At 41.0% G+C, this 121,896-nt stretch overlaps 1 protein-coding gene across 2 annotated transcripts; it reads right to left on the bottom strand.

The window, feature by feature from the left end:
• Positions 1-424: 424 nt before the first annotated feature.
• IQGAP1 (IQ motif containing GTPase activating protein 1) lies at positions 425-114,517 on the bottom strand. Of its 2 annotated transcripts, XM_523157.8 has the most exons (38): positions 114,296-114,517; positions 111,828-111,927; positions 76,498-76,654; positions 73,068-73,145; positions 68,939-69,015; positions 63,232-63,299; positions 62,019-62,132; positions 60,964-61,142; positions 59,169-59,253; positions 53,947-54,110; positions 53,043-53,127; positions 49,742-49,905; positions 49,388-49,548; positions 48,121-48,245; positions 46,359-46,522; positions 36,596-36,686; positions 36,250-36,417; positions 35,088-35,230; positions 29,659-29,829; positions 28,871-28,954; positions 28,702-28,773; positions 28,533-28,602; positions 27,973-28,181; positions 25,840-25,995; positions 25,428-25,591; positions 24,769-24,993; positions 20,563-20,703; positions 20,382-20,466; positions 19,071-19,303; positions 18,311-18,443; positions 16,534-16,636; positions 15,575-15,710; positions 15,085-15,172; positions 11,140-11,352; positions 9,971-10,137; positions 7,844-7,966; positions 5,345-5,453; positions 425-2,667 (listed from the first exon to the last, which is right to left on the bottom strand). In XM_523157.8, the coding sequence occupies exons 1-38, from the start codon at positions 114,348-114,350 to the stop codon at positions 2,554-2,556; spliced, it is 4,974 nt and encodes a 1,657-aa protein (XP_523157.3). In that variant the 5' UTR covers positions 114,351-114,517; the 3' UTR covers positions 425-2,553. The 2 variants fall into 2 exon arrangements, with proteins under 2 accessions (XP_523157.3, XP_016782918.1); XM_016927429.4 differs by lacking the exons at positions 63,232-63,299; positions 68,939-69,015; positions 73,068-73,145; ... (1 more) ...; positions 111,828-111,927; positions 114,296-114,517 and adding an exon at positions 62,401-62,599.
• Between the last annotated feature and the right edge of the window lie 7,379 nt (positions 114,518-121,896).

The following is a 121,896-nucleotide window of genomic DNA, read 5'->3' as shown; positions in this document are numbered from 1 at the left end:
AACATCCCCTAGTCTTTTCTGGTGACTTGCATGTAACATAGGAACCCCCTAAGGGGCACAGTCTATGTGCTCAACAACAGTATGCTGGTCAAAAAAGGTTAAATGCTGTTGCAATTTTAAACTTTCCACCGTTCATCAATCAGAATTAAGTGACATATAATGTTTGCTTCCCGCAACACCCTTCTTTTTATGGTGAAGATAACTTAAGCATATTCATTAAAAAGGCTAAAGTCACACATTCACACATTAAAAGTCACTTTGAGACATTCTCACTTTGAGACATTCAGTGATCTGATGGTGGACTTACGTTTTCTCCTTTAAAAGGAAGGGGTTGTCTGTTGTTGTGATTTTAACTGCTACATCTCACTCTAGTCAAGGTGTTTAGCAGGAACTGTTAACAATGAAACTGAGAAAAACACAAACATGAACAAATGACCTTTTATTTCATACAGAGATACAAAGGCAACTGTGTGCAGCAACAATCTGATGGGCAGTCCAAACTCTTGGGAGGAAGTAAATTCATGGTAAATGTCATGATGGCTGGTCGAGGAGAAGGTCAAAGGAGAGAGAGGAGACAGAGAATGCTACAGCTAATAAATAACAGTAATGAGAACTGTGTGGTTTCAACGCCATGAGTTTGTTGGGGCATCCTCTATGCTACTAAAGCCACAATTCTATATCATCATCATCAACATTCTTGAAGCGCATTTTACACTATTCTGCATTAGCAATTGTGTTGAGGGAACTATAAACCTTAAAATTACTGACACATTTTATTAAAGGAGCTGTAAACTCTGCTCATTATTGCCTGTCTTGGATGTGGCCTTTGGGATTCATAGCCTCTTTTAAGGAAACAGGGTTGACACACTTTGGTTGGTCCCAGTTTTTGAGGCAATGCTAGTTGTAATAGCATCATCTTTTAATCTGAGGAAAATGTTTATTTTAAAAAACCTGTCTTCCAAAATACAACAAAAAACAAGGTCTGGGTAGTGGCGAATCCTTCCATGGCACTCCATGCCTCCCTGTGGGCTGTAACCATGCACCTGAGTAAAGAGTCTCATAAAAATACTTCTCCAATGCATTTATAATAGGGACACACTACATAGTTTGTTATTCATTAAAGCAGTTTATTGGCTTAATGTACATCAGTGAATTTTTAAATGCTAAAAATTTATGATAAAAGAATACCGAATCAAAACATCAAAGAAAGAAAATAGAGGCTCAGCAGCATGATTTCAATATATTTTCCTGGAAAAAGTTTTTTTTTTTTTTTTTAAAGTGTATGACTTTTTATCCAAGAACAAAAGCTTTCTAAATGCAATGTTTAGACTTTTTTTTTTAAACTAAGCCCAGAAAACTGGGGCTCATAAAATAAAGGCACAATGTGGGCAGCAAGAGAAAAAAGGAGAAAAAAATGGGAAAAAAATTGGTTTTAATCTCACGTGTAACATAGGTTGGCTGGTTTTGTTTTTGTTTTAGACAATTTAAGGCAGAATTATCTCCCTGCAACACTGCAGATAAATCCTAGTGTTTTAGCTATAAGTTTCAAGAGTTCAGATATACAGATAAACCAATTTAAAAAAAGCTTTTATTCTAAGGCTTTTGATGCATTATATAAATCTTTAAAATTCCTATCACCCACATTTTAAGACATACATCTATACTTTAATAAGGCACTCTTAAGATATAAAACAGTTTTAAAAACAATGACATTCTACATTAGGGCTAACCCATTCCTCTGCCATAGGGATGGAGTGAATTGTCTCTCTGAATCAAGTCAATCTCTGTGCACCAACACAAACAGGCAGGTGCCTTGACCCATTCTGAATTTATCTGAGTAGCTGAATTTTAGCAATGGGAATCTCCCATCCACTAGTTGGGGAGTTACACAAACAGAATTGCCCAAGTTTGATAATGAAATTTAAAAACATTATCTCCTTTTTTCTAGAAATGCTTCCTTTGAACATGACTGTTACTTCCATTAGCTCCTGTCCATAAAGAAAAACACAATGGAAGATAACCAATGATTCCCCATATCCTTCAGTTTTCCTGATGGGACAGAAATATAAAGGAACTTTATTTTTAAATGACAACCTAATAACTGTTAATAACATGACATTTTAGTTGTGTGTCTTGTATGTATTTATATGTCATTGGTGCTAATAGCTTCCACTTCTAAATGACACACATTTGAATCCTACCATCCCTATTGCTAATTAAACAAACACCAAAGCTTACAATATAGTAACGCAACCTCTAAGACTGTAACAACACAGAGAAATTTTAGTGGAGTTTCCACTCTTTCCTAAGTAATGGAAGAAAATGAAGAAACCAGAAAGGTCAGACTAAGCCTGAAACACAATTTCACTATGAAAAAAGGGTAACAAATGTCCCATCAGAGCGAGAGGAGTTAAAAATGTGGCATCGGGAGTGTATCAGATTGAGGCGCTGTTGTTGGCTAGGTCTTTGCTTCCAATGAGTAAAGAAGGACCTAGAAAGGAGCTGTGAGGTGCTTCTTTCCTTCATCCTTCTGGGCTGGCAGCAAACGATCAATTACTTCCCGTAGAACTTTTTGTTGAGAAGGAAGATCAGGAGGTTGACATTTACTTTAGCTCTATCAAATAATTTCATGACTGCAACTCCTTCATACTGTAGCTGCAGCAGGTCCTATTAACAAAACAAAACACAACAAAACAAAACATTTTGACAGTTAATCAAGTCTGTGGAACAAGGAAAAAGGACACAATGTAGGGAGGGATCCAGATGGACTGAGGCCTGCCTTGTGTGCCAGATGTGAACTGGGGCGAAAGAAAAGTTCCACGCTAGGCAGCTACCCACTGCACAACCAGCCTGAGAGCTGGAGCAATAGGGCACATTGGCCAAGGGAGGCTTCTGGTTGATTTGGAGTTAGGAAGTCATGTTGTTCATATCAAAATTCATCATACATGGAAAGAAAAAGAAACATGTTCAATTGCCACACACATCTAAGCTTTTTATTTCAGAAGTCACAATGACATTTTCCCATTTCATCCATGTTATGGGTCACTAGTTTTAATAAATCTGGAAAAGGTGAAGCATTTAAACCTATGATGAAATATACTAAGCACGGGGAAATGAGATAAGGCTAGTAATGTCACCTTAATACTATCTGCTAGATTCTTAATTTCTATTCCACATGAGAACATACTTTCTGTCCCGAAGGCAAGGGGAAAAGAGAGAACTTGATGTTTTATTAGGTGTCTGCCATGTGCTTGGCATTGTGTAAGCACATTACATAGTATCTTTTAAAGTCCTCACAAAAATTTTTATGAGGTGCGATTATTCTAACTTTAAAGATGAGCTACTGAGACTCAGAGATGTTAAATGACTTGCACAACAGGACAGAGATGGAGGCGGTAAATCCAGATCTGACTGCAATGCTCCCGCTTTTCCTGCTACTTTCACCATTGTCCTGAACAAGTTTAAGAAATCTGAGTGGTCTCACTTCTGAACTTTAGAAGAGTGGTGATGAGAAAGCAAGGGTCAAAAGGCTTGAAAGGACCCCACAAGGCCGGGTGTGGTGGCTCACGCCTGTCATCCCAGCACTTTGGGAGGCCGAGGCAGGCGAATCACGAAGTCAGGAGTTAGAGACCAGCCTGGCCAACATGGTGAAACCCTGTTTCTACTAAAAATACAAAAATTAGCTGGGCGTTGGGCGTGGTGGTGCACGCCTATATTCTCAGCTACTCAGGAGGCTGAGGCAGGAGAATCACTTGAACCCGGGAGGCGGAGGTTGCAGTGAGCCGAGATTGTGCCATTGCACTGCAGCTTGGGCAATAAGAGCGAAACTGTCTAAAAACAAAAAAAAAAAAAAAAAAAAAAAAAAAAAATTAGCCGGGCGTGATGGTGTGTGCCTGTAATCCCAGCCACTCAGGAGGCTGAGGCAGGAGAATCACTTGAACCCATGAGGTGGAGGTTGCAGTGAATGGAGAACACGCCACTACACTCCAGTCTGGGAGACAGGGCGAGACTCTGCCCCCCCCCTCCAAAAAAAGAAAGGACCCCACAAGTTCAATTATCTGTTGGAAAAATCCTAGCAGCTCCATGAGGGCTGCTGGGACCTGTGCCTAACAGAATACCCCACACCTGGCAGTTACCCCACATTTAATGAATTTGTACATAAATTAATAAATTACCACAGGCAGACTGGTTGGCCTAACATGATTTGGTTAAAAAATTTAAAAATAAAAATACGTTGTGATAACTCCACGTAAATAAAAAATTTTAAATTAAAAAAATAATTTGGTGAAACTGAGGGAATAAGAGGTTCCTTTTCTTTTTTTTTTTTGATGGAAGTACTTTAGTTAGCTGTGTGCATCACAAAATCATTTCACATTTGTTTAGCTAACATGTTTTAATGGTCTACCGGTCATTGAGAAGGAAACGAAGATGACTAAGAAATGCTACCTGTCCTTAAGGAGTTTATGGCTTTAGCGGGGAGAGGGGAAGTAAGTCAACACCTACTGTAAACAGAGGATGTCTGCAAGGGCTACAGAAGCGAAGGGGAAACCACCTATTATGGCTTGGCTGGGGGAGGCACACCCATGGAAGTACTCCATGGAGGAACAAAAGGGGTGGGGTTGGGAGGCAGGGGAGGGGAGGGAGGGCAGCATGAGCAGAAGCCCAAATGTACATTCACAGGAAGGCACCTGCCCGGGCTGGCAGGGCATGGCTGTGTGAAGCAGTGCAAGAAAGGAGAGAGAAGCAGACTAACCGGTGCCACACACACAAAGCTAAAGGAGTCTGGATGTCACCTAGGAATCCTCTCGATGCCCTGTTATTTTTTAACGCGTAAAAATCAGATATTTCAAAATAAAACTTAGGAATCTTTATGTTACAAAAATGAATTACTCCCGAGTTCTTTTTGGATTTAAGATAGAATTCAGTTTACAAACATAAACTTTACACACACCTTGTCAGAATGCATCTAACTTTTAAGTACCTATATCAAATCAAAATGACAAAAAAGATTTCAAGCTACTGAGTGGGCTTAGAATTCTGCAGTGTCAGCATGTGTACTTCTGCATTTTGTTCAAGTCCAAGGTGTCAGCTCGATTTAGTGGCAGCACTAAGTGGAAGCTTCAGCTAAATGTTTTCTGAAGATTGACATCTGCAAAAGCTCTCCAGAGCGCACACACCAAACCAGACATGCTGAAACCCTCAGCTTCTTTCCCCCCAGTGTGGAGCCTAGCTCACTGCTGAATGTAGACAGTTTTCCTCAGATGAGTCTCCTCTTTATCTATTTCTCCTACTTGGACAAGAATCTCATCCAGAAAGTTTTTGGTTCCTGCTGGTGCATACCCACCTGATAATGTAACATAAAAGTCTCCATTTGAACTCCCATGAATTTGGCTTTCACTTCGAAGTCTCCAACTTCTTCTGTTGGACTGATTTCAAATATAACATTTTTAAACCTGTTGAAAGATAACATCGTAAGGGTGTGGTTTTTATATTCTCATATAAAAATATTCTGTGAAATGGGGAAAGGAGATGAACCAAGTCTTCAAGAGTGAAAAGGGCTGCAGAAAATACAGGTCAAAAGTACTTCTGCAGCTGAAGCAGCACAGATTGCCAAGTCCAAGTACCATCTGCTCTGGGACTTGGAGAGAGGAATGGCAACCTCTCTCTGCCTGCAGCACTTACATCCTATCAAAGAGGAACCACTGAGGAGTTCCACAAGTGGCGTGTGAAGGGATGACATCATAGGAATTCTCTTCACTTCCACATGGCCAAAAAGGAAACCTAATGATAAAAGGAGAAAACGGAGGACACTGGGGAAGGAGAGGGTGTGCGTGTTTGAATACATGCATGTTTGAGGACTGGGAGAAGTAAATAAACAAAAGGGGGCCCGTATAAAAAGCACCAAGGGAGGAGGTTTTCTAGGAAGAGTGGGTGCTGTGTATATAAGCACACTCAGTACTACCAAAGATCAATTGTTATTATTAAACGTATTTAAGTTATCGCTCATTCACAACATGTTACGTGCCAGGAAATTTTGGGGGGCCAAAAGGAAAAGGTATTATGCAGCCGGGCACAGTGGCTCACATCTGTAATCCCAGCAGTTTGGGAGACCGAGGCGGGCGGATCACGAGGTCAGATCGAGGCCATCCTGGCCAACATGGTGAAACCCCATCTCTATTAAAAATACCAAAATTAGCTGGGCATAGTGGCATGCACCTGCAGTCCCAGCTACTCGGAAGGCTGAGGCAGGAGAATTGATTGAACCCGGGAGGCAGAGGTTGTAGTGAGCTGAGATAGTGCCACTGCAGTCCAGTCTGGTGACAGGGCGAGACTCCGTCTCAAAAAAAAAAAAAAAAAAAAAAAAAAAAAAAAAAAGGGATTATGCTATTCTCTGGATGATCAAAGTACAGCACCCCAGATTTCCAGAACTCAACTATGGAGCTGCCTTACCTATTACGAACAGGGCTGAGAACCATGAAAGATGCAAAAAGGTCACTGAGAGTTAAAGAAGTCACAAAAACCCATGCACTGAAACACACGTGCATCTTATTCAACTGGAACGCCTCACGGGTTATTCCTTAAACATATTTATCTTAAGTGATAAATAATTTTACCAGATTTAGTTGGCTATTTAGTTTCTAAGCCCATAGGAGCAAATTAAAAAGAAGACAGAAAGGCAAACAGAGGTAGGCACTTGAACAGTAGTGGAAAATAATGACCTATAATAATAAATAATAATAATAAAAATAATAAAATAATAATAAAGGCCTGTAATCCCAAAGGAGGCTGAGGTGGGTGAATCACATGAGGTCAGGAGTTTGAGATTAGCCTGGCCAACATGGTGAAACCCCATCTCTACTAAAAATACAAAAACTTAGCGGGGTGTGGTGGTGCATGCCTGTAGTCCCACCTAATTGGGAGGCTGAGGTGGGAGAATTGCTTGAACCTGGGAGGCCAAGGCTGCAGTGAGCTGAGATCGCGCCACTGTACTCTTGGGTGACAGAGAGACCCCGTGAAAAAAAAAAAAGAAGAAGAAGAAAAAGAAGAAGAAGAAGAAGAAAATATATATGTATTTATATATAAAGTAGTTAAATACATAAGTGGGTGAGTCGTGTATAATCTTTATGTGAATAAAAAAAATACATTAAAACGATTTCAGTGGTTATCTCTGGCTTGTGGAATTACAGGTGTTTTCTTTTTTATGCTTTACTGTATTTTCAAAGTTTAATAACGAATACATATTATTTTAGAATTAGAAAAATGTAAAAGGTTCTTTTTTTAAAAGTTGTTTTTTTTCCCCCCCAAACAGACAAAAGAAGAGAAAGATCAGTAGCCTGAGGTCACAGGGCTGACTGAGCAGATGCTCAATAAATGCTTGCTAATGACGCTGGGCCCAGGACCTGTGGGAGGATGACGTGTCAGGTCCATGAACCACGTGCTGCGCAAGCTGATACTTCCCAGAAAAGCAAATGAAGATAAGTGCCTGGTTCCTAGCTGTAAGTGGAATAAAGCAAACTCCTCTTATTGTTACTCTTAATTTATTCTTGGTTCAGAAACAGAAGAAATCCAAGGAATGGCTTCCTGCTTTAATGAGGAAAAATTAAGATCAGACCCAAAGAAGTGAACATGACCTGAGACAAATGTTCTACAAACAAGGAAAAGAAAAACTCTTTTATGACAAATTAACTCTGAGTATGAGGCCTAATTCTACACATAAAAATAAATAAATACATAAAAAATACTAAAAGTAACCATCCAGAAAAGAGAAATGAAGACAAAAAGGCAAAGATGTGATAAATGTAGAAAAAAAAATCAACTTATAAAACAAAAAGCAAAGACTCACTGATTCACTTGCAGGTCCTCAATTTCCAGAAGAACTCCTTTTTCATGTAGTCTTGCTGCTGTATATTTCAGAGAAATCTTTTTGCTTTTCTTTCCTTTCATTTCCCTAGGCTTTTTGGAGACTCTGTAAAAATCACATCATGTCACTTTCTATAAGTAACCATCTACTCTGAATCTTCATCATTGGTAACTGAAGGAAACATGTCAGAAACCAAACTTCCAGACATAAGCATAAGTAACATACCAACTCTAAAATGGCAAACAAATGTTAGAATTAGCCTAAGCAATATCTCTGCAAAACAGGGGAAATATTACTAAATTGCTTCTATTTTTAGTTTAAATTATATTTGAGAACACTCCCATGAATTTAACAGTGTCTTAATCCTCCCATGTCCTTCTGGGAACTTAAGCACCTAACAAGTAACTACGAGGCTTCGTATGCCAGCTGAGGGAATGGTACTGAATCCCAGGAGTGAAGGAGTTACTCTACGCCCCTCAGCTGTGTAGGGAAAAAATTAAAATGTCATCAAATAAATACTTTTTAAAAGCGTTTAAGCCAGCACAGCAATTACAGATGAATGAGAATAAGGAAAAAGAAACAGGTTAGGAGGCTATTAGGATAATCAAGGCAAGAAGTGCTAACTTCAGAAATATGCCCACATTTGCAAAATGACATATGTACAAGAGGTTATTTGCTGCAGAATTTAAAAAATAATAACAAACAACTGGAAACAACTTAAATGTCCATCAATGGAGAACTGCTGAAGTCAATTGTTATATCTATCTGCATAATGGAATAATATGCAGCATTAAAAAAAAAAATGAGAATCTAGGTCTGTCTGCTTAGAAGGCCTGGAGGCCATGACAAATCTGGCAGTGAACACACCTAGTTCTAGATCTTGGTTGCTAAATACCATTCTTCATTCAAAGAAACCAGGCATGCTTGGAGAAACAGTTCATTCTGGCCCTGGGGAGGGGAAACTACAGGTTGAACATGAAACATCTTGTGTCAGAAAGTCAGTGCACAAAGAACAATGAAAACACGTCAAAAGCTCACAGGAGTCAGATCTGCAAGCAGGGTTAGGTGGGCCTGTTTTTCATCCCTTCCATCACCCATGCCTGACCCCAGAGAGTCTTCCATGGAAAGAGAGAAACAGAGGACATGCACGAGCCAGGGAAATGGGAAGCAGATATGGCAAAATATTAAAAATGGGTGAATCTAGGTGAAGGGCACATGGGTGCTTATTGTTCTATTCATTCGATCTGAGATTTGAAAACTCTTAAAATAAAAAGTTAGGAATAAATAATAAACTACCCTGCAAGTAAAACCTGCTCTTATCACCCACCTCTCTGGGTTTTCAATTCCCTCCCTGTAACATGGGCATGCTGATAGTTTGTGGCCAGTGCCAAGAAGGCTGGATCAGACTTTCCTCAGCACCCAGGAAAAAAAATCAGAGCCTGTGATCTTGTCCCCAGGAAGTATAGAGAGGAGCAAGGGGATCCAAATTTGTATAATATTCCTTAAGTGATTCTGGGACCAGTAGATGATCTCCTTTCATGATTTTAATTTCTAAGGCCAAGAAGATTTTTTTTTTTTTTTTCCAGAGTCTTGCTCTGTCGCCCAGGCTGGAGTGTAGTGATGCAATCGTGGCTCACTGCAACCTCCATCTCCCAGGTTCAGGTAATTCTCCTGCCTCAGCCTCCCAAGTAGCTGGGACTATAGGTGCGTGCCACCACACCCAGCTAATTTGTATATTTTTAGTAGAGATGGGGTATCACCATGTTGACCAGGCTGGTCTTGAACTCCTGACCTCAAGTGACACACCCGCCTCGGCCTCCCAAAGTGCTGGGATTATAGGTGTGAGCCACCTTGACAGGCCCCAAGAAGATATTTTGCAAAAGGAATACTTAGCGATAAGCATCCATGAAATCCCCCACCCACTATTCACATCATACACTTAAAATGGAATTAGGCAATTACACAAATGATTAGAGGTAAAATAAAAGACTAATGCAATAAATAGATCCAGTGTATTTTAAGTAAAAATTTCCAGTGTCATTTCAGTTGCCTCTGCTTTTTCCTCACTCTAATTCTGACAGTGATTCTTTAAAAAGAAAAAATACTCACTTGCCCTTGCTGGCTAAGTTATCCAAGCAGGTTTTGATATAGCTTTTATAGTAATCCACCTGCTCCCCATAAAAGGTGGCCTTAGAGTTCAGAGCAGCGTATGTCTGTTGCAGTTTCACTAGTTCGGCCTTTCTCCTCTGTCGGTACCTCCGCTGATTCCGAATATCCTGAGACATAATTATTAAAGTTAGAAAAATAACGACAGTTATCATTATCATTTCACACTACAACCCAGCAATGCTTAACTCTGCCTTAAATATGACTACCTACTTTTTTTTTTTTTTTTTTTAGACACTCTGTTGCCCAGGCTCGAGTGTGCAGTGATGTTGATGGCTTCTTGTAGCCTCAGCCTCCCAGGCTAAAATGATCCTCCCACCTCAGCCTCCAGAGTAGCCAGGACTTACAGGCACATGCCACCATATCTGGCTAATTAAAAAACTTTTTTTTGTAGAGATGGGGTCTCAAGCGATCCTCCTGCCTTGGACTCAGAAAGTGCTGAGATTCCAGATGTGAGCCACGGTGCCTGACCTAACCATACATTCAACAGGCAGTAATTTGTTTACACAAATTAACAGAGAAATTCAGATCTCAAATTTTCTTCCCCCATTTGTATCTTCTAGCAGGGAAATGTGTTACATTTAGACTTACACATTTTTAGAATTTACTTGCAAAGCTGGTTTGGACCTCTTAAATATTTTGTTGGGAAAGGGAGAAAAAGAGAACTATAATACATCAACTACCAGTTCTCAGGTGTGCATAATATTATCTTAGTGCAATAGCACAGAACACCTAAACAAACTCTTAGTCCTCACCAAAGCCCCTCGCTTGAGATGATTCATACAAATCAACGATTTAATCAGCTTGATGTGAATTTATATTTCACAGTAATCATGAAAAAGATCTGGAAGAATTCTTTAAGGCTGAAGACAAATTCTTTAAGGTCATAGGAGGCTCCAGTTAAGGTCCTCTCCCTAGTAATTTAGGCCATGGAATAAGCCACCTCAGGTCGGGCAAGGCCCTCATGCTGGAGAGTCAGATATGGTTTCTCATAGAGGAGGGCACTAATTTGCCCATGAACTGAAGCTATGCTGTTATGTGAACAGCTACTGTCTCTCGAGCCTCTCAGCTTTGAACAAGGCCGGGTCCCCTCTGTCCCCCGAATGCAGTACCCTGGCAATGTCGTTGATCAGTTCCTGGTATTTGTTCTTTGGGTCCACGGTTCCAAGCTCTGTTAGCTTCTTTAAACCTGTCTGGATCTTCTCTTTCTTCTCTTGAAGAGTGAGGTTGCTGTCTTCCTTTACAGATTTTGACTTTTTCATCTTGTCAGGTGTTTTGGCATCACGGATAGCACGTCTCTGCATGGCTCTCTGATGTTCTGCTTCCTACAGATGGGAAAAAGAAGTTCTCAGCAAGTTTACCACACTAATCCTAAACTTGAATTTATATAGCACATTTGCACCTGAACTTATACAGTTCTTAAACTCCAACCTCGAAACAGAAGGAAACAAATTCTGCCCCCTGCCAAATGATAGATGAAAAATTGCATGAAGCAGAGGCACATCTCTTTCCACCTAGAAGAGATGATATCTACAAAATCACACAACTGGGCTAGGCGCGGTGGCTCATGCCTGTAATCCCAGCACTTTGGGAGGCCAAGGTAGGCGGATCATGAGGTCAGGAGTTCAAGACCATCCTGACTAACACGGTGAAACCGTCTCTACTAAAAGTACAAAAACAAAATTAGCCGAGCATGGGGCGAGTGCCTGTAGTCCCAGCTACTCAGGAGGCTGAGGCAGGAGAATGGCGTGAACCCAGGAGGTGGAGCTTGCAGTGAGCCAAGATTGCGCCACTGCACTCCAGTCTGGGCGACAGAGCGAGACTCCGTCTCAAAAAAACAAAAAACAAGCAAACAAACAAATCACACAACTGCTTAGGTGCTTAGGGCTTCTTTCCTGGACTCCAGGTACAATCACCGAGACTGGACTCTACTGGCTACAAAGTCATTTTTCTCTACCACATTTTGAGACATGGAAGCCATTTAATTTTATTAAAAACATAGCTGTATAAATGTTATAACTATACTAATACAACAAGACCAGTGCTTAGTAAATCCTTGCTAATTCTTTGTGTCACTTTGTCACAAGGTGGAATCATGCTCGAGCCTTGCCTCTGCTTTCAAACATGCTGCAGACACCACAATCTAACAGGGAAACACCTTCCCTTGATACTGCCATCCTTCATAGTCGCCATCCTTCATAGTCACCGTCCATTGTCTGTCCCTGTCCAACATATGATCTACACTCACTGTTTCGTTCTTTCAGCACTTTCTTCTTTACTGCTCTTATCACCAATTACCATTCCCCTGTCCAAAATCCAAAGCCTTTTCTGTCACCTTGCTCATCTTCTCTGCACTGTCTTCTTGCTCTATGCATGGTTTGGTACTTCTATGTGATCTGTGACCATTTCTCTCTGTTTACTCTCAATACTTCATTGACTGCCTCTGTGTTCACAGATCCTAAATCTTTGTGATCATGGCTCTGGTGCCATATTCTGAGCTGTTTGTACTGGGATGTTTACATTCGGGATGGCTCATAGTTCAAACTTGTAATTCCCCCTAACTGGAGCAATTCCCTTTCCCAATAGTCCCCTTTTTTCTAATGTCAAGACTACTCTGCATCACATAATGTAAACAGCATAAGCTTTGGAGGCAGACAGAACTGGATCCACCTCTGGTTCTGTCACTGCAAGCTGATGATCTTAGCCAGTTAACCTGTAAGGGTCTTGGTTTGCTCATCTGCAAAATAAGGATGAAAAGACTCGACTCATGGGAATATTGTAAGGATTAAATTAAAGAACAGAGGTGAGAGCACCAAACACATACTAGGTTCTCAATAAAGACTGGCTCCTCCTTCCTTATTTCAAATTTCTTTCTAGGTTCAACATGTTTCAAGTATTGGTTTACATGTCCTTACTTGCCTTTCACACATATCTAATCAGTAATCAGTCATAGCAACTGACAGCTGAGACTTCACTGAAAACAATGGTTTCCAAATAGTTCTCTGTGCAGCCTCAAGAGTTTGCCAGAGGCATTACAGAGTCCTATAGGGCTGGATTTCAGATGCCCTATTGCTGGCTATCAGAGTAGCTCCAGACTAGCAGAGTACCTGCTCTATATACTGGGCTTTTAGCTAAGTTGTCATTTAATGAAACAGATTACCATGCTTAAAATTTGAAAATGAATGACTTGACCTACTTTCCTTACTTGACAAATGAGAACAGAGGTCTATGGCCGGGCGCAGTGGCTCACACCTGTAATCCCAGCACTTTGAGAGGCCACAGTGGGTGGGTCATTTGAGGTCAAGAGTTTGAGACCAGCCTGGCCAACATCGTGAAACCCTGTCTCTACTAAAAATACAAAAATTAGCCAGGTGTGGTGGTTCACACCTGTAGTCCAGCTACTCGGGAGGCTGAGGCAGGAGAATCGCGTGAACCCAGGAGGCGGAGGTTGCAGTGAGCCAAGATCACGCCACTGCAGTCCAGCCTGAGAGTGAGACTCTGTCTCAAATTAAAAAAAAAAAAAAAAAAGAAACAAGGGTCTTAGATACGACATGACTCATCCAACCCTACAAAATGCCAGGACCCAACCATCTGCCCACCCCACTGGACCTTATCACACACCTATATGACTCAACTACATCTGCTCTAATAGCACTGCTGAATTAATTAACTTTTATTAAATGGTCTTCAACCTCACAGAGGCTCTTTATTCCTTATCTCTGCAGTGACAAATTCCCATCTAGTTTGTGAGTTCTAAATAATTTGGTCTCATGTTTTATTTCTCACTACTCACCTCCACCCACAGCTCCATTCTAGACATGTAGTCTAGTCGCATCATGCTCTTCCCTCCTTTGTACCTTTGTTCACATCGCTCTCCTGCCTCGAATGCCCTCTCTTGTCTTACATGCACACCCAAATCCTTTCCACCTTTATACATCTGGCTCCGGTTCCACTTCTTTTAGGAAGCTTTCTAATGCACTGCTTCACTGGCCTCTTTCCTGAAACTTCTCTTATTTTTCAGTCAGTAACATAGTTAATTTTGAAACAGTTCATCACGGTTTCAGGTATATATGTCACATTTCCCCAACAAGCCCATGGGTTCACTGAGTTTAGGAGACACATTCTGTACTTTTCTTCTATCCACCAAGGCATGTAACAGAATTCAAAATATATAATATTCAATAAATTGCAGTGAACCCTACACATTCATGGTTTCAACCAACCCTGAAACTGTTTGAAAAAAAAATACAATACAAAATAATACAAATTTTAAAAATACAGTAACAACTATTTACACAGCATTTATATTGTAGTAGGTATTATAAGTAGTCTAGAGATGATTTAAAGTATATGGGAGAATGTAAGTATATGCAAATACTACAACATTTTATTTATTTATTTATTTATTTATTATTTTTTGAGACGGAGTCTCGCTCTGTCGCCCAGGCTGGAGTGCAGTGGTGCGATCTTGGCTCACTGCAAGCTCCGCCTCCCGGGTACATGCCATTCTCCTGTCTCAGCCTCCAGAGTAGCTGGGACTACAGGCATCCACCACCTAGCCTGGCTAATTTTTTGTATTTTTAGTAGAGACGGGGTTTCACGTGTTAGCCAGGATGGTCACAATCTCCTGACCTCGTGATCTACCCACCTCAGCCTCCCAAAGTGCTGGGATTACAGGCGTGAGCCACCATGCCCGGCCAAATACTACACCATTTTATATAAGGGACTTCAACATCTATGGATTTTGGTATTGGCCGGGGGTGGGGAGAATGGGTGCTGGAAAGAATCCCCTGTGGATACCAAGGGATGGATATACGGGACGGACACAATGATTCTGCGTGCAAGTGCCAGTGAGCTTCCTGTCCAAAGGACATCACCTGGACTCAGGAAGCAAAAACTTTCTCAGACGAGCCATAACTACCACTGTCCCCCAGTTACATTCATGCTCACCCCTAGGCTACCAACTGTTATTTGTGTCTCCCCTCCTTTCTCTGACATGCGCCTATAGGGAGAGCTTATCTACCAAACAAAGGAGTATGTTAGACCCTAAATTTTACCTGTTCACTGGTGGCTGGTGTTTCTAGGATTTCAGTCAAGGTCTCTCCTGGCTGGAACCGGATGACATCCACAATTAAACGTTTTGTACTGAAACGAGATGGGGGAAGCATTTAAATATTACCAGTGTTCTAGTTCCTCCTAAGTGGACCGAAGCAGCAGCAGCAGCAGCACAAACAGTACCTCACAGAAGTCCCAAGTGGCAGCTGCCAGTACACAGTACTCAAGGCACAAGGCTTATTTACCCAGCCATTCCATAAGTAGGTACGAGGGTTAGGATTTCCAAGATTTACATTTCACTGTAGCATATTAGCAAAATAAGGCAGATAAGTCCTGTACCAAGTACAATATGCGAGGTGATTGGTGACTGGGATTATGACAAGTATGAGAGGTCAGGATGGTCATTTCAGGTAGGACCCAGCAGGTTCCTCTCCAAAGGCCAAGAAACCTTTAGATTACATTCATTTCATTCTTCCTTCTTTTGATACTCACTTCAGTAAGATGGTTCGAGCATCCATTTCTGCATTCTCATCTCCAGGCACGTCGAACTTGTTGGTCAGGGTGAGAGACACTTCCGTCTTAGCCAGTGCCTCCTTATTTGGGTCATTTAAATTGCCAGAGCTTTCCCCTGAAGTTTTGGGAGGGTGGAAAGAGTCAGCGTAATAAAGAGAGGAGATATTGGGGGGAAATAATACAAATATAAGATGATGCAAGTCTAAGATAATACTTGAATCACCTAACACATACAGTGTGACGAGAACAACTTTTACTGAGAAATAAAATGTTATGCCAAATGATAAAGGCAAGGGATCCATAATAACTCCATAATGTTTGAGAAATCATTTCAACACTACAATATCACAATTCTCTCTGAAAACATTCTTTCTGGCTGGGTGCAGTGGCTCAGTCCTGCAATCCCAGCACTTTGGAAGGCTAAAGGAGGAGGATGGCTTGAGGCCAGGAGTTCGAGACCAGCCTGGGCAACATAGTGAGACCCCATCTCTATTAAAAAAAAAAAAAAACTCAGGAGGATCACTTGAGCCTAGGAATTTGAGGCTGCAGTGAGCTATGACTGCACCACTGTACTTCAGCCTGGGCAACAGAGGGAGACCCTGTCTCATAACAAACAAACAAAAAAATTCTTTCCTTTAGAGGACTTTTAATTTATGTATCTGCAATTTTTTTAAAAAAAAACACAAGCTGGCAGTATGTATCTGCGTTTAAAATGATCTTTTCCTCTGACTCCAGTTCCTTATAGATATTGATCACATCTGGGCTTTTGTTGTTGTTGTTGTTGTTTTCTCTCTTATGAAACTATCAGGATCACATCTATTTTATTTCTCAATGTATATCCAGAGTTTGGTATAGTGCAAAAAACAGAGGAGGTGACAATTACAACACTTTTCTGTCACAATCCCTTTTGATCTTCCAGGCAAAAGTTAGAACTCTACCTATCAGGGACTCGATGGTGGGCACCTCGCCGAGGTCGTCCAGCAGCTCGTGGATTGGATCATTGTGCTCCGGAGCAATGGCATCCTGGTGATCCAACAGGAGCTGCAAACACCAATGATCAACTCCATTTATACATTCAACTCTTCAGCCCGTCCCTCCCTAGAATGTCTAACAATGATCTGCACAAAGAGGTTCCAACAAAGTTCCTATATTCAAAGAAACAACAAGCAAATCCTCAGCAAACTAACCCAAATAAACAATATGATATATAAGGCACCACACCAGGCTCTGTTGAATGACTTATGTTATGATATAAGAAGAGGAAATACTGGTATTCTCTTAACCTCATGGCCATAAAGGATTCAAATGTGCCCTGTTTGAGAAAGAACACTGGCTGGGTGCAGTGGCTCACGTCTGTAATTCTAGCATTTTGGGAAGCCAAGGCGGGTGGATCACCTGAGGTCAGGAGTTCAAGACCAGCCTGGACAACATGATGAAACCCTGTCTCTACTAAAAATACAAAAATTAGCTGGGCGTGCTGGTGCGTGCCTGTAATCCCAGCTACTAGGGAGGCTGATGCAGAAGAATTGCTTGAACCCAGTAGGTGGAGGTTGCAGTGAGCCAAGATTGCGCCATTGCACTCCAGCCTGAGTGACAGAGCAAGACTCCATCTCAAAACAAAACAAAACAAACAAACACAAAAAACCCACAAAACATTGAAACCCAAAGTTCAATACCCAAAGTCATCAATGTACCCTACTGCCAGTTCAAATAAGTCACGTGCACGCTTTTACTTAATGTTTCCAGTGTATGACATGATTTAATTCAGAGAAAAGTATACCAAATCAATGTTATAATTATTGTAGGGGCACTCAACAAAGTCTTCAAGGTGCCATTATCCCCAGTGATGCCCTCAGAAATGACAGTAACCTGAAATTTCATTTACATTTTTACATATGTCCTTGTTCCTGTTTTACATGTCCATGTCCCCAGAGGGGAAAAAATGATTTGAAAAATCTGAAGAAACATGGAGCTCCAGCTTCCAAGGGAAAAATCCACTCCAAGGCTACACAGAGAAAGCTAGTATTCTAGATCATGTTAGAAAAATAACGCAGAGAGCTAGGGTAAAAAGAAAGAAGAGTAAAAGCACTATTTTATTAAGGCAATAGATAAATTTAGTGGGATTTTGATTCAGTAGGCCTGGGGCGGTGTCCAGGAAACTTCATTTTTAACTATCAGCCCATAGGATTCTGATGCAGGTGGCCTGGGAAGACCTTTTAGAAACTTAGCAGTAGATACTGTTAAGAATAACAAGCAAAAGGCCAGGCGTGGTGGCTCACGCCTGTAATCCCAGCACTTTTGGGGGCCGAGGTGGGCAGATCATGAGGTCAGGATATCGACACCATGCTGGCTAACACAGTGAAACCCCGTCTCTACCAAAAGTTCAAAAAATTTAGCCAGGCACGGTGGCGGGTGCCTGTAGTCCCAGCTACTCGGGAGGCTGAGGCAGGAGAATGGTGTGAACCCAGGAGGTGGAGCTTGCAGTGAGCCGAGATCGCGCCACTGCACTCCAGCCTGGGCGACACAGTGAGACTCTGTCTCAAAAAATAAATAAATAAACAAAAAAGAATAACAAGCAAAAAAAGAGACATCAAGGAGATGCATTGTCAGTTAGATTACAGGAAGGTTAGACACCTGGCTACCAGAGATGATAAGCAGCAGCCAGGGATAATAATTAAGGACAATGAAATTAAGTAATTAAAGAAAAATACTTACAGTGTGGGTGTTGATGATTTCACCAATGGAAATGTAGATTACTGGTTTGGTGAGGGTTACTAAATCAGAGTACTCATCCACATTAAATTTATCCTGAAGCTCTGGGACATCACAAGCAGTTTGGAAAAACCGTCTGAAATAAGCACAGGAGGCAGCCCCCGAAAAAGGGACATACACATGAAGTTGGCAAGAGGACATTTCACAAACCTCTCACACAATGAGTGCAAACAGAAGCCAGTCAACAGTTACTTCAAGAGAAAGTGCTGTGTGTTTGCTGTGCTTGACAACCTTGGGATAGTGGTTTGAATAACTTCTTTCTCCACCTAGTTTGTAGTTTTAGTTTTACCCATAAGAACCATTGCACCATGACTTAAAAGTTTCCAGACACCATTAGGAGAACCAATTCTATCTCTAAGACAGTGCTCTGAAGCACTGAATTCAAAACTAGATGTTAATTTACAAAAATTAAAAGCATTCTCCAATTCTTCTCTGATTACAAGGTAACATGTACTAAATGCATAATCATCATTATTTTTATGTTAACTACTATCTATTTCATAAGTGTTAACTACTATCTATTTCATATGAAAATTCTCTTCAAAGTAAATGGATCATCTTCTGGAATCCTGGGCACATCAAACACGTCTTCTACAATATGGCAGTCCGGGGAAAGTGAGAGGTGGTTTTTAATCTTATTTTTCCCCTCAACAATAAAAATACATCCACAGACTTTCTTAAGCACTTGTGCCTTTCCCCTTACCTGAATTTCTGGTAGGACTGGGAAAGATATTCATTAATGATGCTTAAGTGGGCATTATCTCCCAGAAACATCTTATTGGAAGCAGCATGCTGAAGCATTTTTGCAATGGAGCCCAGATTTCGGCGTTGGTCTGTGGTAAGCTGGCCTCCTGCTGACAGGTCAATGATGTCAAAGGCATCAGGAGCAACAATGGCTGGATTCATGTATCGATAATAAAGCAAGTTACCAATAATCTGGAACAGACGAAACAGAAAGATGGGTATTAAAAGACATACCGCCAAGGAAGCCATAAATGACTTTGCTAGCAAAGAAAAGCAGAAAATGCAGTCCTATGAGGAAAAAATAAATAAAAAATACACATACACATGCATGCATGCACATATACACACTCTCTCTCATGGCCTGGAACTAAATGAAATATCCCTTTGTTCAATACAGGAAAACAATGACAACAGAACTGAAAACTACTGCCAGTAGTTAATGAAAGAGCAGATTCAGAAGGTAAAAATGACACACTTAAAGTCTGTTATTAAGTATTTCAGGGCATCTTTTGTTCACATATCATGGTAGCAAATAAGGCTGCTGTCACCCACATGCACTTTGTACTTTCATGTAGATGGGCTTTCCTTATAAAAAGCTAACAAACATAGCTAAATTCCTTAACATGACCCAATCAGCATAGAGTAACCCCACCTCCCAACATTCTCATGCTGCAGACTTCAAAGGCCAAGTTCATGCCTCTGAAATTAAATTCACTTAACACACATCTCTTCCACAGAAGAATTCAGGGACAGTCACAGCATTTCCCCTAGAGTTTCATTCAGAAGAAATAAAATTAATTCACCTGAACAGAAAGTCTAGAATCGAGGCCTCACTGTAGGAAAGCACAGAACTAGGAGAGAGAAGAAAAAAGCATTCAGATTAAAAAAAAAAGAAAAGAGAAGAGCATAGCTGAGTAAGAAAGAGTTATCAGCAACAGCCTTAGCAGAAACAATTGTGCCTGCTATTATTCGCCAGGTCACCAGCAGAGGGAACAATACTACAGCGAAAAGATAGGACTCAAAGAAACTCATCTGAAAACAGGAAAAATCCATCTTTCTACTTGTTTGATGTTTGTGTGCCAAACTATAGGAAGTGTTTCATCCTAAGAGAGGTACCATTTACCAATTACAATTGCTTTCAAAAGCTCACAATCAATGGTAAGCTACTGCCAGAACCTACACTTAGGCAGTTAGTAATGATCTATGGTCAGCCCTGGTTTTATTGCTTTGTCCTCAAAGGGCAGGAGTCTGCCGGCTATGAGATTCTTACCTTCAGCAGCTCATCCTCACCAGCATCAGGGAACTTCTCATGCAACGAGTCCTTCAGCACTTTGGCAATGAAGCGCATCCCATAACTGCGGGATGGACAAAACTTAGTGAGAAGGGCCAAGGAGCAGAAAGGCACTTAGTGCTGGGTTCTACTGGGGGTCATGACATCTGATGGCACTCACGGGATTTTGTCCACAGAGCTGACAATGGCTGAGAGAAACTTGTCTGTCACAGCCCGCATGTTCCTGATGGAGCTGTCTAGCCGTGTCTTCACTTCTTCATGAGCTAGCGCCTGCTCAGGGGTCACATCATAGGGCAGTTTGCTGGGAAGACAGAAATTATACCCAACTATGTTAGACTAACAGCCAGGAACAGCCTGAAGCAAGTGTCTTATCTTTCATAAACTATAAGACCCAGAAATATTAGATAGCTTAAGCTCATCCTCACAGGGCTGGTAAGTGATAAGTCTAGAATCTGAACGCAGGTTTTTAACTGTGAATCAGGTGCCTGAATTGTGTGCCAGGCACAATAACAGGCACTTGGGAATAAAAGTTATACAAGACATGACACCTTCTCTTCAGTCTTTTACAGTCTGGTGGGAGCGACACACAAACAGATGATTATAAACCTATTGTGCTGTAAATCAGTTCACCAAAAGTGCTACAGGACCATAGGGAAAGGGCTTCAACTCAGAATGGAAAAAGCAAGGAAAGCTTCCAAAAGGAAGGGATGCTTGAACTCAGGAAAAAAGGAGAGGAAGAGTCTTCTAGGAAGGAAGGGGAGACAGGAGAAATGACAGTGGAAAAGCAGACAGGGAGCAGGCCATGACAGACCCCGTATATGATACTGACAAATCTGGACTTTGTTAGAAACCAGAAGGAGGTCTTCAAAGATAGGAGTGCTATGCCAGGCACAGCAGCACATGCTAGCATTCCCAGCTACTAGGAAGGCTGAGGTGGGAGGACTGCTTGAGCAAGACCTTGTCTTTAAAAAAAAAAAAAAAGAGGCAGAGAGAGCTTTGGTACACACAGAAGGGGAAGAGAAGGCAATGTGACCACAAAGGCAGAGGCTGGAACCACACAGCCACAAGGTGAGGGATGTCAACAGTCACCACAAGCTCTAAGAGTCAAGAAACAGAGTTTCCACTAGAGCCTCTGCAGGGAGCGTGGCTCTTCCAGCACCTCGACTTCATGATAATGGTTTCAAATTTCTGGCCTCCACAATTGTGAGACCATGACTTTCGGTTGTTTTAAGCCACCCAATTTGAGGTGATTTGTTATGGCAGCCTTAGAAAATACAAGTAGAGGCTGGGTGTGGTGGCTCACGCCTGTCATCCTAGCACTTTGGGAGGCCGAGGCGGGTGGATCACCTGAGGTCAGGAGTTTGAGACCAGCCTGGCCAACATGGAGAAACCCCATCTTTACTATAAATACAAAAATTAGCCAGGCGTTGTGGCGCATGCCTGTAATCCCAGCTATTCGGGAGGCTGAGGCAGCAGAATCGCTTGAACCAGGGAGGCAGAGGTTGCAGTGAGCTGAGATTACACCATTGCACTCCAGCCTGACCAACAGAACGAGACTCTGTCTCAACCACAACAACAAAAAGAAAAATACAAGTAGATAGGGATACCCCTCTTCATTTGTCATAGCATGGCTAAATTAAAATTGGTAGACTATGAACACAAAAATTCTGCAAAAATCAACAGAAACATTCTATGAGAAATAAATAAATACATGGAACTTAACAATAAAGAATATTGTATATTTTATTATTTATATGAGTTTTAAAAGTAGTAACCAGCAAGGGAATCAATATGCTAAAAAACGTTGGTGATAGAACAGAACATTAACTTTGAGATTTTAGGAAAGAACATTCCCAAGAGGTGACAAGATTCCAGTTTGCTACGTGTATGGTGGCTGAAGTAAAAGAAGAAAGCTAAGGGACCTGTGATGCTTACCTGCAGGACAGATCCCCACCACACCACCATCCCTCACAGTCACTGGTATCTTAAAAAGAGTTCAAATCAATTTCCTTTTTTTTTTTTTTTTTTTTTAGATATGGGGTCTACGTTGCCCAGGCAGTGCTCAAACTCCTGGGCTCAAGCAATCTTCCTGTCTTGGCCTCCTGAGCAACTGGGACTACCGGTGCATGCCACCATGGCTGGCTCAATTTCCATTTTATGAAAGGCAAAATAAGACACCAGTTTCTTATAGGTACCCACAAGAAAACCAATCCTGAAATGTCCAGCGGGCTTTGGATCTGAAAATGACTGACTCATGGACCATCAGAGGAAATAACTGAGAAGCCCGGAGCCAGTGTACATGGGGCTATCGGCAAGGAATGCCCTGGGTTGCAGGCAAAACTTCCCAGACAAGTATTGCACTTGGCCGACCACATTCCTGGATGTGGGCCTCAGGTATGCAGGCAAAAAAATTAAAAAGACTTTTGCAATGATCTGAGTCCTGATAACAGACCTACATGGTACTGAGAACCAATCAGATGCCAAATGATTCCTAATAAGGAAACGCCCTTTCTTTCTTTTTTTGTCAACCAGGATGGAGTGCAGTGGCGCCATCAAGGCACACTGCAGCCTCAACCTCCCATGCTCAACCGATCCTCCTGCCTCAGCCTCTGGAATAGCTGGAACTACAGGTGTGCACAACCACACCCAGCTAATTTTTTTTTTTTTTTTAAGTAGGGACAAGGTATCCCTATGTTGCCCAGGCTGGTCTCAAACTCCTGAGCTCAAGCAATCCTCCCACCTCAGCCTCCCAAAGAGCTGGGATTACAGGCGTAAGCTACCATGCCTGGTGAGATAAGCCCTTTCAAGGAGTCAGCAGAATGTTCCGTTCTCCACCCAGCGTAAAACTCCCTGTTTGCCTGGCATCCGGGTACATGGAAAGTAGAATGAAGAATAGTGTTATTCAAAGTGTGGACCAGTGCCAGTCTACAAACTGATCAAAGACAAGATAAAGACAATGAGTCAGAATGTAAATCAATACATTGCTTCCTTCATTAAGAAAATCTTGCTATGAAAAAAAAAGTATCAGTTGAACTAAACAGTGTGCACAGATGATTTTCCATTACTGGTGTGCAAACCACACTTTGAATAGCAATGGTGTGGACAGCTGCTACTCCACCTATGCCCAGAGAGCTTCATGTATGATCTAACTCTACTCCACAACAAGAAAAAACCACAACAGACCATGCTGCTCACACCTCCATCTCCCACCCCTCTGGGTCCTCACCCAAGACAAATAAAACCAGAAACGTTTTGGCATTCTGAACTCCCTTTTCCCAGCATTACCAATATTTGATTGGCACACTTTTGCTTTAGATAAATGAATGTTGGTGGTTACGCTATGGCCCTGGCTCAGCTATCTCCTGTAATACGTTAATTTAATTAGCCCAACTCACAATATTTCAGGGAAGCTCACTCCACACCGTTTTCTTTTTCCTTTAATGAAACACAGTGATCTCACCCAATCTATATGAACCTTCTCATTCAACTGTATCCCTAGTTATGCCAGGGTCCATTTAAGTCCTACACCCTCCAGCTTAGAGTGTTCAGACATAAACACTCTGCACCTAGCTCTTAGTAAGGCTGGGTTCATCTTAGCTTTAGGGCCTCAGCTAAATGAAATTTTATCTTCAGGGATAGGCTTTCCCTAACCACCTTATGTTAGCTCCCTCTTATAAAGTCTCCATTAAAGAACCGTACATAAAACTTCATAAAACTTTCTTCAATGTTCAATTATGCTTTTATTTTTATGTACCTGGTTGGTGTCTCTTCCACCCAATGAACTATGAAGAGAGGGCAGGAAGCATGTCTGTTTCACTCATTATTGCATTACTGTACACATCTCTAACACAATGCCTGGCACATAGTTAATACTCAATAAATATTTGCTAAATAAGTGAATTTATTACTAGGTCAACAACTTAGAAAGCACAGTTTTCTAAAGAAAAACTATTTGAGGCTGGGTGTGGTGGCTCACAGCTGTAATCACAGCACTTTGGGAGGCCGAGGCAGATGGATTGCCTGAGGTCAGGAGTTCGAGACCAGTCTGGCCAACATGGTGAAACCCTGTCTTACTAAAAATACAAAAATCAGACAGGTGTGGTAGCGTGCAACTGTAATCCCAGCTACTCGGGAGGCTGGGGCATGAGAATCGCTTAGACCTGGGAGGTGGAGGCTGCAGTGAGCTGAGATTATGCCACTGTACTCCAGCCTGGACGACAAGAGTGAAACTCTGTCTAAAAAAAAAAAAAAAAAAAAAGAAAAGAAAAACTATTTGAACTAATATTAGTTTATAAATAAAGAGAGGGGAAAAAAGAGGGAAAGACTAAAACAACATGAAAGAAAAGTGTCATTATGGTTAACATACCTTGCCTCTCCTGTCTGAGACTCCATCTGATTAACCCAAGATTTGTAAATATCCACAGGGTCAGTTTTGATGTTGAGAGATTTGTCATCCATAATTTCCTTCACGACTGGGGCCAAGATCTGTCTCAGGGCATTCTGGCCACGGGCACCACGGTTGAAACTTACAACCATTTTAATAACCGTAGGATTTCCTGTCACAATCTCTTGAATCTGATCTACCTTCGACCTATAAAACATCAGATAAAAATTTAAACTTGTCACAAAACCCATCAACTTAAAAGATCCTTCCTGCTTAAAGATCCTATCTCCCTGAAACAGTTTCTCTCGAAACATTCCCCGGCACTCACAGAACGTTCCTGCAGCTGCACGCTCAATCGTGGTCATGATTGGGTCTGCTACTAGATAAAAATGTGAAATCTTTCTGTTCAGATTACTTTTTGAAATTATACCTTAATACAGAATGTTCCTAAAGTTAATTTATCCCTTCCCTAGAAGCAGCACGATTTTATATCAGTTATTTAAAAATTAGATGCTTCTTTAGAGTAAGTATTTTTCATAAATTAATTGAGATCAAGAAAAGATCAGGAAGGCATGAATCTCAAACTGGGAGCCCCTCTGATAGTGGGAAGGGGCCTGTGCCCTGAGGAAATCTGTTCATACTTGATTTCCTCTTGGAGTGCTGTCTTAAAGAGCCGCAGGAGCAGGTACTCCTCTCGCTGGTTGGACGCGTAGTTGTAGAGTGTGAAGATTACAGAGTCCATGAACTTGGTGGACTTGTTCTGGGGCATCTGAAAAATTAGCTTGGCCAGATAGGTGGGATTGGTCTGAAATAAAACCAAGGGATAAGTCATTTGTAGGTAATATAAAGGCTGGCAAGATATATTCAATTATTTAAAATTGAAGGACTACAATACATATGAGAAAAAAGATTAATAAATTAACATGTTACAGTGCCCGTCACTCACCCCTCGGTGGAAGTCAAAAATACTTCCAGAGAGATCGATGGTAAAGCTTTCTTGTGGAAAAATAAATTCACTAAATTTTTATAACACTGATTCCAGGAGCCACTTACTTGCAATAAATAAAACAGGTGCTGGTAAGCTTCCAACTTCTCTCTCTTCTCCTTGCTCAAAGCCTTGAGACCTCCCTTCTGTTTATTTATCATCATCATATCAGACAACTGTTCCTTATTTTTTTTGGTAAGTTTTTTACTGTGGGAAACCACATCCTATAAACAAAAACCAATAAATAGATCAGAAAGCTTTCAAAGATGAACCTCTGGGCATTGAGGAAAGGTTTTGTAGCACGTGCAAACTCACATGAAGGTCTACTGCACTGGCAGATTCCCACTGAATATTTAAAAACCACTACACTTTATCCTGTTTTCAGTACACCAGTCAAATCCATTCCTATGTTCCAACAAAGAATCTGAGCCATAAGAATGTCCACTGAATTGGGAAACCAACTTCCAGCAGTCTATTATAAAAATAAGTCTTAAATACAATAAAAGCTACATATATATTGAAACATTAACTGCAATGTTATTTATAATAAACGCTTGGAAAACAACCTAAATGTCAAATACTAGGGGAAAAAGAGGTAAATCATAGTATATCTTCTAAAAATCTATTATGCTACTGTTAAAAATAATATTTATGGCTGGGTGCAGCGGCTCACACCTGTAATCCCAGCACTTTGGGAGGCTGAGGCAGGAGGATCACCTGAGCCCAGGAGTTTGAGACCAGCCTTGGCAATACAAAGATACCCTATCTCTTATAAAAATATAATTTGCCAGACGTGGTGGCATGCACCTGTCGTCCTAGCTACTTGAGAGGCTGAAGTGGGAGAATCACTTGAGCCTAGGAGGTCGAGGTTGCAGTGAGTCATGATCATGCCACTGCACTCCAGCCTGGGGTACAGAGGGAAACTCTGTTTCAAAAAAATAAAATAAAAAAAAAAATTATGACTACTTATCATAGGGAAAGAGTCTTATCCTTTAATATGAAGTAAGAATGTAAGATACAAAATGACTGGGGTAGGTGAAATTAGGAGAAGACATTTATCTTCTTTTCTCTATCAAAATTTTGTCAATTAAGTTGTTTTATGTCTTAAATAATTTTTATTTTTATTTTTATTTTTTTGGAGATAGAGTTTCACTCTGTCACCCAGTCCGGAGTGCAGTCATGCAATCTTGGCTCACTGCAACCTCTGCCTCCCAGGTTCAAGCGATTCTTCCACCTCAGCCTCCTGAGTAGCTGAAATTACAGGCATGTACTACCATGTCCAGCTAATTTTTTTAAATTTTTAGTAGAGACAGGGTTTCACCATGTTGGCCTGGCTGGTCTCAAACTCCTGGCTTCAAGTGATCCGCCCTTCTCGGCCTCCCAAAGTGCTGGGATTATAGGTGTGAGCCATCATGCCTGACCTGTCTTACATAACTTTTTTAAAAGCTTATGATGGCCGGGCATGGTGGCTCATGTTTGTAATCCCAGCACTTTGGGAAGCCAAGGTGAGTGGATCAATCACTTGAGGCCAGGAGTTCCAGACCAGCCTGGCCAACATGGTGAAACCCCCGTCTCTACTAAAAATGCAAAAAAGCCGGGTGTCGTGGCTCACGCCTGTAATCCCAGCACTTTGGGAGGCTGAGGCGGGTGGATCACCCGAGGTCAGGACTTCAAGACCAGCCTGGTCAACATGGCGAAACGCCATCTCCAGTAAAAATACAAAAATTACCAGGGTGTAGTGGCATGCGCCTGTAATCCCAGCTACTTGGGAGGCTGAGGCAGGAGAATCACTGAACCTGCGAGGCAGAGGTTGCAGTGAGCCGAGATCACGCCACTGCACTCCAGCCTGAGCGACAAGAGGGAAACTCCATCAGCAAAAAAAAAAAAAAAAAAAAAAAAAGCCAAAAACCAAAAAACATTAGCCAAGTATAGTGTCACGTGCCTGTAACCCCAGATACTTAGGAGGCTGAGGGAGGAGAATTGCTTGAACCTGGGAGGCAGAGGTTGCAGTGAGCTGAGATCACATCGCACTACAACCTGGGCAACAGAGTGAGACTCAGTCAAAAGAAAAAAAAAAAGCTCTTATGGCAGTAGCTGAGAAGAAAGTCAGCCTCCACCCTCCTCACCAGTCAGAAAGGGGAATGCAGGGGTTACAAAGCAGGATGAACCGTTCCAAGGCCCCCGCTGGCACTGGGCCATACCTGCAACGTAATCTTATTTTTCACTAGCAGTCCAATTTTGATATCCATGAGATTGAGGTCATTCTCCAGCTGCTGGTTAGAACGAATGAGGGTGATAACCTCTTCCCGCATCTTCATAAGGTCAAGCTCCTCCTGAAAATCCTGGTCACTTTGGTCCAGCAGGTGGACAAATTTTCGGACCACAACCATAGGAGGATCCTCAGCATTGACTGACAGAAAGTATGCATCAAAGAATGGAGTTAGCAGAAAAAGTACTACGTCTCAGGAAATAGCATTGTCTTGAAAAAGTAGTCTATTCATACACATTTAATTTTGAGATGTGCTAAGACAACTATCAGGTGCAGTCTTCTGTGTCAGGCTATTGCTATGTTATGATAAAGGTTAATGCAACAAGCCAACAAGACACCTAGCCACATGTTAGCAAAGGGGCTTATGTCACAGGTCACACCCTCTCCCCCAAGCCTTGCCTTCAGGATAACAAAAGAGGTCTGTGGAGAATACCCTGAACTTGGTGGCTCCCAGCCACTGCCTCAACTCTTCACGCGGAGCCAGTTACTCACTGAGAGTCTTGTAGTCATCCCGAGCTTTGTTTGCCCGAATAAAAGCCTGGATTTTGATAATGTCATTTATCTAAGGAACAAAAAAGAAGAAGAAATTTCTCTGTTCATCTGTCTACCAAAAATATGGCAAAATTGCTCCTAATGGCCTGTATGATCCAAGGGTGCTTACATGGTCCCGGAAGTACTGCAGGCGATCTCGATAGCGCTTTCGAGCTTGGTGCATCCTTGCCAGGGACTGAATCTGTGGAAAAGGGATCCTGGAAATTAGAAGAGTCCTTCATCTCAACACGTGTTATACCTGTGCCCCTCATGGAGAAACCCTGTTCAGGCTACCATACCTTTACAACTTCATCTTTGTGGGAGCGCAGGTAAGCTAACCGATCTTGATATGCCTTCTTCTGCTTGTATCCTCTCCACTGTGACTGAAACAATCAAATGTTACAGAAGACATATTACTTCCCAAGCATCAATGGAAGTTAAAAAAAAACTTTCATCTTGATACATGATCCAAGTGCAATTTCATGATGAAGTTTTAGGAAGGACCACTTCCAGCAGTGACAGGGGAACAAGGGCACGGGCCATCCCTCCACTGGAAGAACACGATGGCTACATTCTACTTCCCCAACGTCAGCACAGCCCTGCACACCTTTTACAGTGCAGCCATACAGATTCATTTACTGGCTTCTTACAACAAACCAGGTGAGGAAGATAAGATACAATGGGGCATTCCCCTTTTACAGATGGGGACACAGACTTGGAGATTCACCACTGTCTGGCAGCAGTGCAGCCATCATTCCTAACTCAGAATTCTTTCCAGGACATTGTGCTACCTTATCATTGAAGCCAAACCACAGTTGTTTCCCTCAAGGTTCAAATCTTACAGAAAGGTACAGTCTTAGAAGAAGAGAGGAAGAGGTACCCAAGAACTGCCACTGTGCCAGCATTAAACACCTGTAGGCACACTACAGTTATATGGTAGTAAAGAGGAGGTACCTGTCAAAGGAAAGAGAAGACTAAGAGTCCAGCACTCAAAAAACACACTCAGACAGTCAATGGTGACAGCTGACCGTTTATTACCCCTGCTCTAGATGCCCGCTTGCTGTCTGTGTGATAGGTTCTGAAATACCTGAATGCAGGTGATGGCAGGGATTTGTTTCTTCAGGAAATTCATCCTGGATCGGAATTCCTGTCGAACTAAGTATCCACGGCAGCGAGCCTGCAGCCTGGTGATCAGGCCTTCATTGGCCAGCCACAGCTGTTCTCGGTTATATGCGGCAGTCACCCCAGAGATAGAACTCTGAAAAAGCAGTGGTCACATTCAAAGACATTCACAGGCAAGAATGGATGCAGGTTTTCACGAAGTCTCATCCACAGCACACAAGCTAACACCTCCTGCTTCCTAAGTCTACACTAGATCATTAGCTACACAACAGGAATAAAGCCCTCAGGTCTGTTCTTTAGGACTAGGTTGTTCTCACACACGTCCTCCCAGCTAGAAAACATTTCATAAACAAAAACTTGATCTTCTTTTACTTCATATGTCATCTCACTTATCTACCTATCCAACACTCACTAGGCTGGGCACTGTGCTGGCTGATCTGGGGTCACTGTAGACAAGAACAGAGTGACAGGTACCCAACAGGGCTGTGTGCCACGTACCGAGGGACCCCTAGAATGTCACAATGCAGGACATCTCAGGGGGAGAGACCAGAGGTGAGGACTGAAAATTGCTTCTCCAGGCAGATTGCAAATGGTCTTGAAAAGTAGCCTAGAGGGTTTGGACTGTTACTAAAGATACTGGAGAGCCAGGAAACTTTGTCAAGCAAAGGAATAAAACAATCAGATGTTTATTATTTATTTTAGAGACAAGATTTCATTCTGTCATCCAGGCTGGAGTGCAGTGGTACAATCTCAGCTCACTGCAGCCTCAAACTCCTGGGCTCAAGCAATCCTCCCACCTCACCTCCTGAGTAGCTGGGGCTACAAGTGTACCACCACACCTGGCTAATTTTAATTTTTTAAAAAATATTTTTTGTAGAGGTGAGTCCTCATTATATTGCCCAGGGTGGAGATTATTTTTAGAAAAACAATACTGTTAGGAAAGCAGCTGACAGATTAGAGTGAGAAGAGACTTCAACCAAGTGGGTGAATTACAATGCTGCTATTGTGATCCAAGTGACAGATGGCCTGGGCTTGAACAAGGGCAGCAGCAGTAAGAATGGTTAGGAACATCTAGTTACTTATCCAACATCTACCTTCTCCTTTCTCCTTGGTACCAGAGCCTCGATTTTTTTTTTTTCTGGGCAACACTGTATGCACTTAAAAGACTCCACGAGTGGCCAGGCGTGGTGGCTCACGCCTGTAATCCCAGCACTTTGGGAGGCTGAGGTGGGTGGATCACCTGAGGTCAGGAGTTCGAGACCAGCCTGACCAACATGGAGAAACCCCATCTCTACTAAAAATACAAAAATTAGCCAGGTGTGGTGGCGCATGCCTGTAATCCCAGCTACTGGGGAGGCTGAGGCAGGAGAATCGCTTGAACCTGGGAGGCGGAAGTTGTGGTGAGCCAAGATGGCGCCATTGCATTCCAGCCTGGGCAACAAGAGCGAAACTCTGCCTCAAAAAAAAAAAAAAAAAAAAAGACTTCATGAGGTAGAGCGAGGTCATGCGCTGTGAGCAGTAGTAGTATGGCAAGACCTTTGAGAAAGCTCCTTGAGAGAAACAGACAGCTGACAGTACACCTTTTTTGCTCTCCTTCCCCTTCTTCCTACTTCCTGCTTGGACTGCTAACTTGATGGTCAAAGCTCCAAACTGTCATTATAGGTGACAAGGTGACCTTGAGAATGGAAGCCACATGCTAAGAATGACAGAGCACAAAGATGAAGGATCCTGGGACAGATGATACCATGAAGCCACATTTTCCCTGGACTGCTGAACTGCAGAATCATTTCATGTGAGATAAAAATACAACCTTATACACTATTGCAGCCTCTGGTTTTTTCCTGTTAAACTGTGTTTGAGGTGTCTGCTGGACTTCTGGACTGCAAAATGAAGGGCAAAAACCTGGTGGTGGGGAAAAGGGCTAACGTCTGGAGGTACAGATTTAGGAGTCACAAGCACAAGGGTAAGGGCTGGAGCCACAGGCTTGAAAGAGATCACTCAGGAAGAATGTGTAGGAGAAGGCGGCCAATGGACTCTTTGTATAATTCAAGCAGAGGTCGAGAAAGGAAGGTAGCAAGAGAGATTAAGAAGGAACATTTAGAAGTAGGAAAATTAGAAGAGAGTTGTATGGCAGAAGCCAAAGGAATTGAGGGTTTGAGGAAGAGACTTTTGACAAGTCAAATATGATGAGTGCTCAGAACTGAATTTGGCAATTAAAAGGTTATTGATGAATTCTAAAATAAGAGTTTTACTAAGTAAAAGCTGGACAGGAAACCACACTGCTGTGAGCCAAAAAGTGGATGGTAACAGAGAGTGAATTAGTGACGAGTAGACTAACTTTCAAGGCCCTTAGCAAGAGTATGAATGTAGGTGAGGCCAGATCAGGGAAATTCCATGGGCTTTAAAAAAATTTTGTATTATTATTTTTTCAAAGATGTGGGAAATAAACGTGCTTAAGTATGTAGGCTGCTACTTAAAATACAGTCCTTGGGCCAGCAGCATCAACATCACCTGAAAGCTTGTCAGAAACATAGATTTTCTCAGACCTCGCACTAGAATCAGAGCCTTCATTTTAACAAGATCCCAGGTGATTCAGACAGACATTAAATCCTGACAAGCACTGGAGGAAGAGCACAAAAAGTACAAGGTCTGCAAGGAACTGGGAGAGGATGAAATCAAGCAGTAAGATCAATAATGAGCTTTAGAAAGGATAGCTGTTTCCTCCAGAGAGAAAATGAAGAAGGAATCAGTGAAAATCCAAGTAAGTTCAAAGTACAGAGTGGTGAGTAGAGTGGGAGGATCTATATGTGATCGCCACTATTGTTGGCAGGGGAGGTAAGAGGTCAGGTCACATGCTGAAAATGAGGTAGCATCCCTTCCCTGTTTAAATTCTTAGGTCCATATATGCAAAACACTATTCAAACATGAGTGTTTCTGTGGAGGTTAATAAGATTCTCAAAGGTGTCCCTGAACTAACAAGAGTTAAAAATCACTCTGCTAGAAGTTGTACCCTGAATTCCTTAGCACAGCACATTAGGCCCTCAAGCTTCAACCTGGGCCTCTTGTCCTGCCACTCCTACCACGTGCCAGGTAATACACCATTCGTCTCTCCTTCAGTGGTCCATGTCCTTTCAGTACTCTGTGCTTTTTCCTTTTCTATTTTCTCTCCTACTTCCTTTTTATAATTTCAGCAAGCTCATCCTTAACTTTCCCTTTCTGTCTAGAACAGCCTTTTCTTTTTTTCCTCAGCTGCTAAAATATTATCTATGCTATGTTACTCCAGGACAAAATGAAAAATTCCCTTAAGACTTCCCTTATTGTGCTGTGATTAGAGCACCACTTCTCTCTGCCTTACATTACAGTACTCGGTTTTGTGTCTGCTGTTTTCACAACACTGTCAAACAATGGAAGGTAGAGACTCTCTGATACATATTTCTATCTTCTCAATGCCCAGAACAGAGTTCAATGAATTTAAATTTCATCACCTGTGAAATCATTAGCAATGAAGATGAAACACTGGAAGGGTAAGAGACTGTAACCCACCATATAAAGAGAACTTTAACCACAAGGTAGAAATCACCCATCTGATGTTAACTCCTAAATAAAGGGACTATTTCAGTTTTTCCACAGGTGTATTTTTGACTTGTTCCACACACGATTTGGGAAATATTGCCAAAGGGAAGTAAATGACCTTTTGAAAATCTTTTACTGTCGTTTTTCTCTAGGAATCCTGAATGTCTGTTAGTAATATGTCTAATGACCTACAGGAGCTTACTGAGCATCTTCCCCCAGTATATATTCCTCCCCTTTAACATTCATTAAACAACTCTGGTTTAAGTAACAGGAGTGCAGCACCAAGTTAAAACTTAAAAGTCCTCAACAGTCCATCAATGACAATGTAACTTCCCCTTTGAGAAAGTACTGCAAACTTAGCAGCTCACCTTAAAAACTACTAGGGGGCATAGACAAGCACAAATGTCACTAAAATTCGAATCCAAGTACATTAAATTCTGAATGAATACCAAGTTCTTTGGGAGCTTCAAAGGAAGATGAAGGGGGTAAGGAAAGGAAATTTTAAAAAGATTCATAGAGGAGGTGACTTGAGATGGGTGTGCTTGGAGGACTGAATTTTTAAATTAAATATTCCTTTTTTTGAGACAGGGTCTTGCTCTGTTGCCCAGGCTGGAGTGCACTGCTGTGATCATGGCTCGTTACAGCCTTCACCTCCCGGGCTCAAGTGATCCTTCTGCCTCATCCTCCCAAGTAGCTGGAATCACAGACACACACCACTATGCCCAGCTAATTTTTGTATTTTTTGCAGAGATGAGGTTTCACCATGTTGCCCAGGCTTGTCTTGAACTCCTGGGCTCAAGCAGTCTTTTTGCCTTAGCCTCTCAAAGTGCTGGGATTACAGGTGTGAGCCACCATGCCCAGCCTGAATTTTTTTCTTTTATGATACCAACAATCAGTACAAAGGGAAGGAAAGAATTTTGACAGATATAGATGGCAGGGGAGAGACATCTCATGACACAGAGACTTTGTTTGGTTCATGACTATATCCCCATTCCTTAGAAGAGTACCTGCCACATTTGAGGTATTCAACAAATAACTGTTGAATGGGCTGGGTGTGCTGGCTCATGCCTGTAATCCCAGTACTTTGGGAGGCTGAGGCGGGTGGATCACTTGAGGTCAGGAGTTCAAGACCAGCCTGGCCAACAGGGCAAAACCTCGTCTCTACTAAAATTACAAAATTAGCCAGGTGTGGTGCATGCCTGTAATCCCAGGTATTCGGGAGGCTGAGGCAGAAGAATCGCTTGAACCCAGGGAGGTGGAGGTTGCAGTGAGCCGAGAATGCACCACTGCACTCCAGCCTAGGTGACACAGTGAGACTCTGTTTCAAAAAAAAACAAAAAACAAACAAACAAACAAACAAACAAAAACTGTTGAATGGAACAGCATAAGCAAAGACACGAAGACACAGAAGATGAAAAAGTACTTTAAAAGCTCTATGAAAATGCTAACTTTATTTGAAAGTGCAGGTTGTAGCTAATATAATTTGTGGAACAGTTAGAAGAGAGACTGAAAATATAAACTGGGAGAGATTAAAATAGTTGCATTTAATGGAGTCAGCAACTTTTCATTTTTCTTTTATAGATCATCTAACTTTTCTTAGCATATGGTTTATATCACTTAATTCTATAATTCAGATGTTTTACAAATTCAGGCCTCAGTCACTCCCCCAACTACTACAAAAAAATTACCACAAAACAGCTCATTACATAACCTCAATTTTAGTCTAGGGCTTCTGACCACATGCCCTGTTCCTCTTAATTAATATTATAGCTTGAAAACACTTTCTCTCAGCTTCTTCTTACGTGAAGAAAGGTGACCTACCTGGATCTCCTCCCGAGAAAGCTGCATAGAATTTTGCACAAAATTTGGGGGTTCATCCCATCCTCCTTCCTGGGTCTCCAGATTGTGGTAATAATAATATCCACCTTTTACCCAGTGCTTCACCCACTTGCTGTTATTATCTCCTGGCAGAAAATAAAGGAAAGATAGAAGACATCCAGAGCCACACTCCCCAGCTGTACATCCAGAACTGCAGGATTATTAGTTAGTCTCACAGTCTAAATGAAGACCACTCCAAAAGCTGCTCCTTGGATCTGTGAGAGTAAAGGGGCATGCTAAGCTCCCATTAAATTATGGCTTTGTAATGACTAATTTAGCTCATTTATGTCTATAAGAAGAAAATACCTATGAAGTCCAATTATGGAATTAACCATGATTAACTTTGTTCACTCCAAAGCCAAAGTTTAAGGCCTGTCTGTCTTAAAAAATGTACAACCATTCAGCCTCTCCAGTTTTTCAATTTATTATTATTATTTTTTTTTTCAGACAGAGTCTTGCTCTGTTGCCCAGGCTGGAGTGCAGTGGCATGATCTTGGCTCACGGCAGCCTCTGCCTCCCGGGTTCAGGTGATTCTCCGGCCTCAGCCTGCCGGGTAGCTGGGATTACAGGCACACGCCACCACACTCAGCTAAGTTTTGTATTTTTAGTAGAGACAGGGTTTTACCATGTTGGCCAGGCTAGTCTTGAACTCCTGACCTCAGGCGATCTGCCCGCCTCAGCCTCCCAAAGTGCTGGGATTACAGGCGTGCGCCACCGCACCCGGCCCAGTTTTTTAATTTTTAAAAGTCCATAAAATGGGGTAAGAAATCTTATTTCTTTCCCTCTTTTTACAGACAAACTACTTTTAATTGCCTATAGGCTTAATCAGAGCTACTGCTACTCTGTGAAAGATAAACAGTTAAATATTTTAATCTTTCCCACATTCTCAGAAAATTGGCCTTATTAACACAGCTGTCCACAAGCGGGGGGGGGGGGGGGAGGATATTTGCAAAAATAGGGATTTTATCTCCTTTAAAATGAGCCTAAGTACTGTACATCTATGCTAAAAGGTCTTTCCCTATAGCTTATCCCTTTCCTCTACATCTGTCCCCTCATATACTCAAGGGTTAGCTTCAGGGCACATATGTATTATCCCAGAACTCACCTACTGCCAGTTTTTTCTTCTTGGCTTCAGCAAGGTCACTCTGGTAAGTTTCACCACATTCAGGGATAACTCCATATAAGCCAACATCAGGGGAACGAAGGGCACTCAGTGTTTTGCCAACATCACCACTTTCTACTGCCTCATTAATGGCAAAGATTCCTAAGGCAACTATTTCGGGAAAGAATTGTTACCAGAATAGTTTAGAGAGTGTCTAAATTCACATACTGCTTCACCTAACTATATCTACTGGCAAATTGTTCCCCCATACCTATCTTGGTCAAGCTGTATGGAGCACCTTGTCACCCCCAGCCTCCACCAAAACAGAAATAAAACAGGTGATACATACACTTCTGTGCTTCTTGGGTGTCTTTGTTGGACTGCCAGATTCCACCTTGAATTTCATCCAACCATAACACAGCTGACTCATCCTGGATTTCCTACATATCATTAAAAGCAAAATATTAAAGTCATGAAATCGGGGTACATGTAACATACACGTGAAGAAGGGGGCTTCCTAGACTCAATTAAATATGGAAGAACAGGCTTAAAAAATATGAGACACGTGGGTTAGTCAAATGGAAGAAGGAGGCATCAAAAAACTGGTAAAAAGTTGGATGCAGTGACTCACACCTGTAATCCAACACTTTGGGGGCGCTGAGGCAGAAGGAATGCTTGAGCCCAGGAGTTCGAGACCAGCCTGGGCAACATAGTGAGACCCCGTCTCTCTAAAAACAAACAAACAAACAAACAAACATAACTTGGCCAGGCATGGTGGTGCATGCCTATAGTCCCAGCTACTAGGGAGGCTGAGGCAGGATTGCTTGAGCCCAGGAGGTTAGGCTGCAGTGAGCCGTGTTCTTACCACTGCGCTCCAGTCAGAGTATAGACCGGTCTCCAAAAACAAACAAACTGGTAAAGGTCATAAGATAAGGGAAATGGCTCACATGTAGGTGAAGATTATATAAAGATGAATTTAAGTGGTTCAGGAAGTTGTGAACAGCTAGAAGGGGCAAGAGGCCCAGACAGACTGGGAAGGGGTCCAGAGACTTTAACAGGGTGACAAGGGCCAGGGTATATATATGAATATGCAGTACTTATTTGAAAGCCTCCTTTGCCAACAATGTTCAGAGGAAGTTAACGTTCTCTATGACTACTAATGTTTTTAAGACTGTCAAGTCTTACTTTAACCAGAATCTTTGACTTATCACATTTAAAGCCAGAAGTCACTACAGGCAATCTACATTTCTCACTAGCTGATATCCTAAAACTTGAATGTTAAATCAGTTGCTGTGAATTTAAAAGCAAATTTTCACACAGAAATATAATGAATGTTGTGATTACTTTCCTTAGTACAGCTAACAAAAGCCTCACAGCATAGTCTGAGTTGACTACTGTGGATAGAGATGATGTATGATGTAGTGGAGGTGACTTACTTTCCTCTTCCTAAATTCGTTAAGACAAGTTTCTTTTTTAAAGGCGCTTATTGGTGACCATTTGCTCTGAATGGCATTTTAAACAGAATTAGATTAGTAGAAATACCTTCCTCTAATATCTTCCAATTTTTTTTTTTTTTTGAGACAGTCTCGCTCTGTCACGCAGACTGGAGTGCAGTGGCGTGATCTCAGCTCACTGCAAGCTCTGCCTTCCAGGTTCACGCCATTCTCCTGCCTCAGCCTCCCGAGTAGCTGGGACTACGTGCACCCGCCACCACTCCCAGCTAATTTTTTGTATTTTTTTAGTAGAGACGGGGTTTCACCATGTTAGCCAGGATGGTCTCAATCTCCCGACCTTGTGATCTGCACGTCCCGGCCTCCCATAGTGCTGGGATTACAGGTGTGAGCCACTGCGCCTGGCCGTATCTTCCAATTTTCAAGAATGTGGCTGCCATATTTCAATTTGGGGAAGTAGCTTATGGATTAGCCCCAGGTAGTCACTACTGTTACTGAGAGTTAGCACAATAGGATTCTACTTCTACCTATTCTCAGTGTGATAGTCAGAATCAGAAACCACTGCTGATACCCCATTAGATTTCCATGGTCATACTGAGGTTATGTAGGTTTCAACGATCTCAAAAGAGTGGGGGTTCTTTATTAAGATGCCTGTAAGGTCTTTACAGAAAGCATCAATTCAGCAGATTACTGGGGCAATCTTCTCTAGAAAAGACAAGGCACTTCAGGTTTTAAAGTGGCCAGGTTGTGAGAGTCATGTTTGTGGTGATCTACGCAGACCCAACAAAATTAACATACTCCTGAGGCTTGAGCTAACAGCAGTTGGTATAAATAGCAGCTCAAAAATTCATTTAGATTGCTTGATGTGAATATAATTTGCCAAGGCATGAATGAGGCAGAATAAAGAACTTGGTAAATCACCATAACTATGTGCCCAAATGAGGCAGGGTCTGAGCTTTGACGCAAAGTGAAACGTTTCACTGCCCAACAGTTGAAGTCACAAAACCTTAGGGAAGGCTTGGCTTTCCTCCTGTTTTATTAGAGAAAGACACAACATTTCACTCCATATAGTGAAGCAGCCACAATCCCTGCAATTTATAAAGAGTGCAGGTGACAGGATAAGGCCAAAGGAAAGCATCTGAAATTGAAAGCAGTGATTTCTCTTAAATGCAGTCTTTTAGAAAGATCATTTAACCTAATTATGGTAGGTGCTGGCCTTACAATTCTAAGAGGCACTGTCCCAATTTTAAGAAGCTCACAGTCTTGGGAAAGGGAAAGAGTAAACAGATAAATAGAATGCAAGAACAAATAAATCACTTAAAAGCTGCAGAACCTAGTACCTTCCTACCACTAGTCGCTTTCTATTACTGAAAATAGAAAATGACCACACACTATCCCCTAGAGTCCTAAGAATAACTACTGGAAATACTAGACAATAGTTCCAATGTGAGACAATACAATGAATGAGTCAGCTGCAGGCTTGTGACAACTTAAATTGTGAAGTCATAAGCGAGAGGGCTGATGGTCTAGTCTCCAAGAGAAGCAGCAGAAAAATCCTCGTATCATAAAAACAGAAGCATTTCCACAGAAACAAGCCATTTTTGGTTCACTTCTGGGATAATCATACAACAGATATCTGAGCAGAATCTGCTGTAAGCAAAGTTGTGAGACTTAGCACAACCTCCCTTGCATTGAGAAAGGCAGAACCTTTCTAAGCATTCAGAATTCTTTCTTCCCTGCCCCATGCAGATTAAAGTAAAACCTTTCATACATACTCCTTAAGAAATAAGCAATAGAGCAATAGTATGAAAGGCAAGAAAAAGTGAATGGATGGGTGTGTCAGGTGTTTCAGGGAAACATTAATACAGAAAAGCCCCTCACCAGAATGAAGAAGGAAAGAGAGACAGCATACACTACCTCATCCCAGTGTAAGAAGAAAGAACAGGTTCTTTCTGCTCCAATTAGACTGAATAAAATGACAAAACCCAAATCCTTCTGGTAAAATTTGTTTTAAAGAGATTACCTAAAGATTAACTCAAATGACTGAGCAGAGTGTTAAAGCCCAGGCTAGATATTATGGAGAGAAAACAGATTTGCTGTAAAAATGCTATCTAAGATATATTCAAGCACAGCTCCCTAACAACTCTGACACTTAGAAACACACTGATTGCATTTCAGAAGAGGTAAAGAGATAGGGACCAGAAGTCAGAATTTAAAAAAAGAGTGGGCAATGATTGGAGGTAGAAGAGGTGAAGAAGCCACAAACACAGGAAAAGGGGGAAGAGGCAAAGGAATGACTATGTTATGTACATGTATATATGGAAAGCACACACTCACACACCCCTCTAAAGGGCACTTCTCATCACTCAAAACTTTTTAAAAAGACTTTACTTACTATGTGGCTTGGTTTGCATGTGTGATGATAGACCCAATATTACATATATAAATATATAACCACATATATACCACATACACACATAAACACACATACACAAATCTGTACAACACGTTTATCAACTACACAACATAAGCACTGACCAATCAGGATGGAGCAGAGTCCTTATGGTCACTGCTGGTTTAGTTGCCATATAGTGGGATTTCAATTAGAGTTGGGGAGTGATGGCACAGATATGGGAGGGTTGGGACAGTAACAATGTACCAAACAAAATAAAAGAATTTCAATGTCCTAACAACTGGTACAGCTGTGCTGGTGTGAACCAGCTGATTACTAGCTACATGTATATAAGCATGTGTGCATAAGTGCATATACACACATGGAGGTCAGAGAGAGATTTAAGTCATTCTTTTTTTTTGAGACAGAGTCTCGCTCTGTCGCCCAGGCTGGAGTGCAGTGGCCCGATCTTGGCTCACTGCAAGCTCCACCTCCTGGGTTCATGCCATTCTCCTGCCTCAGCCTCCCGAGTAGCTGGGACTAAAGGCGCAGGCGCCTACCACCATGCCGGGCTAATTTTTTTTTTTCTTTTTCTTTTTTTTTTTTGTATTTTTAGTAGAGATGGGGTTTCACTGTGTTAGCCAAGATGGTCTTATCTCCTGACCTCGTGATCCACCTGCCTCGGCCTCCCAAAGTACAAAGATTACAGGTGTAAGCCACCGCACCCAGCCCATTTAAGTCATTCTTATTCTTTCTTCCTTTTTGAGATGCAGCTTCGCTGTCACCCAGGCTGGAGTGCAGTGGTATGATCTCAGCTTACTGCAACCTCCTACTCCCGGGTTCAAGCAATCCTCCTGCCTCAGCCTCCTGAGTAGCTGGGACTACAGGGGTGTACACCACACCTGTATTTTTAGTAGAGATGGAGTTTCGCCATGTCAGCCAGGCTGGTCTCAAACTCCTGACCTCAAGTGATCCGCCTGCCTTGACCTCCCAAAGTGTCGGGATTATAGGCGTAAGCCACCACATACGGCCTAAGTCATTCATATTCTTAATTGTAAAATGAGTTCTTGAGGAGCCCTGATATCCATGTCTTGCATTCAGACTGTACTACTCATGACTAGTAATCCACTTTTATCAAGAGTCCCACAAACACTAAATTTAATGAAGAGAGACGTGACATTAGTGAAAATGGTAAAGACCTCTGAAAATCCTCTCCACCATGAAAAACAAACAAAAAACATTGGTACACTGGCAAACAATCACCAGCATCAGTTTTTCTTTTTTTGAGACGGAGTTTCACTCTTGCCACCCAAGCTGGAATGCAGTGGTGCTCACTGCAACCTCCACCTCCTGGGTTCAAGTGATTCTCCTGCCTCAGCCTCCCGGGTAGCTGCGATTACAGGTGCCTGCCACCACGCCTGGCTAATTTTTTGTATTTTCAGTAGAGATGGGGTTTCACCATGTTGGCCAGGCTGGTCTCGAACTCCTGACCACAGGTGATCTGCCCACCTGGGACTCCCAACGTGCTGGGATTACAGGGATGAGGCACTGCGCCCAGCCCCCTTTTTTTTTTTTTAAAGACAGGGTCTTGCTTTGTCACTCAGGCTGGAGTGCAGTGGTGCAATCTTGGCTCACTGCAACCTCAGCCCCCTAGGCCCAAGTGATCCTTCCATCTCAACCTCCCAAGTGCCTGGGACCACAGGTGCACACCACCATGTCCAGCTAATATTTTTATTTTTCGTTAAGACAGGGTTTTACCATCTTGCCCAGCCTGGTCTCAAATTCCTGGGCTCAAATTATCCACCCGCCTTGGCATCCCAACATGCTGGGATTACAAGCATGAGCCACTGCACTCGGCCAGTTTTTTCAATACGGTAGAAATTAACCAAAGGCTTGCAGAAATTGGAGAATGCATTCAAGAAAAACAGCTGAAACTCAGTAAGAACAGTGAGTTCTGTGGTGCTTTAAACTCCCCTATTCCAATCTGCCCCTCCTACCATCCCTTCAAAGCCCCATTCCCAAAGAACTCTCATTAGCTGACCTGTTCAGAGGTCACACTCGCATGGCTGTCTTTATTTGACCTGACCAAGAGCTCATCCAGTGCAAACAGCCTTTTCTCCAAAAGCAATTGTCAAAAACATTAAGGATAACAGTTTAGGCAAACAAGAGACTAACTAAAAACCTTATAAGGAAAAGCTGGAGAATGAGATGTTCATGGAGAGCTCTGACAACTTGACATATTCCTGGATGGGATCTAGGAGGCCACAGTGCATGTGTGGGCTGTGCACATGCTCAGAAAAGATCTGATAAAGCTCTTGTTTAGCATATCATCATGAAATATAAAATGGGCAACCAGCGGCCCTCAGGGCTGCTCTGTCTATGGAGAAGCCATTCTTTTATTCCTTTACTTTCTTAATAAACTTGCTTCCACTTCACTCTATGGACTCTCTCTGAATTCTTTCTTGTGTGAGATCCAAGAACCATCTCTTGGGGTCTGGATCGGGACCCCTTTCCTACACAGTACTGCAGCTCAAAACAAAACACAAAATATCCCCCACACAAAAAACTCCGGACCATGTGGCCTCACTGGTGACTTGTAACAAATGTTTAAAGAACTAGCTAATCCTTTACAAACTCTTTGAAAATATAAAAGGAACACTTCAAGTCATGAGGCCAGTATTACCCTGATACCAAAACCAAACACAAAGATATCAGAAGAAAATAAAACTACAGACCAAATTTAAATTAAGATCTTTTGCTCGCTAAATTTGTAACTCAGTGATAAACATTTTTAAAAACACTCCCAAATGGCTGATGGAGACTTAGATGCTCAGGTGATGCCAAAAACAAAAAACAAAACAAAACAAAACAAAAAAACCCAAACCAAAAACAAACAAACAAAAAACAATTCCACCCAATGTGTAGTTCACCCAGCTGGGCCTGGCAATGTTAAGCAATTTTTCCTTTAACTCCCCCGACTTCCTCCGCCTTTGATGAAGTCTGAAAAGTTATTCCACAGCAAAGGAAATGCTTCAAACTCTATAGTCACATCCTCAAAAAGTTTTACTCCGATGACCCAAACAAAACGCACACACAGCCTTTTGAATTATTTACACTTTATCTATTCCTGACTTGATAGACATACTGTTTTTTTTCCACTGTGGCTATCAGGAATAATGCTACTATGAAGATAAAGTTGTTAAAGTAATTGTAACATAAACTCATCTTTTAAAATGTTTGTCTTACCCGCTACCTAGTTTGCTGAGGAAATTGACAAGGTTTATGCCTCTTTTTATGCTGTTGCTGTCTAGGAAGTTGCCTTGTATGTAGTAGGCCCTCAAATAATTGTTGATTAAAGCATAATTAACATCTGTTTTCTAATTGTGATTGATCTCCTTTTCAGTGCTTACTAAGTAACAACAACCGGATAGAACGATAGCCTTCAGAAGACTCCTGAAGTGAGGCAGCAAGCGGAAGGGCTAAAAGAAATTTTTAATTCTGAGTAGCCAGACGTATAAAAACAGACCAAGGCTTTAGTGTACTGGAGCTTTTTGCACACTGACACTCGTGTGGGCTCTGTAAGTTTTGGTGAAGGGTAGAGGAGTGGGTAATTTTATATGTTGGTAATATTATGATGTTGACTGATCTCCTTTGATTACACTGGCATGGCAGTAGTTGACATTACCATGTCCTAATCATGTAAGCGTAGTATCTGATAGTTACTACCAGGTTTCATTTAAGAGATATAATTATGCAGAATGTCACTTGATGCTGTGGAGAGGGTTGAATCACAACTGCTATTTCATAGCCAGGAAATTGAGATCAACTGATTTTACTTACTCGGATAAGAAGTAGTTGGCTCTAGGGAAGCTAGAAATGGAAGTCTCTGTCTTTGATTCATTTTATTAGATTAGTGTTTCCCAAACTTGGCTGGTCATCAGAACAATGAAAAAGTCATTTTTAAAATACAGATTCCTAAGCTTAAAGTCTAATTCTACTGATTCAGAATCTCTAATGTGTCAGGCTGCAATGATTCTATGTATGCTAGTGGTAGTAATGTTTGTTTTTGCTGCTAAGAAAGTCCAAAGGGAGCCTTATATCTGACTGTCAGAGGAGTGGGGTTTCGGAGAATAAGCTAGGTCGGCTTCTGTATCTAAAAAGGGAAGTACATTGAAGATACAACTTATATAGCTGTCACTCATGCTAAGTGTCTATCAAATCACGAATAAAGTGCAAATAATTCATATGTCATCAACTCATGAATGGATAAATAAAATGTGGTAAAGTGGAAATAATCCATGTGTCATCAACTCATGAATAAATAAATAAAATGTGGTACAGTCACACAATGGAATATTATTCAGCAACAAAAAGAAATGAAGTGCTGCTGCTACAGCTTGGATAAACTAAGCTAAAAGAAGCCAGTCACAAACGACCATACATTGCATAACTCCATTTATATGAAATGTTCAGAATAGACAAACCCATAGACAAACCAGCAGTCTGATGGTTGCCCAGGGCTGGGGGAGATTAAGGGAAAATGAGTGACTACTAATGGGTACTGAGTTTCTCTTGGGGTGATGAAATGTTCAAAAATTGACTGTGGTGATGACTGCACAATTCTATCAACGTACTAAAGTCTACTGACGCTGAATTACATGATATGTGAATTACGTTTCAATTAAGTTGTCACAAAAAACCTTCATGACATTATCTATTAAAGCTTCATATATGTGTTCCCTATGGCCATAACTCCTCTCCAAAATGTATACCTAACAGAAATGCACATATATGTTTTTAACCAAAATTAAAAATTCATAGAAGCACTATTTACAGGCCATGGGCGGTGGCTCATGCCTGTAATTCCCAACACTTTGGGAGGCTGAGGCGGGCAGATCACTTGAGGTCAGGAGTTCGAGACCAAACTGGCCAACATGGTGAAACCCCATCTCTACAAAAAATACAAAAAAAAAAAAAAAAAATTTTAGCCGGGCATGGTGGCTCTCGCCTGTAATCCTAGGTACTGGGGAGGCAGAGGCAGGAGAATAGCTTGAACCTGGGAGGCAGAAGTTGCAGTGAGCTGAGATTGCGTCATTGCACTCTAGCCTGGGTGACAGAGCAAGACTCCGTCTCAAAAAAAAAACAAAGAAGCCCTATTTACAACAGTCTGAAAAAACAAACAAAACAACAAAAAACTTCACCAATAATATATAACCACACAATGAAATAGTACACAACAATGAGAATGAGCAAAGGATGGCTCCATGCAACCACATGGATGCATATCATTAACATTATTTAGGGCAACAGAAGCCAGACACAAAAGAGCACATAAGGTATGATCCCACTTAAATACAGCTCAAAAGTGGACGGAAATGAACTGTGGTGTTATTAATAGAAATCAGAATAGTGCTTACCACCAAATGGAGGGTGGCTAAGGGTGGAAGGGGATATGAGGAAGGTCTCTGTGGTGCTGGTAATGGGTTCTACAATCTGACTGCCAAATACACAGGTGTGCCTCCTTTTGAAAATTTATGCAATTGCATACCCATCTACCTTGTTCATTTTTCTGGATCATATATATATATATTTTTTTTCTGGATCATATATATGTATATATACGTATATATATATATATATATATACACGTATATATATATACACACACACACACACACATATATATATTTTTTTTTTGAGACGGAGTCTTACTCTGTCCCCCAGACTGGAGTGCAGTGGCGCAATCTCGGCTCACTGCAACCTCCACCTCTCAGGCTCAAGTAATTCCTGTGCCTCAGCCTACCAAGTAGCTGGGATTACAGGCATGCACCACCACGCCCAGCTAATTTTTGTATTTTTTTTTTTTTTTTTAGTAGAGATGAGGTTTCACCATGTTGACCAGGCTGGTCTTGAACTCCTGGCCTCAAGGGATCTGCCTGCCTTGGCCTCTCAAAGTGCTGTGGGATTACAAGGCGTGAGCCACTGCACCAAGCCCTGGATCTTATATTTCAGTAAAGAATTTACTGAAAGAGACACAAAAGACTGTCAACAACAAACAAAAGAACAAAAACCCAAATGTGTAGAACAGCATGAGCTCCTAGAAGGTGGAGCCTATGTCTCTCACATTTTTGTGTCCCTCCAGTGCTTTGAATCTAAGGGTGCCCAGAAGGCATTCACTGAATGAATCAAGGAAGATATTCCTACCTCTACCTTTGTTCTAGGAGGGCTGAGGTGCTCTCAACATAAAGAACAATTCCGATGCCACTCACCTGGGCTTTCTCTCTCTTCGCTCTAATCAGCGTGTCTTGGTAATGCTGGGCCACTTCTGCAAGGACTCCCTCAAGTTTAGCTGCAGGAATCTGTAGGGCCTGCAGAGTCTTTTGGGCATCACCTTCATCCAGGGCTTCATTAATTAAACCAATGGCTAAAATCCCTAAATATAAAGAGACAGAAAGTTTTTTTTTTCTAATTAAGGAAGTATATAAACAAATCAATCATGGAACATGCTAACTAATCATAAATCCACCTAAGAGTAACCATGATTCAAACTGCAACTTACCATCCATTAAGCAGCACTGTTTTCATTTTTTAATTAGTATTTATTTCAACTAAACTCGCTTGTATTCATATTCCTATTGAATGCTCAAGTCCTTTTGTTTCATTTTTAATTGCTCTAACTTAAAAGCGATGAGGATTTTTATGAAACTGGCCTTACTGTATAGCTTTCAGGTACACTGGAATGTGTAATCAAAAACATTCTTGAGTCACAAAGGATTCACGAAGAGTCTTAAAAAGGTTCAAGGGTTCTTAAAAAGTCATCTAATTCAACACTTTTATAGAAGAAATAACAAGGCTTAGCAATCTCTTCTCCAAGATTACACAGCAAACAAATGGCAGAAGAAAGATCCAAGCGCAGGGCTCCCTAATGCGAAGCAAGGCTCTTCCCACCAAGTCAGTTGAATATTTCTCCCAGGAAATACAAATTAAAATTAGAAACGTTCACTCCCCAGGTATCTTAGGCAGCCGTACTGCTTTTGTAAGGACTCTGCTGTATAATAAAAAGTCTGGCTGGTCTTTGTCTCTGGGGGAGCGTCTAAGACCCTTGGGATATCCTGAGTGATAGGTATGTTTCTGTGATTCATGGTGGGCCCCTCCGCCCACACCTGAATTTATGCCAACCAATGACTCCTGGTTGGCCTCATGAGAGTTTAAGGATGGAGGCTGGCCATGCTGGAAAGATCAACCACTGAGGTATAGAGTCACGTGATACCAGCCTGGCCTCCCATTCTCCAGGGAGCAGAGGCCAAATGAAAATTGAGTTTAATCGCAAAGCCAATACTATCAATCACGCATATGTAACGAACCCAAATAAAAACTCTGGACACCCAAAACTCAGGTGAGTTTCCCTGGTTGGTGATACACGTCAATGTGCCAGGAGAGTGACACATCCTGAGAACACAGAAGCTTCATATTGGGGACTCTCACAGATATTGCCTGATGATTCTCTTCTTTCAGCTGATCCTGATTTACATATTTTGTAATAAAATTTTAATCGTAAGTCTAGCATTTTCTTGAGTTCTGTGAGTCATTCTAGCAAATTATTAAACCTGAGCGGGTAGAAGGATCCTCCAAATTTGCAGCCAGTTGTTCAGAAGTACAGTGGCCTGGGAACCCTGCAGCTTTCAGCTTGTGTCTGAAGTGAGAGGAGTCTTGCGGAAGACCATGCCTACAACCTGTGCAATTTGACCTAATTCCATGTAGTGTCAGGACTACTTGTTATAACAGCATTTAAAAATAACAGATCATGTTCAATTCACCTCCCCCAAAATTTAGTTCTTACTGGACATATACCTAATTATAGCAATTGCCTGGTGTTCTCAAAACAATATCCAACTCTAGCCTTTTGTGTTATATAGATATTTTCAATCTCTCACCCAAAAATCCTTCTAGGAGTAGTATTTTGAACCACTTCATGGAATCACATCATCATTAATGGTGACATTATTTGGGGAGGACAGGAAGATAACTCACTCTCATGTTCCTCTTGCACCACCAGGTTCACATGGTCCACGCAAGCTTGGATATCATTCCATGTAATGAATTCATTATTCTCTGCATGTGCCTGAGCCTTCAGTTTCATCAACTCATCGAGATACCTGCCCCAGACCCCCAAGTAAAAAGAGCATTAAGCACAGCATGTTTAAATATTCAAGGAACAAAGATTGCTAGGGTATCCCAACCATTTGATATATTCTCAAGACCAGTTTTGGAACTGCATAGTTACTTTAAACAAAGTGCAAAAATGCAACAGAAATCACTTATTCTCAATATCCTGTTACATATTCTAAATTCCATGTTAAGACTAACTCTAGAATTAAAGGCAGCAGTTCAAGCAATTCCTCCATAGACAAGAAAAAAAGGCTACACATGAGCTAATAAATGCAGGAGGAATGACAGAGCAACAAATCATCATTCAGCAACTTTTACTGAAGGTACTGATTTAGGAAAGATTATCAATTGGGTTAAAAATATCAGGTGAATGCTTAATGGAAAACTAGATATTTTGACGGTGCAAAAGAGATGATGTTCTAGTGATGAGGGAAAAACGTAAATACGCAATGGAAGTATAAGTGGTCTCCCTAATCCAGGGATCAATCTTAGTATCTCTAATGGTGGGATGGTGGGAAAAGTGGGTTTTATATGCCTATTGACATGAGGCAATATGAAATACACATCATCAAAAATGTTGAACTGAATCGTGACAAGCCTAGAAATTTAATTTCCAATTTACAGGAATAAGGCAAATATGAGAAAGCAACTAGAACTATCCATAAAATAGGCAATTGGTCCCATCCCTTTAACAAGTCAGTCTCATGAAGAAAGGGACAATTCTAGATTAAAAGATACTCAAGGGACACAACAGCCAGATATAATACATGTTCCTAGGCTAGAACTTGTTTTCAACAAAACAGCTATAAAGGACAGTTTGGGAACAACTGAAGAAGAATGAAAATGAACTAGCTAGGGTTAGATGATATTTAAAAAGTATTATTTAACTTTGTCAGAGATAGTGTTATTTTGACTATGTAACATATTTCAATAAGCCTACTTATATATTTAGGAACGGAATGTCATATTTTTCAGCATAACAAAGAATTAAATGAATCAAAGTAGAACCAAACAAAAGTATGACCATGATAAAGTAATAATGCCTGCAAAGAAAATCGGAGCACTGACATACAAAAGACAAGGTTAACAGCTACGTAATGGATTTATTCCCTTCACTCTGGACACCCACCTCTGACAGTTTTCTTCCTCAATATTGGTAAGACCAGTAACTGAACTGCTCAATTGCTTCCACACTGTATTCACATCTCCTGATTCCAATGCCCTGTTGATCAGGGCCACCGATGACAACATCTCCACTGCGACAGAGAGCTCTGGGTGGGTGAGATTATGCTGTACAGAAAGGGACAGAAGGGAAAACAGTGAGGAAAGACATTCTCCAAGACCCAGGGAGTTATAAGTTTAATAAAACCGTAAGAAAACCAAGTTTATGCAAAAAAGTTCTACCTAACCACAGGAAGAAGTGGGTATTACACTCACGTCCACCCAACTTTGCTCACAAACAGGACAGGTTTAGTGAACTCACTTCAGGACTTTGTCGCTGCAGGGTAGCCAGCTCCTTCTGATAGAGATCGGCGGCAAATGGATACACCTGGGGCAGCTGGGCTTCGGGATTCATCAGTTCCAAAACAGTCTTCTCAGCAACACCCTTCTGGATTGCAGCATTAATCAGTGCTACTGCTGCCAATCCTGTGTAAAAAACAGGAGTCAGAAACGCAGTGGGCTTAGAGAGCCCTCAGGGGGAAGAAGGTGCCAATCTTCACGGGAAAAATATCACATTCTGTGGCTATCAGCCATGAAGTTTGAAGTGGAACTTTCGTCTTTAAAAAAGCAGCCTCCTTTGTATGAAGAAGGGTGAACTGTACGGTATGTGAACCATGTCTCAATCAAGATGTTTTCTTCAAAAAGCAGCCTCCTAACTGTTCTCCTCATCCCTATTTTCTTCCCGTTCAATTCATCCTATATGCTACCACTACTTCCCACCTAAACCACCTCTTCCTTCTCCTACTGCCTGGCTTCTTAAGCTACCATTCAAAGCTTTCTACAATCTTTCCACCCCTTGATCTTACACAACTCAGCCCAAAACATTTACAAAATTTGTATTCTAACCACCATTCCTCAAAGACATCTTTCACTACCTGTACTTCGGCTCCCACCTCCTTTTTCCCTCATTGTCCTGCACTAGGACGTTCTTTTCTCACCTCTTTCACCATCCAAATCTTAGCAATCCCTTAAGTCTCACCTCCTCCAGATATTTCCCTAACAAATCATGAAGTGTGTGCGAGCCAAAGTGAGGCTATATTGACTCCAGTTCTACCTTTAAAACTGGAGTAACTTGGCCAGGCACGGTGGCTCACGCTTGTAATCCCAGCACTTTGGGAGGCCAAGGCAGGTGGATCACGAGGTCAGGAGATCGAGACCATCCTGGTCAACACGGTGAAACCCCGTCTCTACTAAAAATACAAAAATGAGCTAGGTGTGGTGGCACGTGCCTGTAATCCCAGCTCCTCGGGAGGCTGAGAGAGGAGAATCGCTTGAACCAGGGAGTCAGAGGTTGCAGTGAGCTGAAATTGTGCCACTGCACTCCAGCCTGGCAACAGAGTGAGACTCCGTCTCAAAAAAAAAAAAAAAAGGGGGGCACACAGACCAACAGAACACCATAGAGAACTCAGAAACAAAGCCACACATTTACAGCCATGAGGAGAACATTTTTTGACAAAGGCACCAAGAACACACATCAGGGAAAAGACAGTGCTATGGTTTGGATTGGTTTATTTGTCCCTACCAAATCTCACATTGAAATTTGATACCTGACATCACCCTAAGGGTATGAAAAAAAAAAAGAAGAAACTTGATCCCCAGTGTGGTGGTGTTGGGAGGCAGGGCCTAGTAGGAGCTGTGTGGGTCATAGGAGCAAATGTCTCATCAATGGCTTTGTGCCATTCTCATGGTAGTGAGCTCTTGCAAGATTGGATTGGTTCTTGGGGAGAATGGATTAGTTCTCATTAGAATGGGTTGTTATAAAGCCAGGACCCCTACTCACTACCCCGGGGATCGGTCTCTCTTCACATGAGCCCACTTGCCCTTTGATCTTCTCCTTCATATTTTGATGCAGCACAAAAGCCCTCACCAGAAGCTGAGCAGATGCTGGTGCCTTGCTTCTTGCACAGCCTGCAGAGCTGTGAGCTAATAAATTACCCCGCTTCAAGTATTCCTTTATAGCCACGTAAAATGGGCTGAGACAGACAGTCTCTTCAATAAATGGTGTTGAGAAAACTGGATAACCATATGCAGAAGAATAAAGCTAGATCCCTATCTCTCATAATATACAAAAATAAATCAAAATAGATTAAAGACTTAAATCTAAGACCTGAAACTATGAAGCGACTGGAAGAAAACATTGGGGAAATGCTTCAGGACACTGGTCTAAGCAAAGCCATTTAGCTAAGACCTTAAAAGCATAAGCAACGAAAGCAAAAATAGACAAACAGGACTATGTCAAGCTAAAAAGCTTCTGCACAGCAAAGGAAACCAACAACAAAGTGAAGAGACAACATATAGAACAGGAGAAAACATTTGCAAACGATCCATCTGAGAAGAGAACAATAACCAGAATATATAAGAAATTCAAACAACAGCCAAAAAAAAAAAACCAAAAAAAAAACCCCCACAAATAATCCAATTTTTACGTGGGCAAATAAGCTGAATAGATTTTTATCAAAAGAAGACACACAAATGGCCAACAGGTATATGAAAAAATGCTCAACATCATTAATCATCAGGGAAATACACATCAAAACCACAATGAGATACTTTCTCACCCCAATTAAAATGGCTTTTATCAAAGACAAAAAATAACAAATGCTGGGAAGGCTGCAGAGAAAGGGCTCATACACTGTTGATGGGAATGTAAATTACTATAGCCGCTACGGAAAACAGGATGGAGAGTCCTCAAAAAATTAAAATAAAACTACATATGATTCAGCAATCCCATTGCTAGGTATATGGCCAAAAGAAAGGAAATCAGCACTCCCAAGTTTATTGCAGCTGTATTCACAATAGCCAAGATATGAAATCAATCTAAGCGTCCATCAATGAATAAATGGTAAAAAAAAAAAAAAAAAAAAAAAAAAAAAAAAAGTAGTGTATACACATAATGGAATATTATTCAGCCATAAAAACTGAAGGTCATTATGTTAAGTGAAATAAGCCAGACACAGAAAGGCAAATACCTCCTGATCTCACTCATATATGGAAGCTAAAAAAGTGGATCTCACAGAGGTAGAGTTGACTGGTGGTTCCCAGAAGCTGGGAAGGGTAGTGGGAAGGAGGACATAGAGAGGTTGGCTAATGGGTACAAAATTACCATTAGATACAAGGAATAGGTCTAGTGTTAGACAGCACAGTAGGATGATGATAGTTAACAATAATGTATAGTTCAAAACAGAAGAACTGGAATGTTCCCAACACCAACAAAAGATAAATGTGTTAGGTGACAAATATTCCAATTACCCTGATTTGATCATAACACATTGTATGCATGTATCAAAATATCATACGTCAGTGCTTCTTGGTTGGTGTCAGTGCTTCTTGGTTGGTTTAAAAAACAAAACACATGTACCCTCAAAATATGTACAACGATTACACAGCAATTAAAACCACCACAACAACAAACTGGAGGAACCCTCCTGCCACCAAAAGTACCTGGCAGTTGGTTATCGCTAGTAGGCTCAGAGTGGGGGATGACGATGACAGAAGCTAACCTCACACCCTTCAATAACACAAAGCCACAACTTTCCTCCCATACAATTTCAATGGACTCTTACTTCTCTGATATTGCTGGGCAGCACTGTTTGCAGCATCCACTCCAGACTGCAGCTCCTCCTTCTGCAGGGGGTCAGTCTGACCACTCTGAGCAAAGCAAAGAAAATTATGTAAAGATTACTCATTCCTACGACTCCAGGCCTTAAGGTTCTCATCTCTCAAAAGCAGTCACTAGGGACAGAGAGCCATAGTCAAAAGTGACAGCTCAGGCTACATGCAGCCAAGGTGGCAGCCCCAGGTAGAGCCAAATGCCTTTGCCAAAGCTGGGGTAGAGTGACTTTACAGATACCAGTACATTCTTAAACATATTACATGAAAAGCCTCAAAAAGTTCTAAGGAAAAAGTGTTTGTAGAATCTTAAGCACGTTAATGCTACTTACTTTGACCAACGTACGCTGGATATTTGTAAAATGTATACTTGCCCTTATTTAGACAAAAAAGAAAGCCCCTCATGTTTGTTCTAAAAAAAAAACCCCACGAAATACAATCCCACACAAGCTACCCTGACTGCACAGTAAGTACTTTTCCAGCTTTGGCCAGAGCAAACTAATAAGGTGCAGTTTTTTTTTAAAGTGCAAATTCCTGACGTAAGAATGCAAAAATATTCAGGTTTTCCCCAATGTCTTTTAGTTGGAGAGAGAGACAGCTGAAGTGAAGGAGTGATTAGACTGGGGATGGGTGGGTATTGTCTGTTTATTTTAAAAGAGGATTCATAGCTCTAAAAGCAAAAGTGAGCTGAAGACAATGTGTATTTTACCTGAGGATTTTTTTTTAAACTAATTTATATGCAGAGGAAAAAGTCGTATTGGGGGAAAAACAAAGGCAGCATATATATCTTTAAATGACAGCATGGGATTCGAATGGATATATACAAACTCTTGCAGCTTCAATCCAGACTGTGTTTACCTGTCTCTTCTGCTGTTTATCACTCAGGAGCTGCTTCAAGTACCAGTCGCTATTCTGTTGCTGCAGTCCTCGAAGCCCCAGGGCTGGTGACTGCAGAGCCCTGAACAAGGCCAGTGCATCTCCTTGTTCTAAAGCCAGGTCGATATTTGCTAATGCAGAAAATGCTGAGGAAAAAAGGCAAAAGCTTGTGAAAGGACTATGTTAACAGAAGAGCCTAGAATAGTTTTCCTTCCCCAAAACCAATCTCAGTTCCAGATAAGGAAATATAACTCAGAGAGCCTTTACTCTGTGATTCTCAGAAGCATAAGATCTTGGGATTTGAAAAGAACCTTAGAGTCATCAAGTCCAGGGGTTCCCAACAAGCTATTCATCAGATTTCATACAGATTCCTGGGCCACACTCCCAGCCTACTTAAAAACTTCCAAATGTAGACAGCTCAGCACCAATATGGAGCCACCAATCCAGACCAACATGACGCTTAAATTCCCTTAAAATGCCAAGTAGTTGTCCAGATTATACTTACGGACTACCAAACAGGAGAAAGTATCTCCCATGGCCACTTACTACATCTTTGGACAATTTTGTTTCAAAAATATTTTTAAAGCTCCAACCCTAAAGTTCACACTGAATACATTCCACTGCCCCTCCCTATGACAGCAAATGCCTTACTAGCAGCCTTATTTCCTTTAACCATGTCTTACATAGCACCATTTTGAATCCTCTCATTACCCTGATACTTCCTGAACACACTCCACCCACAACAGTCAGTGCCCAGCTATCAAGGGTGGTCCAACCTGTGCAGAGTGAAAGGGGTCATCTTCCCCTTTCCACATTCTCTCTTCTAATCATAGAACCTGAGGTCACACAAGCTCTATAATACAATACATGACAATGAAAACCCAGATGTTCCTTCATCTGAAAATGATAATGAAGATACCTTCCGTCATAGGAATATTTTTAAGATTAAATAAAATCATATACATAAAAGCACTTTATATATTGTAAAAAAAAACCCAAAAAACCAAAAAGGTATTCTTAGCCTGAAAGACAGAATAAGATAATTTCTGATTTCAGAAATGATAGCCACTAAGGAATCATAATTACTTTTTTACTTTCCGTTTCCTTATTTTTTGAAGAGAAAATGCCTGTCCCTACCACCACTCACAGATAAACATCTGATTTTATCAAAGTAGCAAAAAGAAATCAATAAAATACCAAAAATAAAAATATCTGGGGCATAATAGTACTTATCAATTGCAAATGTTTTCATTAGTAAAAAACAAAATAAAATTAATAAGCTGTTATAAAGAAAATCAAAACAGCCCAAGGGAAAATAAAGTCTCAAACTAGAAAATGGGAAGTAGGGGCAATGAGGAGACTAGAACTATTAAAAAAAACGGCGGAAGAAAAGGTTAAAACACTGGTATGGATGTGAGGTCTCACTGTAGGCTCCTAAGATACTGTTTATTTCTTCCTAATATTCATACCTGCCGTTCAACTGAGCACCATACCAAGGTGGTGGCTTCTCAAGTCATGTCTGCAGGTATATGTGGCTGTTAGCCAACTAATCATCCATTCCTTCAATGATATTTACTGAGGATCTGCTATATGCTGCAAATATAATTGTGAAAAAAACAAATATCCTGTCCTCAAGGAGCTTTCATAGTAGCTAGGGACAGAAAATAAAATCAATGTAGATAACAAACTAGACTTTCTCTAGGTATATAGCATAGAATCTTAGATTATCTATCTACAAAAGCATCTAGTAAATTTTGCTTTTTCTAGAAGTGTACACATACTACTTAAATATGTAAATATTGAATGAATATCTATAAACATTTATATTGCAAACATAATAAAGTGTGGAACATTACTTAAATACTTTCTCTCACTGAACTTTAGTTATATAACTCTAATTTTCCTTAGTCTACTTAACAAAAAATAAAATAAAAACTTTTTCTAATTTTCAACTGCTTGGCCTGCAGCTTTCTCCTGGGGCAGCATCAATGGCCTCATTGCTGTTTCGAATGCTCTGGGCAAAGAATCTTATCTATAATTACATTAATTCCTGGAACCCGAAGTCCCTATATCCTCCTGGCATCTAACTTTCCTTTGCCTCAAGACTTTCTCTACAATTAGGAAAAGACTGTCCTTTTATAGGGAATTCTGCCTTATCCTCACCCTCTTATCTATCCTAAGGATCCCTGTGAAGATCCATGTACACTGAAAACCTGCTCAAACTTCTAAGCAGAAGTCATCATTCCCTTCTTTATTCTATGACTGCACCACATGCGCTCTTGGCATCTTGCTCTAATCAAGCTGCCCTAAAAGTACTCATTTGTATGTCTATCTTCCCCACTATACTGAAAGGTATTTGAGGGAATTTTTATTATTTTGCTCCTCTGACTACATAATAATAATATGAATAGGACACTTTAAGAACATATTATTATTTCCTTACATGTGCTCACAACTGATTCTTATACAATTAGCAAGGTAAAACTATAAAGGTTATAAAACACCAAACAGTAAGGTAGAGAAAAATCCCTCAGTAAAACAAAAAATATTTTATGTACTCTATGCAACAGGAAACATCCTGGACTTTCTTCTCACAGAGAACCAACCATAAGGACACTCCAGTTTATATTTGCTGACTTAAGGATTAATACAGATTCAGCACAAGATACCATCCACACTTGAATGGATTATTCTGCTAGGAAGGTCATTATCCTAAATGAACCAGAAGGTAGCAGAATACAAAGAATGCTGGTCATCCACTCAGGAGGCTGAGGCAGAAGAAATCTCTTGAACCCAGGAGGCGGAGGTTGCAGTGAGCCGAGATCATGCCACTGCACTCCAGCCTGGGCTCTGTCTCCAAAAAAAAAACCCTAAAAAAAAGAATGCTGGTCAGGACTTAAAACTCCAATCCTATGGAATTGGTAAAATCTTCTAAATCCTCTCTAGTTATTAGTATTAGTTCAAATGAGAAATTTGGCCCTCCAAATGAACAATGAGAACAATTACTATTATTATTGTTATGAGTATCTTGAGCAAAACAAGATTAAGCCTGACCTAGTTGGTTGAAATCAAACCTTTTAGTTTTTTTGGTGAGTCTAAACCTATGCTAGGAATTAGGAGGACTTCAAAAGAAGCAGAATATGTAATCTCTACTTTAAGGAGTTTACAAAGATGTCAGAAATAAAGATCAAGCAATACAAGACAATATATAATTAAGTGCAAATTTATAGGGATGAGCCTGTGTACAACACAGGAGATTTGAAAGTCAACCATATTGAACTGTGACAGGCACTGAAGTGAAAATTGAACTGGATCTTGAATGATGGGCACAATTTGGATTAGGAAGAGATGAGGCATGAAGGCATTACAGTAGGGAGATTACATGACAAAGCGATAATAGTAATGTTCATTGAGTACTTACTAAATAGCAGGCAATTTACATACACTATCTCGTATTATATGTCTAACAACGCTACTGCAGGTGCCCAATGTTACACAGCTTTTAACAGAGGAACAAGAGATCAAATACCAGGTCAGTACCACTTCAGAGCCAGATTCTTTAAAAAAAAAAAAAAATTAATTAATTAATTTTTTGAGGCAGGGTCTCACTCTGTTGCCCAGGCTACAGTGCAGTGGTGCGAACACAGCTCACTGTAGTCTCAACCTCCTGGGCTCAAGCAATCCTCCTGCTTCAGCCCCCAAGTAGCTGGGACTACAGGCGCATGTCACCACGTCCAGCTAGTTTTTGTATTTTTTGTAGAGACAGGGTTTCGCCACATTGCCCAGGCTGGTCTCAAACCTAAGCTCAGGCAGTCCACCTGCCTTGGCCTTCCAAAATGCTGGAATTGCCTGGCCCAGATTCCTTTTAAGTCATAAAATGTACAGAATGAGTATGGGAGGTAATTAGGCAAATGAGCTTCTACAAAGAGCTGTATGCATGAAATATTGCATAAAGAACTGCACTAGGCTAGGGATCTGCATTTTGTCTGGCAAGTATGAAGTAGTCATGGTGAGTTCTTTAGCAGAGTAGTGACAAAATGATAATTTCAATAAATTAATTTCCCAAAAGTAACACATATATAAAAGTCAGTATTAAAAGTATAATCTCATTTTTCTTTAAATATGTTTTGGAGGCTGGGCAAGGTGGCTCATGCCTGTAATCCCAGCAATTTGGGAGGCCAAGGTGGCAGGATCACTTGAGATCAGGAGTTTGACACCAACCTGGGCAACAGAGCGAGACCCTGTCTCTTCAAAAAAATTTTAAAAATCAGCTGGGTGTGGCAGCGCATGACTGTAGTCCTAGCTACTAGAGAATTTGAAACAGAAGGATGGTTTGAGCCCAAGAGTTTGAGGCTGCAGTAAACCATAATCGCAACTGCAGCCTAAACAACAAAGTGTAACTCTGTCTCTTAAAGAAAAAAAAAAAATACACACACACACACAGTTTTGAAGGACATACAAAAAAATGCCAGTAATGATTATTCCTAAGTGATGATTATTTCTAAGTGAAGGAGTCTAATTTTTGTGGTTTATTTTTTATTTCTAGACAGCTTGCATTATTCTTTAAAGGAAAAACAAAAATATAATGTTACTTTAAAAAAATAGAAAAATAATTTTTTTTTTTGAGACAGAGTCTCACTGTTGCCCAGTCTGGAGTACAGTGGCACCATCTCAGCTCACTGCAACCTATGCCTCCCAGGTTCAAGCAATTCTCCTGCCTCAGCCTCCCAAGTAGCTGGGACTACAAGAGCACGCCACCATGCCCGGCTAATTTTTGTATTTTTAGTAGAGATGGGGTTTTACCATATTGGCTAGGCTGGTCTCGAACTTCTGACCTCAGGTGATCCACCCGCCTTAGCCTCCCAAAGTCCTGGGATTACAGATATGTAAGTGCTGGGATTAATCAGCCACTGTGCCTGGCCAGGAAAATAATATTTAAAAGCATGTAATAGGGTGAAAGAGTGAAACTGTAGCCAAAAAGACTACTATGATGCTACTGTCAGTGTAGGAACAAGCGGCTGACTGAAGATAAATAATTAAAACGGAGGCATAGAAACACAAAAGATTGTTAATAAGCAATTATTGCTAAACAAATCCATGAATGTCTAAAGTAAGTAAATCAAACTATGTTGTAAGTCCCAGAATAGATCAACATTCACATTATATTATATCCCTTTAAGTGCCTGATTCAGGAACATACTTACTATTGACTTTGTTTATATTGCCTTGAATTTCAGCTTGCGTGAGCAGCTCCTCATAAACATCTCTTTCTCTCTCTGAGTTTTCTGTCTGAGGATGAGTAAAAAGCGTAATTAAGTTAGCTTAAGGTGTCTAAGAAGACCACATAAATACACGTGTGCTCCTCCTGCACCATAACACTACCAAGAATATGGGTGTAGCTTAAGACCCTTTATAAAGAACAAAGCAGGCACAGTAACTCATGCCTGTAATCCCAGTGCTTTGGAAGGCCAAGGTGGGAAGATGGCTTGAAGCCAAGAGTTTGAGATCAGCCTGGGCAACATAGCGAGACCCCATCTCTACAAAAAAATTTTTTTTATTAGCCCAATGTGGTGGCACATGCCTGTAGTCCCAGCTACTCAGGAGGCTGTGACAGTAAGATTGCTTTCCCCAGAAGTTCAAGGCTGCAGTGAGTTATGACCATGCTACTGCACTCCAGCCTAGGTGACTGAGCGAGATTCTGTCTTTTTTTTGAGACAGAGTCTCACTCTGTCACCCAGGCTGCAGTGCAATGGCACCATCTTGGCTTATTAAAAACTCTGCCTCCTGGGTTCACGTGATTCTCTTGCTTCAGCCTCCTGAGTAGCTGGGACTACAGGCGTGCACCATCATGCCCAGTTAATTTTTTTGGTATTTTTAGTAGAGATAGGGTTTCACCATATTGGCCAGGCTGGTCTCAAACTCCTAACCTCAAGTGATCTGCCCGCCTTGGCCTCCCAAAGTGCTGGGATTAGGGGCAGCACATCCTTGCCTCAGATCTGAACAGAACGGGCACATACAGATCCACAATCTTGGAGTCTCACTGGTGACATAGGCAGAGGCAGGGCAGCAGCTACTTGCCTGCAGGCCAGTTTGGCACCTAACTGGGAAACTGAAATCCCTGCTCTATGATAAGAGATACAAAGAATGTTCTGAGAGCAGGATTGTCTTCGTTTTGTCATCAACCACTAATTTTAACAAGGGGTGGATAAATTTGTGTGAAGTTTTTTTTTCCCCCCCCCGAGACGGAGTCTCGCTCTGTCTCCTGGCTGGTGCAATCCTGGCTCACTGCAGCCTCCACCTCCCAGGTTCAATAGATTCTCCTGCCTCAGCCTCCCAAGTACCTGGGATTACAGGAGCCCAACACAACGCTGGGCTAATTTTTGACTTTTAGTATAGATGGGATTTCGCCATGTTGGCCAGGCTGGTCTCAAACTCCTGACCTCAGGAAATGAGATCCTCAGATTCAGTTTTTTCAAGTCAGAATCATTTAACTAACTTCCACATACCCATAACAATTGTACACAAACATTTTACCCCAGAGAATCTGGGAAAGAGGAAAGACTATGTTAATATTTAGAGATAATCTTTCCAAAGGGCACTATTAATTTTAATGGCTACGCTCTAGAATTTTATTTCTATAAAATTCAAGAAGCAGAGGTCAAAATGGAGCCTCACACCAAAAGATTAGATACTGTATCATTCCATTTGTATAAAATTCTTAAAAAGGTCAATGGCAGCAATAGAAAATAGACTGGTAGTTGCCTGGGCTCAGGGGTGTGGGTAAGGTGGAAACTGACTGCAAAAGTGCACTAAGGAACTTTTTGGGGGTGATGGTTAAATGATCACATATATTTTTCAAAACTCAAACTGTACATTTAAAATTCGGTGAATTTTGTTGTATGTAAACTGCATCTCAATAAAACTAATGTTTAAACTGGAGCCATATCAAATGATGGAATAATATAAATTAATTAGAAAGAATAGATGTTGCATTTTTACCCTGTTTTTAGCATTTGTCATTTTGTCCTGCTTAGCCTGGTAAAGTATATCCTGGTAAGTGGATGCCAAGGGCTCTTCAAGATTTACAAGCATGGCATTGGGATTTTTCAAAGCTGCAAATGTGTCAGCTGGAATTCTACGGTCAATAGCTTCATTAATAGCAATAACAGCAGCATGTACTAAAAAAAAAAAAACAAACAAACCAACAAAAACACTGAGATTATATAGATTACAGGATGTATACCACAACAGAAAGCAACATTGCACCCCCCATTAGAGACAGAGGCTCCTTTTCACAGAGAAATAACAACTGGGGTTCGAAGACTGGCTCCCTGGGCCAGGCTATGAGCCTAGCCTCTTCCTTACAGTATGCAAAGCCACAGCTCCATCTGTGATCCATGTTTGGGATGGTGAATTTGGAATCTCACAGAGAAACACTCATAAGAGAGCCTTGCAAGGAACACTTGCTCTGGAGATATCTGCCTTAATTACCAAGTAAACACCATAAAACAATAAGAAACTCAATGAGCCACGGAAATGTAGGACTTCCTTTCTTTTTTTTTGAGACAGAGTTTCACTCTTGTTGCCCAGTCTGGAGTGCAATGGCATGATCTCGGCTCACTGCAACCTCTGCCTCTTGGGTTCAAGTGATTCTCCTGCCTCAGCCTCCCGAGTAGCTGGGATTACAGGCGCACACCACCATGCCCGGCTAAATTTTTGTATTTTTAGTAGAGACGGGGTTTCACCATGGCCAGGCTGGTCTTGAACTCCTGACCTCAGGTGATCCACCCGCCTTGGCCTCCCGAAGTGTTGGGATTACAGGCGTGAGCCACCACGCCCAGCCAGGACTTCCTTTCTAAATGCTTTCACTTTAATCAGAATTAATCATGTATTTCCAAATAATAACAGCATGGAAGACTATGTGTTTACAACTATATCTGTGGACTTAAACTTGCTGGCAAGATTCATACTGTCCTAGATCATCACTATAGAATTAATTATTGGAAATAGTGGCAACAATCCCAGTTGAACCCACAAAATTTCTCTCTTCTTACATGCGGCTTCATCCACTGACAGTTCATTAGCCAAGATGCCCCCAATCTTGCTAAAGGCAGGCATCTGGATGCCATACTTCTCCAACTCAGTCTTCATGTTGTTGATTTCTTCTTCTACAGGAGGGAATTAATAATTAGTCAATCAAGCTAAGCACCCTTCCATAACCAAGAGAAGGAAACATATTCCTCAACTATGCAATGGGATAAAATGGCATTTAACTTTTAGGGTTTTATAAGGATATAAAGATACAATGTATGGAAAGCACTTAACACAGTAACTAGTATATAAAATGTAGTCAAACATTATTATTATCAAGGGCATCAAAAATAACTATAAAGTGAGAAGGTCTACAGGAAATAGTTTTTCAAAATTGCTACTTACGGCATTTCCTACAATGAACTTATAAATGGAACAGCTTTAATGTGAGCTCAACAATAAGTGAATCACAAACTAAGTCAGTTATCTCAGTCTTTACAATCATTAGCTGCTATTCAACAATTTCACTTCTAAGGCAGAAAGCCAAATGATAAAGAAAACATGTAAGGTCTGGTCCTTTCCCCAGGTCTGGTGAATAACTTCCCTGGAAGGAAAAATACCATGGACAAAAACTTTCTTACCAATTTTTAAACTTTCAAGCCTACAAAATAATCACCACTTTGAAAGACTTGAATCTATCTTACCCTTAAACAGTATTACCACTGCCCTTTTTCTCCCCAACCCCTCATCTCTTCAAGCATCTGGCTATAGCAAATACACATAGAAACACCCACCCAAATAAGCTTAAATTTTAAAATTACTAAATTGGCATCTTTGTGTCATCTCACTCCCCACTCTCCCTCTTGCTTTGCCCACAACAGATGCTTGCTGGAATGGAAAGGGAAAGATAGTTATAAAGCATTTTTCAACATACCCGAACATTTAATGTTATGTGTTAACATTATTATGTTTTATATATGTTAATGTTATCCCCAATTTACATATAAGAAAACTGAGACTCACTAATCATGTTCACATTATAAGTGAGAGAACAGAGCTTGAAATTTCAAGTTTAGTGTTCTTTACCCCACATTAGAGAAGCAAGTTATTCATATTTTTTTCACCTCCACTGCCAGTGTATTTTTAAAGCCCTAGGTCTTCAAAATTGGTACTGCTGGCTCTCCAGGCTATTTCCACATAATTCAAGCATTTCCTGCCAAGTATCTAACTCCTTACCTGTGAAGTCAACCTTTCCATATAGGTCTTGAATCTGAGGGGCCAGACCTAGCTTGAACAGGTACAAACTAGAAGATACAATATGCAAAAGGTTAGGCCTCCCAGCTGTGCCTAGCTGCCACCCTTAAAAGGGGAAAATCAGCATGAAGAATAAAATAGAAGCATTCTGAACACTGAGACTCCCAGTACCTACGACAGTCTCCTTTGTAGTTACAATACGCTATTTACCTCAGAGTTTTTTCTTTTAGTTTACATGACAACATTGCCCTAAAAAGTCACATAACACAATGCAAAGAGCACTGGACTGGGAGAAATCAGTAGGCACAAATTAAAGTCCTGGTTCTGGCACAAACTCAATGCATAATTAGATGTTAATGGCCAGGCACAGTGGCTCATGCCTGTAATCCCAGCACTTTGGGAGGCTGAGGTGGGCGGATCACCTGACATCAGGAGCTCGAGACCAGCCTGGCCAACATGACAAAACCCTGTCTCTACTAAAATACAAAAATTAGCCAGGCGTGGTGGCATGTGCCTGTAATCCCAGCTATTCAGGAGGCTGAGGCAGGAGAATTGCTTGAACCTGGGAGGCAAAGGCTGCAGTGAGCCGAGATCACACCACTGTACTCCAGCCTGGGCAACAGTGTGAGACTCCGTTTAAAAAAAAAAAAAGATGTTAACATTAATGTTAATATAATGTGAAGTGTCTCTTCATTTGTTTGCCTTCCTGTAATCAATAAGTTTTAAATAACAAGACATTTTAGAAAAGCTTCATAAAAATGATTCAGATGGCAAATCTTACTTAAACTGAATTCATATTACTGATGGAAAAGTTTAATCCAGGTAATTTAACAGTTTTAGATAAAGAATATTTCATATATTTTTACTTTTTAATTATCAGGTTGGTGAAAATTATTTTTACTTTTTAAACTTAAAAAAAAATCAACTAGACTCTAAGCTTCATGAAAGCAGGGACAATACAGGGCTCATTCACTAATGTCTACCCAGAGCCTAGCATATATTAATAAACATTAATCAATATTTGACAGATGGATGGACGGATAAATTAATGTCCATAAGCCTGTGTTATTAAGTGGATTCTAAAGCCCTAACTGATCAGAATCAATAAATTAGAAAAGATCAGAAGGGTACTTTACAGATACTGACAAAAGCAAGATATTGACAGTTTAAAGTAAGCAGGGAAATAAGAAATATATAAGAAATAAATCATAGAAACTTAAAGTGGTATACAGTTTTTGTAAATAATCTATAAACCTCAATATCATCTAAATACAAACACGCATCATGTATACTGCAATCACAGAACTGATCAAAATTTAAATTGTATATAATAAACCCAAATGTATAATAGAAAAACAAAAATCAAGTATTCTCAAAACACACTAGAATTTATACATCCACAGAAGCTAATCATTTTCTCAGAGAAGTGCAAGTATAAGTCATGTGTATATGATTAAATGCTTTTCTTTCAGGTAAAAGACTCAAGATGGATATATAAAGCGACTGTCTCAGAAGATTTTAAATGTATTCAAAAAATTCTCCAGACTGGGTGTAGTGGCTCACACCTGTAATTCCAGTACTTTGAGAAGGAGAGGCAGGAGGATAGCTTGAGGTCAGGAATTCAAAACAGCTTGAGCAACATAGCAAGACTTGTCTCTACAAAAAAAATTTTTTAATTAGCCAGGTATGGTGGTGCATGCCTGTAGTCCTAGCCATTTGGGAGGCTAAGGCAGGAGGATAGCTTGTGCCTGGGAGGTTGTTACAATGAGTCAAGATCACACCTCTGCGTTCCAGCCTAGGCAAAAGAGTAAGACCCTGCCTCTTTAAAAAAGAAATTCCAAAGCAAAATAACTAATAACTTTCTATATATTTTTATACATTTTTATATATATTTTTCTCACTAATACATCACATCTGCATTCTTAATTAAGAGAATATTTTTCTCCAAGAATTTCTTTCTCATTTATTCCTACTTGGAAATAGCGAACAAGAAATTTTAAGAAAGTTCAAGAATGTTGCTGATATGGTTTGGGTCTGTGTCCCTGTCCAAATCTCATGTCAAATTGTAATCCCCAGGTGGGGGCCTGGTGAGAGGTGATTGGATCAATGGGGGCAGGTTTCCCCCTTGGTGCTGTTCTCCTAACAGTGAGTGAGTTATCGCTAGATTTGGTTTTTTAAAAGTATGTAAGCACCTCCCCACCTCTCTCTTCCTCTTGTTCCTGCCATGTGAGACGTGACTGCTTCCTCTTTGTCTTCTACCATGATTGTAAGTTTCCTGAGGTCTCCCCAGCCATGCTTCTTGTACAGGCTGTGGAACCTTAAGCCAATTAAACCTCTTTTCTTTATGAATTACCCAGTCTCAGGTATTTCTTTATAGCAGTACAAGAACGGACTAATACAGCTGCTTTCACAGTACCAGGAACACTGACTTAGCTTTTAATGTCTTTCAATGGTAAATTAAAGGTGCTACAACCGTATCACTGGCTAATATAAAAAGTAGACATGGGCACCATCTTTCTTTTAACTCTCTTTAATTATTACGAGTATTTTATGGAGACACTGGAGCTATGAAAGGATTCAAAACGGCCAGTTAAGTCCTCTTACCCGCAATCAAAAGTACTTAGCTTCACACTGAAACTTATAAACCCTAATGGTGAACAGCACTTTCCAATCTTTGCTCCTGCTCTCCCATGCCTACTTCTACAAATATACTGTTAGGCACTATAATGCGTCAGCCTGTAACTGCACTTAGATTTATTTTTCTTATTTCCTACTTAAGCTGTACTTTGTAGCAATGGGCAGAAGGAAGTTATGTTAACCTATCTGGATTCTAATTATCTTTTCTGTGAATGGTGAGTAACCTAGAAATCACTATGCCAATCTCAAAGATTATTAATAAAGACCCTGAAACACAGCAGGTGATTAGGAAACAGAATCTACTACAGGTCCACAGTCCCTTATCCAAATTCTTGGAGCCAGATATGTCTGAATGTTGAATTTCTCAGATATTAGAAAGTATATTTCTATTTACAGTGTATATGGTATCATAAAGTATCCCCAGCAAGCCCTGGGGCAGCATCCTCAATCCAATCCATTACTTTCTGCAGAGAAACACACAAACATAATCATACTAAGGAGACAAATGAGCTTACACCAAACTTAAAATCAAATTTCAGATAGTTTAGGGTTTTAATTTAGGGTAAGAGATTATGGACCTGTTTAACCCCAAAATCAGTTATTAGAATAACAAAACAGGGGAAACAGGAAGAAAGTATACAAGTATTTTGAGAATGGAAAACTGGGGTCTTATCTGAGAGTGGAATGTTATCTACAAAAGTAATTTAGTATGATTAAAGTACAGTGACTATCTCTAGAATAATGCCAATCAAGACTTTAGAGGAAAAAAAAAAAAAAGGCAAGCAGGGAGGAGACAGAGAGGTAGTACTTTTCTGTCACTGTTGATCCAAAGGGAGATGGAGCCTTATCCAATATAGCAAGGTGAGGAACCTGCTTTGAACATGGCTGTGTTTTGTGGTAAAAGAAGGCACTTTCAGCAATTATAAATACTTCCTACATATTATCAAATGTTGCCAATCCACCCTTCAGGAAAAACACCATAAAAAAGAAACCATAAATCACGAAACACACTGCTCTATATATACTTTCTAAGCACAGACTACATATTCAAGAGAAATGGAAAACAATAGCAGACTTCCTCTCTTTCTCATTCTGACTCTACCACTAGGAAGGCATAGTTAATTCTTTAGGCTCTACTACAGAGAATTTGAGGGCCTGGAACCCAGGTTACACTGCAGAGTAGTGGCTACACAACTAGCAGAGAGGAATTCTGCTTCCACGTTCAGATATCCATTGCAGGTAAGGCCTTCACAAGATTATCAACATGGACAAATCTCATGCAACACTAAGCCAAACAAAATACTCAGAATTAATCTGATCTGGACTCAGACACACATATTTGGTAATGTTTTGTTTTGTTTTTTAGAGACAGAGTCTCGCTCTGTCATCCAGGCTGAAGTGCAGTAGCACAATCATAGCTCACTGCAGTCTCAAACTCCTCGGCTTAAGTGATCCTCCCACCTCAGCCTCCAGAGTAGCTAGGACTACAGGTGTATGCCACCATGCCCAGCTAATTTTTTATTTCTTGTAGAAATGGGGTCTCGCTACGTTGCCCAGGATGGTCTCTAACTCCTGGCTTCAAGCAATCCTCCCGCCTTGGTCTCCCAAAGCACTGGGATTACAGGTGTGAGCCACTGTACCTACCCAGCCTCAGACACATATTTGAAATTGCTACATTCTCAACACGAGATCCTCAAGTTCTCAGCTATATTCATTCTTTCATATGTTTCACACTGATTCCAATGATACCACAGATCTAGTACATGTTTGCTCAAGAAACTGGAGACAATAGTCTTCTTATAGATCAGTATTATATACCTACTCCAATGTAATTAACACTTAGCAAGCACACATAGAGGATGCCATATAAGAAGTGCAGCCCAAGCAAATATCTCACTCATGTCCCACTTGCTCTGCCATCTTCTTTAGTCCTGTGGCCATCAAGTAAATCTGCTAAAACACTATACTACTGTACCACAGGCTGAGTATACCAAATCTGAAAATCCAAAATCCAAAATGCTCCAAAATCTAAAAATTTTTAAGCACCAACATGACCCTCAATGCTATAATTGGAGCATTCTGCATTTCAGATTTGGCATGCTCAACTGGTAAGTATAATGCAAATACTTCAAAATCCAAAACACTTCTGGTCCCAAGCATTTCAGATAAGGGATATTCAACCTGTATAAGCATCTACTAATATGCCATCCCACCATCCTTCCAGACTTGTATCTTTTCCTTCCTATTTAATTTAGTGTTCTGGGGACCTGAAAATTAAGTCACATTCCAAATTTACCATGATATTATGGGAAAAAAATATATTTTGTATCATTTCTTACTATCATGTTTGTGTTGGTACAAAAATTATTATTATTATTATTATTATTATTATTACTTTTTTTTTTTTTTGAGATGGAGTTTCGTTCTTGTTGCCCAGGCTGGAGTGCAATGGTGCAATCTTGGCTCACCGCAACCTCTGCCTTCTGGGTTCAAGCAATTCTCCTGCCTCAGCCTCCCGAGTAGCTGGGATTACAGGCACCCGCCACCATGCCCAGCTAATTTTTTGTATTTTTAGTAGAGACAGGGTTTCACTATGTTGGCCAGGCTGGTCTTGAACTCCTGACCTCAGGTGATCCACCCGCCTTGGCCTCCCAAAGTGCTGGGATTACAGGCGTGAGCCACCACATCCGGCTTATAAAAATTATTGAATGAATGAACAAATGGCTTAACAATGGCAAGGACCTACATAACTAAACAAGAGACTGCACCCCAACTGAATGCATAGTTCACAGAAATACTAGATCAATTATGAAAGATACCATGTTTTTAGAAGAAAATTACCTGCTATTAAATAAATAAATCCCTTCTCCAAACTCCCTAGAAAAACACAGCTGTTTCTCACCATTTTGTTTGGATAACAGTATTTTATCCTATTTGGAACTTTTGAAACTAATCAAAAAACTTTTTCATTCTTACCTCAAGGATAAAAAACTACACACTCAATTCAGATGTTATTCATAATTTCCTTATTTTGCCAAGAAAATTTGATTACCTGAGTGCATGGATACAGTAGATACATCTTGGCATGTTCTTTCGATCATAGATATCTGTAGTTTCTGGGTAAAAAATCTAGGGAGAAATAAAAGAAACAGAGTAAGATATCTATTCACTGTGTTCATCTGACATTCACCAATCATCAATAATACAAATCAAACTATGGACAGTTAGAAAACATCAGTGGCATTCTTAGAAAACATCGGTGGCATTCAGCAAATAACTTCATTAGGGTGAACAGACATTTCATCATAAGAATTGCAAGGAATAAAATGCTATAATACAGAATAAAAAGTACTACTTGGAAAATCTCTATTTGGACAACCCACTGAATTTCATTAGGTGTGAGAAGGTGATTTACTTATTTCAGACCCAGACACAGGCATATGAAGACCAAGTTCTAGTCCAGTTTAAATCACTGGACTGATCTAAGTATGAGGCTTTCAGAACTACAATGCTCCTAGTTACTATCTACCATGCCTAGATGGAGAAACAACTCAACAATGAACATTTACTAAGTGCTTTAGTTTGTGCAACCTGCTACATTTAGACATTGAAAAAAACTATAAAATATTAAAATGTGTTTAATGCTTAGGAGAAATGGGAAGCTACACAGATGAAGTAGCTAGAATAGAGCATGTATGAGGGAATTTGGAAGACAAGTACTTTTCCATGGTAGCACTTACCAAAATCGATCATTTGTGTTTATCTGTCTGGCTACTCCAACAGACTATAAGCCACATGAAGGCAGGGCTAGATCTATGTTATTTATTAACTGCCATATCTTTGATATCAAGCCCAGAGCCAGGGTCATGGAAGCTCTACATTCGATGAGTTAGTGAATGAGGTAGGATAGGAACAGAGTAGATTTAGACTGGGAATAGCCTTGAACTTCAAGACCTATTCTCACAGTCATGTGGCACCATACAATTCAATCTGTAATTTAGGGAAATAAGGGGTGACAGTGGTTTGGAGAAGCAAAAGACTGAATAATGAGGTGAGAAGAATTTGGATAAGCAATAAAGGCCTATATTAAGACTGTGAAATCATAAACTAAAGAAATGAGTGAATCATGATAGAGAGCAAAAGGCCTTCCAAATAAGAGAAATAGCCAGAATAAATAAAGCAAAAATAATCATGATGTGTTTGTGAGACAGTAAGGCAATATACCCTATTGTTTTTTAAAATCTACAGAATACGTTCTAGAAAATAACAGAAAAATAAGGTTGGATAGGTAGGATAAAATCAGATTATTATAAGCAACTTGAAAGTCAGACAAGTCTGAACTTGATAAGCAGGACATAAAGAAGTAGCCTAGCTTTGGAGCTAAGGATAAAAATAGAGCCCTGGGGAGATCTGACTGGAGACAGGACACAGCATATGTTGAATAATGGGAGATGGGAGCTGGGGAGGTATGCTGGGAGGCTGTTCTAACAGTAGATGGATAAAAGAGATATTTCAAATAAATGGAGAAGGCTTAGGGAATGACCAGATTTAGAAGTTCAAGGTATCTCCAAGGTTTTGAGACTGGATGACTGGGAAAATGATGACATGGTACCATTTATTATAGAGGAAGGGAAGTTCAGTTGGGGAAAAGGTAGATTTAATTTTAGATATGAAAAATTCTAGGTGACAGAAAGCTATCCAAGGAGAAATGTCCAGCAGCCAACTGAAGATACTGTGTTTATCTTATGTCAGCAAGTCTTGAGAATAAATGAAACCATGAAAATGGGAAAATGTATCTAACAAGGATTGCATCTTAAAGTATGTCCATCACTAGGACATGGAAGGTAGAATAATTAAAGAAAACAGGACTAGTTGAGCAGATTAAAAACAATTTTAAAAATCAAACTAAGAAATATCTCAGGGAAAAGGCAGCCAACAGTACCAATTATAATAAAGAGTCAAAAAGGATAAGAACCAAAAAATGACTGCATGAATTTTCTATAATAGGCCAGCATGTACCATATAAAGAGATTAGAAAAGACATCCCAATAAACACCATATATGTATTGTCAATTACGTATTATACATTATATTAAGAACAACAATACATTTTTAGGTTATCATTAGTTCTTATTACTCAGAAGTCTTCTGGGCCTAAATGTAGGGTGGACAATTCAAGGCTTACAGCCATGATTATCAAGTTGTTCCTGAAAGCCTTTAATACATTCTGTGTTTGTTGCAACTGTAGTCCAGGACAATATACTACTGTTAGTAAACCAAAAAAGGTAATAAAATTACATCATTAAAAAAGCATCTCGTAGTAACAACGCTACTAGCAATTGCAAATATTAACAAAGCTCTTAGTATCATTCAAATGAGGTTATTGTCATTGCCCACTGGCAATATACTATATAAAAAACAGAAACAGGAAGTTACAGGTGCACAGTGTAATATTTTACACTATATAGCACAGTATTTTATACTATATTAAAAAACAGGGAAAGGAAATTACAGGTGCACAGACAGGCCACGTAGCTGTAAGAACTTGACGTACTGCATTTCCTAACAATTGTGGGGCCTAATTCTCAAACATACCAGTGGCAAGGAAGAGAACTTCAGAACTTTCTCTGAAAAAAAGAGGAGAAAAGCTAGTCTTCTGCAAAGACTCAGTTCTGATTTAACACAATTCGACAGGTATGTATGCAACAATGCATATCTGTTGTATATTGTATACATATCAATATACTATATACGTAATATATAATTACATATTGTAATATATTGTGTATATATAATATATAATATATTGTATATATGATTATATATTACAATATGTAATTATATATTGTATATTATATAATATTGTAAAATTATATTACAATATATTCTATATTGTAATATATTGTATAAGTCATATATTTATCTATACAATATACATATTTGTATACAATATTTATATATTGCACAAAATACAAAATATAAAATGTATACAATATTTCTATATTGAACAAAATACAAAATATAAAATGGTTTTAGCCACCTTCTGATACCCTACACCTCACTTTTTTAAAATAAATTTTCCTTTGGTTACAAAAATTTGAACTCTACAGGAAAGTATAAGGAAAATTAAAACCACCCTTAATCCCATCACACAGAAATGAAAACCATTTTATCTCCTTACAAATTTTTCCCAAGAACACTCACTTTATTTTTACACAAAAATAGTGATCTGATCTTAGATTGAACACAAACTCCTATAACCTTCAACCGTTTTTCCCCACTTAATACATCAAAGGCCCTTTACTTGGGTTGATATCCTTTTAAATGGCACTAGTATTTGGCTGTAACACAATTAATACCCCTTGTAAAGAAACATGTACTTTGCTATCAATTTTTTCTATCATAATCAATGCTAAAAAATCCTTCTGTATACATTTTTTTGGTGCTTTCTGATTATTTATTTGGGATAACTTCCCAGAAGCGGAATTCTTACGTCAAAGGATATAAACAGAAAAAAATGAGAACAAAAGAAAGAACGAAATCAATCAATCCATTCATGTCTCCAAGAGTGACCATACAGTGTGGCAGTTATAGATTCAGACAGGACTGGGATGGCAATTTCACTGAAGGCAACACTAAATAAACTCCTGAGCAGAACACCCAGAAGATGTACACTCCAATCAAAACTGCAGCCATGACCAAAAACAGATCCAGGAAGTAAACGTCATTCTACCACCTCTACAATTTAAAATAAAAAATGACCCTTCATACTCCCTACAGATTTCTAAAATATTTCCTTATATTTCCAAAGGTCAAATTTTAATGTTAACAACTTTGTGAATAAATAAAAACCACTGATTTGGTATTCTTTAAAATGGTGAATCTCACAGCATGTGAATTCTATCTAAGGAAAAATAGTAAAATGTAAGTCTACAATTTGATGTAGTAAAAGTAGATATCATCACAGGGAATTTCTCTAGGGTAAGATGAAACAGGTATGAGGATTATAAAAGAAAAAGAACAAAACTATTTCCTAAGTCAAAAAGAAAGACATCTTTTAGTATTTAAAAAAACACCAAAGATTCTGAGAATAATTTTACAGGTAGAATGAGAACAGGTTGTTTGGGGGTTATGCCACAACAGCTGGAACAAAGCCTAAACTATTATCTCAGGTAAGTTACCTTAGGCAATCCAATCTCATCCATGGCATTCAACCACTGAATCACATTATCAGTGTGTCTAAAGTGGAGGCCAGTCGCCTAGAAAAAAAAAAGAAAATTAGGTATCATTGGCTGTATTGAAGCAAATATTAAATAAAAACTCTCTTCGCAAAAGTTTCCTCAAGAGATTTGACAAATTTTCCTTAATTTTGATGTCATTATGCTCACATTCCAATACCAAAAAGCCAAATCCACATCTCAGCTCCTCTCACTTAGGAACTACCTGGAGAGCCTTCTTGTGTATAGTGTGCTCAACAGAACATGTGGTCTTTGGAGTTAAATTATCTTCGATTCAATTACTGGCTTAGTAATCTACTGGTGACACTGGAAAAGCCACTTCATCCTTTAGGGACAGAGTTTTACCATCTAGAACAGCTGCTTTGCATGTATAAAAACTAAGTGAGATAATGCACATAAACAAATTAGTATGGTGTCTGAATACATAGATGTTCACAAAATGCTGTATAAAAATACCACGCTGGGACGGTGGCTCATTCCTGTAATCCCAGCACATTGGGAGGCCGAGGTGGACAGATCACCTGAGGTCAGGAGTTTGAGATCAGCCTGGCCAACATGGTGAAATCCCATCTCTACTAAAAATACAAAAATTAGCCAGGTGTGGTGGTGCACACCTGTAATCCCAGCTACTCGGGAGGCTGAGGCAGGAGAATCATTGAACCTGGGAGGCAGAGGTTGCAGTGAGAGCCAAGACGGCACCACTACACTCCAGCCTAGGCGACAGAACGAGACTCTGTCTTAAAAAAAATCAATCAGGGCTTTCATTCTATATATATAGATATCCCCTCTAAACTTCAATGTCTGCTTTTTTTTGAAACACGGCTCCACTTTGTTGTCTAGGCTGCAGTGCACTGGCACAATCGGCTCACTGGCACAATCGGCTCACTGCAGCCTCACCTCCTGGGCTCAAGCGATATTCTCACCTTTGCCTCCTGAGTGGCTGGGACTACGAGTGCATGTCACCATGCCCATCTAATTGTTTTTCTATTTTTTGTAGAGCGGAGGTTTCACCTTGTTGCCCAGGCTGATCTCAAACTCCTAGACTCAAGCGAGGACTCCCACCTCAGCCTCCCAAAGTGCTGGGATTACAGGCATGAGCCACTGCACCCAGCCATTTTTTTTTTATTGTTGCCGCAGTCTCCGCTCTCCTTTTACACTATCTGCAAAGTCTCCACTCTCCTTTTACGCTATCTTCCCATTCTGCCTACAGAATAGCTCCAGAGTTGTCTTCAGAATAACTGTGTATTCAAAACTGAGCAAAGGGCTGGGCACAGTGGCTCATGCCTGTAATCCTGGCACTTTGAGAGGCCAAGGTGGGAGGATAACTTAAGCCCAGGAGTTGGAGACCAACCTGGGCAACATAGTGAGACCCCCATCTCTACACTAAAATTTGTTTAAATTAGCCTGGTGTAGTAGCATGCTCCCATAGTCCCAACTACTAGGGAGGCTGAGGTGGGAGGATTGCTTGAGCCTAGGGAGGTCAGGGCTGCAGTGAGCCATGATGGCATTACTGCACTCTAGCCTGGGTGACACAGCAAGACCCTGTCTCAAAACAAAAACCAACCAACCAACCAACAACAAAAAAACCCACTGAACATATAAGTCTTTTTGATTAAGGAAAGTTTCTGTTTATGATGTTAATTTTGGCTGAGTACCTATACCGTTCCTTGTTTTCCCTTGAATTTAAACATAAAACATAAAAAATCTCTTTGACATTGTAGCCTTACTCATTCTGAGTCTGGGCCCAGTTATTACAGCTGACCACCCTTACATTTGGTCTTGGTAATGCAATTCTCCACTATCTTTCATAGTCATCATTTTTCAAATAAGGGTTCACAGGTAACCTCTGTAGACAAGAAAATTTGGTCCTTGTCAACATCCCCATTTTTTTTTTGGGAGACAGAGTCTTGCTCTGTTGCCCAGGCTGGAGTGCAGTGGTGCTATCTCAGCTCACTGTAACCCCCGCCTCCTGGGTTCAAGTGATTCTCCTGCCTCAGCCTCCTGAGTGGCTGGGATTACAGGTGTGCGCCACCAAGCCTGGCTGATTTTTATATTTTTAGTAGAGATGGGGTTTCACCAAGTTGGCCGGGTTTGTCTTGAACTCCTGACCTCAAGTGATCCGCCCGCCTCAACCTCCCAAAGTGCTGGGATTACAGGCATGAACTACTGGGCCTGGCCCAACATTCCAACTTAATTAAGCAGTCAGTCTTCTTTTTTATAGCACCTTGAGACACAGGAATCAAACCCTCTCATCTCAATTTTCTGAAACTGAATCACTTTCCCATTGTACCTTGAACTCCAGCAACACAGGGTGATGTTTTTTCATGAAGTTACTTTTGCATTCAATTTGCCAACAAATCTCAGTGCTTAAAATTCATTTCTTTTTTTAAGAGACAGGTGGGAGTGCAGTGGCACAATATTAACTCCCTACAGCCTCAACCTCCTAGGCTCAAGCAATCCTCTTGCCTCAGTCTCCCAAGTAGCCAGGACTACAGCATGCGTGACCATGTCTGGCTAATTTTTTTTTTTGTAAGACAGGGTCTCATTATATTGCCCAGGCTACTCTCAAACTCCTGGTCTTAAGTGATCCTACCACCTTGGCCTTCCAAGTACTGGGATTACAGGTGAGAATCAGTGTGCCCAGCCTAAAATTAGGTTTTCTTTTTTTTCTTTTTTTTTTTTTTTTGAGATGGAGTCTCACTCTGACACCCAGGGCTGGAGTGCAGTGGCATGATCTCGGCTCACTGCAACCTCTGCCTCCCGGGTTCAAGCGATTCTCCTGCCTCAGCCTCCTGAGTAGCTGGGATTACAGGCATGCACCACCACGCCCGGCTAATTTTTGTATTTTTGGTAGAGACGGGGTTTCACCATGTTGGTCAGGCTGGTCTCGAACTCCTGACCTTGTGATCCGCCCACCTCAGCCTCCCAAAGTGCTGGGATTACCGGCGTGAGCCACCGCGCCCGGCCCCAAAACTAGATTTAAAGTAGTAATTCCCCTAGTTATTTCTTCTACCTTCTAAAGAATTAAAAAATTCATCTACAAGTAGGAAAATTTCTAGATATATAACATCATAAGAATTCTACCAGAAACAAAGACAGCTAAAGTTCTTTTCCTAGTACATATTTTTTTGTGGGGGGACAGGGTAAGGGGGAGGCGGGCTTTCCAGATAAATTCTAAAAGAGATGTAATAATATTTGCCTAGTACATATTGCCTTTGCACAAATTTCTCCATTCTGCCAGGCATTTTCAAGGCTATAATTTGTTGCAACAAACACACCTTACACATACTTCTCAATAACTCTTACACAAAATAAAACATGCTAACTTTCTCAAGTTGACAGAAATCTAAGCACAAAGCAAGGAAGGACTCACCTTGTATCTGGTCTGTTCTCGATCATAGATTTTTTTCAGGGACACTACTTTGGGAGAGAAGAAGTTCCCCAGTTTGGCAAGGTAGACCCCATTCCTAAGCCCCTCCTCCAGTTCTGTGGTGGGAGGCAGATCTTCCCCTAGGCATGCTTCCATCCACCTGCACAAAAGGAGAGAGGATGCAAAAAAAGAAAGGGAAGGTCAGAACTTTTCCTTAGAGATTTTAAGCTTAATTTCCATTCTCCTTGGAGAAGCTTAAACTGAACATAATAGCACTCTTTTACAATCAGTTCCACACACATCCTTACCCTGCCTGGCCCAGTCAGATCTCAGAGGCGGGGAACTTAGGAAAATTCCTGAGCATGAATGCCACTTTCTTCTCCACCCCACTTGCCTCTGCTGCAGCAACACAGCCAGCTGGCTCCCCAGATCCTGACTGCTCCCAGAACCTCAGACCCTTTCCCTCAGTCCTTAAGTTGCTCTTTAACAAATCCTAAGAAAAGCCATTTGTAACTGAAGCCACCGTTTCAACTGTTCAGAAGCTTTAATTTGTTGCTGACATTCTCTTCCAGTTTCAGAACTCAGAATCCACAGTGAATTTCTAGGTCCCAGTTTTAAGGTTGCTTGGGGGTTATCAAAACAGACTCAATTATTTCAGCTAAAATATTAAAAGAAACTCCTATGGAAGCAGTAAATAATGAATTCTCAGATTTTTGGAGGCAGGGAGGAGGTTGTAAAAAGGATAGGAAAAGAAAACTATTTTCCAAAAAGAAAAAGAATAAAACAAAGAAAAAAAGAAAACTGTATTTCCCCCTTCAAATATCTCTTAGTAAATTTCAAGAAAGCCTAAGATAAAACAAAGGAAAGTTTAGTTACATGTATTTTCTACCAACGGAAACATAGGTAACTAAAGGTCATTTATGGCAATGGTTTTCTTTTCCTTTTCTTCTTTTTTCTTTTGAGACAAAGTCTCACTCTATTGCCCAGGCTGGAGTGCAGTGGCATGATCTCAGCTCACTGCAACCTCCGCCTCCCGGGTTCAAGCAATTCTCCTGCCTCAGCTTCCTGAGTAGCTGGGACTCCAGGCATGCACCACCATGCCCAGCTAATTTTTGTATTTTTAGTAGAGACGGGGCTTCGTCATATTGACCAGGCTGGTCTCAAACTCCTGACCTCAAGTGATCTGCCCACCTCAGCCTCCCAAAGTGCTGGGATTACAGGTGTGAGCCACTGGACCCGGACCATGGCAACAGTTTCCAACCACTGAGCCACAGAATCCTGTGAATATCGAAGGAAAGCTATAGAACCTTCCCCTGGAAAAATATACATATACTTAAATTTTACATGTAATTTCAGAGACTTCATTGACTCTAGGAACCCTAGATTTAAAACTCCTAATTTAAAATTATTTCACTCAATTTTTTTTTTTTTAAGTTGGAGTCTCACTCTGTTGCCCAGGCTGGAGTGCAATGGTACAATCTCAGCTCACTACAACCTCTGCCTCCTGGGTTCAAGCAATTCTCCTGTCTCAGCCTCCCGAGTTGCTGGGATTATAGGCCTGTGCCACCACACCTGGCTAATTTTTTGGTATTTTTAGTAGAGATGGGGTTTCACCATATTGGTCAGGCTGGTCTTGAACTCCTGACCTCAGGTGATCCACCCACCTCGGCCTTCCAAAGTGCTGGGATTACAGGCGTCAGCCACCGTTCCCAGCTCAGTCTTGCTTTTAAATCTACTCTACCTTTAAATTAGCCAGCGTACTCTCTAACACATGAAGCCTGATGGGTATACGAATGGGCCAGATAATTTTCTGGTTGTTTCCTATACTCGATGATAAGCTTCTCTGCTGTCTTTTCTTTCTTTCAAATAGTAGAACTTAAATTGTCAGAAAGGGGAAAAATGAAACAAATGAGTTTTCCAGAAGAGTTGTCATAATAAATGAGATACCAATTTGAAATGGCTACAAAAATCTAAACTATACCTCTATTGAGCCTAAAGATGCAAAGGGCAATGTAGAAAAGATTGGCAGTTGTCGGTACGGAAAATAGTGTAGTTCAAGGACACATCTCATCTTTTTACTGCTAAAAAGGATGCTGATAAAATCATTCTGGCAAACAACTACTGGCAACTCCAGCTCTCAGGGGACAATCTAACTTGGGTTCTCATTAACAGTAAAAACCTAACAACCTCAGCCTAAGCCAAAAATGGCCCTCAAGCACGTAACAATACCAAAAAAAAAAAAGTTACTTATTTTTCTTTTTAAAATGAAGTAAACACACAGGGAAAACTATGGATAAAGAGCACAGTAGATACTTTTGCCTTGAATCAGAGCCAGTTACCAGAGGTATTTAGGTTTTCCTCTTTTCTGAGATTTCTAGACAAAAATAAAAGGATAGCCCATGGTAACATCTCCCAGCATTCTTTATATTTCCTTTCCCTAGTCCAACTGCTATAAAACAGTCCTGACTTAGATGTTTCCTATAGCTGGGTAGAATGCTCTTCATATAACACAGGTGTCAGGTCAGAGAAGAAAGGCCAACAGTGATTTGGTGAAAGTTATTAAATAGAAAGAATGAGCTAGAATAAACAGGGAGGCAAAATACATTGTTTCTAAACAACTGCTCAAACCTGAAGCTGCCTTCCAAGTCACCTCACCACGTATGTGGCTTGCCCACCAATCTGAGCTATTTCACAATGGAGTATCACCTGGTTTGTTTATAAAATAAATCAGGACTAGGTAGGATGCAGTGGCTCACACCTGTAATCCCAGCACTTTGGAAGGCCAAGGCAGGCCGAACACTTGAGGTCAGGAGTTCCAGACCAGCCTGGACAACATGGCGAAACCCCATCTCTACTAAAAATACAAAAATTTGCCAGTGTGGTGGTGTGCACCTATAGTCTCAGATACTTGGGAGGCTAAGACAGGAGGATCACTTTAACCTGGGAGGTAGAAGCTGCAGTGAGTTGAGATGGTGGCACTGCACTCTAACTGGGGTGACAAAGTGAAACCCTGTCACAAACGAACAAATCAGGACCCAACTGCTTTGAAAAGTAAAGTGCCATGTTAACATTTTTAATGTTAGCAGAAATTTGGATTCTACTCGAATTCCAAGATGACACAACAAACACTTCTTTCAGTCTTTCTCTACAGCTCACATGAGATTTCCCCTTCTTCTACTAAATCACAGAATCAGAAAACATGAGAGCCAGGAAGCAAATGCACTTCTAGGGAAAATCCCTTTGTTTGTTTTAAATATAATATATATCTAAAAATGGCCAGGCACAGTAGCTCACGCCTGTAATCCCAGCACTTTGGGAGGCCAAGGCAGGAGGATTGCTTGAGCCCAAGAGTTCAGGACCAGCCTGGCAACACAGCCAGACCCTGTCTCTACAAAAAATTTAAAAATTAGCCAGGCGTGGTGGCACGTGCCTGTAGTCCTAGCTACTTGAGAGGCTGCAGCAGGAGGACCGTTTGAGCCCAGGAGGTCGAGGCTGCAGTGAGTTATGATCGTGCCACCATACTCCAACCTGGGCAACAGAGCAAAACTCTGTCTCAAAAATTATATATATATATATATATATATATGAATGAGACAATTATTAAACATTTCTGAAATGTTTATATTTTCCATGTTATTATATAGTTTCTGAAGACTTTAAGTTTACATAAAAATTTAACCAAGTCCTTAATAAGTCACCTATCTTAGACATTTATGTCATTTCTAAATGTTTTCAACCATTAAATAATAGTGCAAGGAATATCTTTGTGCACAGTGTTCTTCTTTATTTAGAATTAATTCCTCAGGAAAGGTCCTTAGAAGTACAACTCCAAAATTAAAAATATAAACATTGAAAAAGAATCTAACTGGCCACAAGCCTGCTCAGAGGCTGATAATCTATTTGCACTTCCTCTCATTTACAAATAAGAATGAGGCTGATCCAAGGTCATCCAATAGCTAGTGGCAAAGATGGAACAACAAGACTGATTGCTAGGTTTAGAATCCTCCTCACAGTATCACTCTTGCTCTCACTATATCACCTGAAAAGCCAAAAGGGGTTGAGCTCCACAGGCTGTCTAAAAAGGGAAAAATCGCAGAAATACCAAGAAGGAAAAAGGCTGGTATCTCTCTACATTCTGCCTACTTTTTAATAATTAAAGGTATTTTAGCTTAACTAAATCCACCAGTGATTCTCAACTTAGACACAAAACTTTTCTTATAAAACTTAAATATTTAGAACCGGTTAAGTTTGGCAGGGTGCAGTGGTTCACGCCTGTAATCCCAGCACTTTGGGAGGCCAACGCGGGTGGATCACTTGAGGTCAGGAATTGGAGAAAAACCTGGCCAACAGGGTGAGACCCCGTCTCTACAAAAAATACAAAAATTAGCCAAGTGTGGTGGAGTATGCCTGTAATCCCAGCCACTACTTGGAAAACTGAGGCATGAGCTGAGATTGCATCACTGCACTCCAGCCTGGGCAACAGCAGAGCAAGTCTCTGTCTTAAAAGACAAACAAACAAACCTGGCTGAATTCATTCTCCTACTGAATACTGTGTTCCAAGTATGGTCTGACCAGCCTGAAATGGAACAGGACTATCACCTTCTTCATTATGACACTCCATAACCACAAAGCCTCAGCTTAAATTATTTTATTACACTTTTTCAATCAACAGAGACTCCTTTTTTCCCCAAATATAGAGCTGCTAAACCATATCTCTAGCTTTTTTTTTTTTTTGAAACGGAGTCTCGCTCTGTTGCCCAGGCTGAAGTGCAGTGGCATGATCTCAGCTCACTGCAACCTCCGCCTCCCAAGTTCAAGCAATTCTCCTGCCTCAGCCTCCCAAGTGGCTGGGATTACAGGCTTGTGCCACCACAACCGGCTAATTTTTATATTTTTAGTAGAGATGGGGTTTCACCATGTTGGCCAGGTTGGTCCTGAACGCCTGACCTCAGGTGATCCACCAGCCTCAGCCTCCCAAAGTGCTGGGATTACAGGCATGAGCCACCACGCCCGGCCTCTAGCTTTTTTATAAATTTAGCTTTATGAAGACTTTATTAAAAAAATTTTTTCTTTGAGATGGAGTCTCGCTTTGTCGCCCAGGCTAGAGTGCAATGGCACGATCTCAGCTCACTGCAACCTCTGGCTTCCGGGTTCAAGCAATTCTCCTGTCTCCTCTGGGTAGCTGGGATCAGCACACCTGGCTAGTTTTTGTATATCTTAGTAGAGACGGGGTTTCACCATGTTGGCCAGGCTGGCCTTGAACTCCTGACCTCAAGTGATCCGCCCACCTTGGCCTCCCAAAGTGCTGGGATTATAGGCGTGAGCCACTGTGCCCGGCCTATAAAGACATTTAAAAATAAAACTATGGCTGAGGTGGGAGGGTTGCCTGAGTCTGAGAGTTTGAGGATGCAGTGAGCAGTGATCATACCACTGCATTCCCAGCCTGGGCGACAGTGAAACTCTTGTCTCAAAATCAATCAATCTATGCACAAAAGAAAAATCACTGGCCAACACAACTTTCTACCAATTCTCATATTTAACCCTGTCCTAGCAATAATCATAGAATCTCAAGGATGGAAGGCTCATTAAAGATCTTTCAGCCCATCTCAATTCCTCCACTCCCCTCACATGTTCTACTCCATCCCCAATTTGATGTTCCCAAAACATCTCAGCCAAATCAGGAAGCAGGCTGAGCCTGAATACTGACAGAGAATCAAACATTCAAGGTAACCTAGTTCATTTCTGGACTCCAGTAGTCAGAAAGTTTTTGCTAAGCCGGCATCAATTCTCTACTGGCACCCTAAGCTGCCTCCTGGAGCAAGAGAACGTAAAAATAAAAGCATAATGTGAGTAGCACTGGCCATGGACTTGGAAAGATCTGGTTCTATGTCCTGTCTCTGGCACTTACCGAGAAAGACAGCAAGCCACTTAACCAGTTCTTTCATTTGTTAAAAAAGGCTAACAGGATCTTCCAAGGTTTGTCATTGAGGATTAAATAAGATTGCAAGTGAAATAGAGCTAGCACAGTGCTTGGCTGGGTATTGAAAAAAATATTTGTGCCTTTCCTCCTATCCCCTCATGATGAGTCACATGCTGACAATTCCATAAGTAAAATGATTCCAGCTCCTTCAAGCACTAGTCATAAAAACAGAATAATAATAGCACCTACCCACAGAATGTTTATGAGGATTAAAGAGATGATAGTACATATAAAATACTAAGAACAGTGCCTGGCACAGAGTAAGCACTCAAAACGTTACCAGGTATTATATTAGCAGTGTTAGACATCATCTCTGCCCCCTCACGTCTTTTGCTCATCTCTGAACTTTCTCCAACTGAACACTGTGTTCCAGGTATGGTCTGACCAGCCTGAAATGGAACAGGAGTATCATCTTTTTCATTCTGACACTGCATAACCACAAAGCCTCAGAATAAATTATTTTATTATGCTTTTTCAATCAACAGAGACTCGTTTTTCCCCGAATATAGAGCTGCTAAACTTTATAATTCCATATTTAAATCATTATTTGCACTAATCTCCACAACATACCTTCATGATAGACTCGACCAAAACCACAAGTAGAGTTCAGTAACAAAACTCTTATATTTTTTATGTTTTTCACAAGAGATGTAACAAGCAGACAACAGGGTTCTTAATCTCTCCTCTCACATGGAATATTAAATATAAATATTCAATATTTTCTCTTCAAGTTTAACCCCAGAACTGCTTTAGCAAATCTCACTCAAATGCAAAATTTTTAAAAAGGTGATGTCAGATCTGAAACACAAGTACTAAACAGGAAAGAAGTAACATAAAATGACTCATTTTCAATATAAATGACACTTAAAAAATAATCTTCACACCATGTGGCAGACATGAAGCCAAATACTTTACATGCATTATTATCTCAATCTTTGCAACAACCTCTGAAGTATTATTGTAATTATTTTACAGATAAACTGTGGGTTCCAAAAAGTATATTCCAAGATTATCTGGCAAGTAAGCTCTCACTTGAACCCAAGTTGGTGTGATTCTGAAGCCCATACTCTGGCTTTTTTTTTTTTTCTTTTTTGAGACAGAGTCTATGTAGTGGTGTGATCATGGCTCACTGCAGCCTTGACTTTCAGGGTTCAAGCGATCCTCTGGATCCTCCTACCTAGCCTCTCAAGAAGCTGGGGTCACAAGCATGTGCCACAAAACCCGGCTAATTTTTGCCTTTTTTTGTAGAGAAAGGGTTTCACCATGTTACCCAGGGTGGTCCAAACTCCTGGGCTCAAGCCATCCACCTGCCTTACCCTCCCAAAGTGCTGGGATTACAGGCGTGAGCCACGAACCAGCCTGAAGCTGATACTCTTAATTGCTACAGGATACTTCCTCCTTCAACAATAACAACAGTTACCACCTACTGAACATTCCCTTACAAATGCTCAAGTTCTGAAATTGGGCTTCCTGAAGTATCCCACACCACAATATATAACCTCATTAACAACCCTTACTTCTATCAAGCACTAAGGGAGAGGCCTAGTATTACATATTGGTGAAGCTGATACAATTAGTACAAAAATGAATGCTTATACAAAAGGCTATCTTTAATTACAGTCTTTTAATTTTTTTTTGAGACAGCGTCTCGCTCTGCCACCCAGTCTGGAGTTCAGTGGCCCAATCACGGCTCACTGTGGCCTCAACCTCCTGGGATCAGTGATGCTCCCACCTCAGCCTCCTGAGTAGCTGGGACCACAGGTGTGTACCACCACACGAGGCTAATTTTAAAAATTATTTGTAGAGACAGCAACTCCCTATGTTACTCAGGCTGGTCTCCAACTCCTGGGCTCAAGGGATCCTTCCACCTCAGCCTCCCAAAGTGCAAGGATTATAGGCTTGAGCCACTCTGCTCAGCCTACATAGTAATTCTTATACCCTTTCATATTTATTCTATTTTTTAAAGTTTTTTTCCTAAGTATTTTAAGTCAATTCCTCAAAAAAAAAAAGGTGTCTATTCTGACACCCACGTATTCATTCAGGAAACATTTCGAACTGACTACTCTGTGGAACACTTATCAGTGGTATAACATTGTGCTGAATACCAGTCAGCACCTTCAAGGGAATTACTCTCTGGTAACAGTTATGCTTTAACAGCTAGCTACAATAGGAGATGATATTTGAACTAGGCTTTGCTCAAATAAATTCTATTTACAATAGTGAAAAATGGGAAAAGGAGACATGTAACATAAAGGAACAGCATAAAAATACTTAGGAATCCAACTTACAAGGGATGTGAAGGACCTCTTCAAGGAGAACTACAAACCACTGCTCAATGAAATAAAAGAGGATACAAACAAATGGAAGAACATTCCATGCTCATGGATAGGAAGAATCAATATCGTGAAAATGGCCATACTGAGCAAGGTAATTTATAGATTTAATGCCATCCCCATCAAGCTACCAATGACTTTCTTCACAGAATTGGAAAAAACTACTTTAAAGTTCATATGGAACCCAAAAAGAGCCCGCATTGCCAAGACAATCCTAAGCCAAAAGAACAAAGCTGGAAGCATCATGCTACCTGACTTCAAACTATACTACAATAACCAAAACAGCATGGTATGGTACTGGTACCAAAACAGAGATATAGACCAATGGAACAGAACAGAGCCCTCAGAAATAATACCACATATCCACAACCATCTGATCTTTGACAAACCTGACCAAAACAAGAAATGGGGAAACGATTCCCTATTTAATAAATGGTGCTGGGAAAACTGGCTAGCCATACGTAGAAAGCTGAAACTGGATCCCTTCCTTACACCTTATACAAAAATTAATTCGAGATGGATTAAAGACTTAAATGTTAGACCTAAAACCATGAAAACCCTAGAAGAAAACCTAGGCAATACCATTCAGGACACAGACATGGGCAAGGACTTCATGTCTGAAACACCAAAAGCAATGGCAACAAAAGCCAAAATTGACAAATGGGATCTAATTAAACGAAAGAGCTTCCGCACAGCAAAAGAAACTACCATCAGAGTGAACAGGCAACCTACAGAATGGGAGAAAATTTTTGCAATATACTTATCTGACAAAGGGCTAATATCCAGAATCTACAAAGAACTCAAACAAATTTAAAAGAAACAAACAACCCCATCACAAAGTAGGGGAAGGATATGAACAGATACTTTGCAAAAGAAGACATTTATGCAGCCAACAGACACATGAAAAAATGGTCATCACTGGCCATCAGAGAAATGCAAATCAAAATCACAACGAGATACCATCTCACACCAGTTAGAATAGTGATCATTAAAAAGTTAGGAAACAGGCTGGGCACAGCGGCTCACGTCTGTAATCCCAGCACTTTGGGAGGCCAAGGCAGGTGGATCATGAGGTCAGGAGATCGAGACCATCCTGGCTAACACGGAGAAATCCCATCTCTACTAAAAATACAAAAAATTAGCTGGGCGTCGTGGCGGGCGCCTGTAATCCCAGCTACTCGGGAGGCTGAGGCAGGAGAATGGCGTGAACACGGGAGGTGAAGCCTGCAGTGAGCCAAGATTGTGCCACTGCACTCCAGCCTGGGCGACAGAGCAAGACTCTGTCTCAAAAAAAAAAAAAAAAAAAAAAAAAGTCAGGAAACAACAGGTGCTGGAGAGGATGTGGAGAAATAGGAACACTTTTACACTGCTGGAGGGACTGTAAACTGCTTCAACCATTGGGGAAGACAGTGTGGCAGTTCCTCAAGGATCTAGAACTAGAAATACCATTTGACCCAGCCATCCCATTACTGGGTATGTACCCAAAGGATTGTAAATCATGCTGCTATAAAGACACATGCGCACGTATGTTTACTGCAGCACTATTCACAATAGCAAAGACTTGGAACCAACCCAAATGTCCATCAATGATAGAATGGATTAAGAAAATGTGGCACATATACACCATGGAATACTATGAAGCCATAAAAAAGGATGAGTTCATGTCCTTTGTAGGGACATGGGAACATCACACACTGGGGCCTGTTGTGGGGTAGGGGGAGGCGGGAGGGATAGCATTAGGAGACATACCTAATGTAAATGACGAGTTAATGGGTGCAGCACATCAACATGGCACCTGTATACATTATGTAACAAACCTGCACGTTGTGCACATGTACCCTGGAACTTAAAGTATAATAAATAAAAAAATTAAAAAAAAAAAAGGAACAGCATAATACAAAGGACAAAAAAAAGGCTGAAAACAAATGGCACATTCAGGGAACGGTAAGTCACTGTGATAGAGAAGTAGGTGTAAAAGTATCTGGATTAGTAATCTAACCTGCAGGAATGGGAGCCATGGGAGGTTTTCAAGTAGACTTAGAAGGAGAACTTGGACAGCAGCATGGACGACAGATTCAAGGGAGAAATATCAGGCAAACATTTCGGTAATCCAGGTGAGTGGTAATACAGTCTTTAACTGTGACAATGGTGGAAAGAGAATGATTAACAATTACAAAGGTAGAATTGACCCCATTTGACAATCTGTTAGATGAGGGACGGGGATTAGAAGGGCAGTGGGAAAGATGTGAAATCTCACAGATGACTGAAAAGGCAGGGGGCACGGAGGGTGGGGAAGCAGTTAGCTCCAGACCTCACGGTTCACAACTAACATTAAACACCAAATGGATTAGAGAATCTTTTAAAAAAGAAAAAATAGTTATATACTCTTAAAATGAGAAAGAAGTTTACAAACACTACTACAGAAGCAGAAATCAGAAAGGAAAAGATAAATTGGCTAGTATTTAAACTTCTGTAAGGCCATTTTTAAAAAACTAAATAAAACTTTAACAGGAAAGGCTACTGGAGGAAAAAAATCACAACATATAACAAAGAGCTAACAATATTCCATAATCTTTATATGTATATACATTTTAAACACTTGAAATAAAATGGCAAACATTTCCCTAGAAAAATATGCTAGAAACACAAATTTAAAAATTCATAAAATATACATATAGCCAGTAATTTATAAGAAAATTTCTCAATCTTACTACTAACCAAAGAAATGCAAAGTAAAGTAACAATATCACCATCTTCAGCTATCAGACTAGCAAAGATTTTTTAAAATAACATTGTTGTCCAGTGTGTCGAGAAGCCCCACATTCTGACACACAATTCTAGGAGAAAATCTGGCACCATATACCATCTACAGCAAACTTACAAACACTTCTATAAAACGAAAAGAGAAGGTTCTTTTCTTATTTTTTAAAAGATGATTTGGTGACTTGCGGCATGGATGACTACATAAAAGATGATGCCATTAAACAAGACTGGGGACACCCACAAAAGCCGGAGAGGATGAGCAATTCATGGTTGAAACATGTTCAGCCTGAAATGTCAACGGGACATCCAGACAGTGGCATCTTGTAGGCAGTTGGAAACACAGGTCTCAGGAGGGAGACCTGTTGCTGAAGACCTAAATCTGGAAAATGGCACCACAAGAGTAGATAAGCCCACAGAGAAAGAGGCTGTGGAGAAAAATGTAAAAGCTGAAGCACTGTGCCTCAGAGAACACCAACACTTAAGAGGTGAAAGAGACAAAGATAGCGTCTGTGATCAAGTTAAGAACCAGGAGAGAATCACACAATGGCAATCAAGGAAGGAAAAAATCAGCAAACTGGTAGAGGTCACCAGCTTTCAATGCTGCAGAGAGGCAGGTGGTGAAGAGAAAAGAATGTGGCACACAAGCAAGAAGGTCATCTTTGGCTCCTGTAAGGGGAGTCTCAGTGGAGTGGTGACACAGGAGTCCATTTAAAATAACTAGAAAAGTAACTAAAAGTAGGAAGGAGAGGCAGCAAATGTAGGCTTCTTTTTCTAATTTTTATTTTATTATTATTACTTTTTTTATAACGGAGACAAGGTTTCACTATGTTGTCCAGGCTGGTATGGAACTCCTGAACTCAAGAGATTCTTGACTTCCAACCCCCAACTCCCCCCCCGCCCCCTTCTCCATCTCCCAAAGTACTGGGATTACAGGCATGAGTCACTGCACCCAGCCAACTTCTTTTTCTAGAAGTGTAAGAAAGGAAGAGGAAAAACTAGGGGGAACGGAGAAGGAGTTAGTCTGAGATGGTGACATGTCCTGGGAAAGTGTCTTTTTATTTTTTTTAAATGATTGTGGAAAAAGTATATTTTTATAGTCTGCAAGAAAAGAACACGTGAAGGAGGGGCTAAAGATACAGGAATAAGAACAAAAGAAAGCAAGGTTCTGAAGAGCAGAGGCGGCAGCCAGCTACAGAAAGGAATATACCCCACTTCCTCCCTGAGATAAGAGGGAAGGACATAAGAAAAACCAAGAATGACATGTTATCCCGCTAACTTCTCTGAGCTTCCATTTCCCATATATAAAGCAGGATTAGCAACACACCAAACTTCATAAGGTTGTTGTAAGGATTAAATGAGATGATATATACCAAATACTAGTGATCACCTGGAGTCCACTAAGGAGACCATTCAGAGGCAAAACTTCTTATCTGAGGAATTTAGAAGTAATTAACTTCCCTATTATCTAAAATCGGCACCTGGTTCCAGCTCTCTTTTCAACCTAAAATTTGTAAGCAACTAGACTTTCTATACATCTCTGGAATGCCATGCCGAAACTCACTGTGCAACCCTTGCTGACATTACATCTAAAAATGTAATCATTTATCATGACCTATTGGCTAATATGGTCCAAACTACCCTTAAGCTCCTGCTTTAAGTTCCATAAATACCCTAAGGAAAAATCCACCGCGAGCTCAGTTCTCTCTTGCTGAGGCATTCTTCTGCAGAGTTCCTTCTTTCTAATAAAACTTTCCTTTTTCAAACCTATACTGCTGTCAGTAAATTCTTCCTACCAACCTGTGAGTTGACTACTTTCCAATGCCAGGGCTCTGACACCTCACCCAGCAACTAGCAGTAGGCTCTAAATAATGATAGCTATGTATATGTGTATGTACACATGAGTGTGGGGGTGAAATGGTTAGATCCACAGAAATAAACCTGCTAATGGAGTCTGACACTCCATGATTTACATAATACCTGTCTATCTTGTCTTACTGATAACACTTTTCAAAGGGAATAAATACTTGGCCCTACCCACTCTACACTCAGCAAGACAAATAAATAACTATACTGAGAACTCTACTGTGGTAAACCTTAAAACAAGCCCAGACTAAGAGCATATGCAGAAAAGAATAAGGGTGGAAATCTGAATTAGGGGTCTGTGGAGAGGAAACCAGTTGAACAAGTTCTGCAGAGCACATGACTTCAGTGGTTTCCCAGCTCTGTGCAATACAGAAGGGGAACATACCAATGCCGGAACTGACCACTTCAAGCCATTGAGATTCAGTTCCTCCAGGAACAGCTCCTCTGGTACCACACCCATCTTGCACAGCAAACATCCCCAAATGCCAGGGTTACTCTATGCTAAAAAACCTCCCAAATTTGGCTGTCTTTCTCCCCAATTAGGATTCTACTAAACCACTAACACTTCTGAGCACCACCTAGGCATTGGAAACAGCCTAGAAATTTCCATATGGTAATGGTAAATCTAAGTCTTGAGAGAAAGGAATGCAGAGTATTCCATAAAGCATTCTTCACCATACGCAGAAAGAGGGGAATCAGGATGACTTCCCAGAGAAAATGGTACTGATTGTATAGGTCTTGAAAGACTTGTGGTATGTGCTGATAAGGGAGAATACGTCAGGCCAAGGGCAGAGAATGTGCAGACCCTTGGAAGGATTTACACAGGAATTAAAGAATAAGATTTAATTCAAAAGACCATTCTGAGCAGTTGTAGGAGAAAGGGCTAGAGAGAAGTGAGGAGACACTAAAGAAAGTATTGCAGTAATCCAGCCAAGGAACAAAAAAGGCTTGTTTTTCAAACCATACAAGCAAAATGAGAAATCTTGATAGTATCTGTTTTAAAGGAAACTTGAGTATAAATTAGGCCAATCTGAAAAGCTATAGGAATAAGTGAAAAACAGGGAAATGTTTTTGCTTCAAGTTATATATTTAACTTCTGTGTGTATTTATATCTAATACAGACCCCTGAGCAAATCACTTCATTCTTAGCATAATCAGACAGAATAGGTCAAGTCTACTTGTCAAAATTACATGTCTAATTGTTTTATTTCAATAGAGTCCCTGGTCTTATTGGAGAAATGGAAACTAGATCATAGTGATGGGTTGCACAACTCAGCAAATTTACTAAATATTATTGAATTGTACATTAAAAAAACAGGTGGATTTTGTGGGATGTGTATTAAACTCCAATAAAGTTTTTTGTTTGTTTAAGTCTCGGCTAATAGATTACTTACTCCTTGATCAAGTCTTCAGATCCAGAGTCTGGTGAAACATTACCATGGTCAGCTGTCTATCTATCCATCCATCCCTAGTTTACCACTTATCATGGAGCATGAAAGACCTTTTAATCTTAAATGAAATGAAATGAAATTCCAAAACTGAGTTAAATCTAGATGATAGCTAAGTCTCAGAAGCTACAGCCTAATCATTACTAAGCTGTGAGCAGCTCTACAGCCTAATCATTACTAACCTGTGAGCAGCTCTTGAGAAGAAAACAACAGGTAAGAGTCCTCTACAAAGTAGAAGACAGGTACCTATTTCTCTGTAAAAGCAATCCTCTGCTAGAGCCATATATGTCAAAAATAGGTGAAAATTTCACACCTACTATTTAGTAAGAAAATAAGGGAGTGGGGGTTAATTATGATATGCATTAAGAACACAGTACTGCCAGGTGAGGTGGCTCACGCCTATAATCCCAGCACTTTGGGAGGCTGAGACAAGGAGGATCATCTGAGCCTGGGGGTGTTGTGGCAGCAGTGAGCCCAGATCACACCACTGCATTCCAGCCTGGGTAACAGAGTGAGACCCTGTCTCCAAAAAAAAAGAAAAGAAAAGAAAGAAAGAAAGAAAGAATGTAGTACTTGCCTTCTAAGGCTAACAGTGCATTAGGAAAGAGAAAAGTTATAATAAAGATACATGAGAGAGGAACATCTAACTTAGACCTGGGGTAAGGATGGATGGCCAAGTGAGTTTCCCAGAGGAATGCTAACTGATTTTCTTAGATAGGCAATATATTTTTTACACAGGTCAATACTTCAATACACAGTTCGAAATTCAAAAAGCATAAAAAAGATACCCAATTAAAAGGAAGAAAACTCCATGAAGTGAACAGGAAAGAGTGACATATGCTGCAGAGATTAAGTACTAGAAAAATTTCCATGGGACATAGCAATTAGGCCATTGGTGATATGAGCAAGAGAAATTTCTTTTTCTTTTTCTTTTTTTTTTTTTTTTTTGAGGGGATCTTGGGAATGTTTTTTCTTTCTTTTTTTTTTATTATACTTTAAGTTCTAGGGTACATGTGCACAACATGCAGGTTTGTTACAGATGTATACACGTGCCATGTTGGTGTGCTGCACCCATTAACTCATCATTTAGCATTAGGTATATCTCCTAATGCTGTCCCTCCCCCCTCCCCCTACCCCACAACAGGCCCCAGTGTGTCATGTTCCCCACCCTGTGTCCATGTGTTTTCATTGTTCAATTCCCACCTATGAGTGAGAACATGCGGTGTTTGGTTTTCTGTCCTTGTGATAGTTTGCTGAGAATGATAGTTTCCAGCTTCATCCATGTCCCTACAAAGGACATGAACTCATCCTTTTTTATGGCTTCATAGTATTCCATGGTGTATATGTGCCACATTTTCTTAATCCAGTCTATCATTGATGGACATTTGGGTTGGTTCCAAGTGTTTGCTATCATGAATAGTGCCGCAGTAAACATACGTGCGCATGTGTCTTTATAGCAGCATGATTTATAATCCTTTGGGTACATACCCAGTAATGGGATGGCTGGGTCAAATGGTATTTCTAGTTCTAGATCCTTGAGGAATTGCCACACTGTCTTCCACAATGGTTGAACTAGGAAATACCATTCAGGACATAGGCATGGGCAAGGACTTCATGTCTAAAACACCAAAAGCAATGGCAACAAAAGCCAAAATTGACAAATGGGATCTAATTAAACTAGAGCTTCTGCACAGCAAAAGAAACTACCATCACAGTGAACAGGCAACCTACAGAATGGGAGAAAATTTTTGCAATCTGCTCATCTGACAAAGGGCTAATATCCAGAACCTACAAAGAACTCAAACAAATTTACAAGAAAAAAACAAACAACCCTATCAAAAAGTGGGCGAAGGATATGAACAGACACTTCTCAAAAGAAGACATTTATGCAGGCAAAAGACACATGAAAAAATGCTCCTCATCACTGGCCATCAGAGAAATGCAAATCAAAACCACAATGAGATGCCATCTCACACCAGTTAGAATGCCGATCATTAAAAAGTCAGGAAACAACAGGTGCTGGAGAGGATGTGGAGAAATAGGAACACTTTTACACTGTTGGTGGGACTGAGCAAGAGAAATTTCAATGGGGAAAAGGAAGGCACAGGAATTACATCCAAATGAGTTAAGATAAGGAAGTGAATATAGGGGCAGGGCACAGTGGCTCACACTTGCAATCCCAGCATTTTGGGAAGCCAAGGTGAGTAGAACACTTGAGTTCGTGAGTTCGAGGCCAGGCTGGGCAACCCAGTGAAACCTGTTTCTACAAAAAAATGTAAAAATTAAGTCCTGGCGCAGTGGCTCACGTCTGTAATCCCAGCACTTTGGGAGGCCAAGGCGGGTGGATCATTTGAGGTCAGGAGTTCGAGACCAGCCTGGCCAACATGGTAAGACCCCATCTCTACTAAAAATACAAAAATTAGCTGGCTGTTGTGGCGGGCACCCATAATCTCAGCTACTCAGGAGGCTGAGGCAGGAGAATCGCTTGAACCCGGGAGGTGGAGGTTGCAATGAACCGAGATCGTGCCACTGCACTCCAGCCTGAGTGATAGAGCCAGACCTTATCTAAAAAAAAAAAAAAAAAAGTGAATATAGGAAATTTTCCTTGAAAGAACAAAGAGGGGAAAACAATCAGGGTATCTAGGAGTAAGGAAGTGTATCTTGAATGGGTGAGGATGTTCATGTGTTAAAGAGAAAGAAGCAGCAGGAAAAAAAGTGCAAGTTATAGTTGGGAAAATAACATTGGAATAAGAACCCTAGAAGACAAGAAGGGATAGGATCTAGATCACAGATAGAAGGTTAAGTGTTAGGAGAAAAATACGTTTTTCCCACTGCTACAGGGAAAGAGGTCAAGATGGCATGTTAAGCCAGCATGGTGGCATGCATCTGCAGTCCCAGCTACTCACAAGGCTGAGGTCTGGGGATGGCTGGAGCCCAAGAGTTCCCGGCTGCCATGAGCTATGATTGCACCCCTGCACTCCAACCTGGGCAAGAGGACAAGACCCTTTCTCTAAAAATTAATTAATTAATTTTTTAAGAGATAGCATGTTAAATGAGATGGGGTAAATTTGTTAGGGCCAAAATGTGAAGAAGTTCTGAGAGAAAATAGATGTCATCATGCCATGATGCAGGAAGGTAGAGACAGGGATGCCCACAAAGAATAAAAGGTTTAGTATAACTTTTAGGTGATCAGCCCCAACCATCCCTGCCAATTCAAATGTTACCTTCAAAAGTCACCTCTCCTCCACGAACCTTTTCATGACCTACCATCAGAAATAATCTCTTCTCGTTCCAAACTTCCTCTAAACTTTCTTATGGCACTTTATATCTATCGCCTAATATTTATGTACATAAGGGTAGAATCCTTTTCTAATTTATCTTTGAATAAATTAGAAAGACTCTACTGAAAAGACACACACTGCTCTTTCTCTCTTACTTAGGGACCGTATTACTCCTGGTCTCAATTATAACCAAATAATAAAAGAAAAACAAAAACCAAAACAGAAAATTACCCCAAGCTCTTATCACCATAACACTGAAATTCTTTTTCCTACCACAATTCCCACATCCCACACAACTCTGTACTCATTCAACTTAACAATATCCCCAAGCACCTACTTTGTAAAAAGCACTGTGGTGAGAGGTGCCATTGGGTACCAGGAAGTAGAAAGAGCTTCAACTCTAAAGGAGCACAGAGAACAAGACAAGTATACATAGTGTTATGCTTTCCCTTGAAAGGGAAACGCTCACTGACCATACAATGTCAGCTTATCCTGCAAAACCCAGCCATAAAATAATCTTTCCCTGTCTAAACTCTCACACATTAACTATTTGCATCATTTCCTCAGCAATTACATATTGCCTTGTGACACTGAGACCTCTCATTCTCTGATGTTGGGTAACTTTTCAAATGTTTATGCCCTGTCTTCAATTAATCCGTAAGCTCCTAAGGGCAGGACTGTTTTATACTTTCGCATCTTCTTCAGTTCTCCCAGAGTGTCCTGAACAATGGAGGAGCTAAAAACGTGTTTTACTTGCTTTAAAGTAATTATTTTATTGGAGGAATTTTCCCAACTTCTTAGCCATGTTAGAAAAAATGAGCAATGGAATAGTATCAAGTCATTCAAAATAAAAATAGTTTTTAATAACACAGGAAATGAAATAAAAATTGTTTTTAAATAATGAGAAAATACTTAGGTTAGAACATAACAATCTTCCATTAAACTGTTACACAGTCTAAACCTGAAAATCTGCAACATGGGTTTTCCCAAAGCAGCTCAGACACCGTTTGGAAATTTCTTATTGTTATATAAGAAACTATCCTCCTATTAAGCAGATTTCCATTGTCTAGTTCTGTTCCCCTGGCACCACATCTGACAAAATGAACTCCCCTCCGATCTCTCAGGAATTTTTTAGTAAAGTAGGTAAAATGTTAATATAACAGTTGACTGAATTCCTAAACCAGATGAAAGGTTGAGCTTCTGAGATTCTGATCTTATATTTCTTCTAAATCTTGTTTCCATTTTATATAGCCTCAGTATTCTCAATTATTCTTCATAGATCATAATTGGTAGACCCTTTATCATCCTGGTCATACTCATCGAACACGCTCTCATCCCGGAGCAACAACTAAGTCTCAACTAATGGACAACCAACACCCCCTGATTGGGAGTGGTTCCTCAGCTTCTATGTTGAAAAGGATTCTGATCTATCAGCAGTGCTTGCTGTGGGTGTAAAATAACCTAGCACAAATCTAACATCCTTGCTCTAGACTACGAGATCCATCTTAAAGTATGGCCTCCAGAGCTAAACACCAATTTCAGGAAGCCTCCGATTAGTCCAGAGGATAGCGGAACCATCTTTTCCTTGGCTGCATATACCATATATCTACTAATGAGTTAATGAACTTCTCAGGTTTCTTTCATTTTGTTTTCGTTTCCCACCAACGTTATTCCCACTAACGCTACTTCTCTCCCTTATCCTATACACTGTTTGAACTCCAATGTAGGACATCACACTTATTACTATTGAATTTCATTATTAGATTCACGGTACATTGAAAGCAAAATGTGTCTTACAATATATTAACTATCTCTCCAGAAACAAGTAAAATCCTAACTTCACTGACACATCACTGACGCCCTAGTAAGTCCCAATAAAAATGTTTACAAATAACATGCCCTAAAAGTGCTTTCTCTGAACTAAAAATCTGCAGCTGTTTTTGCTGAGATACGATTCGTAACGTAAACTCATTTAAAATATACAATTCAGTTGCTTTTAGAATATTCACAATGTTGTACAACCGTCATCACTATCTAATTCCAGAACACTTTCATCAACCAAAAACAAACCCCGGCCGGGCACGGTGGCTCACGCCTCTAATCCCAGCACTTTGGGAGGCTGAGGCGGGTGGATCACCAGGTCAGGAGATCAAGACTATCCTGGTTAACACGGTGAAACCCCGTCTCTACTAAAAATACAAAAAATTGCCAGGCGTGTGTTTTTCTCTGATTCACCAATCTGGTGACCCTGTCCAAAAGGAAATGATGTTAATGTGACAGGGCTTTTTTTAGGGAGCCCATGTTGGCTCCCAAGCATCACTTTTCTCGCTAAGTGTTCATAAGTTATCCATCTGACAATGTGCTCTGGAATTTTTCTGGTCCAATGTTTTGCCAGAAACTAGTTTACTAGACCAGAATTTGTCATATTTATCTTTTCCTTTTTAATAATTAGTACATTTGCACCCCTCATTTTTAAAAACCACACTCCCGTCCTTCGCAATGCCTTAAAGATCACCGAGCAATTATACCTATCCAATTAGTACAATTATGGCTTTAATTTAAGCTCTATAAGCCAAGAACAGGATAACTCAACGGAGAATGTAAACTAACTATCATAAAACACAAAATAGCTGAGAAGTGACCATGAACATCTCCCAAATTCTTATTTGAAATAGTCTCTGAAGAAAGTCTTAGAGTCCAAAAATAAAAAATAAAGTAAAAGAGAGAAAAAATAGTCCCTCAAATCCGTAACTCTGATAGAAAAAAAAGTGTTCGCAAACCAGAAAAAAAAAAAAAAAAACCTGGAACACTATTGATAAAGTAGGTTTGAGGAATATTGCATACACTATCCTTTGCCTTGGAGACTCAGAATTTACAAGTCTATGACAAAGATTCCAAATAATTTGCCACTTGAATAATATTTGGCTTGGCTTAACTCAGTATTTCTGAAACTTATTTCACCACTAAACCCTTTCTTTAATGTCACAGCACAATATACCTCAAAAAATACTGATCTAGAAAGTCAGCCACACAGTTTTTCAAACTCCAAATTTGCACTCTCCTTTACACAAAGAATAAATTATGTTAGTTTGGCAAGTCTAGCAATCTCTTCACAGTCTTTATGTCAAAGCTGTTAATTCAAAACCTGTTTTCTCAATGCCAACTTTACTACACGATATTAATCTGTTTAGCATTACAATATAACTTGCTTGAAAGCACTCTGGAAAATCCTAACCAAATTCCCTAAAAGGATAGTTAAGCCATATGTTTCAAAAAGCTCAACAGTTGAAGCTGCCTTGTTCTGAAAAAAATTAAGATATCAGTTCATAAACTAGAGCACAAGACACCCTCCAGAGCACATTTCCTAAGACACTGCTAAGACTCAAAATGTAAAATACGATTCAAAAGTCAAAAAAGCAGGATCTATCTTACTCCTCACACCAAAATAAATTCCAAATGGATCAAAGAGTTAAATATTAAAACACTTTACATCCTAAACATACTAGAGGAAAACATGGGAGAATGTTTTTATATAATCTCAGTATAGATAAGACTCTTTAAAAATCATGCAAAAAATTCAAAAGCTAAAAGTAAAATATTAGTAAGTTCAAATATGTTTTAAAACTTTATTTGAAATACAAAGTCAAAATTTAAAGGACAATGGCCAGGTGAGGTGGCTCTTGCCTGTAATCCCAGCACTTTGGGAGGTCGAGGCGGGTGGATCACCCGAGATCAGGAGTTCAAGACCAGCCTGGCCAACATGGCAAAACCCTGTCTCTACTAAAAAATACAAAAATTAGCCGAGTGTGGTGATACGCGCCTGTAATCCCAGTTCCTCGGGAGGATGAGGCACAAGAATCGCTTGAACCTGGCCGAGATCGGGCCACTGCACGCCAGGCTGGGCAACAGAATGAGACTTTCTCAAAAAAAAAAAAAAATTAAAGGACAAAGTGGAATGAATATTTATAACACCCACGGTGTACAACGAGCCAATTTCCTCAATATATAAAGAGCTCTTACCACAATGAATAAGAAAAAGATGAATAATCCAATAGAAAAATGAGCAAAGGATTCTACCGAAAAAGTTCACAGAAAAGAACATACAAATGGCTTTTAAACACATGTAAAGATGCTCATCTTCACTCATAATTAGATAATCCAAAATAGCTACAATGAAATACCATTTTCACCTATGAAACTGGCAAATGTAAAAAATCTGTAATACTCTGGGTTGGTAAAATTAAAGCGGAAACAGCCTTCTTATATGTACATTATTGACAGGCAGATGTGCAAACTGGTACAACCTCTTACGAGAGCAAATTGGCAATATTTTTGAGAACTAAATATGCATATTCCCTTTGACCCAGAAATTACACTTTTAGAAATTTATCCTGCAAGAATACTCATACATGCACAACGGCATACCTACAAAGTGACTTTTTATAACAGCAAAAGCTGAGGAGAAAATGTCCGTTGACAGGTTAACTTCAAAACCGAAAACTAAAACTGTGAAGGAAAACAAGAGGCACTTCATTCCACATTCACTCATATGGAATGAATTTTAAGATGCAAAGCAAAACGGTGGCTCATGTCTGTAAGCCCAACACTTAGGGAGGCCAAGGCGGGCAGATAACCTGAGGTCAGGAGTTCAAGACCAGCCTCGCCAACATGGTGAAACCCTGTCTCTACTAAAAATACAAAAATTAGCCAGGCCTGATGGTCCCATCTACTTGGGAGGCTGAGGCGAGACAATCGCTTGAACCCTGGAGGTGGAGGTTGTAATGAGCCGAGATCACACCACTGCACTCCAGCCTGGGCAACAGAGCAAGACTCCATCTCAAAAAACAACAACAAAAAGATGCAAAGCAAAATGTACAGTGTGCTACCACTTCTAAACAAATCAAAGTGATTTGTATTTACATGCACAGAATATCTCTGGAAAGAGACACAATCATGATAGCAGTTCCATGTGGGGAAAATAACTGAATAGCTAGAGAAAGAAGACTAAGGATATAGACTTTTTTTCAGTGTTATATACTTGCATAGTCTCTGAATTATGTATCATGTCTGTGTATTACCTATTTCTAAGAAAAAAATGTTTTAAATTTAAAAATTTTAAATTAAGACCAAATCTATCTAAAAAACATTTCTATGGGAATTCTCAAATTTTTAAGGAAAACCCCAAAAGTCAAGCCATTGTCAAACACTACCTTTTTAAACTATCAATTATGAAAAGGTATTGCCCAAACTAATGACATAGCATGTCTTCAGGGAAGAAACACATTTTTGTGCAGCAGTGTGATCGTAGCTCACTGCAGCCTCGAACTCTTGGGCTCAAGTGATCCTCCCACCTCAGCCTCCCGAGTAGCTGGAACTACAGGTGTGTGCCACCACGTTTGGCTTTTTTTAATTTCTTATATTTTGTAGAGACAGGGTCTTAATATGTTGCCCAGGCTGGTCATGAACTCCCGGCCTGATGCTATCCTCCCTCCTCGGCCTCCGTAAGTGTTGGGATTACTGGTGTGAATCACAGGGCCCAGCCCCAAAAAACATTTTGTTATAATAGTCATTTAAATAAAAGACAAATTTTGTTTACTTTTAGCTGTTTTAAAGGTCATCTGAGATGTATGTTACTTACAGTAAAATGACCTGCTGATTAATGCCTACTGCATGCATATCTGTGAGACTTTTTCTATTTAAATGTTATCTTTTTCCTATTTTTAATGATTGTAAGTTTTTTTTTCTCTTCTTTTCAACTTTTCCTTTTCTAATTTTGCCCCATTCCCTCTTGTATTCCTCAATTCATTCTGTTTTTAGGATCACCAGTTAATTCTATTTGAGAAAATATTTTTAGTTTCTTATGTTGCTCATCAATAATCCCAAGCAATAGTCTGACACTTTTTAACCTTATGAATAAATACCTATCAGAGTAATACTATTTCCTTCTGCTGCAGAAACCTCACAGTTCTTAGAGCCCAGTGTGTCTAAATCCCCAAACAGCCGCCCCAACAGAAGCCAAGCCCTGGGCTGGCAGCTGCCTCTCCAATGTTCCTTCTGCTTTTTGTTATGATTTCCAATGAGTCAACAGGAAGGTATTCTGAGTAAAGAAGAAATAGAGCTTTTAGACAGGCCTCTCCTCCTCCCACAACCCCAAAAATACAGTTCTTGCCAAATGATCCAAGGCAATTTCCAATCCAATTTGCCACTCCTGTCTGTATGAGGTAACTCTTTAACAAACAAGAAAGTGGTAGGAAGGAACACCTTTCTAAGCTGAATTCAAAGCAGATACCAGGTTATGAAGAAGGGAAGCAATTAGGAAGGGTCCAACAAGCTAGTTAGACACAAAAATACATAAGACAACTGGAGACTTTCCCTCAGGTGGCAGGTGGAAGAGACTCCAAAATAAGTGGCAGGAAATTGATGGAGTTCCCTCACTGACTTGAAAACTACACAAGTTACTTAATGTCTCTGGGCACCAGTTAAAGAGGTTAGACTTAAATGTTGCCACTTCAGCATCTGCAGAAGTTAAGAGCACCAGCTTTGGTGTCACAAACCTGGGCTTGAATTCCAATATATGACCTTGGGAAAAGTGTTATCAACTCTATTTTTTTCCCTCTTTAAAATAAAAATAATGCCTATCTCACAATAATGTAATATGTAAATTTCATCATCATTCTGCTTAACTAACAGTAGTTACTACTGTTGTCATTATTTTTAGAACCAGAAGTTTAGCAGCAGCAGACTAACATGGCAGTTAAGAGAAAGGACTTCAGAGTTCTTGCCAAACCTGAAATCTGGATCAACCACTTATTAGATGAATGAGTTAACCTCTCTGAGCTTTGCTTTCTTATCTGTTAAATGTAGATAATAAGCACCTCACAGGGCTTCAAGAATAGCTAATTAGATAAAGCATATAAAGTGCTTAGCACAGTGCCTTGCATGTAGAAAGTATGCAATAAACGGTACTAATCACGACAATGAGGAAGAGGGGGAGAGGCAAGGGGAATACACTGACTTTGGGACAGACAGAAAATATTTTAGATTATGACTGCCTTGCAAATTGCAGGTTTTTGGTTTTTTGTTTTGGGGGATTATTTTGGCTTTCCTTTAGCTGCCTTAAAGTACTGAGGTTTCTAGAATAAAATGCCTTATTGAAATAACTAATTCTTCCCAACATACAACGATTTTTTAAAAAAATTTTAACCCAACATTCAAACTTAAGCAAGTAAACTCTTACTCTTCAAAATAAACCATTAACCAGATCTTTCTTAAACATTAATATGTTTAAGATTTTTTTAATTCACGCACTGTCAAACCACAGAGATCAATCAGATTGCTAGGAGACTTCAGGAGAAAAATTAAGGAGCAGAGCCCTGATTTGATCCGGTAGGCCACAGGCCCTCCAGGTTCCACTGGCACTTCACTCAGCTAGCTCAAAGATATGGTCTCTAGGCAACCAAGTCCTGAATTAAGCAAACAACCACAGTAATATGAATCACTTCCGGATGTTCTCACTTTGCCTACCAGCGCTTTCTTACACAAATACTTCTTGTCAAGGGGTTTATTTAGCACCAGCTAGAAACAACCAAGAGTCCATCAGATACCACAAGGCTTAAAAATGTCCAAAACAGGTTCCACTACCAACTGGTATCCCCAGATGTGACACTGTGAAGCAGAAGGAATTGTACAGCAATCAGAGGCAGGTCACCACACTAAGCCGGAAAATGAAATTCCTAGAACATGCCAACTTGGGTCCTCAAATGTATTTTTACTATTTTGTCATTAGGGACATTAAAATATATAAAAACAGTTGCTCTGACCTGTAAGACCAGAAGAAATATATGCCAAATGAGGTCAAACTAACGGGCCACACTTAGCCCAGCCAGATTTTTTCCCCAACCTTGACTGGTGGACAATCCATACACTCAGCTGCCTGATTAACACTGGTTTTTCATGGCCACATCTATTTCAACACCTACGGATTATAAGGGGAAGTGGTAAACTATGCAACCCAACTCTCTTGGCTACCTGCTCCTTTTTTTCACCTTGAAAGGATCTTTTGTGCCACACTCTTCTTCATGAACTAAAAAGAGATCATTTAAGCTATTAACAAGAATGGAGACGGAAAAGGAATTAATTAAAAATATAAACTACAATAGGACAAAGCAACTACCATTAACAGAACCAAGGAAAAAATATCAAGACTGTAGAAAATCAAGTCAGTGCAACAAAAGATGTATGTGAGACACATACCTAGAACGCTTATTTAACGTAAACAAAATGAAGAAGAGTCATAAAATAGACTACACAGATCTAACTAATCACCACAGGCATAATGGACAATTTCCTAAAGCTAAAATAAACAAACAAGAGACATTATAAACCAAGAAAAGTCTCCACATTGCAGGCAAAATTGCTAAGCCAATAGCAACCCTAACATGTTAACTGGGGAAATGTTTATACCTCAAGGAACAACAATTCTACAAATTTCAAGTCACGAAAAAAGGAAAAAAAAATCAAGTTACTTGTCATAGAGTTAAAATTAAGCTAGCTTCAGATGTTGTTTCTCAATGATAAGAAGTATAACAAAGTCATATATATTTTTCTCAAAAAAATGAAATATGGTTCACCATAATTTAAAAGTCCAGAACTAGAAATATATATATACATAATATTTGACAAAACAGACATGAATTGCTAATAGGTAATAAACAGCTGGTTTTTAAAGGATATTAGAGGCCTGTAATTCCATCACTTTGGGAGGCTGAGGCAGGAGGATCACCTAAGGCCAGAAGTTCGGGCTAAGTTCCCCTTACAATCAACATTACAAGACCCCATCTCTACAAATATATAAAAAGTAAGCCAACCGATTATTAAACTGAAAATTTTGGCAAGGTTTTAGAGAAATTAAACTATCTAGACTTCGAGTTGATAGAAGAAATTACAAATCGAAAGACTGACATTTAAACTCAATAAAACTTAAAACTACAATGAAGAAAACAAATACAATGAAACATCAAGGGAAAATGTTTGCAGCAAATACGAGAGAAAGTCAAGTCCATGTTATAAAAGAGCTCACAAAAGTTAACATCATGACCCTAGAAGCCAGGCACATAACAAAAACAGAAAATTTGCATAAGAAAATAATACTGATAAACAAATATGTAAGAAAATGTTTAAATTATCCAGCAATCAGAGCAATAGAACTTTAAACAGGAATAAACCTAAATAAATTATGAACATTAGATGGCCACTGAAAATAGTAAATTAAGACAATACAGGCCAGGTGTGGCTGCTCACGCCTGTATCCCAGCACTTTAGCGAAGGATAGCCTGAGCCCCAGGAGATGAAGACCAGCCTGGCAACATAGAGAAACCCCATCTCTACAAAAAAAAAAAATTTTTTTTATTAGTTAGGTGAGGTGAAGTGGGCCTATAGTCCCAGGTACTTGAGAAGCTGAGGTAGGAGTATCTTTGTTTTTTCAAGGAAAATTTCCTATATTCACTTTTTTTTTTTTTTTTTTTTTGAGACAACGTCTGGTTCTATCACCCAGGCTGCAGTACAGTGGCGTGATCTCGGCTCACTGCAACCTCCACCTTCCAGTTCCAGTGATTCTTGTGCCTCAGCTTCCAGACTAGCTGGGATTACAAGCACACGCCACCATACCCAACTAATGTTTTTTGTATTTTTAGTACACATGAGGTTTCACCATGTTGGCCAGGCTAGTCTCGAACTGCTGGCATCAAGTGATCCACCTGCCTTGGCCTCCCAAAGTGCTGAGATTACAGGTGTGAGCCACCGCGCCCAGCCAAGATACTTAATACTTTATTGTAATATAGGCTTTGTGCTAGATAATTTTGTCCAACTGTAAGCTAACATCAGTATTCTCAGCACAATTAAGGTGGACTGGGCTATGATACTCAGTAGGTTAGGTGTATTAAATGCATTTTGACTTACAATATTGGGATATAACCCCCTCCTAAATCGAGGAACATCTGTGTAGTAACTTAAAAATCTGAATTTGTGATTATATCTAAAAATTATATACAGTTTTTCCTTTTACTTTATCCCTTCTTTTCCTTTATTATAAAATTATCACTGTAAAAAGCATTTTAAATATATAGTACAGTATTAAGTAAAAAGGAAATCTCACACCCTCTACCCCCATTCCACTCCCTAGAAGTATCTTCTGTTTCTGGTGTTTTCCTTCAGATAAAAGCTAAGGTCTGAAGTGAAAAAACTAGGGCTACCAACCTTAGGACCTTGAAAGTGCCCAGAAAATTCCTATCATCTTCACATTAAATCTGCTTTTCCTTTTGCAGATTTAATGTGAAAATTCAGGAGGCCGGGCACAGTGGCTCATGTCTGTAATCCCAGCACTTTAGGAGGCCAAGGCGGGTGGATCACCTGAGGTCAGGAGTTCGAGACCAGCCTGGCCAACATGGTGAAACCCCCGTCTCCACTAAAAAATACAAAAATTAGCTGGGTATGGTGGTAGGCACCTGTAATCCCAGCTACTTGGGAGGCTGAGGCAGGAGAATCGTTTGAACCCAGAAGGCGGAGGTTACAGTGAGCCAAGATAGTGCCACTGCACTCCAGCCTGGGCAACAAGAGTGAGACTCCATCTCAAAAAAAAAAAAAAAAGAAAAAGAAAAAGAAAAGAAAAGAAAAGAAAAAATTCAGGATATCCTTTATCCAGGTGCTTGGATAAAAGTTTATTGAGTTCAGGCCGGGCGTGGTGGCTCACGCCTATAATCCCAGCACTTTGGGAGGCCGAGGCAGGTGGATCACGAGGTCAGGAGATTGAGATCATCCTGGCTAACACAGTGAAACCCCATCTCTACTAAAAATGTAAAAAAATAGCCAGGTGTGGTGGCAGGCGCCTGTAGTCCCAGCTACTCGGGAGGCTGAGGCAGGAGAATGGTGAGAACCTGGGAGGCGGAGGTTGCAGTGAGCCGAGATTGTACCACTGCACTCCAGCCTGGGCGACAGAGCAAGACTCCGTCTCAAAAAAAAAAAAAAAAAAAAAGTTTGTTGAGTGCCTACTGTATTTCACTGTGCCAAGCAATTAACCATCACAGCAGCTCTGTAAGATGCATAGCGTTCCCATTCTGCAAAGGACAAATTTGGGCTCACTCCCTGACGTTAAGCAACTTGCAAAACCAGAATCAGAACTCACACCTGCCAAAACAGAAAGTCTGATTCTTTTCACTGCGGCAAGATATCTCAACATTCAAGATTTTCAAAGAAATTTTATTCATACTTTTGAATTTCTATTTTACTTAATTATTCGTACTATGAGAATATAGAGCCACATGACTTTTCTTAGTAATAATAATGGGTACTAACTAGTTCAACTCTTTACATTTCTTAATTTTAAATTTTGCTAGGCTGGGTGCAGTGGCTCACGCCTATAATCCCAGCACTTTGCGGGGGCCGAGGCGGGTGGATTACTTGAGGTCAGGAGTTGGAGACCAGCCTGGCCAACATGGTCAAACTCCATCTCTACTAAAAATACAAAAATTAGCCAGGCATGGCAGTGGGCACCTGTAATCCCAGCTACTCGGGAGGTTGAGGAAGGAGAATCGTTTGAACCCGGGAGGCAGAGGTTGTGGTGAGCCCAGATCGCACCACTGCACTCCAGCCTGGGCAACAGAGCGAGACTCTGTCTCCAAAAAAAAAAAAATTTTTTTTTTGCTAAATTTTCAGCTACATGGTAGGGTAAAAAGATTTCGGCAGCCACATTAGGAATGAATACTCCCCATTTGCAACAGTGTTACAATACAGAAAAGCACTCAGCTTCAACCACTTTTAATAAATACACTTTTAAATGCAACCCACTTCTTATGGTGGAGCCTGTCCAAGGCCGTTGCACTAAATTAATATCCGAAAAAAGAATGGAGGTTTATTCTTAAAATAGTGTATGTCACCATTTTAAGAGTTACGAATAAATCTCACCCCATACTTCCCCTTGGTAATTATAAATAAAAGAATGGATCAGCTCCTAGTGCCACCGTGCCATTACGCAGCTATATGCTATGGTCCTTTAGTCACACGGGGTCTCATGAGATAACTAGACTTCTCATCTGTACAAAGAGAGCTTGGATCACCATCCTAAAAATGATCCCCCTCAAAATTTAAGTGATGCTCCTCATTTTGAGAATTCTAGAAGTGCTGGGCATGATATTCTTCCTAGTCACCTCACCTACCCATTTTGTTTTCTTGCTTCTTAAATGTCTTAACTTCTATTTTCATGATCACAGGGTGCCAGCCTGGACATATCCCAACATTCATGGAATTCTGATATCACTTACAGGGAGAGGAGATCTGAAGAGCCCATCCCAGAAAATGCTCTATGCCAACAGTAAAGACATATGCACAAAAAAGACTTTGTTCCCAAGAACTAATTTCTTTCCAAGATACCTTTTCAATTCCTCTAAATTACAGAAAGTGACATACTTCTACTTAGTGCTAAGCTCGACTTATCACCGTGGAGTTGCTGACAGTCTCCAACCAGCCAGCGTTCCTACCTTCCCTTCTACAAGAGGGGTGTGCCCTATTCCTTGAGCTAGGGTACGGGCACTCAGCAGCAGAAAGGTGGCCCATGACAGACTTGAAAGTGCACACCAGGAATTGTCTGAAACTCAGAGAATGCTGGAATTAACTTTCTTCCTGTGACCTTTAACCTAGCTGAATTTTCTTCCATTTCCAGTACTAATCGTACTTTCTTCTCACTTGCAGAATTCCCTGTTCTGTCCTGCCTGACACGTTCTCTTCTTGGTTCTTTTCACCTGAACCTTATTCTGATCTGTTACTTCCTCCTGTCCAAGACCTAAGCACTGAACATACCTCACATATTTAAATGTTACCTCCTTCAACTGAGTGAAATGGTATTCATTGCTCCTATACAACTGCTCTTTAGCCGGCCGGGCGCGGTGGCTCACGCCTGTAATCCCAGCACTTTGGGAGGCCAAGGCGGGCGGATCACGAGGTCAGGAGATCGAGACTATCCTGGCTAACACGGTGAAACCCCGTCTCTACTAAAAATACAAAAAATTAGCCAGGCGTGGTGGTGGGCGCCTGTAGTCCCAGCTACTCGGGAGGCTGAGCCAGGAGAATGGCGTTAACCTGGGAGGCGGAGCTTGCAGTGAGCCGAGATAGCGTCATTGCACTCTGGCCCGGGCGACAGAGCGAGACTCCGTTTCAAAAAAAAAACAAAAAAACAAAAAAAACCCCTGCTCCTTAGCCTAAACAAATGTAAAACTCAATAAGAACAGGCAAAAGGATAAAAATAAGCTTCAATTTAAGCATAAATAATAATTTAAGATGTATCCTTGATCTATCGTGCAGCCCTCAGCAAAAAGCCTTGAATCGTTAAGTGATATCTCATTAGAACAGCGGCTTAATTTCATTATTGAAGCTGCTCTCCAAACAATGAAGAAAAGCAGAAATCTCTACATTTTCTATTTCTCAACCACTCCCAGTGCTCATTTATAGGAATCACCCCTAAATTTTCCCACTTAACCTTTCAGGGAAACACAAACCCACAGCCACAGAAAACTCTCGTCTCTCTACACTTATACTCTCTTACTTATACTCACTGCCTCTACACAGTCATATTCACTCTCTACACACTCCTCTCTTTTCCCAAGAAAGAGCTCTGTTACAGGCAGAGGAGAAAATGGAGTGCCCTAGGATACACAATGGGGCCACTGTACTAAAAGGTGGAGCTTTTAGTAGGAGGAGTAGAGGTATTATAAATAGAACTGAAGAGGGGAACCTTTTCTCCCTCCAATCTCTATGATCTTTATTCCTGGCCTTAGAGTTACTGTAAATCCCAGATATTGGGGCTCCTCCAACTTGGGAGGGGTGGAGGTTATGGAGGAAACAGGATGGAACCAAACCAAAAAGGCAAACTGGGTCTAGTGCTAGAGGGGAAAGAGGGGCCCTAGGAACACACAAGATACAGGCCGGTTCACCAAGGTAGGAGAAAGAACTGGAAGAGGTTAATAGCTCACTAATAACGAAGAGCATGCCATTTGTCCTTGGTGCACTCACAACACTTTTTAGGGGTGGCAGCAGCCACATAGGTGGCTGACAGGGATTCTAGTCCTCTTTTCTCACCATAACATTCCCAGGCTTCTTTCCTTTGTCCTCTCTAGTTTACAATCTAAATAGGTGCTTCCAACCTTGATTTTTTAAAATCAAAGTCTTAAACAACAACAAAAATCACTACACCCAGTTTTATGATTGCCTCCATAAAATAGACCAGGCACCTTTCCACAATGCCAGGCCAATGGGCAGGGTGTGCTAGGGTAATATGCCACTATTATGCCCTCCCTTAAAAAAAAAAAAAAAAACCTGAAGATCATCACAAATGTCTCCACTGCCTTTTTTTTTTTTGAGACAGAGATTCACTCTTGATGCCCAGGCTGGAGTGCAATGGCACTGTCTCAGCTTACCGCAAGCTCTGCCTCCCAGGTTCAAGCAATTCTCCTGCCTCAGCCTCCCGAGTAGCTGGGATTACAGGCACCCGCCACCACGCCCGACTAATTTTGTATTTTTAGTAGAGACGGGGGTTTCTCCATGTTGGTCAGGCTGGTCTCGAACTCCCGACCTCCAGGTGATCCGCCCACCTCAGCTTTCCAAAGTGCTGGGATTACAGGCGTGAGCCACCGGGCCAGGTCAGTTACTCCTTAAGTATGCAAAAGCACTCAACTAAAAAACACCTCAGGGGATCATGCCTGCTGGGTGGTCTTTAAAGGAAATGGGTTACTTTCCTATACTGGAAAAGACACCTGACAGAAAAAAAGACGCTCTAGAGTAGCTGAAAATAAAATGCCTTGCTAATGCAGAACCTGATGAAGAAATAGGATGAAGTGTAACATTTTACTGAGGTCATGATATCCCAGCATAAGGCAGAGTTTTAAATCTTGTTTCTCAACAGGGGGAGGAGTGGGGGCCAAGGAAGGAGCATCGGAATCACTAGAGACATTTAAAATACAGTCGGCCCTCCTTATCCATGGGTTCTGCATCCATGGATTCAACAAACTATGGATCAAAAATAGTCAGAAAAAAATAAAGAAAGATATAAATAAAACAATATAGTGTAACAACTATTTATGTAGCATTTACATTGGATCAGGTATGATAAGTAATCTAGAGATATATCTAGAGTAATCTAGAGGTATGATAAGTAATCTAGAGATGTTTTCAAGTATATATTATGCAATGTGCTAAGGTTATATGCAAATACTATGCCATTTTATATAAGGAAGTTGAGCAACTGTGGATTCTGATATCTGCAGGTGTCCTGGAACCAAACCCCCACAGATACCAAGGGACTACTATATGTGTCTGGATCTCCCACCCAGACCTACTGAACCACAATCTCTATGGTAGGACCCAGATAGCTGTATTTTTTTTTTTTAAGTTCCCCAGGTGATTCTAATGCACACACCTGGTTAACAACCATAGTTAAAAAAATGATGAGGCCAGGCGCAGCAGCTCAGGTTTGTAATTCCAGCACTTTGGGAGGCTGAGGCGGGCGGATCACCTGAGGTCAGGAGTTTGAGACCAGCCTGGCCATTATGGTGAAACCCAGTCTCTACTAAAGATACAAAAATTAGCCAGGCGTAGTGGCAGATGCCTGTAATTCCAGCTACTCAGGAGGCTGAGGCAGGAGAATCGCTTGAACCCGGGAGGTGGAGGTTGCAATGAGCCAAGATGCGCCACTGCCCTCCAGCCTGGGCAACAGAGCGAGACTGTACCAAAAAAAAAAAAAAAAGATAGAAACTATTCTTCAATCAAGAAAACTACAAGTAGACCAAAAAAACTCAGGCTTCAGTTTCTTCATTAAATGAGATGGTTGAACTAGATTAGCAGTTGAACTAGTTAGTGGTAGTGTTTGGGGGAGGGGAGGTGTTAGCCAAAACACCCTCTGTAACAAGTGAATTTTATTCAAGAAATTCAACAGTAAAACAAAAGCAGAGCTACTTTGGATGGGGGAAGGAAGGTGTGTTGAAGCTCTTCCCTCTCACCCCCAGGTCACCTCAGTGGAATCACCAAAGCTCCACAGAGCACAAGATGGTCTCTCAGAACAGCTGCAGCTTCCAAATTCTTTGACTTTCCAAACCTTGAAATCCACAATTTAAATGGCAGAGATCTTACAGTTTTTGTTTTCTTATAAACTTCATATGAGAAAATGCCCCCTTTTCTAGTGATATAGCATGCCTTGCTATGTCATCTTCTATTATTTAGAAAGACAAGTGTTATCCTCCTCACTTAAGTCATCACTGAAACCCAAGCTCCAGTTTCCTGGAAGTTTTAAGCTCAGAAAAGAAGCCTAGACACAAGAGGGCATGCAAAATACAGGTTAGTGTTTGCCCCAGGAGAAGGAAGAATGGGACCAGAGGGGCACAAAAAAGACTTTAAATGTAGCGATGTTGGTTTTGTTTTGTTTTGTTTTTAGAGGAAAGGGAAATATCTCAAATGTTAACATTTGTTAGTTCTGGAATACACTGATGTTTGTTGTACTGTTCTCTGGACTTTCTTGCAGAATTTTAAGATTTTCAGAATTAAAATACACACATACACACACACTTGTTTATTAGCACCACTTCAAACACCCTTTTTATTAAACGTTAATTACAAATATTTCATTATCCCTCACTTGACTTTTCCACCAAAGCTCACTTATAGAATACATGATCTATAATTACATCTACCCTGGGACTCTGCAAAAGAACACAAGCACCAGAACAAAAGAAATGAATCACTGATAACAAAATGACACTCTAAAATTAAGACCACAAGGTTGTGGGGCATCTGAAAAAGGAAAAGAGCAGCTTTACATTCACTTCACAAAGAATGCAGAGGATGCTGACTCTGAATATTGCCAAACAGATGGACCTACACCAACAGCACCACGGTTCTAAGCCTCCCAAACCAAGCAGCCACTCCGCAGGTCATAGGAGGAGGAGACTCAATTCATATATAAATCAAAATTCACGAAGAATAAGTGAAACATTAAAGCCAATAACTTCAAACCCTAAAAATGCTATTTCCACCCCACAGTTGGTAACGCCCAAAACATGCACAATAAGCATAAGACTGAACAATAGAAACCTGGAAAACCGTTCAGTACACTTAAACGCCCATCACAGTGATTCATGATAAACTCTCATCAAGGCTACTTATTGCCATAAATAAATACCCTACCTATACTTATTCCCTCAACCACCAGCTTCCCAGTTACATCTATAACATACTCAAATAAATCTTTTCTTTTTTTTCCCCCCCACCAAAAACAGGAGTTTTGTCACCCAGGCTAGAGCACAGTGGTGAGAGCACGGCTCACTGCTGCCTCGACCTCCCGGACTCAAGTGATCCTCCCTCCTCAGTCTCCCGAGTAGCTAGGACTACTGGCATGCACCACCATGCCTGGCTAATTTTTAAAATTTTTTTGTAGAGATGGGGTGTCACTATGTTGCCCAATCTGGTCTCAAACAGCTGGGTTCAAGTGACTCCCCCCCACCTCAGCCTCCCAACGTGTTGGGATTACAGGCATGGACCACTGTGCTCAGCCTCAAAGCAATCTTTATTTGTATTCACACTATTGTCAGTTCCCTTCTCTTAATCTTCTCTCCAGCCAGCCAATCTTTACCTCTTCGCTTCTTCCAAATGACAAAGGTACTCATAAGCCACGTTCTGCCGTCTCCTTTCATCCATCTCCTCTGCAGTAAGTCTTTCATTATCCAGGACAGCTACAACATAAAAGAAAGAATGTAAACACCAGGATCTGTAGCCTTCCTGAGTGATAAAAGATTGCCACAGAATCAATTTCCTGCCACTCACCTAGAAAGTCAGGATAACTAATGAGTGTGTAGCCAGCCAGGTGTACTACAATGACTTTCTTAAAAAAAGAACTATGTGGTTTCAACTATAATCATCTTGACCTTTTTAAAAAGTATGATAATATAAATATGTACTAAGTTTCAGTGTACCCTTGAAAAATACTGGCTTGAGATTTTGGCCCAAATCTGTCCCTATCTGCCAGAACTCCTTCTAAATACAGATCTGATAATGTTGTTTCCCTCTTTTATTAATGACCAAAGCCAGCAATTATTGAGAAATAAGTGGCAGTAATTGTACGAAGCATTTTACACGCATTCTCTCATTGAAACCCCACAACAATCCTGTGATTATCACTCCTATTTTACAGACGAAGAAATTGAGGCTGGCTGAACTCAGCCCCATGGCAAATAAGTGACAGGGCCTGAATCCAAACCTGGAGAGTCTGTCTCCAAAGCCTGAGCTTAACCTTGAAGCAATCTGCTTCCTTCATGGGCACCAGGTATGGAATAAATTCCTAACTCCTTGGGAAGGCATTCAAGGCCTTTCCCAGTCTGGTCCCAACTATTTTTGGAAACTCTCCTCTTCCCTTCCTCCCACCACCGTGCAGTCCACACCACTCAGTTCCCAACACAGTATCCCTCTACTTTCAATACCTTTGTTTATGCTCTTCCCTCAGGTCCTGTCTCTTGTTCCACATGCCCTATCAAACTTTTTTTTTTTTTTTTTTTTTTTGAGACAGGGTCTTGTTCTGTCACTCCGGCTCGAGTGCAGTGGCACAATCATGGCTTATTGCAGCCTCGACTTTCTGGGCTCAAATGATCCTCCTACCTCAGCCCCAAGCAGCTGGGACCACAGGCATGGGCCACCACGCCTGGCTAATTTTTTTTTTTTTTAAGAGATGGAGTCTCACTGTGCTGCCCAGGCTGGTCTCAAACTCAAGGCCTCAAACGATCCTCTCACCTCGGACTCCCAAAGTGCTGGGATTACACGCAGGAGTCACTATGCCTGGCCACCTGTCAAACTTTCTACACAGCATTCTTCAAGGCTCTGTTCAAATGTCACCTTCAGGCCAGGTGCAGTGGCTCACACTTTGGGAGGTGGAGGCGTGGGGATCATTTGAGATCAAGAGTTTGAGACCAGCCTGACCAACACAGTGAAACCCTGTCTCTACTAAAAATACAAAAATCAGCCAGTGTGGTGGCCGACGCCTGTACTCGGGAGACTGCAGGAGAATCGCTTGAACCTGGGAGGTGGAGTTTGCAGTGAGCTGAGATTGCACCACTGAACTCCAGGCTGGGCGACCAGAGCAAGACCCTGTCTCCAAAAAAAAAAAAAAAAGTCACCTCCCGTTCTCATACTGTCTTCCCCAGGCCCCTTCTCCTTACCTACATTACTCTGTATGGCTAGTAAGTTCAGCATCTTTTATCATTATTGCACCTTATAATCATTAGCTTGCACACCTGTCTGACTCTGATTAAAACGCTCTTTGGAGGCAGGGCCTGATCTTACTCATCTTTAATTTCACAAACGTGGCACAATACCTCACGTATAACTGTTGATGCGTGAAATGTTGATCCTTTAAAAAAAGAACATTATTCCCAGAATATAAAATAAAACCGAAAACCTCAAAATCCCAAAGGGTCCTCCTTTAGCCAATCCTGCCTGCAGTTCAATGACGTCCAGGGCCGACAACAGAAAATGAGGAAGTCAGAGGATTTTCTGCTTCTTTTTTTTTCTTTATTACTATTTTACTTTTGAAATCTTGAGGAGGGAACTAAGCCCGAGAAAACTGAAGTGACTTGCCCAGGACGGCACCTCGTAGCTAGCCTGGGACCGGACAGGTCTGGACCCTGGTCTATCCCTTGGGTCTACCCCGCAGGCAACACTAGGGCAGCGCCTTTCCACGAAACGGGCAGAGCCCGCGTACCCAGACCCCAGTCCCTGGGACACGCCCTGCGCGGTCATCCTGCCACCTCACTCTAGGCCGTCTTCCCCAATCTCGGCCGAGCCTGGGCGGCGAGAGGCGCTGGGTGGGGCTCCCCCTACCGCGGCCCCAGCTAAGGCGGGAGGCCTCGGGGGTCCTCTCCGCCGCCTCGGACCCCGAGGGGGCGCGAACCAGGGGCCTCCCCGCCCGCCGCCCCACCGGGACAGCTCTTCCGGGTCCGAGCTGCCGGCAGCCGCCCTGCCCCACCCGCCCGGCCGAGCCCCCAGGAAAATCGCGCCTCGTCTGCAATTAGCCCAGCCCGAAGCCCCCGCGCCGCGGAGCCCCACACTCACAGCCATAGTGCGGCCGGGCCACGCCCAGCCCGTCAACCTCGTCTGCGGCGGACATGGCGGACGAGCCCGAGTCTCTGCTGAGGAAGCCGTGAAACCTTGGAGGCGCGGACGGCGGCAGCTACAGCTCCTGCCAAGTGCGCGGGCTTGCCGGGGTCCCCGAGGCCCCGCCCCATGCCGTCAGCCCCACCCCGCAGGCCCCGCCCCATGCCGTCAGCCCCACCCCGCAGGCACCGCCCCAGCGGCACCGCCCCAGCGACACCGCCCTGAGCGGCCGGAAAGAGGCGGGGCCAGAGTCACCATGCCCCGCCCCTAGCTCCGCCCCCTCAACCCGGCCCCGCCCTGCATCCCGCTATGGTCTCCGTAGGCGGAAGGAAGAAGGTAGAGCCCATCCTCCAATCGGGCTCACGCTGAGCTTGCCCTGCCGGGAATGCCCGCCCAGGTTTATAGCCCCGCCCCCAGGGCCACTACCCTATCCGCAACTCTAACCGAAAGGCTGCCGGTGTCTGCTGCCTGAAATCAAAATAGTGGGTCATCTCCCTTCTCTTGCCGGCCCAGCTAACCTCTGCACCAATATTTGGAGAAGGCACCCTTTGAGGTGACCCAGGTTGTCTTGTTGGACACAAGCAGGCCCCAAACTGCCATGAAAGCCCTCCAACCCCACTCTCCGCAGTTTGGCAACCTGGCCTCAGTCCTCTTAGATTCGGCAGCAGTCACCAGATTACCCAGGTACCCAGGTATTTGAGATGCGGATGCTAAAGCCGAACTCTGTCCAAATTCCCTACCTTTAGATCCCTTGACATTGTTCTTTGCAAGTTCTTTTTAAAATAACTCTTTTCCCGTATCAGGGATGCCTCTGCCCCCTGCACCTTGTGGCTTGCCCTTCAGATATTGGTATTCAACGGTATTCTGTCCGCAGCCCTCTTCTGTTTATTCTTTTTTCTTTTCTTTCTTTTCTTTTCTTTTCTTTTTTTTTTTTTTGAGACGGAGTCTCGCTCTGTCGCCCAGGCTGGAGTGCAGTGGCGCGATCCCGGCTCACTGCAAGCTCCGCCTCCCGGGTTCGCGCCATTCTCCTGCCTCAGCCTCCCGAGTAGCTGAGTCTACAGGCACCCGCCACCGCGCCCGGCTAAGTTTTTGTATTTTTAGTAGAGACGGGGTTTCACCGTGTTAGCCAGGATGGTCTCGATTTCCTGACCTCGTGATCCGCCCGCCTCGGCCTCCCACAGTGCTGGGATTACAGGCGTGAGCCACCGCGCCCGGCCTTTTTTTTTTTTTTTTTTTTTTTTTTTTTTTTGAGACGGAGTTTTGCTCAGTCGTTCAGGCTGGAGTGCAGTGGCGCGATCTCGGCTCACTGCAACCTCCGCCTCCCGGGTTCAAGCGACTCTCCCGCCTCAGCCTCCCAAGTAGCTGGGATTATAGGTGCCCGCCACCACGCCCAACTACTTTTTTTGTATTTTTAGTAGAGACAGGGTTTCACCATGTTGATCAGGCTGGTCTCGAACTCCTGACCTCAGGTAATCCACCCGCTTCTGCCTCCCAAAGTGCTGAGAGTACAGGTGTGAGCCACTGCGCCCGGCCGTTTATTCTTTGCCTACTCAGTAATCTTTTCTACACTCGCCTATAACTGCTGAGGACCCCTCGATATGTATCACCAGACCAGATCGTCTGGAAGTCCCTCAGTATTTTCAGCTAATGAGCACTTTCACCTGTGTATAGGGCAGACACTTCAAATCCCACGTGTCAAATACTGACCCTGCTCCTGCTATATTCTCTATTCACAGAAGTACTCAATTCCCAGTGGGAATACCCCAGGCTCCTTGCCTCGCACCCTACATCCAATCTGTGTTTATTTCTGAGATGTCTACTTTTGTCTCCATCCCTGTTGTGATTACACTGTAGTCGCCCTTCTGCCAACTAGATCCTCACAGTTATCAAGGTGTTCTCTCTAAAGTGCAAATGCAATTGTGTTTCTCTTTTTAAATTTTTTTTTCTATTACTCCCTTCAAGATAATGGGCCAAGTTCAGCATGATTTAGCATGCCAAATCATAGCCTGACTCCAGATGTTTTGCTCCAGCTATTTTCAATGTATTCACTCTTCCTTCAAACTATTAAAGATACTTGAAAACCTGTAAGAACAAAACATCCCTGTAGAAAAATGGGCAAGGGTTTCATTTATTAAGCCTACAAAGTAAAAAGTTATTTCATTCTTAAGCTTTTAAGTTCACTTTACAAATTGTATTATTCTATTTATAAGTCTAGCACATTTTACCAAACACTTTTCAGAAACTGAATGATTTATTTATTTCGGAGGCGGGGGGTCACATTTTTATTGGGGGCCACAGGGGACATGGTCTTCTCCATGTCAATGGAAGTGCTTGCAGTTTCTTCAACCACTCCATGCTTGGGCCTTGGGGGTGGCTGGGCATGTCCAGCATGTTCCCATCATCTCGGAGGGGCACTGGGTTGTTGTGGGGCGTGGCCTGGTTGATCCTGGTGGAGTACATGGTATAGGGGCAGACTGGGGTCAGATTTATAGCTAGGCCCCCGATGGTGAGGAACAGGACCAGCACCCGCTCTTTAGGCCAGGCATTCTTGAGAAAGGCAGCCGCAATGGCAACGAGGACATAGAGCATTCTGAAATTTCCTGACATTTTTTTTTTTAAGTTTCACTCAGTTAATTCAACATCTTCAAATATTTAAAATTATGCCTACTAGGGCAGGCACAGTGGCTCACACCTGTAATCTGAGCACTTTGGGAGGTCAAGGTGGGTGGATCACCTTAGGTCAGGAGTTCGAGAGCAGCCTGGCCAACATGGTGAAACCCCCGTCTCTACTAAAATACAAAAAAATTAGCTTAGTATGGTGACACACGCCTGTAGTCCCAGCTACTCGGGCGGCTAAGGCAGGAGAATCACTTGAACCCAGGAGGCAGAGGTTGCAGTGAGCTGAGATTGTGCTCCTGCAATCCAGCCTGGTTGACGGAGCGAGACTGTCTTTTAAAAAATAATAATAATAATTGCCGGGCACGGTGGCTCACGCCTGTAATCCTAGCACTTTCGGAGGCCGAGGTGGGCGAATCACGAGGTCAGGATATTGAGACCATCCAGGCTAACACGGTGAAACCCCAGCTCTATTAAAAATACAAAAAAAAAAAAAAAAAAAAATTAGCCGGGCATGGTGGCGGGCACCTGTATTCCAGCTACTCGGGAGGCTGAGGCAGGAGAATGGCGTGAACCCTGGAGGCGGAGCTTGCAGTGAGCCAAGATCATGCCGCTGCACTCCAGCCTAGGCAATAGAGCGAGACTCCATCTCAAAAAAATAAATAAATAAAAATAAAAAATAATAATAAAGAATAAATTGTGCCTATTATATTGTCTATATTAGATTTCCTATTACATTTTCTTTTTTTCTTTTCTTTTGAGATGGAGTTTCACTCTTGTCACCCAGGCTGGAGTGCAATGGTGCAATCTCAGCTCACTGCAACCTCCGCCTCCCGGGTTCAAGGGATTCTACTGCCTCAGCCTCCCAAGTGGCTGGAATTACAGGCACCCGCCACCACACCTGGCTAATTTTTTTAATATATATATATTTTTATTAGAGATGGGGTTTCACTATGTTGGCCAGGCTGGTCTCAAACTCCTGACCTTGTGATCCACTGGCCTCGGCCTCCCAAAGTGCTAAGATTACAGGCATGAGCCACCGCACCCGGCCTAGATTTTCTTTTTAGTTCATTCAATCGTATAAAACTTTTTCAAAACTTTTTTTTTTTTTGAGACGGAGTCTCACTCTGTCGCACAGGCTGGAGTGTAATGGCACAATCTTGGCTCATTGCAACCTCTGCCTCCTGGGCTCAAGCGATTCTCCTGCCTCAGCATCCTGAGTAGCTGGGATTACAGGCACGCACCACCGCGCCCAGCTAATTTTTGTATTTTTAGTAGAGACGGGATTTCACCATGTTGCCCAGGCTGGTCTTGAACTCCTGACCTCAGGTGATCCACCCACCTCTGCCTCCCAAACTGCTTGGATTACAGGCGTGAACCACTGTGCCCGGCCTAGATTTTCTTTTTAATTCATTCAATTGTTTAAAACTTTTTCAAAACTTAGTAATTCCTATAAATAAACATACAAGCATAACAAAGCTAACATTCTCTTAGATGGCCTGATTCCATGTATAAACTTAGTAAGCTTTCAACTCAAAAACCTAAGTCTAAAACTAACTCAATTACACATTTAAAATGATTTACAAAAAAGCTATCATTCAAGTCGGCCAAATTTTCTTAAACATTGCGAATACATAAAATGTGAAATATTTCTTCTTCTTCTTTTTTTTTTTTTTGAGACAGAGTTTCACTCTGTCACCCAGGCTGGAGTGCAGTGGCGTGATTTCGGCTCACTGCAACCTCAGCCTCCCAAGTTCAAGTGATTATCCTGCCTCAGCCTCCTGAGTAGCTGGGCTTACAGGCGCACACGACCACACCCGGCTAATTTTTGTATTTTTACTGGAGGTGAGGTTTTGCCATGTTGGCCAGGCTGGTCTCGAACTCTTGACCTCAAGTGATCTGCCCACCTTGGCCTCCCAATGTGCTGGGGTTATAGGTGTGAGCCACCATGCCCAGCCGAAATATTTCTTCTTAACTCCAACATATTAATCCAATTGTTTATTCCATAAAGGCTTTCTTTACTTAATTACAAAGTTTGTCTGAGGTGAAAGCCACAGAGATGTTAAGACAGTTACCAACTGCACTGATACCTTACTATACTAAGTGTTGCACATTTATTTTCTCAGCTGATCCTTGTAATAATCCCATTATGTCCATTTTACACTTGGGAAAATGGAGAACTGGGTTACTTACCTGAAGCCACACAGCAAGAGGCAGAGCTGGAACTCAAACCCAGGCCTGTCTAATGACAAAGCCCAATTCCTAGTCAATAAACTCAAGATTCAGAGAAATAGACATTAAGATAATAACATGCTGGCCAGGCACAACAGCTCACACCTATATCCCCCAGCACTTTGGGAAGCAGAGGAGAGAGGATTGCTTGAGGCCAGGAGTTCAAGACCAGCCTGGGCAAAATGAAAAACCCCGTCTCTACAGAAAATACAAAAAATTAGCCCAGCGTGGTGGCATGCTACCCAAAAGGCTGAGGTGGGAGGATCGCTTGAGCCTGGGAGTTGAGGCTGCAGTGAGCTGTGATCCCGCCACTGTGCTCCTGCCCAGGTAGACAGAGTGAGACCCATCACCAAAAAAAAAAAAAAAGAAAAAAAAAAAAAAAAGAAAAGATAACATGCCACATATCACTTCTTGCCTATCATATGTAGCAACATTTTGGTTTGTCTTTTTAATTGATATTATTGGCAAGGGGGTGAAAAAGCAACCACTCTTATGCAATGTTAGTAGGCAATAAATTAATATAGTCTTTCTAAAGACCAGCTTATCATTATGCATCTATTCTTCAACCAAAAAACTTCACTTCTTGGAATGTATCATAAGGATATCGTGCTTTTATTAAATGTGCAAAAATTATCCATGAAGATGCTCCTTGGAAATTACTCAAATGTCCATCAGTAGGTGTTTAAATCAGTGATGGCAGCTATACACAATAGAATGCCATATAGCCATGAACAGTGATGATCTGTGGTCTGGTCAGGCTTGACTGGCTACAGGAAACAGACATGCACAGTTTTACTTCTAGAGGAAAAAAGGCTGGAAGGGAGGCCTTTCTTATAAAGACCTATATGGACTGGAACTGCACCAAAAACAAAACTACACTAAACAAAAAAAAAACAGGACTAATGAAAGCTTGAAGTCATGGTTTCATTCCTCTGGGCATCTCTGCTTTTCCACAGGATGGCTCTACTCTCCACTCTTTGCTAACCAGCTTACTCCATTTAATTTTTTCTGTTCCCTCACAACTCTTGTTTCTGCTTGCCTTGCCATGGCTTTGACTGAAGGTCATGGTATCCTTACATCATCAGCTCCATTGAGGATCATCTCAATTGCCTAACTCCATAACCCATAGAGTGGCATATGATTGACCCAGCTCAGCTTTCCACCCTGTGGGTAAATCTCTGGCCACCCACAGGCAGGCTGCCCTTAGATTGGATGCTGATCCTTTACTTCAATCAACTATGATCAGGAGATACAGATAATTAAGCATAGAGAACTATGAGCTGGGCATTATTTCCTTCAGTGGGAGGCTGGGCAGGCAAAAAATGTACAGGCTGGCAGTACAATATTTTAATATTGTGGTTAAGTTAAAATATCAAATTATGACTAATAAATATGATACCATTTTGTTTTAAATGTAGCTAGATAGATAGATACATTGATGGATGTGTGCATATGAATAGATAAAGCCTTGAAGTATATACACCAATATATTAACAGTGGCTTCTCCAGGCAGTGCTATTACACTGGATTTGTGTGGGGTTTGCTTGCTTGCTTGTCTGTATTTAAAATGAGCTGCTGGAAATACTATTTTGTCAGCAAATATAAATATGAATAAAATTAGTAAATATGAAATGAATAAACGGCAAAATAATGAGGTAAATGGTCATTTTGGGAGTCAAAATTGGTAAATGACCACAAAGAATTTACAAGCCAGGAGTCATCAAGCAATATTAACAGGATATCTTGAGATAAGCACCATAATAGAAGTTTCCCTTGCTTGGAATACCTTTTAGCCTATTATCTGCCTGGGAAACTCCTACTCAACTTCCCAGACCCAATTCAAATGTCACCTACTCCCCAGGCAAAATTAATCACTTCCTCATTTATTATATTTCCCAGTAGTACTTTAGAAACCAGGTATCTTCAGAAATAAGTCTTACTGTCTAGTAAGTACAACATTTTCAAGAAATAAGTCCCAATTTTTTTTATATTTAAATGCCTCTGAAATCAGGATAGGTCTTACAATCAGTGTTAAGAGAAACTAGCCAGCTACCAGGAGAAAAGTAGATGGAGAAGTAACATAATTGTTGACATAGTTTGGATATTTGTCCCCATCCAAATCTCATGTTGAACTATAATCCCCAGTGTTGGAGATGGGGCCTGGTGGGAAGTGATTTGATCATGGGGGCGGTTTTCTCTTGAATGGTTTAGCACCATCCCCTTGGTGCTGTTCTTGTGATAGTGAGTGAGTTTTCATGAGATCTGGTCATTTAAAAGTGTGTGGCACTCTGTCTCTCACTCTTGATTTCACCATGTGATGCGCCTCCTCCCCATTCACCTTCCACCATGATTGGAAGCTTCCTGAGGCCTCCCCAGAAGCAGATGCCACTATGCTTCCTGTACAGTCTTCAGAACCATGAGCCAATTAAATTTCTTTTCTTATAAATTACCCAGTCTCAGCCAGGCACAGTGGCTCACACCTATAATCCCAGCACTTTGGGAGGCAGAGGTGGGTGGATCACTTGAGGTCAGGAGTTCAAGACCAGCCTGATCAACACAATGAAACCCCATCTCTACTAAAAAAAGAAAAAAAAATAGCGAGGTGTGATGGTGTGTGCCTATAATCCCAGCTACTCGGGAGGCTGAGGCAGGAGGATCACTTGAACCCAGGAAGTGGAAGTTGCAGTGAGCCAAGATTGCACCACTGCACT

The sequence above is a fragment of the Pan troglodytes genome, chromosome 16, assembly GCF_028858775.2.
Source record: "Pan troglodytes isolate AG18354 chromosome 16, NHGRI_mPanTro3-v2.0_pri, whole genome shotgun sequence".
Classification (NCBI taxonomy): domain Eukaryota; kingdom Metazoa; phylum Chordata; class Mammalia; order Primates; family Hominidae; genus Pan; species Pan troglodytes.
Note: the sequence above shows the minus strand (reverse complement) of the source record. Positions and strands in the feature narration are given on the sequence as shown.

Bases quoted from the DNA above. Each gene is read 5' to 3' on its own strand.
- IQGAP1 (XM_523157.8), bottom strand. From the start codon at position 114,350: ATGTCCGCCGCAGACGAGGTTGACGGGCTGGGCGTGGCCCGGCCGCAC. The intron at 111,928-114,295 runs GTGAGTGTGGGG...TTTATGTTGTAG, and splicing joins GGCCCGGCCGCACTATGGCT to CTGTCCTGGATAATGAAAGA. The intron at 25,996-27,972 runs GTATGGCCCAGT...TTTTGTTTATAG, and splicing joins AAAATAAGATTACGTTGCAG to GATGTGGTTTCCCACAGTAA.